The sequence below is a fragment of the Miniopterus natalensis genome, chromosome 5 (assembly GCF_054644295.1).
Source record: "Miniopterus natalensis isolate mMinNat1 chromosome 5, mMinNat1.hap1, whole genome shotgun sequence".
NCBI classification, from domain to species: Eukaryota; Metazoa; Chordata; class Mammalia; order Chiroptera; family Miniopteridae; genus Miniopterus; species Miniopterus natalensis.
In genome coordinates, this window is record NC_142085.1 from 24,033,029 (window position 1) to 24,177,207 (window position 144,179).

Here is a 144,179-nt window from a genome sequence, read left to right on the forward strand (position 1 = left end):
TGAGATCTTGGAGATAACAAGGTAGAAGGTCCACCTTGTATAAGGTCTTATGGTCCATAGCTTTTAGGTTGATTCAATGCTAGGAGTTTTGAGGAAAGATGAGGTGTGAGGAGTAGGGAGGAAACAGATTGAGAATGTTGGTGAAAACATATTTTAAATGACCATTGAGAAGGGAAGAAAAGGAGTCCAAGGATGAGCAGATAATTGGGAGCCTTATCAAGAAGGAGAAGAGAATCAGGAATGAATGAAGGCAAAGGAGGAAGGAATTTCAAGGTAGAGAGTACACTTACTAATGATAACATTTAGTTAGCATGTGGGATGTGCTATAAGTACTGTGTGTATTATTTAATTGAAATTTCCCACTCACCTGATGTGGTAATAAATGTTATTATCCAAATTTTGTAGATGAGAAAAATGAGGCCTAGAGTGACTGAGCCACTTTCCCAAAGACATGCTACTGGCCAGTGGTAAACCTAGGATTTGAACTCTACTAGTCTTACTTTGGCTCCTGTTCTTAACCAATTGTTATACAGGCCAAGTGCTGCACAAGATCTATGTATGATAAGGATGGACACAGGTCTATGGGAACTGGATGTTGGGAGGTCACTGGCAAATGTAGGTGGAAATGTATACAGCGCTTTGCAGTAGTTTAGAGACAGTGCATGACAAGGAAGCGGAGGCAGCCGTGTTCAGATTGGAGAGATGGGGGGGTGGGGGGAACTATGGAGAGTGAAACCAAGATGATGAAAAATTAAAAAAAGAAAAAGGAAGGTGCCAGAAGGAAGGGCAACAATGAAGATAAAAGTGTGTGTCCAATAATTTATGGAGGAAGGTTAGGAAACAAGTTTGAAGAGTCAGAATTATGAATTCGCCTTGAAGGGGAAGACCTTGGTTTTATAGAAAAATAACTGAGGACCAAAGAAGCAAATTGTGAATCTCAGGTCATAAAGCCAATTAAACAGTAGATTGGGGAACAGAGTCCAAGTTTTCTGATTGTCAAGACAAGACTTTCCACTAGGCCATCCAACCACCCTTGCTGAATCATCGTCTGCTGGTTACTTATCCCCATCCAAAGGGAGTTATTGTAGTTAATGAGTAAATATAGTATAGCAAAACCCACTGTACACGCATAGTTCTCAGAAACACTAAGGGCATCTTGACCTTTGAGTTTCCTTCACAATTCCCTCCCCCTGCAGCTCTCAGCACAGAGTACTGACTCCTTAATTATAAACTGCCTTCCAGATACCACAGATTCCTACGTTGATGCCAAGTAGGGGCTCAGGTAAAAAGAACTGTCACCCTCAGGGAATTTCTAGCTGAATTAGGCTCCACTAAGCCTTGAAATCAAAATGCTTTTGGTAGGTAAATGGAGTACAGATTGGGAAATCAAATCAGTGTGTGACTGGGCATGATTTAGAGCAACTATTACTGATATGACAGATCCTAGCAGGCAACCTCATGAGAGTCTGGATTTTAGATGCAATGCAAGTAGATGAAATGAATAATTGTGTTTTTGACTTTTGAATTTCCTATACCTTGTCAGTGGTGGTTGCAGCCATAATTTTGGCCATGCATATTCTCCAGAGGTTTTTGATGTAAGAATTTAGATTTTGGGGGAAACAAGCAGTATTTAATTTTTCACCTATGCATTTATTTGTATGGGGATGAACATTTTTTACATGATATGAAATATAAATTTTTAACTTTGGAGGAATTACAATGGTTTGTTTCTAACACATTATCTTGGACAAACATTTAAATTCTTGGTTAATGTTTAACTACAAGAAGTATACTCAGTTCAAGTCAGGATCAGTATCAGGATTCAGACTGAGTTGTTTTGATGATTAGAATTCAGGCTCTAAGGAGAAACCTCAAGAAGTGATATATTGGATATAACAGAAAGTGGGAGCCATACCTGACCTGTAGAGAATGTGGACTGGATATAAGATCTTAATCTTCTCTTACCTTATTACAGAAATTTGGATGGAGAAACAGTATGTATTTCAAAGAGAAGTGGACCCAGGAGCTGATTTCACTAGGAATCACACCATTTTGGAAGGTACTCGATTCAAAAGAGCCATTTTCACAGGGCAATACTGTAGAAGTTTTGGTTGTTGTGAAGACAGAGATGATGACTGTGTCACTCAGTTCTATGAGGTGAATGCCCTGTGTTACTGTGATAAATTCTGTGAAAGGGAAAATTCTGATTGCTGTCCTGATTACAAGTCATTTTGCCATGAAGAGCAAGAATGGCCTCCTCACACAAAGCCTTGGTATCCAGAAGGTAGGCTTTGGGACTATATTTAAGCATTATTTTTGTTCATAACAAGATCTGTCAGACTTTCTCTTGTTCTCTCTTTCCTCCTCCCTCCTTCCCTCCCTTCCTTCCTTCCTTTAAGAGAAAATGAAAAATGAATGTTGTGATCACTAGGATAAATTTCTTTGGATTGTTAAAATTTTTTGGTTTAGATGCAGGTTATGTGAATCATACCAGCACCTTCAGGAAAGTTCTGGCTTGATGATGGTCATGAATGCTGGTCTGAATCCTGTTTTGAACACACACTCGACTTACATAAAAGTCACTGGAAACTCTTTTTTCTTTCTTTGTAAAATGTATTGACCACAGGACCCTCAAGGTTTCTTGAGTGTGATCTCTTAGAGAATCTCATGAAAGTCACATGATCATCTCCAGATTCATATAATATTTTACTTTTTTGTGGGATTAATGGACCTCCTACCATTAGAATCGGTGGCATTGCAATGCCATTAAAACTATTACAAAAGCAAAATAAAGTCAGCCACTCACCCTGCCTAACTCCAAGTTGATTCTTCATGTGTATTTTTGTTTTGTTTTGTTTTGTTAATCTGGAAGTTTTAAACCATTAAAAACACAGGAGGGCATTGTACTTTCATGGTAAAAGTCTAAGATTGAGTTGATAAATACAAATAATTCATAACAAGAATGATGGTATTTACTATATTGGTCTAATTATAAGAGAATGGCTATAGATTTTGAACAATCAATTTATCCAAGGTTTGTAACAAGACACAAAAACAAAACTCTACTGTTATATGAGGCCCTATTTCTCTGTCATTCATCTTGTCAATTCTCAGCAGGAATGCAGGTTTAATCAGAGCTCTGTTCTCCTACTATAAATCAGTATGGTGACTAGAAATTACAGTTAGAAGAAAATTTAGAATAAACTAGAATTTGATATCCTTAAAAATCAAGATCTTTTTTCAAAATCTGTGGCCTTCATTCTCAGTGTCATCTTGTTACTAAAAATTGAGGAAATGCTCCCTAAAACAATATATGTATTATGTTAAAATTTCCACAGAAGTGTCATTTATTCCAAGCCTTTGCCTTTATCAGTAAACAGCTCAGCAAACATTTTTTAACCCTAGTAGACACTCTACTAGGAATGGGAGATGTAATTGCCCATCAAAAAAAATTCTTCCCTGAATGTCTCCACTGTGCCAGGCATGGCGCTTAGTTCTGGGACAACAATGGGGAAGAAAAAAGGCAAGATCTTACTCTCATTGAAGTGTCAGTCAAGTTGGGGTGTGTGTGTGTGTAAGGTATTTAACAAATGCACTGTACAACTGCAAATGGCAATAAAGACTCTGAAACAGGGTGCTGTGAGAAAGCATATCAGAATATAGCAATATGTAAAGTAATATATAAATTTAGCCTGGGAGAGGGAGCAGCAAAGGAAGACATGACATGTAAGCTGAGACTCAAGGAGAGGGGAGAAGGGATCTGACCTGAAGATCCGAGGGCTGCTTCAGATCTGAGACTGAGGACCTTAGTCCAGGAGCTAAAAGGAGGCCAGCATTTCTTGAAAGCAATGGTTGCTGGAGGATTGGGGGTGACATGAGATGAGGTTTGAGAGGTGAGTGGCAGTCAGATTATGGCAGCATTCCTAGGTCATAGTAAGGATTTAAGAATTTATTCTGTTCTGAGAAGTCATGGAAGGATGTTAAGTAGGAATAGGGTTAGCTTTGTGAGTGTCGAGTCTAAATATTATGTATAAGCTGCAGTGCTTTGGATGTGCTAAAATGTATTTGAGCTTTCCTTATTTTGGACATATTGCCTCTAGAAAAGTAATTGATACTTCTCCAGTGTTCATTTTTGCTCAAGAGCTAGAATTTTACTAAGACTTTAAGATCATCTTTTAGGTAGAATTTAAGTAGGTATGGTTTTTACTCCATTCATTATGGAGGGAAGCAATTAATCATTTTATTTAGTAGCAAAAAGTTCACATTAGACTATAATTGCTTTCATGAAGGTAATTTTTCTCTTGTTTTATCTTGCTTATGGAAGTAGCTGGTTGAAAGAAAATAGTCCTGCACAATATTGAAAAATTGTGCAAAATTAACTAAAATGAAAAGACAATGGCATGTTATTTCTACTATTTTTTAAATGTATACAGTCTGAGATGTGTTGTTAATTCACTGATCTATTAAATATTATTGTTCAGTTATCTAATAGCATGGCCTTATCTAGCTCTTTTTATTGCAAATATCCCAGGAACTCGTTTTAAACCAGTGACTTAAAACTATGTACACTGTCTTGAGGATTTAAAAAAATCACACCCCTTTTGTATAAACTGGAATTAGAGCATATTGGTAAATATCTTCCTTCTGTGTTTTTTCCCTCATCTCTGATGGTAACTTCTAGTAACTGGAGGATTTCAAATATTAAATACAGAAAACAAGTGATAGTTTGAAACAGAAGCAGAGTGGATTTTCCAGACATAATCTTTCGGTGCAGCAGATCTTAAGCAAAGAGTCTAGTGTACCATCTGCTGTGGACAGACCGAAGCTAATTTGATTACACAGAACTCATGTTCACGTCGGTAAAAGACGTGTATAAACCACTGACACATTTGAATTGCATGAGGGTAATTTACTCCTCAGCAACCTCCTTAACCAGATTATAATGAAGATAAGTCACCGTTGAAACTCTGCATTACATACTGATAGTTACAAAAATATATATTGGTAAGGAGACATAAACCAATTCATACAACCTCTGTAAGCTTCATGAAGTCTCAGTTCCCTGTCCTTTTAGATGTCTCCACATCTACCTTGCATGAAAAGTTTATTGGAGGGACATGTGATAATATTACAGAGGTAGGACTCTGTTACCCTTACAGTGAGTGTCAGGGAATGAGAAACCCTCCTCCTAGTGTCTGGATACAAGACCTCTTAGAGATCAATTCCAGGGCACCCGGTCTAAGACTAAAGGCTTTGGACCTTAAGAGGTACATATAAATTATGAGGTGTAAGAGTGGAATGCAACTTTAAAATATTTTATGTAGTCTACAGAAATTGAATATTATAAATTTAACCAATAAGAGCTGACTATTTACATCCATTATGCTGACTAACAAGCCACTCATTTTACCAATGAAAAGCCCATTTATCTTGCTTATGGAAGTAGCTGGTTGAAAGAAAATAGTCCTGCACAATATTGAAAAATCGTGCAAAATTAACTAAAATGAAAAGTGTCCAAAGACAATGACACAAAATTGTCATTGTACTGACACCATAGTGTTCATCAAAGGATGGATGATGGAGGCACCTGTGGCCGCTGCCCTGGAATCTGGCCTCTCAGCATAGCCACTGCTGGCATGTGGGATCCTGATTAGAGCAGTAACTGCCTTCCCTAGAGTGAAGTTTAGACCAGCACAGATATTATGACACATTATGATGAAGTATTTTAAAATAAATTGCAAATGTCTTATTATCATCTTTTAACAGTTGACCAACTGTTTCACTCTCGGCATATTTTATATTAATGACTGTTAAAGTTGCAAAACTCCCTTAATGTCAATAGTGTTACTTTTTTTTTAAAATTGAGATGCTGTATGTGTAACCAATTCAATTAACTCACTATGAGGTGTTTCATACATATTTTGCTGCAAAAATAATGCCACCAGGAATTGTCTTATCTCTCCATCATCATAACTCCAACCAACTTCTATCTGGGTTACTGCATCATTTTCCCCCTCCCCTCCCCCTCCTGTCCTCTTCTCTCTCCTAAAACATCATTTTCCCCCTTCCATCCTGATCAAATATCAGTTTACAAAATATGTTTTTGTAGCTCCCAACTTTGAAAAAGACCCTTTGATTCCATGTTCTTAACCAGCTACTACCTCACTTCTTTCTTTTAATGGCAAACTATCTGAAAGAAACATTTTGCTTCCTGACGTCTGAGTCTCTTATCAACTCATTCCTACAGGATGTCATTTCCTGCTACTTCAATGAAACCTCCCTTGGGAGGGTCATTGACCACTTTCACATTGCTAAATGTAATATTCACATGTCTGGTCTCATTTTCTTGACCTCCCTGCATTATTCTACATTGTTGACCACTTAGGCTTACATGAAATACTTTCTTTTCTTGCTTTCCAAGATTCTACCCACTCCTGAATTTTCTGCCTCCTCATAGGCCACTCCTTCCCAGTTTCCTTTTCTGAATGTCTGTTTGCTGGAGTGTTTTGAACTAGCTTCTGGACCTCTTTTTCTTGCCTATATATAATCTTTCAAATAGACTTATTTTGACTTAAGGCTTTAAAAATATATACGTTGCTGTCTCTCAAACTATGCTTCAGTCTTGACTTAACTCTGCATTTTCATGAGCTACTCTACTTGACGTTCTCTAATAGGATGTTTAACCCAGATTTAATCCAAACCTAAAATAGGCAAAGCAGAACTCTTGATTTCTTGCCACACTGATCCTTATTTCAGTACCAGCTTTACGGAGTCTGTATTGCTAACACCAAAAAAATCCTAGTGAGGCATCCTTCATTCCTCATTTTCTCATTCCCCAAACTCAACCCATGTCCCATTTGCTTTATCTCCAAATCATGCCCATTTACTTCTCTCTATCCTAGCAGTGTGCAAATCCTTCAGCTCCTGGGAACCCCACCCCAGCTTGCACAGGAGGAGTAAGGTGGGCAGAGGCATTTTGGGCAAAGCCTTATAAGTCACTGTAAAAAGTGGTTTTATTCTAAATTTGATGGAGTACAGGTCAGAGAAGGGACGGTCTTTCCCTTAGCACCTTTATGATTTCTGTTCCCTTTGTCTACTTAACTGGTCTGATGGACAAGCAAGATCCATGGGGGATGATTAAAGATCAGCTTTGATTTTACCACCCACTCTCCCTTCAAACTAATCAGAGAAGCACTTCCCTTAACTTTGAGTTAATGTGAACCGTTGCATGAATTTTCTGTTGCTCCTGGATAATAAAAAGTTTTAGGGTCTCTTTAAGTTACAAACATTGTATACATCCATTTATTAAAAGTGCGTAATCCTGGGTAGCAATTAAAACTTTGAACTTGATTTAAAGTTGAATCTTTCCCCTCCTCTTTGCTATATCAAGAAACCTGTAGTCCAGGAGAGAAGTGGTTTCCTTTTCCATGACTATGAAATGTCAAAAATCCATGGGAAAGAGACGGATAGATGCAATTACATTAGAGATTTTAGATTCATTCATTAAACAAAATAGTGACCTGTGAAAACAGATATGTGCTGAAGAGAAGCAGTTGTGAAATGTTTTCTACAAAACAATTTTTTGGAATCAGAGGACAGTTAATTCTATAAGGGGCTTTTGTGGTATTGTGACTGGTAGTTATACATTCTAAGGGTAGAGTGTTTTCTAAACATGTAGGCTTTTCCCTAAGATTGAATGACAAAGCAGTTAGAATTCATTTTGTTTAATTAGGGGCCATTGATGTGATCTATCAATTACATGTTTCTGTCAAAAAAAGTTTTCACATGACAAAGTAGTAGATTTTGCTACTTTGCTAATTGAGCATGGATTTTAAATTTGTATAAATTATTTTCTGTAAAGGGATTTAATATATATCCATGGTACTGTTTTCACAATATCTTACTGATGGTTTTTATATGATGATAATTCATCACTGATCTCTTTTGAGTAGTTTATATAATCTGATAAACTAGCTAACAAGTAGTAAATAGTTGAAAAAAATTTGCATTTGAAACACAAATAGCAGCAATCTTATTGGTTTCATGAATTTTTCTCCTGATCCAAATCCTAAAGAAAAAATAGAATTTAGTTTTGTCAGATGAATTCAGTGAAACCGCATTATATTCTGTCAAAAACTTTGACCTCCTTACTCTAGTCACATGTAATTAATCACATTCACATATGAGACTCAGATTTTGAAAACAGAAATGACAAGTTTATTTCAACACTTTTATGGCTTACCTATTAAAAGACAGTTATTTTTAGTGTGGTTAGTGATTAATTCCTTGATAATGTAGTTTTCATGCTTCACAAATCCTCTCAGTTGGAATATAACATGCAGTGTAAAGATAAAAGCTATGGAATAAACCCAGAAGAATTTGATATATAAACCTTGACACAAACCAGATGTGAATTTCCATGAGGTTGGAACCACATATTTTTGCATAATTGAAAAACAACACAATTTTAGATTACCTGTTGTGTTAAGGCACTTTATTGCTCAATTTAGAATTTTCATTTGTTTACGTTATATTGACAGGTTGCCTTAGAGATGGTCAACACTATGAAGAAGGATCAGTAATTAAAGAAAACTGCAACTTCTGGTAATGGATTTCAGTGGCACGGACTGAATTCTATTGTCTTTGTGTGTGTTTTCTTCAAATAAAAGGAACATCTGTGAAACAAAGCACATTTAAATACAGATAGAAAGAATAATAAGTAATAAGATATCACATATCTGTGGTTTGTATAAGCATATTTAACTTTAATGAATGTTAAAAATCTAATCATGAATATATTTTTTATTGCTTGAGTTTGATGATCATGACAGTGGGCCTGGGGCATACAGCAGGCTTGCATTAAATATGCCTCTTAATTATAAACATTCTGATATACTGTGGATACATCATGTTTCTTTGAACACAGTAACTGTATATAAAAATAGGCTGCCTTAACAGGATTATCTTGTGGAAAGTTTCCAGTTACAAATACATTGAATCTAGTGTCTAAATTGATTTGTGTTTTTAAACTTCAATGAATGTGTAGTCATTTTATTTATTAATTGCCTGGAGTACAAGATAGGAGCATATTGAATGGTTGCTAATGCATGTGTTATAATATTTTTTTTTTGCCAAAAATCAAACAGGCATATGGCTAACATTAATCAAGATATGTTTTATGCCTTAAGAATGTGCAACTCTGGTTACTAATTTTGTAAATGCACTCCATTAAGGCCATGCCACTTCTGTAATTTTTATATCTTTATAGCACATGTTCAGGACAGCAATGGGAATGTTCCCAGCATGTATGCCTTGTTGAACCAGAATTAATTGAACATGTCAATAAAGGAGACTACGGGTGAGTGAAATCTTGCTTCATAGGTTTTTGGCACTCCCTGTTACTCCTCAGGTTTCAGACAATGTATTTCCTATCACTTACCTCTAAAAATAGTCATTATTTCCAAAGAAAGAGTGGGGGAAAACAGGGAGGTAGAAAGGCATGTAAAATTGGGATGCACAGAGGTGAATATTAAGTAATTAAACAATAAAAATGCACAAAGAAGAATTATAGAGCATGGTCTTAACTTGTCTAGAAAGGAGCAGTGTCATGGTGTAAGCGAGGAGTGTAGGGGAGCTTTAGTTTGGATAAGTAGTCAGGCAAAGTCAGGCAGTAGACATACCTGATGTCTTCGTGTTTACCACCTTAACCTGGGCTGCTGTCTGGGCCCAGCCAATCGCGCCTCAGCTCTCCTGGGCAGGGCCTAGCCTTATGAGGGCGGCATTTTATCTTGATGACCCCCCAATAACCAGTCCATCTACACAATTTCACTGACATGGCTGATATCTAGTTAATTTCACTGACAGTTGAGTCAAAAGATAGGTTGAGCCATTTTACTAAAGATGGAGCCAATTGACACTTTAACATAGGAAATAACTGTGCAGTGCTCTTTGAAAGCTTAGTAAATTAGGCGGCTTCTCCACTTACAAAGAGGGAATTAAGATGTAGGTGCTAACACTGGCTTTCTCTATTGAACCGAAAGGAAGAGGGGCTGGTTGGTGTCTGTCTCAGGATTTCTCCACTGCTACTAATCAGATTTTGGAAAAGATTTCACATAAGACGATTTATTGTCAAGCAACCCTAAAAGTGAAGTAATCCTGAAATGAATTTTTAATAATTATAGATATCATTTCCTTCCACATATAAGACACATAAGACATATGTTTCCCAGCACAATGGAAACATTATTTAAATGTACTCAAAATGTTTTCTGGGAAGACACGAAATATAGAAAGTCACATTTGTTGACATTAATAATCTTAAACCTGTATTTTCAGTTCCTCTGTGTGTGTGTGTGTGTGTGTGTGTGCATATGTTTAATCAATATTTTAGGTGATAATGTATTTTAGGTATTTCTAGGGAAAACTCATAATTTCTGTGGCTGAATGATATTCAAATCATTAAAAGAACAGAAGAGTATGTGTCATCATGAAACATGATCTGTATCAGGCTCCTAAAAGTGTTCAAATGCTTAGCCTACAAGCACACACTTCCAAGAAGCCATAATATGCATGCAGCCCACCTTTCTACCAGACCCATGAGAAAGCACTGTCTAACACAGTGTAGAAATACAGCACATGTCACAGTGCAGAAGCCGTTGGGAATGCCGCCTTCTTTGGAAGGAAGACTTTTCTTTCCATTATTTGTTGATTGACAGAGTGCTCTAAGGCTATTTAAGTGGCACGGAATTTGCCTTTTAGTAGCAAACATGGATGACTTTAAAAGAATAAAAAGTGAACTGTAATTGGAGCAAAAGGAAATATACACAGACCAAAGGAGGGGAGGGGGGGAGAGTTAAGTAAAAGACACAAGCTATGAAGAAAAAGAGTAAAACTAAAATTCTTTACTGGGGTAAAAGGGGGAGAGGAAGTCCTTGAATTTAAAAGTAAGTTCTAATTCTCAGATATATTCTGTTTCTTCTGTTCAAATTGTTTTTATATGTGAAAATAGAATTATATATCATTTATTAAGTGTTAAATGCTTTTTAGAATAACCTACATACAAATATATACCACCTTTGCTTTAAAACATTTCTTTCTTTTTTTTTAATATATCTTTGTTGATTTCAGAAAGAGGGAGAGGGAGAGAGAGAGAAACATCAATGATGAGAGTCACTGATCAGCTGCCTCCTGCACACCCCCAACTGGGGATCGAGCCCGCACCCCGGGCATGTGCCCTGACTGGGAATCGAACCTCAATCTCCTGGATCCTAGGTTGACGCTCAACCGCTGAGCCATGTGGGCCGGGCTAAAATATTTATTTCTTGCATCTTGGTAGTGTATTACATCCAAGTCTTTATTCATTCTGCATAATCCACGTCAGTGCTGATTTATTCCCTGTATTATTTTGAATGCTATCAATTAATATTAACACGTTATTTCTTTTGTGGCACTGCTAAGGATATAACTAATTTCTGTCTTAAAGAAATTTATAATCTAGCTGAGGAGTCAACATGTCACACTTTGTAGAAGGATTTCTAATGATAGGGCAGTATATAAGTGCCAAGTTAGTGACTCAAGAAATAGTCAGCATGTTAGTGGAACAAAGGGATATTGATAACTGTTCCAGTTGCCTGATGCTACACAAAAACACCACTCTAGAATTTAGCAGCATAAAACCACAAACTTCATGGTTTACATCAGCAGTTTGGGTGGATGGAGTTAGCTGAGGCTCTTTGCTAGTCTCTCCTGGGGTTACTCATGTATCTATAGACATCTGGAACCTCAACTGGGGCTGAATTGTCTAAGAGGGCCTCACCCCCATGTCTAGGGGTTGGTGCTGGTGGTTGGTGGGCCCACATGTCTGCAGCAGGCTAGCCTTAGCTGATTTGCATAATGACAGTCTTCTAGTAAGACATGAGTGGGAGCTGCAAAGGGCCTCTCTTGAGGCCTAAGCTTGAAATTTGCAAAGAATCAATTCTACTTTCTATTGAACAAAGCGAGTCACTGGACCAGCACACATTCAAAGTTTGGGGAACTAGGATCCACCTCTTGATGGAAAGCTGCAAAAATTTTGTGGCCATGTTAAATTTATCACATCGCTAAACTTCATTTTTCTTATGAACTCAAAGTCTCATCTGTTGGATAAGTTGGCCTGGGTTTCTCACTGGTTTTTCAAAACCAGCATACATACCTCAGACCAAAAGGGTTAACCTTGGCCTCTCCTTGGTGATTGCTTCCTCCTGCACTTTGTCAACCCACCTAGGAAATTTGAAGTTAGTTTGAGTCTTCTTTTCTCTTCACTCTCAGTCACTAGGCTCTTATAATTCCCACATTTCTTTCAATATTTACCTTCTCTATTCCTTTGATAAATTCAATAGCATTTCTGTATGAAACCTAATTTGAAATGAGTCAACATATCTCTGTTTTCACACTGACCAAACTCCAGCCAGTCCTTTATACTTTCATGTTCATCCTTCTAAAACAAATGTTTGCAGCTCATATTCTTAAAAATCCTCAGTGACACTCCATTGCTTATAAAATAGAATTATATTCCTTAACCATCTGACCCAGTGCTTCCTTACTGCCTCATCTTTTACATGTTTTCCAGCCTCTGTCTCCCTAGTCCCTCTCATAACTTAAGCATTAATTTATCTGCTATTCCATAAATCATCTACCCATGTCAAACCTGCATGCTTTGTTCCAGAGTTGCCTTTATTCAGAATAAATGCTCCCTTCTTTCACATCTGGCCACCAAACGCATTATCACCCTTCCAGACTGAGCACTAACGTTGCTTGCTGTAAAAAACGGTACCTACATCAGGAAGAGCTATGTCAAGAATCCTCTCCTCCGATCATACTTCCACCTACTGCTAATAAATCACATGCACTGAAGTCATTGCTGTCTTTGTTGTCTTTTTAGGTATGAGCTCCTTAAGGGTAAATAAATTTATTTGTTTCAATTCCCAGTGTTTACGAGAGAATCTGATAGATAAATTAAGAATGCTCAGTAAATGCTAGACTGGATGAGAAGGAATGGATGAGTCTGGGTCAAAAGAAGATGGTGTAGGATAGATAGTATGTCTTTCACATATTTTTTGAGCTTAAGTCACATCAAAAAATATATTTAACTTTGTGACCTACTACATACACACACATGCCCCTAGATAAATAAACAGTACTTACCTTCCCTGTGTGCAGTAAACTCTAATATTTCCAATTATTTCTCCTACATTCTATTTTATTTTTTAAAATACCCCTGTTCACTAAATTTAGTGATTAAATAGATGACCCACAAATGTCTCTGAATGTTTAGCAACTACTAGTGTAGGGCACCAAAAACATACTTTACTGATAGGATTTTGCCTAAGGCTGGTCCTTTTAGTCTTTTAAATAATGTTGCAATACCGAATACAGTCAGATGATTTCTTATTGAAATTCCCTGGGTGACTGAGATTATACTTTAAAATTATGACTTAAAGTTGCTTAAGGTTTTATGAACTAGAAGATCTTATAAAAGAAAAGTACTAACTTGCTAAGCACATTATTGAAAATTGAGTTTTATCTTCAGTCATTCATAACAGCCTATCACATTATAAATAATTTGGTAATAAACACAACAGAATAAAATTTAGATTTAAGTACTGAAAATATATTGTAGATATATTTGTAGAATAATTTTGTAGATAATTCAAAAAAGCAATGATCAAATTATTTTCATCTCTCTCATTTTTATCTCCTAACATTAAGGAATATTTGTTTTCTTCAAATTTCAATATTAAAATGGGAAAATAAAGCTTCTTTTTCTATGTAGGGGCACAAAATATGTCTCCAGAAAGAAATGCCCTCTTTTGTTATCTAATTTCACACCAATTGAATGTGTATTATTGTGAATAATAATAATAATAACTAATATTATTGAGTACTTAATACAAGTTAACTCACTTAGCATGATAGAATATTTCAATATTTAAATAAAATATTTAAATAAAATTTCAAAAATTAATTAGCACTGATGTAATCTTTTAAAGAATATCTATTTTATTCTCAATTTTTTTACAAGGTATGGATACTTTATGTGGTCAACTTTTCAAACCTAAATTATAAATGAAACAGATTACCATTTTTAATCTATATGTACATTTCTATACATTCATGATTCTATCTAAAATGCATTTAATGACATTTAAAAATAACTGCACATATTGGCCTTATTACCACTTACTCTCTTTACAGATTGTAAAGATTTTATATTTTTAAATTTTGTCTATATTTGCATAGCCTTAGGTTTCTCATATGAGTCATTAAAGTAATTGACATGTGCCTTGTTTAGGAAGAGGGCCTCATAGATTCATTACTGGAGTAATTCAATGCCCCATCACTTACATGAAAAATCACGTCTAGCGTACAGTAACAGTTCCAATTTGGCAAGATTTGTTTTTGTATAGTTTTAGAGGTATAAATGAACATGTATTTATAAAAGTGTTATTCCATAACCTCCACACATTTTTCTCTTTCATTTGTAAGGCAGATGGACAGCCCAGAACTACAGTCAATTCTGGGGGATGACTTTAGAAGAAGGGTTTAAACACCGCCTTGGCACCTTGCCGCCCAGCCCTAAGCTTCTGAGCATGAATGAAATGACAGTAAGTGTTTTCTGTCTCTGACTTATGTATGCATGTGTACAGGTGTGTTCGTATGTGCATTTAAAGCAATTTTAAATAACAAATAGTTCTGAGCTTTCAGTTATAATTTTGTCATATAAATAAAATAATAAAACATTCCCCAAATGGTTGTTACATCCCTCAGAATTTCATTTAGAGTCTTAAAGTTTATTAATATCAATTAGATATAGTCTCCTATCTTCAAGAACAATTGTGTGTTCGTGTACATTGCTGATGATTTCATGGAAATTTATGTTTCTGATCATTGTCTATTCAGTGACCCAGTGCTTAGGAAAGGCATTAGTTGTCCTTATTTCCTTTTTAAAAGTAAGAATAGTACCCTGGCATGTGTGGCTCAGTTGGTTGAACATAGTCCCATGTACCAAAAGGTCACCGGTTCAATTCCCAGTCAGGGCACATGCCCAGGTTGCAGGCTCAATTCCTTATAGGGGCCAAGCAGGAGGCAGCCAATTGATATTTCTCTCACATTGATTCTCTCTCTCTCCCTTTCTCTTTCTCTAAAATCAATAAAAACATAAAAAAAAAAAAAAAAGCATAGTTATTTTATGAATTGGTCTCTTGAACTATCCATTCTCACATGGATAAAATAAATGCCAATAACTGCAGACATGGAGTCTATGATGATTAATAAAGGTTTATCCTCAAAAACCCTCAGCATTTTCATTGAAAGAACATCTTCAAATTTTGCCTGATGGCCTGGCAAACTCCTTTGTGAGATTTCTGTTTCCTAACACTCTTATGCTTTGTACTATTGTATTGGTCTTCCCTTTCATTTTTAAGAGGTGTTATCATCTGATAATAGGTATCTTGCATAAATAGGCTTCTACCTCTGTAACTATTACAGACTTTTAACTCCCAGAGCTGCAGTTTTACCACACTGAGATATGTGGTGTCTCTCAGGCACACACACTTTGTGGCTGAGAAGTTAATTGTCTTCAAGGCCCTTTAACAAATGCGCAGGGCAGAGCTGGACTCCCAGACAGCTGGAGTGCAGCCCCTTCACTCTGTAGTCAAGATACCAGGTCCTGGCTGCCTGGAAGTTCTCAGCATCTCAGAGCAGGCAGAGCTGTTGTTTGCTGCTGGATAAATTGTAAATCCACAGGTTTCTCATTAAACATGTAATGTTTTGCTTTTGAAAAATATAATCCCCTGAGTTATTATTCCAATTCAAGTTCCACTAGCAGGGCCTTCTACACTATAACTAGGATCAGAGAAGATAGTAATAGCTGCCATTTATTCAGTAGTTGTGTGTTAAGCACCCTTATAAGCACTTTCACACATCATCTCATCTAATTCCCACAGCAGCTTGATGTAGTGGGCACTATAATTGCCTGTATTTTAAAGACAAGAAAATTGAGATTGAGAGCGATTAAGTCACATTGAGATTGAGAGAAGTGAAAAGCCGCCACAAAATTACTTAAATTACAGAGCCAAGACATCTTAAAAGATCTGCCCCCAAAAGAGTAACCAGAGTCCCAACAGAATTAGTAAACTTTGATCCATCGAAGTTTAAAAATAGCAAAAAGCCTTTTAATCTTTAATCCAGAGCCAACTTTATAAAATGATCAGTTTAGATGTATTTTTCGATCTTCCCTATAATTGGTAAGATATAAAATCTTTAGAGGTGTGGCTCATATGCATGAATTTTAGTGACCTAACTGCATCATGGATTGGAAGAGTTATTTTTTTTTCCTGGCTCATTTTTTGTTTTGTTTTTTTTTGTTTGTTTGTTTTCATTTTTGTCCACATCTGGGGGAAAAAAGAAGCAGAATCATTTAAGAAAAGAATAAACTCATATCTTTATAAGGATTGCTGTTTCTCCTGCAGTCCTTATAAAGATATGAGTTTATTCTTTACTGAGGGCCCAGTCAACCACATACTGGGTGTCTATATAATTGTTCTCTGTATTATTTCTAACATTCCCTTTTAAGTTTTAATTTTTGCAACTTGGACTATTTCATATTCTAGAAAAAGTGAGGTACATTTCTTTCCCAAGTTGCCATTCTCCACAGCATGGAAAAAGAAATTTAATTCTAAATCATTATTGGCTGCTGGGATTTGTTTACATAAAAGTCACTATGGTGATATTTAAATGAACAATTTTAATGATTAGTAGTTTGGGAGAATTTGAATTACCTAATGCTACAAATGAATGTAATATAGTGGCCTAATAATCCCAGGAAAGCAATAAGGAAAATTTGGCTGATCTATAAGAGTTCATTACCCACTTATGATGTAAGGCAAGGAAGTAGCTTTTAACTTCTAGGGCACAGAAGCTTGAGGACTGAAGGTCTTTCAAAAGTTTCTAAGTGTTGGTATTGTTCTAATAATCTGGTCAGATATAAGAAAATCAGAAATGTAATAAATACTTTCAGGAAGAACATGAGGTTAATATGAACTGAAGTACACTGGTAACTACAGGAAAATCTTAAAAAAAATGGGTTAATTATTAACCCCAATACATCAAATTGCCTCTGAGTAAACTGGAAATAAATTTTTTTTTTTTTTTTTTGTATGCTTCAGGATAACTCTCCCTCCCCAACTTTTTCCAAAATTTTTATATCATTTTCAACATATGATGATCTATACATACAGTCGGGGTAGGCAGTTGACAACAGTGATAAAGTTTTTGCTGGAAACTCTGTTGCATCCCCCTCAAAACATCTCCCTTTCCTTGGCCACATTACATAGATGCAAGTTGGATTTCATTAAATTCATTTATCCTGGGTGGGAAAGATAAGTGATGAGTCATCCCTGGTTCCTGTGAAAGCTCTTCTGTTCCCTGCCTGGTTTCCCGGATTCATTCCTTGGCTTATGTCACTATTACCAGAATGTGTCTGCTGAGGACAAGTAAGAGGATTATCAATAGGTGTTGTACAAAGAGTTCTTATGATCATATAAATATGGAAAGTTTAATCTATATGAATAAGTTCCATTGAAACAAGTTTTTGCAGAGTGTGATTAGTAATAATGAGGAGTAGAAATACGTTGATTGTAGCGAATTGAAATAGGTAATTTAAGGATTTTGGAAAGCCCTTCCTGGATGGCAATCCTAAATGAGGGCAGATAAAAGGAAACATAAACTTGGTGTTTTCTCTGGGTACAAGCAGAATGAATGAAAGAAAGTAAAAAATAAAATGGGAAGAAAGAAGCTAGACCATGTAGCTTGTTGCTGTGTACAAAGATTCACTCCACCCACTTTAAGATTGTGTCTTGTGTAAGGTCAACAAACACTGGCCGATTAATTCATGCTTAATCTTTCCTGAAAGCATTATCTTGAGATTGTTCTTGTCCTGATTGTACAGCTCTATTCTAAATTGTTCTACACTATAAATGTTAAGATCAATTGAATTAATTAGCATTCTATGTCAGTCCATTGAAACTGTATGTTTTATAGATAGACTCACAAGGGGACTGACTGGGAGCAGGCCTTCAGAAGAACCATAACTCCCCATAAAAGCTTTAAATTCTGCTCATTGAGCCTTTTGTCTCCTTATGGTGCGAACAGGTTATAACATGGTTTAACATTATATCTTCTGAAGATTCACGCTATTCGTTATTATGTTGAACACATAGAGAACCTTTATTCCAACTTTTTCTTTTTGCCTAGTGTTTCCTAAATTCGTGAGATCAGAGAAAATTTTTGGTTTTTTGTTTGTTTGTAATAGTTATTAACATACCTTAAGATTTAGGCTCCATAGAATACACTTTAGGAAATGCTAATTTAAGCTAAAATATTGAAATAAGAATGCTGAAGGGAGCAGAAGTATACTTATATAAAATACAACATTCTCAATGTTTCAGAAAGAAAACAATGGTGTCAACTCATTATTATGACTGTATGCAAAACTCGCATTGACTGAGGGCATCTTGAGCCAGCAGACGTATCATAGTTGGAGTTCGTTCATAGGCAGGTGTAGGCCAGTGGGCTTCCCCATTCTATATACCTTACAGCCAGTGTGGGTCTCAGTCTGGCTCCTCCACCTATTGCTTCAGTCTCCTCCTCTGTGAAAGGCTGGTAGCGGTTGTTCCTAATGCTTAGGGTAGTAAGAAGTCCATGAAACACTGAACGAGAAGTGCTCAGCACAGTATTAGACCATAGTAAAGCACTAAGGAAATGTTATTACATAATACGTAAGTGGTTCTTTCTTCTAATGATTAACTTTAAGAGAACAGCAGAGTTCTGAAACAGGTCAATTCTTTAAGGACTAAATGATCACTTGGAGCATTTTATTTGATAAAGGAAGGTGTAGCTCTGGATTTCTTAGCCCAGATGGAGTTGACATGTTTCTGGTGAACCTGAAAGTTCTTCTACTATGCCCCCAAATCAAACCAAATCATATCAAATCAAACCTAATCAAATCAACTCTGTACCTGATTGTTTTTCCAGACATAATGGTCAAGTGCTTTTGAATTTGGGAAATAATTTCAAAAAGCTTCACTTTGTTTTCCTGGCTGGCGTGGCCCGATTCGTTGGGGCATTGTCCCATACGCCACAGGGTTGTGGGATTGGTTCGTGGGCAGGGCACATGCCCAGGCTGCCGGCTCAGCCCGGAACCCCAGCCGGGGGTGCGCGGGGAGGCCAGGCGCCTGACTGTGTCTCTCTCTCTCACACGGGTGTTTCTCCACCTGTCTCTCTCCCACCCCTTCTCTCTCAAATCAGTGGGTATGTCCTTGGGTGAGAATTAAAAAAAAAAGTCACTGTATTATATCCTATTATAAATATTACAAATATTTTAAATGAATACTATTTTCAAACAGAAATGGGGAAAAGGGTTTATTTCTATTCTTGGTTCAGTTAAAAAACTTTTAAAATAGCTTTTTGTTGCTGGTTCCCCAGGGAGAGCAATACAAGTTAACAAAAGCTACTACAGATAAGCATCACAGTTAAGGGGAAGCTATTTGGACACTATTAAAACATGAAGAAGCCTGGTATAATGTTTGAAACCTGCAGCTGTACTATATTATATGGATGAGATGGCTGTATGTAAAAATGTTCTAAACATTTTTTGTCATCCTCAGAGCTTACTACTACATCTTTTCTCACTCGCCCAATATAAATGACTTCAGTGTGTTTTAGTTGGCATTACTAACAAAGGAAAAATAAAGTTTTTTTCTATGATCGGTTAGAAGTTGAAGTAAAATAACATTTAATGTATTATATAACTTTTAAAGCCATTGATCATTGAGGTTAGAAAAAAAATTATTTAATGAGCTGAATACTTTATCATTGTCTAGATAACACATAGTATTTGATTGACTGGATTTATTTCTCTACTTTTAATAGGAGGAACCTGCTTTTTCCTTTCTGAAATACATTTCAGTGATAGCAAGAACTGAGGGATGAGAAGTACCTTTGGAAAAAATCAAAGTGAATTATTACCAAGTTTAGGTTTTACCCTTCCTAGGTTTTTGAAGTTTTTAGTTTGATTAGGGATAACCCTGCCTGCACAAACATCTTCCACTTGATTCTAATGAGGTTTGTTACCCGTGTAAACAACAGCCTAAACAGAAACTAGAACACTGACTAGAAAAGTGAAAAACACAGTTATAGAGTTATATTCTTTATATAATATTGAACAAAATGACTATTTTCCCCATAAAATTGATGTTTAGCTCCCACATAGATAAGGCAAATGACATGAGGCTTTTATAATAATTTTCTAAAGTATGGTAGGTGCCCATGATGCTACAGGACTGGGCCATGACTGGGTGACATAGTCGAGTCTTTAAGTGTATATTTCCCTCAGCTCTTAGAACCCTCTTACCTGTATAGGTAAAGAGTGAGGGACAGAGTAGGGTGCCAGTTGTTGTTGCTGTCTCTAAGAGCTCTAAAATTTAAAGAGCATCAAAGGATTACTTATGCCTTGTCAGGTCTCTGTCTTTTCTTTCTTTCCCTCCTTCTCAATATGGGATCCCAAACTCTTCAGTAAATTTTAGAAAATATACACCCAGCCTCACTCTTTATTCTGCTGAACTTGTGGCAGAGTGAATGACTTATCTCTCAAATCAGTTTCTGAGTTTTCAGTTTTATTTTTTTCTATTAGTCACAGTCTGATGCATAACACTGTGATATAATTGAACATGACCTAAACAACACCATGGGGCTCAATTGACAACCGCAAGATACATTTTTAAAAATGTGAAAATTATTTTTCCCTGTCTAGCAACAAATATTTGGGGCTGTTAAAAAGTAGATTCCTGAGGTGATTTGTTGTATTGGTATTACCGGCACCTACTCTCTGGCACCCCCAAGCCCTGGTCTACCTAGTCCGTTCTATGGTTCTTCTCAAAGGTTATCCCAGAAACACTAGTCCTTCGATCTGTTTCACAGAAAGAATGATTTGAAATAAAATACTTCGCACTGGGTCACAAACATTTACAATCACAAACACTATTTTCAATTGTTTTAGCCTCACGACTTTTAGGTAGTTTATAAAACATGTTGCAGTGAGGACAAAAATCTATTTAATTTTCAAAACCAGTGTTCCTCAGATCTATTGGATGAATTAACTCCTTCTTTTGTAATTATTGATCACAATACCTCAAAACTAGTGTTTCAAGAAGCTCACTTGAGGAAATATCCTGGTTCATCAATTTCTATTTGCACTTTTTCTTCACTTTTTTACCCTCTGAATTTGGGGTGCGTCTTACATTTGATGATGTCCTGGGTTCAGTGAAATATGGTGTTGCCCTAGCAGCTTTCATGTCCGTTGTGTGTACTGTTTTAGGTACGATTAGGCTCATCTGAGAGTGACAAATGATAGTGGCTGAAATAGCATAGAAATTGATCTCTTACCGACAAACCTGGAGGTGGGTGGTCCTCCACTAGAGTTGCATTTCTTGGTGTTGGGTATCCAGGCTTCCTTCTTGTGCCATGTTCCCGAGCCTTCATATCCAAGGCCACGCAATGGTTCATGAAAGCTGCTCTATGTTCATCTATAATGCCCACCTTCCTACCAGGAGTCAAAGAAAACAAGATCAGCCAAAAGTGGTGAAAGAAAGTGCCAGATGTCTCCTCAGGAAAGTTCTCAGACACTGCCAATGGCACTTGGTCTTACATCCGATAGGCCAGAAGTTTGTAATGTAGCCACGGCTGGTAGCCAAAGGGGTCTAGGGAATGGAGTAATTTTTCTAAGCTTCTGTGTATTGAAATAAAATTGTTATTGCTACGAATAAAGGGAAAGCCTATGCAGGGGGTGCTGGAGAACTAGCACTACCGGCTACAGCGTGATCCCTGAATATCGCTATTTACAAGAAGTAGATCATTGAAAATCTACTCTACAAGTAGAAACTAGAGCACAACTCTTCCACAGTTAAGGCTGGAAGGCAACTATTGTTAAAGATGAAAAATTTATTTTGCCTATAGCAGCCAGAAAATTAGCCCTTTTCTCTCCAACATCCACTAGTTTAGAAGAAATGTCTTGGTATGCATGGCTTTGGATCTGGAGGTCAGAACAGAATGATATTCTCTGTCACCATCCTTTGATTCTCCAGTCACTCTGATTATCCAAATTTCAGTGGGGGAAGTACGACTAGAGATACTGGGACTGATTCACATAGTCAATATGGTGTAGACATGGGTTCATAGTAACAGCTTCCGAAATGTCCAGAATTTGATTAGTTTGCTCACAAGCTGCTCTCTGATTGTATCCATTACTCTTTCAGAGGTATTGATTGAATTAAATGCAGGAATTACTGTAAAATTTTTCCAGTGTGAACCATTGCATTTGATTTTTATATTTGCTCACAGTATCTTTAATCAGTCATTTCTAAATGGAAATATTGAAGTAGGGAGACTGTTCAAATTTAACCTCAAATTTGACTACTGTTCATTTGGAAATAACTGACTGATTTTTTTTCAATATTACAATTAAAAGACTTAAAAAATGTCCATATGTAACAGTGTAAATCTTGTTAAAATATAGATTTCTATTTGTGCCACTGTCATTTTGGAATTTGTTACTCTCAGCTCTTCTTGATTCTTTTGCTTTAACCTGTCCTTTGACCCAAAACAAGCAAATAAACAAACAAACAAAAAGTATCATTCATTAAAGCCAGATTTTACTACCAATTCCAAGCTATTATTCTGTGTCACTTATTTATAAGCTCTTAAAACCATTCACTTTGGAGGGAAATTATGTAATAATTTAATGTAAAAATAACTTATAATGAGATATAAAATGTCCTCTGTATTCATTATATCAGATTATATGATATCATAAGGCAAATAAAATTAGAAGGCAATATATGCCCATTGGGCTTTATATCCTATGGGCTTATTTTTAGGAACAGCAATATTAGATAAAGTGGTAAAAAGTCTTGAAAGATCTAAGAGGTGAGCTTCATGAGTTGATCTGGCTTAGTGGGTTGGTAAAAATGTTTTTAATAAAAATGTTATTTTGCTTGTTTTTTTCTCTACTGCCTTAGCTTATTGAGAAGGATTAGTCAATGTTATTTTTTATTTTTCAACAACAAATTGTAAAAGCAAAAAGAACAATGTGGGCTGGTATCATTATTTAACTTAATGTGCCCACAGGGGAAACACTGATTTTTTAAAGAGTTGAAATCTACCAGACAGATAGATGGGTATCTTCTATCCCTCCCATGCACAAAGCTCTCTGGTGGGGCTTTGGAATGTGGAAGTCAAATTCTAAATAACTTACCCCTGCTGATGTGTGTTTAAAGTTATGCTTATATTTTTATTGCTTCAGCACAGAAGGGAAATACCCTAGCTATGTTATTAAAAAGGAATTATGAAGTGGTACATAAAGTAACAAGACACCTACTTTTTTGGAAACTTGAGGCAACTTAGTATCATAAGTGCTTAAAAGCCCATTTTAAGCCAATAATAAAATTGGAAGGTATGAAGATTATATAAAAAATATATAAAGTAGACCCCCTTTATCGATGGGGAATATGTTCTAAAACCCCCAATGGATGTGTGAAACCACGAATAGTACTGAACCTTATAAATGCTCTATTTTTTCTATACATAAATACCTATGACAAAATTTAATTTATAAATTAGGCACAGGGAGAGATTAACGAAAATAACAATAAAATAGAACAATTCTAACAATATACTGTAATAAAAGTTATGTGAATGTTGTCTTGGTCTCTGTCTCTGCTACCTGATGTGATTGCCAGTGGGAGGGGATCATATACTGAGTGACCAGTGGGAGGGGAGTGTACACTGAGTGACCAGTGGGAGGGGAGCGTACACTGAGTGACCAGTGGGAGGGGAGCGTACACTGAGTGACCAGTGGGAGGGGAGCGTACACTGAGTGACCAGTGGGAGGGGAGCCTACACTGAGTGACCAGTGGGAGGGGAGCCTACACTGAGTGACCAGTGGGAGGGGAGCCTACACTGAGTGACCAGTGGGAGGGGAGCGTGGCTGCACTGGACAAAGGGATGATGCCCATCGCAGGTGGAAGGAGCAGGACCGTGCAGCATTTCAGGATGCTACTCAGAATAGCGTGCAGTTTAAAACTCACCAGTTGTTTATTTCTGGAATTTTCCATGTAATATTTTTGGACCATGGTTGATCTTAGGTAGCCAAACCTACAGAAAGCAAAACCACTGATAAGGAGGGACTATTGTATTTCTGTCCCTGTTAGAAAGACACCTTTGGAGAGTGATTCTCTATCTCGGAAACTATCTACTCAGAGCAGTAAATGTATTCTGCTCCAACTATAAATTTTTGCAGTGCGGTCAATCTAATGGCATAATAATCTAAAATTAGCAGGCACCTACTGTGATCCCCTCAACATTTCCTGTACTTTTCTTCCATCATCTAAACAGCAGTGTTTTTAGTAATGCAAATCAGGACTTAATAACTTTCTTATCAGGTGATAATAATTTTTTAAATCAAAACTGAGCTTTCTCATTAAACTTCAAATTTATAAATATTTTGGATGGGTAGCTCTTCAAGCAGACATGTAAATTTTCAATTTTACTTTAGTCTTAAAGGTATTATATAGTTATCAGAAATATTTTGTTTGCAAAAAGTTGGATCAGTAGCCTGACTTGCTCAATGCATAATTACAAAACTTTTAAATAGATCGACAATTAACTTTCACAGATATTTTACTTCTGTTACAGCATCCATGTATTCATGATGAAGTAGGGAAATGCTACATGGAGCATACTGTTAAGCATTCTAAAACCTGGGTCTAGTTTCAGGGTTATTTCTTATTTAACTGAGAGGACTTAGCACGTCATTTAACTTTTAGAAATTTATTTCCTCACTCATAAAATAGTAATATCTGCCCTGATTATATCAGAGCTATTGAGAAGACAAAAGAAAATACTGAGTATTAAAATATTTTAAAAACTTTAAAGCAGTCTCAAAAGTGATGCATGTGCATGTGAACATGTATGTATACATAAGTGATAAAAAATAATTGATTCTTATTTGGTTTGAGTTCTGATTTTTTTATGGAAGTGAAAGTTAACACTCTTTAGTAAAGTTTGGGAAAGAACAGGGCATTGTGTTTTAGATTTTCTTTGAGTGACATGAACAGAGCAAGGTCTATAACATTTAATTTGCTTTCTTGGAAAGATAGCAGCTGAAAATTGACTCTGTCAGGACTTTAACATGCTCTCTTAAGACATAATGGTATTGTACATTTGGTATTACACACTTTCTGAAGTCTTTTTTAATCTTCAAAGGCTTTATAAATGTCAACCAATTTGTCCCACTTTTGTTTCCCAATAACTGGTGTAAAATTGGTGTATCTTGGGGCTCCAAGTGTGTTAATGCATAGTTGCCACAAATGTATTGTTTCAAAATTAATTTCACACATTCTCCAACATAGGAGAGACATAGAAGTAAATATTATTTATGAAGCCAAATTTAAATAACACCATGCAGGCTTTCACAGGATGACCAAAATTCTGATTTAAGATGACAAACATTGGCAGAAATTATTGTACTGTGTGGTAACCCAGAAAAAGCATTCTGTGTATTGTTGTTATGACTTTATATTATGTTATGATTCCCCACATTGAGTTGCCATTTTTAAACATATATGAATTAGAAATCATACATAACTAATGCTTTTCAGTGATGTTGTTGAGAAAGAGTAAATGTACAAAATAAAAAACAATAATAAACATAAAAGGATATGGAATTTTCCTCTAATGGTTATTGGGATACATTTGAAAAAATATGACACATCTGTGCTTCTTCCTTAGGCTCCTTTACCTGCAATAACTGACCTTCCAGAGTTTTTTGTTGCTTCTTACAAATGGCCTGGCTGGACTCATGGCCCATTGGATCAAAAAAATTGCGCTGCGTCATGGGCTTTTTCCACTGCAAGTAATAAAGTCATTTTAATTACTTCCTTATAAATTCTCTCTTTGACTCTAGATCTTGGGACAGTAATTAAAAGGTTTTAAAATGTAAAATATTAACATTTGGTTAATTAAAATAAAATCTTATTCTTCAGAGAAAGCAACCTGAAGATTATATAAAAATCCATTTTACTCTGAAAATTGGCATGTAGAGTTTAATTTTAGAGAGTAAATCAAACGAGCAACAAAGGAAAGTTGCTAAATATTTTTGTCCTTGGGAAGTTAAGGCCAGATAATAAGAGGAATGAATGTAAGGTTCCTTTTCATTCATAATATAATACTAATATACACAAACCTATATAATTCTTAAATTATTTTCTTTTGAAAATATTAAAAAAAATATATTAAATTGGTAAACTAATTTGATATAAAGTAAGACCAGAATTAACTGATAATGGGTTAAGTGGGTTTAATATCATTGTAGGTAAAAACAAATATATAGTTTGAGTCTAATGTAATATATCCAGTCTTTTAATGAGAGTAACTTCCAAATTAGTATTGCTGATCATTCCAAAAAAAGTATAGTAATACATCTTTTATAGATATTTTTGTATAGGTTCACAAGTCCAGTAAATCAATACTCAGTTTAATGCCAAGATTTGGTGTCCAAATTATCCCAAAGGAGTGCTTGTTGTATTTATTCCAGCAATTAAATTGACACTAACATAATATTTATTGGCTGCTATCAAAGATCTTCATAAAACTATGCTCTAAGCTTTAAAGGAAATTACAAAAGAGTACTCAAAAACAGTCTAAGCATTGACAGCATTGTGAAATAAGTACATAGGCTCCTAGAGGAGCCAGCTCTGAAGAGGGGCATTCCTTGGCACAGAAATGTGCTGATATCTTTGTGTAAATATTATTACTTCGTAGTATCAGTTAGTTTGTTCTAGAAATAATGACAGTAGCCAAGGTCACCTCTGGAGTGGCTCCCTCTGTTAACTCTAAGCTGCCTCCTACTCCTCTCCCCAGAATATAAATCCTCCCAGACTATCTGATGTCTGTCCTCAGCGCATTAGGGATCCATAGGGGACCTCTTTGAGCCCTGTTCCAGATGGGTGGAGAGAGACTTAATCAGATAAATCATTTGTCATTTTATATTCATGCGGTTAATGTATTACACCTCCTAAGTGATATATAAGCATTTTGCTTTAACTTTAGGTTAGACTGGTATTTCTGAAGATGTCCTAGGAAAGATACTGGTGGTAAAATGCTGAGAGTAAGTAAGCTTGCTAGGCTGATTTGGACAGTGCGTTTTTAGGTCCCTAGTCACAGACCCACAGAAGGCCTCAGCTCAAGACAAAGCCTGATTTTGTCCCCAAAACACTAGAAAGAGGGTTTTCAACACTTTGGGGGCTTCAGAGGACCCAGTTTCGTGTCCTATGTATTCAGCAAGGAAAAATCAGGCCAGTGCCATCCTTTTTAATGTGTTAGGTAAAGAAAAGAAGAAACTAGGTTCTTGTGAAGATCTAGAAATTGTATCAGGAAGTAGTAGTTAAAATAAGAAAATTTATCGTTCAAAGAAGCTAAAAGCTATAAAATGGAATAAATAAGACATTAGAAATAGATACATCTATAAAGCGATAGTTATTTAGTCAAATAAAATTCCAGCAAGATGTCAGAAGCTGAAGAAGAGGTGAAGGAGTTGGGAGTGATACAAGCCACGGAGAAAATTTGGAGACAGAATAAAATAAGCAGAGAAAATAAGAGTGTGTCTCAGAGGTAAAGCCCAATAAAAGTTTTCAAAAAGAGTGCAGAAACAATTTGCTGAACTGAGTCATTCTTTTATCTTCTGACCTTTTCTAAGTATTTCTGGTGAATTTGGTCTAAACCTTCACTGAGATTCAGAAATGTCTGTATAAGAACAACATATTGTGGACCATCAGAATTTAAACTATTTGTCCTTTAGTTGAAATCTCCAGATTCATGAGACCTTAGAGGTCACCTTTTTTAAGTCTTTAGTTTTATAAATAGGCGTATATAGGTAAAGTGGCTTTCCCAGAGCTGAAAGCCAAGCAGTATCAGAAATGATCCTGGAAGCCAAGTTTCTGACTCCTTGAACGCTGTTTCTCTACATTGCAAAGTATATTCTAAGCTAAAGAATAATTACAATAACATTTCAAAAATTTATATTTGATTCTGATCCCTTGTACTGAAAGTCAAAGCATCAAAGGATATCTATTTTCGTTTATGAAGTAGGGAATGGTTTTCTTGAGGAGAACAGATGTGGTAGTAGAATCTCATTTGCTCCTATGAAATATGTCTTAGCACAATAATGGTTGGGAATCGAGAAGGAGGTAGGAGGTTATAGATTCAACACATACTGAGCATCTGAAATGTGCCAGCAATTGAACTATGGAAATGAGCATATGCTGTAGTTACATAAAAACCATGTATATACAGAAATACATGTGTAAATGAATTATTTTAAAATAAATTATTCTAGAATAATTCTATATTAGCACTTTGAGGGGTTCTAGTACCCAGACAATTTTGATGAGCAAAAATGATAACTTTTTTCTGAGAAAACTTGATGGATAGAAGAACTGTTATGACTTTGGTGCCTTTAATTAAAAGTAACAAATTAAACATCTACACTGAAACTATACCAGACAACACCACCACAATCTGTACCAAAATGGCACGTGCTCCAATTTTTTTTTTTTATAATCTCATTACTCATATTAGTTTATCATGGTAGCATGATCAAAATGAAAACATCTATAGTTTTCTTCTACTGGTTGATTAGTTATGACTCTTTTGTTTCTTGTTTGTCATTGTAATTTCTAGTGCTTAACACAGCTGTCTTCTAGTAGGTAGTCAATAAATATGTGTTGGGAAAAGGGATAAATTGATTAACAACAACCATGCTCGGAAGTTATTTAAACAGAAGAATGTAAGGTTCAATCATAAAAGGTGTATATATATATGTGTATATATATATGTATATATGTATGTATATATATATATGTATATAAATTCTATGTCTACTGAAATAAGATTAGGATCATAATTTTCAAGAATATTAAAAGCATAAAAGTGTGCTATGTGGCTTTTAGATATTTTATAAGATAGAATCATATTAGTCTGGATTAACTTAAGAATGGTCTCATGGGCAGTTAAACTAGATACTAGTTTAAAAACCAAAAATTCAACTTATTCCAAAATATCAGATTAACATAGATGAATTTCTGGTTAATGTTTCTATAATCAGTTTTACTGATTTTCTTAGTTTAGTTACATTCATTTCAAAAAATATATATTTACCCATGACTATATGTAAGATACTGTTCTAGGTGCAAGAGATACAAATATAAGTCATATATAGCCCTGGCCCCCAAAGAGTTTCATTTGACAGATTTCTTAATGAAGAATTCAGTATATAGAACATGAAAGAAACAAATAGAAAAGTCTCTAAGGTTGATAAGACAATGGGGCAATACCAAAATCAGACAAAAATTATGACTGAATTTGTGACAGCTGACATATTGGAATACAAAAATATATTAAGATATCTTGCCTAAATTTTAAATTACATAAAGTTTAGAAGACTAGCTTAGTGTTCAAATAAAAAGGGGTATGTAAGTTATTAGAAATACCATGTGCCATTTGAATATTAATCAACATTTTATTTGAAACAGGTGTGGCTGCTGACCGAATAGCAATTCAGTCTAAGGGTCGATACACAGCCAATCTGTCTCCTCAGAATTTGATTTCTTGCTGCGCTAAGAACCGTCACGGATGCAACAGCGGAAGCATCGATAGGGCGTGGTGGTACCTGAGAAAACGTGGGTAAATAGCTGCCCAACCTGTATTTCTAGGATTCTTCTGAGGGCTGCTTAGGGTTAGAATAAGGGAAAATATATATATTTCAAAATTTTTACCAAAAATATGTACAAATATAAATGCTACATCTATAAAAATGTACGCTATATTTGGTATCTATTGAGTTTATAAACTATTGGAAGCAATTATTTGAAGAGTGTATACTTCCTAAATTAATAGAAATACTCAAGTTAGCATTGCCTTCTTGTTGCTCTGAGCCAAATGGCTCCACTGAATCCCCATGGAGCGAATAGTGTAATTGATATCACAGATACCTCTATTCACCTTTTCAGTTACCCAAGTAGATGAGTAGATAATGTCAGGTAAGTTAGGTTAAGAACCAGATGAATATGCCCAGATGGCATGGCTCAGCGGTTGAGTGTCGACCTATGATCCAGGAGATCCAGGTTTGATTCCTGGTCATGGCACATGCCCAGTTACAGGCTTGATCCCCAGTCAGGGACGTGCAGGAGGCAGCCGATCAATGACTCTCTCACTATTGATGTTTCTACCTCTCTCTCTCCCTCTCCCTTTCTCTCTCTGAAATCAATAAAGACATATTTTAAACAAAAATAATCCGATGAATAAAATAAAGAAGTAATTTACAGTTACCTCAATTCATCGATATCCCCATCCCATTTGATGAGAAAAGGCAGGTTGCATTTCTTTCCTCATATACTCTGATACCCACACAGTGCCCTTGTGTCTACTTGGGGAGCTCATCTACTTAAGAGTTGAATTATTTAAGTAAGTAAACTGCAGGTGATAGCTAGTAGTACACATATGTACTGCTCATCTTTCATTCCTCATCCACCGAGTGCTCTGGACCTGCTATAGAACAGATATGGGCTATGAAAGAGTGGGGGTCAGATATTGATGGGTAGCAATAAATTTCTTTAATTTTTTTTTTCACGTTTTGCCTATAAAGTAGTGCTTAGAATGGACTACTTGGGCTGCTACTTTCAGGTATGTTAGTGCTTGTTTGGCTTCTGCTTTGTACTATGATAAAAATTAAGGCCCTTTAGGAGGTTAAAAATATAAATGATCATTGAGACCCAACTAAATCTCATTGTATTAGTCTGCTTAGTTTAACATAACAAAATGCCATAGACTGGGTGTCTTAATAAGTGTTAATGTGTCATGGTTTTGGAGACTGAGAAACCCAAGATCAAGATGTAGCCAATTCAGTTTTTAGAGAGAACCCTCTTCCTGGCTTGCCTTCTCACTGTGTTCTCACAGGGCAGAGAGAGAGTTCTCCTGTCTCTTCCTCTTCTTATATAAACATGAATCCCATTATGAGTCCCATCTTCTTTACCTCAATTAAAACTAATCATTCCTTGAGGCCCCATCTCCAAATACCATCACATTGGGGATTAGGGATTTAACACATGAATTTGGGGTGACACAATCCAATGGATTAGACTCATCCCATTTAATGCAAGATTTATTTTTTTGAAGTGGTTAGGTTTTTAATGAGTTTGCTTTCATTATGCTCTTTGCCCAGATTTTCTTACTCTATTGAACACTATTGAATTATTTTGAACCAATCCTAATGTATATTTCTATGGCCAATTCAACATTGAATATCTATAAAACCAATTCCATTGTTTTATTTTTCTTAACATCTGCTTCGCTATTCAATGAATTATGTTAGACTTGGAGCCAAATAATTTGTACTTATCTATGTTCATTTTCAAAATCAGGGATTGAAATTATTTTCTTTATCTTTTGTGTAATGTCAGATAACTTTCTATTTTATTAACTTTAAATATTAGCATATACTATTTCTCCAAAGTATTATGAATATAGACACATAATACAAGTCTTATGAGAGGGTATCTATAACTTAATAAAAATGTAAAAAAATACCCTTAATTCTAAAGCTTATATAATTTATCAGAATACCCCATCTAAGTATAATGAAATTCATTGTCCTTTTATATTAAATTTGGCTCTTGTACATTATGCATAATTATAGATGCAGAATGAAGAAGTACTTCCCCTATAAATATTACCACAGATTTTATTGAAAATCACTTTTCACCTTCAGGAAATGCTATAATGTGGATAGAATTACTTATTAAAGTGGGTTGAAGCAAGATTTAAAAAAATTATAATGAGGAAATAAGAGGGAGGCAGGGGAGAGTGTAACATCAGTAGACTGCTCTTTTAGGATCAGTCAACATTTTGCGAGTTACACGTGTAAGTAAACAGAATGTTTAATTCAGTAAAATTGCATATAGATGGAATGTTATGGCATTTTCCTAAGTATTACTTTTACTATTTTGCTTATTCCTCACAGACTGGTATCCCATGCATGCTATCCACTTTTCAAGGACCAAAATGCTACGAACAATGCCTGTGCCATGGCCAGTAGGTCTGATGGGCGGGGAAAACGGCATGCCACAAAGCCATGTCCCAACAACATCGAGAAATCTAATAGGATCTACCAGTGTTCTCCTCCATACAGAGTCTCTTCCAATGTAAGTCTAAGTGGCAAGAATTAACAGGGGTTAACTTGCTCAAAAATATATAGCTCTGCTGTTATTAAAAATATTTAAAAACTATTTAAAACTATTACAGTCTAAGATAATACTATGTTTTCAGGTAAAATTTTCTATATTCTTTTTTTTTAATTCCCACCTGGGGATATTTTTTCCATTGCTTTTCAGAGAGAGTGGAAGGGAGAGAGACAGAGAGAAACAGAGAGAGACATTGATGTGAGAGAGACACATCCATTGGTTGCCTCCCACACGAGCCCTGGCCAGGGCCAGGGCTCAATTCTGCAACCAAGGTACAGTGCCCTTGGATGGGATCAAGCCCGGGACCCTTCAGTCTGCAGCTAAGGTTCTAACCATTGAGCAAAACTAGTCAGGGCTAATTTTGGTATTCTTAAAGTACCCATTAAAGATTTCCAGTTTGGGTCTGATCTCTGTAATATTGGCAGCATAAATGATTGACTTACATTTAAAAATGCCCATGGAAATAGAGTTTTTAAATTATGTTTTAATTAATTATACTTGACAAAACTAAATAAAACCTTTTTTAACTGACTTTTTATTTGTGGTTGTAGCTCATTTTGTCAATCCTTTGCCTTACTCCACAAAATAATTAAAGTAAACAGCTGTAATGGGAAAAAGACACCTTTGGATTCCAGTTTGCCATGTTGAAAGCACTGGCAAATTTTCCATCATGTCAGTGTGTTACCCAGACTTTCTCACTTTCAGAATATCTGAACCTTCAGTTTCCCAGTTACCTGAAGAATACAGTCTGGTATTCTTACCACGGCATACAAGCTTTCATGATTTGGTTCTGACCTGTGCTATTACAGACTCTTGTCTGGCCAGCATCTACCCTTCCACCCACCCATAGGGCTTCTGACATAAGGACCACTGTCTGCTTCCTAGATACACCATTCTCTTTCATGCTTCTCTACTTAGCCAAGGGATGATTCCTCTTATATCACCTATTTCCATCTGGTAAAATCTCACACATGTGTCAACGCCTAGGTCAAAACTTGATCTTCTCTGTGAGGTTTTTCTTGACTCCTAGGTAGGATTAATTTCCCTTTCTTGTTTGCATCTATGGCCCTTTGAGCTTGTCTCTGTAACAGAACTCATCAATTTGTAATGCAATTAGTTGTGCTACTCTCTGTCTAGCCCACAGACAGTAAATACATTGGGGATAGGTTCAGGGTCAATGCCTGTTTCTATCGTGGTGTACAGTGATATGTACTCTGTGATACATGTGCATAGATGAACGAATGAATAAATAGCCTGGCTCTTTACTAAGGGCTGTATTACACACTGGGTAGCAACATTTGTATGCTAATTCTACATTAATGAACTATACTAAACACACATCTGGAATTGCTCCTGTGATCAAGAGAATGGGGATGGCATTAATTGCCAATGATTAAACATGGTTTTAACTTACTTTTTTTTATGACCATAAAAAGTTATTATATCTTCTCTCCATTACAAAATTATTGTCAGTGTTCAAGTCAATGAAATAAATGGTGCATCTTGTTTTTGGCACCTTCATCAGTGGGGCATTTCACATGTGGGTATTTCAAAAGCATGATGAATGGCAACTGGTCAAGGCTCATTGGGTTGTGTAACTCCTAAATTGATTCTACAGCACCTAACATTAAATACCAGACAATGGCATTAGTATCCTCTGATAACAATAACAATGCTCATTGATATTTTTTCTTCTAGGAAACTGAAATAATGAGAGAAATCATGCACAATGGACCAGTTCAAGGTAAACTTAGATAAAATATGGTTGTGTGTTATTTATCCTTTAATAAGCAACATTACATTTTAGCTCATGTAAAAGGAGCTTAATAAAAGAAAGAAAAGTTTTACTTTTAGAGTGTTCATAGGATTCAACAGTTCTAAGGGCAGTGCAATCATGGGAAATACACTTACATAATAACTTCATCAGTTGTCATTTTATTAAAAAAATAGATTCACCCATAAATTTAATTCTTAAATATTAATGACACATTTGATGAAAGTCTGCTAAATATTTCTAAAATGATTATGAACCAAGCAGACAGTCAAATATAAGCAATGGAGCTCATATTTAAAATTCATACATAGAAAACTAAACATTTTCTCACCTTCAGTTTAAATGGATTAGGTAATGAATTGGAAAAAAAAAAATTGAGGTTTAGCAGTAAAAGTAAAGTAGATACTTTCCTGTTTCTATAAACTCAAGACAAATCAAATAAGCCAGTATGATTTTGTATTTTATAAAAGGCTTTCTATTTTGATCAATTTTGTGTTATGGATAGGAAACAGTAAAAAAGAAAATAATATACTAACTTACTGTACATTGACTGATTTTTAAGATATCTCTGATACATAGTTTCTCTGCTTATCTATTGATATTTATTTTGCACTGATGGCATAGCTAAAGATACATTCACAGCTTATATGCTCTGTATTAAACATGGCCTTGAAGGGCATAGAAGAACAAATCTTGTGAGGTCTAAAGTGGAAATACAGGATCTGAACACTGAAAGGCCCAAAATAGATTATCAATGTAATGGGATGAACCAAATACATTTAAATTAACAAAAGAAATTGAAATAAACCATAACTTAAATTTAAAATATTTTATATATACCTAAGGAAGTATTGGCCAGTTTTTGTTTCTGTTTTTCTGAATGCTGATCTAATTAGTATTGATTCAATGTCTAGCAGGAACCATTGATTTTAAAATTGTGTTGAATAATGTGTATTGATTGTTATCACCACTAAATATTTATTGAGAAACTGAAGCTTACACTAAACATATCCTGGGACATATTTAATTTTTAAAAATCCTTGGGCCTTAAACAAAACCTGAAACAAATAAATATAAAAAAAATTTTTTCTTTACAATTGCATCATTTTTGTTGGCTCTTATAAGAAAAGGGCAATGCATGTGTAATTTAAATATATGCCTCAGTAAGTGGAGTGTGTGTGACAAATTTGAAGGAGCACAGGCGTCTGAACTCAAGGATGAATTTAAAAATTCAACTTCCACATTGGCTACTTAAATGACTTTGAGCAAGTTTACTTAACCATCTCAGAATCTTCAGGTCATTGTTACTGTAATAAGTTTGTTTTCTCTCTCTCTCTCCCCGTCAAAAGAAATTTGGATCATAATTATTTAAAACAGAACACTTTAGGTTTCTTTTATGGTCAAGTAGTGAAATGTTCATGAATTTCACATAATTCAGAAATAAAGAGGCCCAGCCGGCAAGGCTCAGTGGTTGACCATTGACCTATGATCCAGGGGATAGCAGTTCGATTCCTCCATCCCCAGTGGGAGGGTGCAAGAGGCAGCTGATCAATGACTCTCTCATCATTGATATTTCTATCTCTCTTTCCCTCTCCCTTCTTCTCTCTGAAATCAATAAAAAATTAAAAAGTAAAAAAAATAGATACAGTTTCAAAATAATAAACTTGAAATGCAAAGTATTCAACATTCATTGAACAAATGTTTGTTGAGAACCTACCTCCTGCCAGCCTGAGCCAAGAGCGAAAGACAGGGCTGCAGTGAAGGAGAGCTTCACCCTGGCCTCAAGCATACGATAATTCTGTATGTTGGTTGGGCTGCAGTTTCCCAGAAATAAAATTGCATTACAGTAGCTATATAGTTAAATGTTTGTGGGTTCATCAAGTCTGTTTGGGTGTCAGAGACTGAAAGAAGGAGCTGCCTTCAAGTTCATTGTGATGGCTTCTCGCCCATGTTTCTTTAGTTGGCAGTTTTTTCAGCAATGAAGTACATATTTTATTCATAGTGGTTAAGAGAAAGTTGGGAAAAGCTAAAGAAGCCAGTGGTTCTATAGAAGAGGAGAACCACTAACAATATCCTCCCATTTTTATAAATGCTGATCCATCTTGCTGTAGATGCACAGTGATTGTCCACCTATTGTTGCCCGGCTAACACATTGCATTTTTCCCCAGTCTCGATACAAAAGGATGTAAAACGCAATAGAATGCTGAATAAATAACATTTTTGCATTCTTCTAAAATACATAGAGTTAAAAATAAGTTTGGGTTATGAAGAGAATAGAAGCAAAGATCTGCATAGAGAACAGTTATATAAATTCTTAAAAACCAATGGAAATGTGTTTAAAAGTCGATAAAGAAAACTTAACCTCTTTTGAGAATATTTGAACAGCATTAGAAAAGGCATGGAACATTAAAAATGAAATAAAAAGTGGAACGTTAAAAAGTTATATTTGACTTTGGAGGAGGAACTTCATTTTAGTATCTACCAAATGCCGGTGACCTCAGTTCCTATTTTATTTAAAATGCACGTCAACTAAGGTAGACAAACATTGCACCCTGTTATGAAGGGTGCTTATTTTGTCCCAACTAAAAGTATTTTCAGTTCACATTTAGAAATTTAAAGTCTTCACTCTGAATTGCCCAAGCCCTTGAACAAAGTACACAATACAGAAAAGAAGTAATCTAGGTGAGGGAATGAAGAAGAGCATTATAAAGTATAAGCTCTTCCTTTCTAAAGAATACAGCATCGAATCAGCTCTCTAGAGCTGCTAGGATGGAAGCCTGTCAGAATAGTCTTTTGCCAAGGGTTTTCTTTTTATCAAGCTCACCAAGGAAAGATTTGTATTTATTTCTAAGGATTAAGGACCATTACTTTAAGCCCAGTTTGCTAGGCTCACCCTTCTCTGCTAGCTTAATTGGAGTTTCAAGAGGCTTGTGCTGAGGCCTAAGTTTAATGGAGAAATTGCAAATCACTAGCCAAGGGTAGTGGTTCTTTGTTGCAAGAGGCTCAATTCCTGGTTATAGTGCTTCTGTCAATTAAGAATATATAGTGTTTCAAAGGAATAATGTATACGTAAGTAACACTCAAACAGCTGAAAGTTGTTCTTAAAACAGGAAAATATTGCAGGCACATATAAGTGACATTATATGATACAGTACTTGTCTTTCTCTGACCAGTTTATTTCACTTGGCATAATACTCTCCAAAGAAACTAACAAAATAGAAAGACTCATAGACACAGAGAACAGACTGACAGCTATCAGAGGGAAGGAGGGAGGGGGGCTGGGTGGAAAAGGTGAAGGGATTAAGCAAAAACAAAACAAAACTCATAGACACAGACGGCAGCATGGTGATGACCAGAGGGCAAAGGGGTGGAGGGAGGCAGAAGAGGGTAAAGGGGAGAGAAATGGTGACAGAGGCTTGACTTGGGGTGGGGAACACACAATGCTATCTACAGATGATGTATTATAGAATTGTGCACCTAAAACCTACATAATTTTATTAACCAATGTCACCCCAATAAGTTAAAAAAAAAGAGAAAATATTGCAGCCAATTAAGTTAAACAGGAATCAAAATTAAGCTGTATTGCAAAATCCCTTCTTAAATTTAACTCCTGGCAATTTATCCATTGATCGTTTTGTGAGAATTTCTGGATTTTTTAAAAGATAATGTTTTTAACTGTGTCGTTTTTCCTGTTCGGCTTTATTTTAGCCATAATGAAAGTCCATGAGGATTTCTTCCATTATAAGTCAGGGATATATAGACATGTGACCAGCACAAATGAAGAATCAGAAAAATACCGAAAGCTTCAGACACATGCAGTCAAACTCACTGGGTAAGACAATTCTTAAAAATGTTCATGTAGTGCATTTAGGTACCAAAATTCCCCTTTGTATTGAGAAAGTCTGATACAAAATAAAAGTTGTCCAAGGGAAAGAAAATAATATATTTTACCTATGGCGTAATGGAGGCAAGGATGCAAATCTAAAATATATTAATATTTGGTGAAAAGGTTTTGAATGAAAATGCAAATGGCAGAGATTAAGCAGGAAGAGAGAGGAGGGTCACTTTTAAGTCAATATAAGATTATTATTTATATTTATGTGAGAATTGTGGAATTAATATTTATCAAATCTGTGGATAACACACATTCAGCCCTGCAGGGGCAAGAAATAGGTTCAAAATTTGGTTCCATTTCAGAAAGAGAGTGTGATCACCTGAGACCACTTTGTCCAGTGCTTTCTCAGTCTCATCCTGATGTCCCATCTGCAGGCCTGTTCTCACAGTGTCGCACTTCAATTCAGATGAAAGGCTACTGAAAAGATTCGGGGTTTTTTTGTGTGTTTTTTTTTCCATCTCAAACCCTCACTTTTCTCATCTGCCTATTATGGTAAATAACTTCTTTCCTGTTGAATATGTTCTTCCTCTTTAAATTGGATTGAACCTGCACAAAAACTGCCTCTCCTACCACCAAACTGTTACCTTCTCCTGATCTTTGAAACGGTCTGAGTCGCCTCCAAGGTGCGTAGACTAGTTGTCCTCTGTGATGTCTCTTTAATCATCGTTCCTCCTTTATTTGGAATACTCTAATATTTCCATTATAAAATTATTACATTTTAGTGAATCTAAGACACTACTGATTTTGATGGCTTTTCTTGATTTCAAAAATGTGAAAAACATGTTCATTTTAGAATTGAAATATATTTCAAGTTAATGTAGGATATTAAAACAGCTACAGATGAGAAAAAAAATGTAAAGACAATTTTACTATTCAGTGATAACCTCTCGAGAATTTGGAGTAGTTTGGTATATCTCCTAAATATATAGCTATAGAGAAAGATGGCTAGATAGATAACTAGATGCATTTTATAAGGAAATGAGATACTAAAGTACTTAAAATTTTATGACAAGGAAAATTTTCCTAAAGTTTCATTAGCAGTATATAAGAATTCCAGTTTCTCAATATTCTTTTAAACACTGGGTGCTTTACTTTTCCACTGAGTCATATTAAATTTCCCAAATCATTATGAATATTTAATAAAAAGCATGTCATATAAGTCTATCTCTCTTCATGGAAAGTTAGGCAAATAAAAATTGAAAGATAATATGGGATAGTGGCATTTTAAAATACACTCAGGCTAATTTCACTTGAATTTAATGAAATATCATGAAATAATGTGAAATGAGATTTTTTAAAATTCTTCAACACAAGAGATGACAGTTTCTAAAAGAATACTATATACTTAAGAGGAAAGTATACTAAAAGAATTAACTATTGGAGTAACAATCCATTTTTAACTTCATATTTCAGTTTCAGATTATGTTGATTTGTTAATAGACAAGATGAGGAAATTCATCATTCTTATATCTTTTCCCACCTCACCTCCTCTCATATACCTTACATATGTTAGTAATACTATTTTTACACATTAAAGGATTATAAAATTTTCATCCTTCTCTGAAGCCATAATATAAATATTTTATAGTTTCTTATATATTATTGGAGTCAAGGATAAGCAAATATTGACACTGGTTTTTGTGTTCTTGAGTTAATTTTTATTAATTATTTTATTGGGTGAATTTTATTTTTGATCAAGAAGGGCTTTTATGCCTGTGGTCCCTAATTTCTTGCATATTTGAGAAAGTGTTTGTTTTCTTTTTATTCAGGAATATCTTTAATAAGTATAAAATTTTGGGACTATAGGACCTTTAAAACTTTGTAGATGGTGCTCCAGAGTTCCTGGCATTGAGTCTTCCTGCAGAAAAATCTCTGGCCAACCACAGGGTTTTGTCTCCTTATAAGTGACATGACCTTTTCTATTCAAATACTCATATTAATCTCTCTTTTATCCTTGAATTAGCTATATTCACTTTTTAAAAGTATATGCTATACATACACTGAATCTTCTATATCTGCTTTTATATTTTAATCATATTTTTATTATAATTCTTAATTATTGTATATGGTTTTCTCCACTCTGTCCCATAGATCCCTGAATATTTATTGTAGTATTTGGTGTGTATTCTCCAAGGGCTTTCACCTCTGAAATATTTTTTAAAAATTTTTTCTCATCCCTTTCTTTTCGTTGTCTTTTAAGGTCATCATCTTTGGCCTGTATTTAGAGACTTCATGTCTGTAATTTCTTTGAGTCTCTGTCTGACTTCTCCAGTTTCCCTGAATAGTCCCTTTATAGCTGTATAGTCTTCAGGTGTCTTTTGCCTGACTTCTTTTAAAAATTTTTATCTCTAGCCTATGCATTTCACCCTCCGTCACTTCCTCTTTCCAGTCCACTCCCTCTACTACTCTGACCCCAAATGGCTTTCCGCCCATACATACTTTCAGTGAAAATTCCATCCAGTCTGACCACCATTTAACTGGCCCTCTTCTTCTTGATGCCAACACCCCCTTTGTTATTTGTAACAATTCTGTGGTGACTCATTATAATCACTCACACCCACCCCGGACTCCTCTGCCTTTGCTTGATTCTTCATATTGGCTTAGCACAATCTCAAGTCTGGTTAAACTAAAATCAGCCTGTTTTGTACCTGTAGCTGTGCATCTGAATACAGCCATAATACAGTCATAACTATGCTGGTTTCACTCGTATTTATAACCACAAATTTCAAGTAGTTTTTTAATACTCCTAGGCAATTATATTCTGGATTTTTATTCTGTTTACTGTTCCACCCCAAGTAATTATCTAAAAATCTTTCCTTTTGTCTTGAATCCCCAATGCCTCTGTCCTCATGCTCTTAGTGCATAATCTTGAATTTTATTTCACCAAAAAAGATTAAAGCAATCAGAAATAACTCCTAGTCTCACCTATTCCGCCTCTCAGCATGCACTCTCCCATACTCTTTCTTCCACTTCTTACATAGATGGAGCATCCATGCTCCCACCTAAATCCCTGTTGCTCTAGTGTTGACACCAACCCTCTCCACCATTTAAGGATATGCAGAAGCAATTTTCCACTTTGCCTCTTTGTAATCAACCTTTTCTACCAACATACTTGCATGCCGTTATTTCTCAGATATTATGAAAATAAAAAACTTCTCTGGACTCCACTTCCTAATACTCCATTTATGGTCTTTCCTTACAGCAAACTCCTTGCAGGATTTGTCTGTCCTTACTTTCTTCAATGTTTCTCTGCCCATTTTTTTTTTTTTCTTAAGCTTCTCCAATCACTTTTATTTCCTTGCTCCTCTTCATAAAAAATATTTATTTCAAGGTTATTAATCACCTCCACATTGCTATCGTCATGGGTCAGAATGCAGACCTGCCCATCTTTTCCTGCTGGCTTTTCCTCTCTGGCTATGACTTTTCAGTGTTCTTTCCTAGGCTTTTCCCTTTGTACTTTTATACTTCTTAATGTTGGAGTGTCCCATACTCAGTTCTAGGTATTTTTTCCCTTCTGTTCTTACTCATTCTCTGATGAACTCATCAGTCTCTGAGCTCATCCTGGCTTTGAGAACCATCTGAACCTGACACCAACTGAATTTATTTCTCCAGCCCAGATCTCTCTCCTGAACTCCAGACTCATACATTCCATGGCCTACTTGACATCGCCACTTGGATACCTAATAGATGGCTCAAATCAGCACCTCCAAACTGAACTCCTGATCCCTGCCTTTACACCTGCTGAATAGCATCAACCTTCTCTGTCTTAGTGGATGACAATATCCTTCCATATGCTCTGGCTGGAAACCTTGAAATTCCTTTCCTTGCTACTCACTTTCAATCTGTCAGGAATTGTTGTTTCAACTTATATTCAGAATCTCACCACTTTTTACTATCTAAACTACCACTCTTGCCTGGACCACCATTACCCAATATTTTGTACATGGATTACTTAAGTAGCTTCTAACTGGCCCTCCTGAATTTATATTTGCCCTCAAAAGTCTACTCTCAACAGAGAGACAAGAGTGTTTCTTTTATAACAATAGCCAAATCTTGTTACTTGTTTACTCAGAAATCTACACTACTTTCCTATTTCCCTGGGGGTAAAACCAAAGTCCTCACAATGGTCTACAAAGGCCTACTTGATCTGAGAACTCCCCCACCTGCCTGCATGCACCCTCATCAACTTTCTGATCTCAATTTCTGTTCATCTGTGCCTGTTTTTCCTGCTCTAATGCTCCTTTAGTGTTTCAGGAACCCACACCTCAGGTCTTTCTCTCTGCCTAAAATGCTCTTTCAGACATGTGATTTCTTAGTTTCTGTGTCTCCATTGAGTATTTACTCAGATCTTGTCTGATCACTGTAGCTCCCCTGACTGTCTTATTTAATACTGCCACTTGTCCTTTCCTCCAGCATTTCTGATCCTTCTTACCTGGTCTATTAATTTTTGTAACCATTATTACTTTCTAACATCTTTAATTTAATTAGCTTTGTATGTTCATTGTATATTGTGTGTCTTCCCTACTAAAATGAAGCTCCATGAGAGCAGGTGTTTGTATTACTCAGTGGTGTAGCCAAGCCACCTAATACAATGCTGACCTATAAAATACTTAATGCTTTCTTTTGTCAAAGAATAAATTATTTTAGCACATGCTCTATTCTAGTTCTCCCATGGTACTCATTTTTAAATGGGTCAGCTTTTTGTTAAAAAAATAGAGTAAGGAGAAGTTGGAGGAGAGAGCGGAGGCACTCCTCAGCTCTGACTGAAGTGTGCAATTCTTGGACTCATGCTCACCAAATCAGCTCTGCCCTTTCTGCATAGCCTGGAGCATTTGGTGGGACTCACTATACATCCTTTGCAGAAACTATTGCTCTCATGCACTATTCTTTGCCTTTCTTCTTTGCTTCAGCTTGTTTTCTCTTTCAACCATTGCCCCTGGAGGGTTGGCTGGGACTTTGGCACCCCGATGGCCTTCCAGTGTGACTACTACTTCAGCAGACCTCCCATGGGTGGTAAGGGAACAGGCTGACATAGCTCAGTTGCCCTGGCCTGCTCATGGCTCTCATTCTAAAGATGCTGAGGGGATATTTCTGGACTGTCTTACATACTTTTAAGGGCAAACTTTTCCGATTCAGATTGGAAGTGGAGGGGGTGGGGTGGTAGTGAGTGTTGTTTCTCAGCATCTGCTCTTGCTTTAGCAGAGAGCACAGTTGTCTCTATTATTCCTCAGTGTTGCCATTTGGGATTACAGCTGCTCGCCTTGCTCACTAAAGATAGAAAGTATTGGGGTTTTAAAATTTGTTTTATTTTTTAAATTCTTAACTCTTTAGTGACTTTTTGGGAAGACAAATGGAATAAAAATGCCTTTATACTGCCACTGTCACTGGACATTCAGCTCTAGTTTATTTTCCTTCACTTTGAAAGTCCCATTCTTTCTAAAGCTCTCCTTCTCATGCATGTTTCATGATCAGTTTTTGTCTTCTCTTGCAATGTCCTTGATTGGAAACTTTTTCCACCATATACTTGGTGATTGCAATAACTTTTGCTATCATTTAGAGAACACAGAAAATACCAACATTGATGTGGTTTCTTGGTTTATTAGAACTGATCATTTATCATCTCTACCACCTTTTTAGCCATGCTGGTTATATTACCTTCAGTCTACTCCTCAATTTGTTCATGTTTGGTTTTTACAAGATATGAATGTGTTTACGTTTAATCACTCTGACACTGTTCGTTTGTTTTCCATGTTCAACGTGTCAGTTGCAGTCACGTGTTTCCTTTTATAAACGTCTAGGGAATTGAGACCTTTGTAAATATAAAGCACACGTGTGACAATTAACAAGGCTAATTCTGACAAATTATTCTTGGAGCATAGGTTTATTTTTCAGAACATTTTAGGTCACCTGGGCATTGTTAGGTGCCCTGGAGCAGTAGGTTTTAATTCATTTCTCCATTAGTAGTAATTCCTGATTCGGTAATTACTGCATGTGGAAAATTAATGCACCTGTGAATTAGAGGGTAATCTAATAGCCCAAGTAAGTTAATATTCCTTATCTGAGAGTTTAATATACTCTTATCAAGTACCTTACACATTTATTGCAATACGTACATTTTATTTGCTGCCCTTTCTGTAGAAGACAAAGCTGTCTGATTTTACTCACTTGAACAAATGCATTTAAACTTCTATCAAGTGCCCAGCGCTGGGGAATAGAAGGACAAGGGCATAGTCCTGCTCCTAAGGAGGTTAGGGAATGAGGCAGGCAATTCACAACTGACTCCAGCAGAATGTAATAAATGCTACATATAAAGGACAGGATTGCGGCGGGTAGATAAAAACCTATAAAAACAAAGTGGTTTTTTTGCTCCTAATACTCTTACTTTACTCCTCTCTCTCTTTCCAAAACCTCTGTTTATCCCCATTGTGGATACTAGAGTTAAAAAAGCATTTAATTGAATAAAAAATGTCATATTATGAGATTGGCATTATTTTATATACTAATGATAAGAAAATATTACCAATTAAGCTTAGAAACTCCATTGATTTTTAGATGGCTCCCAATTTTAGAGATATTAAAACATGCAGGAGAAAAAGTGTGTCTTGCAATAAAAAGCGACATGGCATTTGAGATGCTTATCCTGGCCAGTGTCCTCTGTACTCCGGTTTTATTCCGTTGGTGTCTCTCTCCATATCTATCGCAGTTCATCCAGTGTCCCAGTCCACAAAAGGTTCTGAGTTATTTTTAATCCTTACATCAGAAGTTGATAATGTAGTGCATTTATGCCATTTACTTTTGCATATGATTTTTCAGGAATCATCACTAGAACTTGAATAAAAAAATCAATCAGTTATAAATTTTAGAAAATTAAAAGAAATATTTGGGATAAACATTGCATTTTATTCATATTGTTACCCCTGCTTCTGGGGCATACTTTTATTGAGGATATAGTCTACATATCACCAAAAGAAAATAATAAAATAATTTTAGGACATATTTTTGCTATTGTTTGATAATATTTTACGTGAAAGTTTATTTATTTAACAAGTCTTTATTGAGAACCTATATGTGCCAGGTGCTGTTTTAGGTGCTAGAAATGCATCAGTGACCAAAATAGATGCAAATCCTGGTTCTCATCAAACTGATATTCTACTAATCCATGCATAGCTGTTAGGCAATTAAAATTGTGTTTTATAAAGGACAGAGTTTGTTGCTAAACTTTGTGTGTGTGTGCGTCTGATGTCAACAATATAAACTTTTTTATATAAAAATACTGTGTAGTGACTCAGAGAGGAGATAAACCATGGAGGCTGAAAGGAAAGCAAACATGAGAGTAGTCCAAGAAGAACCAATTAAAAAATAACAAAGATGTTTTTTCAAGTAGATTGTGAATGATAATTGTCATTTTAAAAATTACTGAATACCCTAAAATACATTTAAAAATGCTTCAAAGTGATAGGAATTAAACATGTTTCCAGTAAGTGACTGTGAAGACATCTGGTTTGAGTGAATCATCCAAAAATCAAGTCAGAGATTTCTGTAAACCCCAACGCAAATCTATTATAGAACTTAAAATTGGGCACAAATGGAATGATTTCTAAGTTTCTTTTTAATATGTATTCAACAAAAATAGAACTCATGCTGTTCCTGGTACTGTGGTAATAGGCAACGTGAGGAAAAGAAAACAACAGTCCTTGACTTCACAGGGCAGCTAGACATTAAATAAAACACATAAAAATGTAAATTTATGATATATTTTACAAAAGCAGGGTTGAAAGTGGTAAGAGGGCATACAATACTTGATTTAGACTTTAGAGTCTGAGAATTGTCCCTGAGGAAGAAAGTCTGAGCTGAGATTTATGGGTTGCTTAGGAACAGGCAAAAGGAACAGCTTGTATAAAAAACTATGATCAGAGGGATACACAGTGTTATGATCGCTGAATCTCAGACAGCAAGGACTTGTGGGCCATTTTACAGAATTTAGTCAAGCGTGTTAAGCATTTGGTTAAGGATCTTAAGAGCAAAGGGAAGCCATTGAAGTTTTTCAAATAGAAAGGTGGCATGCTCATTCTCTGTATTATTTTTAAAGATTGTTTAACTATAAAATGTGATCTAAAAAGGCAAATTGTAGTAATCTAAGTAAAAGATAACAGTCTAGACTTGGTATGATGGTGGAAAAGTTGGGGAGATATGAATGGATCAAAAATATTTAGGGAGAAAAGCTGGCAGACATGATGTGGATTTGGAATAGAACCTAGACAGTGAGATGGAAAAGTTCAGTATTGGATATGATGATTCTTAGGTGTCTTTGAGACATAAAAATGCAGATATGTGTCAGAGAAGACAGATATACTGACCTCAAGGTCATAGGAAAGTGTTGAAGATGGATAGGACTGAACAGAGTAAGAAAAAAAGAAAAATTGATTGATATTAAACCATGAAAAAATCCAATATTTAATAACTGGCTAGAAAACAGCAAGCCTACAAAAAAAGAGGAGAAGCCAGGGAGGCTTTATTTTAAAAGCTGCTACTGTAAGATTTTTGAGAAAGCTGGGGAGCTGAAGGATTGGGATTCAGAGTATGTGAGGAGATTGGTCACACAGAGAGATTGAGTTGCAACTCGATTGTATCAGGAGAGAGGGCAGAGGGGACAAGGTTTGATGAAACTGTTTTAACCTTTATGATAGTGATAAGCTGAGGAAAAGTCCTATCAGATACCTTCATCTTTTATCTCCAGAAAGTAGAAGGTAAGGTTATCTGTAGAGGAAAAAGGTAGTAGGAGGGATGCATTATCAGAAGTTGGGGGAGCATAGAGATGGTTTGCAATGTTCTCGAGGTGTTCAGGAGAGGTGCCCAGTGCATTGCTGTGCCGCCATTCTGCCCTCTTGTGTGTGGTTTTCGCTGGTGTCGTCAGCTGCTTGGGTGTAAACAGAGAGCAATGGGTAGTTGAATTCATCCAATTGAGTTTTCCAGATGGGTGCAAGGAAGAGTCAGAAAAACAAATGGTTTAGGATCTGAATGTTAATATTTGTGTTGCTAAGTGACAGAAAGCTTAATAAGACTGATGAAAAGAGAGGGGTGATGGATATGGAGAGAATAGAATAATCATTGGAGTAGAAACTGTGATAATTGTAATCTCAGTGATTTTATGATTCTCTAATTTATTTTTTACCTTGTAGATATTCTATCATCATGAGAAAAAAGTTAATTATGTAATAAAGAACTGATATTTTAAAGATTATGGATACAGTGTAACAGAGTGTCTACTGCCATAATGTTCTATGATAGTGCCTAATTATGTTGAAAACAACTGTCTACTTTATAGTCAGCAGCCTTTGATATCCATCTCTCTATAGCTATCTAGTTAAAGGTACTGTTCTCTAGGAAATATAAAAATAATGCTTCATTTTTTAAAATTATTTTTTAATTTTTAAAATTATTTTTATTTTTATTTGTTTCTTTATCTTTATTGAGAATATTACACATGTCCCCTTTTTATCCCCCATTGCTCCCTCCATCTCACATCTATCCCCACCCCCAGGCTTTCCTCACACCAATGTCTATGTCCATGGGTTATGCTTTGATTAATCTCTCCCCACCCCCTCCCCCCTCCCTGCCTTCCCTCTGAGATCCCTCAGTCTGTTCCATGCCTCTATGTCTGTGGATCTATTTTGTTCATCAGTTTATTTTGTTTATTACATTCCACATATAAGTGAGATCATGTGGTACTTGTCCTTCTCTGACTGGCTTATTTCACTTAGCATAATACTCTCTAGTTCTCTCCATGCTGTGCCAAAGGATAAAAGATCCTTTTTTTTTTTTTTTACAGCTGCATAGTACTCCATGGTGTAAATGTCCCACAGCTTTTTTATCCACTCATCCACTTGGGCTGTTTCCAGATCTTGGCTATTGTAAATTGTGCTGCTATGAACATAGGGGTGCATAAGTTCTTTGTGATTAGTGTTTTGGGTTCCTTAGGATATATTCCTAGAAGTGGGATCACTGGGTCAAATGGCAGGTCAATTTTTAATCTTTTGAGGAAACTGCATACTGCTTTCCCTGGTGGCTGCACCAGTCTGCATTCCCAGAAAACACACACACAAAAACCCACAAAAAACTGCTTCAGAGTTAAATTTCTAATACATTTTCCCTATATTTTTTATACCTACCATAAATAGCAAGGATTCCAGGAGCATAAATCATTATTTAGTGCCATTACAAATGATTTGACAAAGCTTTATTGGGAGCACTACTTGCATTTCTGTGTTCATCCCCACCCTCTCCCTTCCTATCTGAATAACCACTAAATGTTAAGCCTGAATTTTCATACTGTGTTACGTTTAACCCCTGGCAAATTGATACATTCTGAGCAGATGTTTTAATTAGAGGTTTTGAATGCATGACAAGGTCTAAGACAGTTTAATAAACATGTCAACTACACTTATTTAGAAAATGAAAATAAATGTGTGATAATTAGTATAAACAATACAAAAACATTTAATTTGGGTCTTAGTATGTGTTTCAACTGCGAAATGCTTAGCTCTTTCCTTTTGGGGGCTAGGGCTGCCCTGGTTTGAGTAGGTGCTATAACAGATAGATTCAAAATAATTAATACTTCAGATATATTAATAGGAGTTTATTTCTTGTTCACATAACAGTTCAAGGTAGGCGATTCTAGTTTGTTGGGAAGCTCTCCTTCATATAGTTTCAGCTCTTTCTACTTTGTTGCTCTGCTACCTGTTAGGATTGCCTGTTGTGATCTCATTTAGCCCATTAAAAAAGGAGAAGAGCACCAGGAGGGTTCTTACAATCTCTTCTTTCAAAACATGACTCAAAAATGGCTCTTATCACTCCATTCACATTCCTTTGGCTAGAACTCACTCACATGGCTCTGGCCCAGTTGCAAAGGTGGCAGGGAAATGTAAAAGGTCTGGCAGGAACATTTTATATCAGAATAACACAGCTAAATATTGGGGTAGAATTTCAAATTTGCAAATGTTTTAAAGGAAAAGAAATGGAGACTCAAATTTTGAGTTTGTGAAGAGCTGACTCTCTCAGGCCCTCTGTGATTATGAGTTTTGTTTTTAAAGAAATTACTGCTCTACAAGATTGATTAAATTAATAAATGTATTTGGTAATAGCTACATCTATAGTCACTGAGGTAGCACTACCACCGAGTCCTCATACTCAAAATACTTATATGATGGGGATTATTATTCCATTTTATCAGAAATAAGAAACAGAATGCTTTAGAAAACTTTTCAAGTCCTTCTCACTTCAAAATTGATATTATCCCAACACTGCATTTACATACATGTGAACAAGGAAGGTCCAGTGTCAAGATCCACTCAGCATCTTTTACTATATAGGGTTTCTCAAGCAACTGCTATATTTTCTCTTTTAATAAAAATTCCTTAGGGCAAAAATGAACATATCCTTTTATCCTGTCTAAAACTGTATTCTCACTTGCTTTCACCACACATCTTTAATTTGTAAATAAAGAGTTTTGCTTAATTTTTCAAAAAGAAACTTTAAATACATAATATGTGCCAAGTATTGTGCTAGACACTAAGAATACAAATGCCAGTAATATACTTCTCCCGTCCTCAAGCAAGGGGAGTGGAGGGGGGAGAAAAAGAAAGAAAGGGGTAGGTAAGCAGGTGCTAATACACAGCATAGTAAGTCTGGAGATGGAAATAGGACAGGAATTTATACTGAGCAGTGAGGATGTACATCATATAGGAAGAGACATAATCCCAGTTCTGGGGCCGGAGAAGACTTTGGGAAGGTGTGGCACCTGCTGTGGAGTGGAGTTGAGTAAGTAGAAATTATAGAAGGCATATGAAAAGGGAAGAGTATATTCCTGGAAAAATGTGCAGCAAATGTAAAATCTCACAGTAAAAGACATCCTTAAGGAATTGGAAAGAAAATATGGGTGGTGTGCAGAGCAAGGAGGAATCTAGTGAAAATGAGACTAAGAGGTGGCCAAGTCAGAGGGAGGGGCGCACTTTTCAATTGAATGACTTCTCCTGGAGCCTAGCCTGGCTCTGACTGCCTCGTGTTTGAGTTGCCTCACATGCCTCCATTAGCTCTATATTAACTTACATGTCTCTGCTGCAACGTAATTTGCTTTACAGTGAGAGTTCCAGGAAGCGTCTGTGTGACGCCCCTCTGCCCCCATCCTGTGATGTTCTCAGGAAAGAGACCAAACAGCCTTTCACATTTGCAAGCAGTTCAGTTCAGCATCCTAATTCTGAATCATTCTACTTTGAGATGAGACATATCTGAGATCAGAAATTGTGACCAAGAAAAGAAATGGGATTTCAAAAAAGTGGAATTCAGTTTCTGCTACTTGCCTTGTAGCAGAAACTAAATAACTTTCAAAATGGAAAAATAATCTTTTCTTTCCCTGACACACTGGCAGATCTGAGCTCTGGGAAATGCATACAAACACTTGCCTAGACTTGAAGTGTTTAAAATCTAGTAGTAGAAACAGCCTTGTAAAAATATAATGTGAGTCATTGAAATGGATGGGGTGAAGCTGTACAGAAGCAGAGAGCAGGGGGACCTCACCTAAGAGCGTGCAGGTGCATTAGCGAGGGAGCAAGCGAGGAGTGGAGTGGGAAATGACCTGAGAATAAAGGTGAACATATTAACTATTTCTTTGTGAACTATTTCTACCATTTCTACTGTGAACTATTTACTCTTTTTCTTTATTCAGTTTTCTAATAGAGTGTTAGTTTTTAAAATTTTGATGTGTATGAGCTCAAAATGCATTGGAAGCATTAACCCTTTTATAATATTGGCTAAATCCCAGTTTGTGGTTGGCTTTTATAAATTTATTTCTAATGATTTTGACCTGAACAATACTTTAACTTTTTAAAATATATATATATATATATATCTTTATTGATTTCAGAGAGAGGAAAAGAGAGGAAGAGAGAGAGACAGAAACATCAATGATGAGAGAATCATTGATCGAGCCCGCAACCTGGGTATGAGCCCTGACTGGGAATTGAACCCCGATTGCTCGGATCCTAGGTCGACGCTCAACTGCTGAGCCACGCCTGGCCAGGCCTTTAACTTTTAATTGAGGTTTTAATGTTCTATTTTAAAAATAATTAAGTCAACATTCTATCTGAAAGGTATTTGGGTGAATGATGTAGTGACAATTTAATTTTCCCTCCAAACTCTGAGCTTAAAAGGACCAGGGTCACATAGTGAAAAATCCACCCCTTCCTTACTCTTTATAATGCATTTTCTGTTGCTTATTAAATTCTTATATAAATTTATTATGGTTTGATTCTGGGATGTCTTGTTCAAAATCCTCTCTATTATTCAATTTCCACCACTTTATTTTAATACTAAAAGGTGTTTGCATTGCTTCATTGCTCTCATTTTTTCACTATTTATCCAATTACTTTTACTATTTATTTTCCTAATGATACTAAGAAAAAGTCAGAAAAACCTAAATTGGAACCTGTATGTTTTATTTATAGAAGATCAAATAACTTTTTTTTTTTTTTAACTTTTGAAGACTATTATTTAGTACCCTGAATTTATTTTTCAAGGATTTTGTTTTTGGAATCCTCCCCACAGGCCCCTTTTCTATACCCTAAGATCTTTATAACTTTCTGAAATGCAACTTTCAAAGTTGAAGCTATTTGACAGCTAGACTATTTTTTTTCCACTTTTGTTACCAGGTTAAAGTATTTTAATAGTAAATAATATTTAAAATAAAAGAAGTATTAAAACGATAAGTTAATTCAATTGAGTAAAGACTTTACCATTTTTTAAACTTGAAATATTTTATCTACCTAAGATTGGTAAAGGACCATGGATTTTATCAACCCACTAACCTAATGTAAAAGAAGACAGTGATAGAGATTTTCCAGAGCTCACATGCTGGTTGGATGCAGAATCAATACTCAGTTCAAGCCACCTCAACTCTAATCTCGTATGTTAAACCACTGGGACGCGGCACAGTGTGTCGACACATCTATATCAAAGCCTATTGCTACCATTTAGTTAGAGGGCTTAGCCTTTTATAAGTTGGGCATAAAAGGGGGTTTGTAAGAAATAAATGAGATCATGAAGACGCAGTAGCTGGAGGCTTGATATATGGGAGCATTTCATGAAGGTTAACTATTACCAGGAATAATATCAAAAGTGGGCATCGATTGGGCTGCATTTGTAATTGGGTGTATACTTTAAAAACTTTAAAATTTGTTGTGTTATCCTCCGAATCTATAACATTTTAAAATAGGTTAATGATTTCAAACGACTTTCTCAAATTATAGATGTTATTCAGATCCCTTTCTCGAAATGAAAGCTGAACTTCTGATCTGAGAAAATTGAAGTAATTAGATGGAAAATGAACACCATCATGGGTCTAATAAATAAATATCTAATTCTTAAACATTGACTCAATGTTTTTTCATAATATTTTCAATCCATACATTATAATATAGTTATAACACTGTGTAATTTTATTTCAAGATTTCTCAAGCAAAGCCACTACTGCTATTAATAATTGACTTCAGAATAAATTTTTCTGAGGGCTGGGATGCAGTTTTACATTGCTACTTGCTATTTTTCAAAGTTTGGATGAATTTTTTTGAAAATGTTAGGTCAGTAATACTATTTGGGCCCTTTAAGTGCTGATGCTCTCCCAAAGCACTTAGAAGTGGGCAAAGACACTATTTAGTACTGAGCTTAGAGAAAATTAGGTAATATAAAATATCTTTTATTTGACAGAAGTGTAAATGGAGGAGTTTCTTGGCTTACTAGTGATGACATATAATTAAACACTACTTGATTTTCTTGGGAGAAACCTGGACAGATATAGATTTCAAATTTTTGAGTGATGTGAAAATACAAAATAAACTTGATTTTTGCAAAAAAGTTGGCATTAAGTAATAAAGGAAATTAGTAAAATTTGAAAAGGAAACTAACTTTGGCGTATAAATAGGTACAGAAAATATCCTACTGTACACATGAAAATAACTCAAGATAAAACCAGAAGCTTATTTCATGTGCATTAAATTGTCCAGAACGTCTAGAGCTCACTAACTGGGATAGAGGACTCATTGTTCTTTACTCCCCTGAAGATGGATGCCTCCAGGGCTTAATCTTTAAGTATTTGTTGATTCTTGAATCAAGATACATTTTTTAACTTACAAAGGAGCATTCATCACTCTTTATTGAAACATTATTTACAATAGCCAAGATCGGTAAGCAACATATGTGTTCACCAGCAGATGAATGGATGAAGCTGCTGTGGTATGTGTATACTGGGTGTCCCAAAAAATGTATACACAGTTTAACAGCTGAGAGCTCAATGTTGAAAATGAAATGTATTTTCATAAAAACTGCTTTTATAATTATTCAAAGGGTGTGTATACATTTTTGGGACACACTATATGAATATTATGTATATAATGGAATATTACTCAGCAATGAAAAGGACCAAAATCTCAACATTTGCAACAGCATGCATGGGCCTAAAGGGTATTTTGCTATGTGAAATAAGTCAGAGAAAGACAAATACTGTGTGACTTCACTTATATGTGGAATCTAGAAAAACAAATGAACAAACGTAACAAAACAGATAGACCCACAGGTACAGAGAACGAGCTGACGGTTGCCAAAGTGGGGAGGAGTGCAAGGACCAGGAAAGGAATGTGCGAAGTCCTGATCGAGAAATAATGGTAGCTGGGACTAGGCTGGTTGTTTTGAATGTGAATAAATAAATGTAAGGTATAGTTCTTGGTAGAATTGACAGGACTTGGCAGTTTGTTGGAAGGAATAGTGGTTGGAGGGGAAGGTGTCAAGGGTAGGTCCCAAATATCTTTCATGAGCAACACATTGCACAAATGTTCTATTTACTAATATAGAGGATGATGGAACAGATGCAGATGGAGGTAGAAGGGAAAACAAGAATTTAATATATCAAATTCTAGATATATTGAGTTTGAGATTTCTGGAGACTTCCCAATGGAAATACACACACACACACACACACTCACACTCTTTTTTTTTTTCTGGGTTAAAACCACAGAATTTTGTAAGTTCAAAGAGAAATCATTGAAAATAATCAGCATTTAGATGGTAGCTAAAGCTCTGGGAGTGGAAAGGAGGATTATGGACTGAAACCTGAAGAACACCTACATTTAAAGGTCAAATATGAAGGAAGGTATAGTAAAGGAAAGAGAAAAAGTGGTGAGAGAGGGAGAACCAGGCTTGGTGTCACATAGACCTGGGAGAGAGAGGGTTCCCAGAAGGCAGGAATGGCTAGTGTGAAATATTGCTTTAGAGGTCACACAAAACAGACATCAAAGTCTGTAAAAAAAGAAAGAATAAATGGAAGTTGTTTCTTCTTGCTGAATCTACGCATTTATATCTGTCATTGTTATTGTAGATGCAAATTGCTTTAGAATTTTTTTTATCTCCATCTTAAGTCCTGTCAAGTTTTATTTCTTTTATGTGAGTTTACTTGGCATTCATATATTTTCTTTTTTCTTTTTTAGGTTTTTATTTTTCTTGTATTTATCATCTGATACCTTTGATTTAAGAGCTGAAATTTGTCATCTGTTATTTTTGCAATACACTGGAAAACAATTCATATTATAAAAAATAATTGTAAATGCTAACTGGAAAATTTTAACATGATTTTTTCAAAGAACTATACTGATTATTTCTGAAATATTCTAAGTTTTTTTTTTAAATTTTATTATTGTTTAAAATATTACAGATGTCCCTTTTTCTCCCCAATGACCCGCTCCACCCCATTCCTTCCCCCTCCTTTGCCCCTCCCGAGTCCCTCTCCCCACCATTGTCCATGTCCTTGGGTTGTGCATATGTGCATATAAATTCTTTGGTTACTCTCTCCCCCTCCACCCACCCGCCCTCCTCCATCCCTCTGACATTCGTCAGTCTCATCTATGCTTCCATGTCATTGAATCTATTCTGTTCATCAGTTTATTAAGTTCTTTAGATTCCACGTATAAGCGAGATCATGTGATATTTGTCTTTCGCTGGCATTCATATTTTCATATGGTGTGTGTATTAAACTTGATGAAAAAATTAAAATACTAGTTAAGATTATACGAGGGCTAAGAGAATCCTTTGGCTATTACACTGAATGATTTCCAAACATATTTAAAACTTAAAGAGTGAAAAATGCATTTATTTAGTTTATTGAGATGTTCCCCAAATTTATTCTCAACTCAAACTTTCAACACATTTTATTGAGCAGTGATTGTGTGCGAGGCATCTTGCTAGGTGCCAGGATACTGAGATGAATAGCATGGAGAGCCTTTATAAGTAAAATAAGTCCTACTGGTTTGGTACAGCTATGGAAAGCTATTAATCCATCCTCCAGGGAAGCTACTGGGAGGCTCCACAGACTTTTGCAATCCTTTGAGCTGAACTCATTGACAGAAAAGTAGAGGTGGAGAGGGACCTGGGGACAGTGAAACTGATAAATGGGTTTTATTTTTCTTTTATTTGCAGGCTGATTGAATCTTGCTGCCTTCTCTGTCAGCACTGAATCACATTGACAGGACACTTTGTGCTCCATTTGCCTTCTCTTGTTTGACATTGGTCTTTCATTGATTTGTCATCTCAAACACTGACCAGGTCCGTTCTACTCTGTAATTGCCATTAATACGCACTGGCCTTTTACAGAACAGAACAATAGCAAAAAACAAAAGCTTTAGTTTTCTTTAGGTGAAGGCATGGTACGAGTGTTGTTTTGAAAAGAATTCTTAGAAAGCTCTCCTAACATTCGTAACAATGTGGCTTATAAACATACTTATAACATATATGAAACATATGCATATGTATGCACACACAAAGGTCTCTCAGACTTTTTTGCTTCTGGACAGCGCAGGACTCATCTTGGTTGTGGAGGTGATGCTATGGAACATAAAGAACATGGGTTGGGAGTCAACCTTAGGTTCAAATGCTAGTTCTGCCCTTCTCCCTGGGTGATCTCATGAAGGATATTTAATCTCTCTGTATATTAGTTTTCTCATCTATTACCTTGGGATAGATGAGACAGTGGGATAGTTTCCTCTCTTGTGAAGATTAAATGAGACTGTGTCTGCCACCTAGCAGGCTACTTGCTTTACACTTCCTTTAATTTTATAAAAGTTCATACTTTAAATATTTCCTTTATTACTCTGAATCTGCTTTCAGAATTATTTTTTTAAAGTATAATTTGGAGCTGATTCTAATTATGGCATTTATGGGTACTATCTATGATATAATATACTTATTATTTCAATTTACTATTGTTTAAATCATTTTTTCCATCCAGCATACTCTAAGAACACAAGTAGATGAGTAAGTATGGGAAGGAAAAGAGAAATGTGACTGTAGGAGGAAATGATTAATTTCTTTGGTAAATGTGATAAAATTTTCATGAAATTAGATGATGATTCTCTTTGTACCAAGAAAGCTACGTAAGTATATACATATATACACTTGGTTATATATACTTTTAGTCTACCTGGTTGTGTGAAACCAGTGGGGTTGGAAAAAACAATTTCCTAGTTGCTAAACCTCAAGGAAGGATGTGGTACATGAACAAAAGGTCCAATTGAGGAAGGTGGGTATAGGCAAATCCCTTAGATTTATAGAGGACACAGAGTAATGGGTTACACTAAGGTTGAGAATTGCTTTCAGTTACTGGGAAAGTACACTTCTTGCTGAGATAAGTTTTTATGTCTATAACTTCTTATTTTGGGGGCCTGTGTAATGAAGTTTTATTAGCTCCTGGTACAGTGCTACCTTCCAAATTAGTTTAATAAGTTCATTTTGGAGGTTTTATTTTATAATCCACTACCTTCTATGGTAGGTATTGCCCTCCAAATTCCAAATATGATAGAGTTGACATGGAAATCAGGTAAAATGTATGTTTGTGGATTTCCAGAGATGTGTGGTTGGGAGAGGGGAACATCAGGAGTAGGAAGTAGAGTGGCTTCTAACTTTATTCTGTCAACTGGAATGTGGCTTGCTTGTCCCTTGAAAGAGAGCTCACTTTCAGGGTAATCGCCGTACATTTTTTTAAAAGCATATATACAACCTTACCATTTCATAATCTAGTTTCAGTATTTTATCCTATACTCCAGGAATATGGTATATATGACAATACTGATGAATGAACGAACTGGGAGATTTTGTTAAGAGGTGTTGCTATGGCAATTTATAATGTCTTCTCTGAACAGAAACATGTAGAATATTACTGATGACTTCAATTAAGACCAAAGAGAGGGTCAGGTCAAATCTATGCTACAATAAAAAGGGAAAGGTTTCAGAAAAACAAAGTTGCAGATGATGAATGACTACTATTTGTGATATTAAATATTATTCTTGTTAATTCCATCATTGTGATAATTATGTTCATTACATTTCTGGGTACAAATGAGATGGTTGGATATGATGATTGCAACCCTGATTGGAATATTGTTATAATGACCAAACTGTTCCTGCCTCCATTCTCACACTTTTCCATTTTAGTTCCTCTTGTTAATCACCACCAGATTTATTTTCCTATGGCTGCCTGCAATCATACTCCTTCCAAACCTTTCATGATTTCTCTACTAATGCACAAAGTGTAGCTCCTGGCATTAGTTCATGCTGTTCTCGCAGGTATGTCCTCATTTTCTTTTGGTATCTTCTACAAATCATTCAAGGTCCCACCATGCCTTCCCATTTCTGCCTTCTTCTAGTCCTACGTTTTATCTCTTTTGTTATCAATTGCTCCTCATGCACTAGGGAAAATTTAGCCGCTTAACATATAATTTTGAAATGTTACTTAACCTCCTTGGGCCTCAGTTGCCTTATTTATGAAGCTAAGAAATTGGATAAGAGTTAGATTAATTTTGGGGTCCATATGGTCTTGACTGCTCCACTCTGCCATTAGCAGACATAGGTAGTATGTAAATGCATGAGCTTTACTCTTCCATAAAACCTAATTTACAAAAACAAGCAGTGGACCAGATTTAGGCTGTGAGTCATAGTTGGCCAACCCCTGGAGTATATTATAATCTCTGAGTCTCCTTCCAGTGCTAAGGTTGTATGAGATGATAAATTCCTAACATTGAAGAGCTGAAGTTTTTCTTCAACGTATAGCTTCACAAGATGTTACCTTGTTAATTGTTGACCGATGATAATAGCTGGTTTTAACTTTGCACTCTCTCCCCAGTACATTTCACATGGTTGTGGATATCTTAACATATATTCTGTCAATATAGTAAATGCTGTTCGACAGCAGATCATTTTCACAGGAGCATAAATTGGGAACAACCTTGTTGTCAATTCCTCCACACTCACTAGACCTGAATACCTTTTTTTAAAAATGAAGTTTCTAAGTGTCTCTGGTAGACCATTCATAAGGCAACCAAAGCCTGCATATCTTTGCCTCATGTTACTGCAGTTATCTTTCAAATCTTTGTGTAAAGGGAGCTGAGAGTCTATCTGCCATCTCATCTTTAAACACAAAACCCTATATGCAGAGTAGTCATATCATTGTTATTGCCTGGAGGCTTATCTGCTGATTTCTTTATACTTGTACCCTATCTGACTTTCATTTCCTTAATAAGTTTGGAGTTCTGTATCAGGCTTTCTTATGTATTTGTTATTTGTTTTCCTCCGAAATTTCCTGTTCTAGTAGGCTGTACTACATAATCTTTTTTTTTTACACATACACTGTTTAGAAACTTTGTTTTTATCTGTCTGGATCTATATTCACTAATAGAGAACTGGTCTGCCCAGAAAACAGGAGCTTGAATTCCTATTGTCAAGTCTGCTGGGCACACATGGGACCCCAAAAGCACCGAACCGTCAGAAGCATTGCAGCATTTTAGTCCAGCCGATTCTGCTGCAGTGCAATACACTTACCATTTGTATCAACTAAAATGTTTGTTGTTCTTATAACTCCAGATTCTTAGATCAATGCGAGGCCTCCTTTAAAGTGCTTGATTCCTAGGCACATGTGATTTTGACACGTGAGTTAGGAAATAACTATTCTCATCACAGGAGAATTCCTCACAGAAGACTCTTTTACAATTTTTTTAAATTATCAGCTTTCCTTGGTTCTTACAGTGTTTTAACTGTCAGAAACTTGAAAAGCCATGAATTTAAAGGTTAATGTGAAGAACCACTCTCAGTAGAGAGAACTCAGAGAAGAGGAGGCCCCTCTGTAATGACAGTCTTCTGCAATGATAAATCACCCTGATCATCAGGAACACGCCTCTGTGCAATGTGAAGTGCACCTCAAGCAATGCCACATGTGATGTGCCTGCTCATTCAACCTTGAAATCCTGGAGTTGAGTTTGACTCTTTTTTCCCCCCTTTCTGTCAATATAAATTGGCCCAGAAATTCCATTACTTTTATCTCCAAAGTAGATCTCAAATCTGTGCCCTCAGTGTTCGTTCCCATTGCCAGTGTACTTCGATGCACTTGCTCAGCAAGTGTCTAATTAGGGTTGACTATGCAATACTCTCCATTCCAGGTGCTGGAGATACAGCTCTTAAAAGAATAAATAATACTTGCTTTGTGGGCCTTACATTCCTGTTCAGGATTTCATTATTTCTTGCTTTCACTATAACATTCATCTCATGTTTTCAGGCTTCTCCCCCTGGAATCTATCCCTCTCAAGAACACCAGAGTTGACCCTCTAAAGGACAATCTAGGTTATGTCACATCTTGTATTCAAATGACTATCACCAGTTTTGTAAATGCCAAGGTTGGTAGTCATGAGTACTCTTGACTGCCTGAGCCAAATCTGCCCACATTATTTCCTGTCTCCCATTGCTGTCTTCCAGTCACACTGGACCAAGGGCTGTTCTTAGATGAGGCAGGGATAAGTTTTTCATGGCTCACTTGTGACTTTACGCTTACTTATTTTGTTTAACATTCCATACTCCCATTTGTACCTGAAGAATTTCAACTCAATTCTGTGAAAGGAGTTGTATTTGCCTTGCACAGATGGTTAATTTCTTCATCTGTAACCCACAGAAAAATTTAAAACTTGCATTTATAAAAGTAGCAATTAGAGAATTCAAATTATTTTATACTTTGTTTTTCATTTCCCAATATCACTTCCATTAGATTGTCAGCCTCTTGAAGACAAAAGATATATCTTCTTCATACTAAACAGTAGTTTAATGAAAAAAAGCAGAAATAAATGGAGTTCACAAGAGGTTCTGTGTTTTCCTTCAAAAAGAGATATTCATGGGAATATAAATATTACTTTAAGAAAGTTTTACCTTGATTCTCTCTTTTTACTATGTCAAATGTGATAATCATTGGCTATATTGACCTCAATGGCAAAATCAATACCAAGGGAGGAAAAATATTATCATTTAAAATGTTGTACAAAGTAGTTATTTGGTTCTAACAATTTTACTATCTATGTATAGCTTAAAATAGGGTTTTGAGAAATCTTGTATTGTTTAGCATGGTTATCTGAAAAGAACAACATGCCTTTAAAAGGGAATGTGCATAAAGATATTCTAACCTGTTTGGTGCTGACCAGAGGGAAAGGGGGTGGGGGGAGGTAGAAGAGGATTTTAAGGGGGTGAATGGTGATGGAAGATTGACTTGGGGTGGAGAACACACAATGCAGTATACAGATGATGAATTAGAGAGCTGTACACTGGAAACCTGTATAACTTTATTAACCAATGTCACCCCAATAAATTCAATAAAAATTTAAAAAAGATATTCATAACCTCAGCAATACAAAATCTTATGTTATTTTTAATGGGTTTTTATGCTTTACTCTGCAGAATTTATGGTCTTTCCAGTAAGACTTTTAATATTATGCAAAAAGATGGTGTTCCCAGAACTCCCTCAAAGTGAAAAATCCAGATGGAAGAGATTAAAAGATTATGTGGTTGAGGTGAGAGTAAACTCAATGTAGGGAACCACGAGTTCTCAGGTATCCTCAGGGAATGTGGTACATGGGCTAAGCCTTGCTCAAATATTTTTAATATAAGCATTTGAAAGAAAATAAGCATTAATGGATCTTTACAAATAATTGAAACAATTTAATGAGGTAGAAAAAAAATCAAAATCCAGTATAAAGTTTATATGAAGTACAGTCACGTGAAGCAAGAATAAGCCACTAGTAAGACCTTGCAGCTTGTGAACCTATTGTACAACTCGTTTTAGAGGAGCAAGTTTAAAGAAACCATCTGAGAAGAGTAAGGTTAAGGTTCTGGTCTAAACAAATGCTGTGAATAGTCCTTATAATGAAGAGGTAGATATAAGTGGAAGAAAGAAGAGGGCTTAGGGCAAATGTGAGTGTAATAAAGACCCCGATGTTCTCAGAGACAGCTGTTGACTCGAAAGAGGACATTTATTAAAATATATACATATTTATAGAGTTTTCAGCCTATTGGTATAATAGCAAGCAAAAGACCAGAACCACAATTCAGAAACATACATATATTAGGAAAAAATGCCCTCCAGAGGTCAAGAAGAGCGACCCTCTGTCCTATGCATGGATAATATCAGTAGTCGTACATAACCTTCATTTGTGTTTCCATAAAGGTGTGGGGAGAAGTTTCTCATGAGCTGGTGGCTAAAGTTGCCTTTAGCTCAAAACAATCTACATGCAATAAAGGCCCACCTTGGAGTGACTCATTCTAGACCCTCACAGAGGTTTTTATTACATGAATTTGCTCTGATACAATAGAAAATCACCTAGGGCAAAGTGATGTTTCCTAGTCTTTCAGAGCATGGGATATTTAGAAAATAACCCACAGGTCTATTGTTCTCCAACACCCCATTGGGACTCTCTGGGGTATTTGATTACCATCTTAGGAACTGTATGGAGAAGTTGTGGAGAGAAAAGTTAACTGAAGGTCACAGTGCTAGTGTTAGATCCTGAGGTGGATGGACCTTGCTTGCTATTTGACATGGGGGATGTAACACAGGGGAAGGAGAATATAATATAGGGGAAGTGCACAATTGCTTCTATGGTAAGGTGTGATCTTTTCTTTCTATCTGAATTTTGAACAAAAGTTAGCATCCTTTGTTTATAATTTTCTTTCACAAGCATCCTAGTCTCTGAAACTATCAGACTCTGCAGCCTTTCTTTACTTTTCCTCTTACCTTATTTGAAGACTTATCTGATTGCTGGTATTCTCTCTGGGTTAAAAATGACTGATATTTTAAATAATGCTTCTTAAAGTTATAATAAATAGTAATGCTTCTTGAAAGAAAAATTTACAGCACTCCAAAGAGTTGATAGATGTACAAGATTAGAATCATTGCTGGCTGTTATATCACTGAAAGTTTTATTTAGATAATCATAAAATTTATAGGAACATATGAAAAATATAGGCAATTGAATAAAAGTAGAAGTGATTAGATGTCTCCAAACAAAGGTGATTTATTTTACTTATAATATATTTGGTGATACTAGAAAAAGAAAAATTATACAACTACATCTGAAGTGCCTCTTTTTCTTTTTGAGAAAATGTTCTATTTCTTTAGAATTAGTTGGTCTCTGATCTGTTGGTAATGGAATGATGGATAGTCATTATTTTGCTAAATCTTAATTCCATGTGTAATTGTAGATCTTCATGACCCCAAACACCATCTTGATATTTCTTAGACTCCCCAGTGGTATCTAAAATGGTCTTATTAATAAATGCAATATTTATTTCATCACATATTTTTCTTGTGTGTCTTTTCTGTCCCCTCTGTTGAATATTTCTGTGTTTTCCTGTGCACCATCCTTAATGCACTGGAGCCCAGGAAGTTTGAAAGATCTTACAAAGTGAGAAAGAAACTTCTATCCCCTTTTGGTGTTATCTTCTATTTGAGTGTTATTAAAGTGTTTTATAGAATACACAGAGTTTTTAGTAAAATAGCTCTTTCAGGTTTTAATTACAAGTCTGAATTCTGCCTTCTCCAGCTCCAAATTTTTCTCAGTCCAGTGTGAGAGCTGAGTTTAGGTAGATCTAAATAACAGGGAACAACTTATACTCTCCAGTGTTCCTCCTTTCTTTTGATCAAGGCATAATTCCTGGATCAAGCTTGCCATGTCTGAATATCTATGTCTTGGTTGGAAGTTCTTTACTGGGAGGCTCCTGAGTGCCTCAAACAAGTCTCCCCTCAGCTTCTCACCAAATCTAGTGGGATCTCAGATATGGGGTTCCTCTGTTGCCTGCATAATTTTGGAGTTGAATGGTTCCTTAGATTCTTCTGATTTAGTCTTGTATTTCATGTTAAGTAACTAGTAGCCAGACCATCTAAAAGAAAATTTGATTGAGTGGTAAAGGCTTCTGAAATTGTTCCTATAGCCATGATAAATAGTAGAAACGAATGACTTGAAGTTTCAGGTATGGTCTACTACTTAAAGTACGTAATGTCCTTTCAAGATTTGGAGGCACCTATAGAACTGGTAAGTTTTATCAATGGTGATGGCTTTTTAGAAAAGTTAAAAGGATATAAATGCAATTACAAAACTAAAAAAATGGTTTTGGAGATTAAATCAGTTTAAACTTCCTCATTACACTGCCCAGATATTTGAAACCTTAAAGTATTCTAGTCTACCCCTGTGTGTAGCAGAGAACTAGAAAGGAGATGACAATCAGTGTAATTGCCACTCCTAGCCTCTATCAGGAACAAGAGAAAGAAAAATTGTTCTTTAGTGTTTTTCTTTCCCAATCACTTTCCCCCCCTAATTCTCATGCTGAAGGACACAAATGAATTAATTTATTTTCCTGAATGCCTCAAGATCTCTACCATAAGCCTGTCACTTTTAGGCAATACCTCCATGCCATGGTACTATTATTCTATTCTGTACCCTATGAAAAATAACTTTCTGCAAACTGACATATTGAAAATACTTGAACAACAAATTTGTGTCTCTTCCAGGAATGTTTATGTTATGGCTCACCATGACTTAGCTTGAAAGAGCTCTGATGTTGGGATTTGGGATATTAGGGATGGGTTGATGGGGTGATGTGTGGGCAGAACTGTGTTCTCACAATCCATTAAATCCTATGAAAGTGGTTGTCAATGTGCTTTCTCAATGTGAAGCTGATGCTGTTCAGGACACACTGCAGTTGCGGACTCTATAAGAAAAGCAATATAGCATATTAAAAAGAGCATGAGATTTGGGTTTCTGATTCAACATTTCCCACTCTATGATCTTGGATAAGTCTTGTTATTTCATTAGTCAGTAGAACTTGCTAGTAACATCTACCTCACTGGGTTTAGTCAAGAGAAAATAGTGAGATATTGCAGTTTTGGGTTCTTTATGAACTGTTACATGCTATGGTGAAAACAGGCCAGAACTGGGAATATAGGATTTTATTTCCATATATACACATGTATAGAGAAGTTCCACATTAGATACATAGCTACTTTAAAAAATAACATATACATATGAACATTTTTACATAAATTCTCTTATGTACAACAATAATCCATATTTACATTGTTTTTTATCACTGACTTGGAGATTTATAATTTATACCATTATGTAGAGATTCAGAGGGCTAGATATAAAGAAAGGAGGAATATTTGAGTACTTTAAAAGCTCTGTGAAATTAAAGAGCATTTGTCTTTCTCTGTATGATTTATTGTACATAATAAGTCTAGCATAATATTATCTAGCATAATACTGTCTAGAGTTATCCATGTTGTCACAAATGGCAAACTTTTTGTGGCTGAATAATATTTTATTGTATATATGTACCACACCTTCTTTATCCATTTATCTATCAAATTCCCATTTTAAATCTGAAACTAACATACTATTTTATGCCAACTACACTTTAATAAAATATAATAAGTAAAATAACAAAAAAGAACCTCCATATTCCAGTGGCCCTAAGACTTATCTCCTTTGATCAGTGAATTTGATTTCAAGCTTTTGGATAGAGTATAGTCTGAGCAAGTAAATACTGTTATAGTCAAAAAGGAAACTATACAAGCACATTTCTGTGAGGCAATGATGACAGTTCCATAGAAAGACAGGGTGGGGCAAAAGGAAAATAAAAAAAGTACAATCCTGACAATAATTTGCATTTTTATTAAGATGAAAGTCAATCATTTAAAATCATATCAATATTTATTATTATTATTTGTAGATGGGGCACACTGAGAGGAGCCAAAGGGCGGAAAGAAAAATTTTGGGTATGTAACTCTACTTGAACTTCTACTGTGAAGTAAATATTTTAGAACTGCCTGTATCTCTCCTCCCTGCTTTGTATTATTTAGCCACATCCTCAGTCACTGTACTATTGTTTATAATACTGGTATTTTCTCCAACACAAAACTCATTGTAATAATTAATATTATAGTGATAGTTTTCCTAAATTACTATTATCATAAATTGTAAAAAAGGTATTTTTCAAAGTGAGAATCAACAGAAAAAAGTTTTCTATTATCATCTATATTAGATAAACTTAAGTAATGGTTACATTACCAGTGGAAGTGGGGTTCTTAGGGTACCTCTGGAATAAGAATTTCCTCCCACAGGAGAATAACGTATTGTAGAAAGCTATATTTCTGTGGAATTACCTGCCTGAGTTTCCTTGGTCCCATTTCACTTTGTGCTGCCAAGGAAGAAGTGTGGCTTCAATAAGGCTAAAATAAAAGCCAGTTTCCAGAGATTTCTTTCCATATCTGCACACTCCAGTCCAGCATCAGGCCAGCTTAATTTGTGTTTCCAATTGTCCTCCATCAGTCCACCCCATGTGGGGTCCACAGGCCCACATGGCTATGGAGGAAACACAGGTGAATGCAAGGAAGCAGGAACAAGAGAACTCCAAAAGCCAAGAGCCACAAGAGCAAGCTCCTTTTTTGGGGGGATTACGTATCCCCAAATTTTCACAAGTTTGCAGTGGCTCTGCCTATTCTGGTGAATGATCTCTATTTCCAGGTTTTATTGACAAGTACCTTCCCTAGGACACCTCAACTTCACTGTGTGTACGCCAATCCTCCTCGCTGTTGTCTAGTCCCTTCCCCAGTGATCTGCAGGGAGTGGGCCAGTGGTTCCCTGGGGAGTGCAAAATTGCAGCTTCCTGGTGAAGCCGCCCAAATGACATGCCTATGATGTCTGGCCATCCCTTTACTCTTTTCTTATCATTAATAACTAGCTAATACAATTGTATCAGTTAGACTTCTCTCATATATGTTAATCAGCTTTGTATTCTTACTGTATTTTTGCTATAGATGATGAATTTATAAAATTTATATATTTTATATATTTATATATAGGGATTAAGTGCTTTGTTTTTGTTTTTGTGAATTATAACATGTACTGGTTCCTTTATGGAGAAAGAGCAAATGTTTACTATAAAAAATAATAGAAAGTTACATATACAAAATAGTTTGAAAAAAATTAAAATATTTACCTAAAATATTCAGTTGATTATAATAAACTATGATGAATTGTGTCAAGTCCTAATATTATATACCTTTTTTTTCAGAAATAATATAAGTTTACATGATAATATTTATTTGAATTTGAATGCATGTAATAGAGGGCTTATTATAACTTGTAAAACACTAAATATTAGAACTTGTACTCATCAGAGTGACTCTTGTTATTTAGATTTCCCCACAAGGCACTTATAAAACTCAATCACCCAAGGACATGGTCATACCTGTATCTGTCTTGATATATAGGAGATTTTAAGTAGAATGACGCATCTTTGTACTTAAACCCAGCTTTCTTAGATATCATTTTTCTCATTAAGATAAAGTTTGAAGTAGCCAAACATTAATTTTCAAGTGTCAAAATTCATAATATGTGAAAGAGGATATGTTATTTGAATATGTACAATTAAGTTTCTGAATGAGATTTTAATTAAGTGAATTTGAACAGTTATTCAATCTCATAATATAATATTTAAAGGCAAAACAAGTTTGTTGATTACTATATCTCACAACAGTTCTTAGCATATAGCACTCAAGACTATTCATTGAGCAAATATGAATGTGTTGAGTGAATATGAATGAACGTTACCCTTGCCCTTAGGAATATAAATATGTCTTTTCAAGGGCCAGATAAATATCAGATAATATCTTCAAAAGATGGGCTTCATCCTTTTTGACATGTAAATACCAAGGGAGATAATGTTCCAGTACTGCTGGCACCCTGGGTCTTAATTTAGGACCTGTCTGGTCTCTAACACTTTGGCCCTCTTGGGGAGATAAGAGAGATTTTATTATCCTTTGGAATCAGATCACTTAACTAGATAAATGGCTACAGATCTAATTCTTATGGATGTGAAGATAAAGTATTTCTGAGAGAAGTAAAAGCAAACATTTTCTGTCTTTATATCATATGAACAATTTGTGTGTCAGGAGACTAAGTTTGAAGTTTAAGTTTAATGTGTATAAAGTGATGATTTTACATACATTAAGTATTGCAAAATGCTTACCAAGATTAGGTTTGTTAGCCTATCCATCACCTCATATAGTTATCATTTTGTGTGTGTGTGGTGAGAACATTTAAGACATACTCTCTTGCCTGTCTGCCATGGCTCAGAGGTTGAGCATTGACCTATGATCCAGGAGATCTCAGTTCGATTCCTGGTCAGAGCACATGCCCAGACTGCAGGCTTGATCCCCAGTAGGGGACGTGCAGGAGGCAACCGATCAATGACTCTCATCATTGATGTTTCTATCTCTCTCTCCCCCTCCCTTCCTCTCTCTGAAATCAATAAAAAAAATATTTTTTAATAAAAACAAAGATATAGTTTCTTAGCATATTTCAAGGTTACAATATATTATTACCCATAATCACCATGCTGTATATTAACTCTTCAGAACTTATTCATCTTAAACTAGAAGTTTGTACCCTTTGACCAACATTTTCCCAGCAAACTGGATATAGATGAAATAAATAAGTTCCTGAAAACATACAATATACCAAGACTGAAACATGAAGAAATAGAAAATCTTAACAGAACAGTGAGTAAAAAGATTGAATTAGCATTCAAAAGCTTCAAACCCAGGACCAGATGGTTTCACTGTTGAATTCTACCAAACATTAAACAAAGAATTAATGCCAATTCTTCTCAAACGCTTCCAAAAAATTGAATAGTACACTCCCAAATTTCTATTACGAGGCCAGAATTAACCTGATACAAGGCTAGATAAGGATACTACAAAAAAAGAAAACTATAGAATAATATCCCTGATGAACATAGATTCAAATTATCAACAAAATACTAGCAAACTGACTTTACCAGTACATTTGAAAGGATGATACATCATGATCAGGTTAGATTTATTCCTGGGATGCAAAGATAGTTCAACATATGCAAATCAATAAATGTGATATATCATACTAATAAAATGAAAGATAAAATTTATATCATCATTTCAGTTCATACAAAAAAAAGCATTTGACAAAATGACAAAATTCAGCATCCATTTATGATCAAAACACCCAGAATATTGGGTATAGAAAAAAATTACCTTAACATAATAAATGCTATATGTGATAAACCCTCAGCAAACATTATACTCAATGATGGAAAATGGAAAGCTTTTCTGCTAAGATCAGGAACAAAACAAGGATGCCTAGTCTTACTTCTCCTATTCAGTATAATACCGGAAGTCCTAACCAGAGCAATCAGGCAAGGAAAAGAAATAAAAAGTATGAAATTAGAAAGGAAGAAGTGAAGCTGTCTCTGTTTGCAAATGATATGATCTTACAGATAGAAAACCCTAAAAACTTCATTGAAAATCTATTAAAACTAATAAATGAGTTTGGTAAAGTTGCAGGGTACAATATAAACATATAAAAATAAGTTGCATTCCTATATATTAACAACAAACTAAAACAGAGATAATAAAAAAATCCGATTTACAATAGCATAAAAGGATACTTAGCTCTGGCTGGGTAGCTCAGTTGGCTGGAGTGTTGTCCTATGCACCAGAAGGTCCAGGGTTCAATCCCGGATTGGGGCAGGTGAGGGAGGCAGCCGATCGATGTATCTCTCTCTCATCAATATTTCTCTCTCTCTCTCTCTCCCCCCCTTCCTACCTCTCTAAAATCAATTAATAAAAAAGATACTTAGGACTAAATTTAACCAAGAAGTTATACTGCATTATAAGAAATTGATAGAAGAAATTGAAGAAGATACAAATAAATGAAAGGCCACCTCATGTTCATAGAGTAGAAGCATTAATACCATTAAAATATCCATAAAATCCAAAGCCATCTATAGATTTAACCCATTCCTATCAAAATTTCAAAGACATTTTCCACAGAAACAGGTAAAACAATCCTAAAATTTGTACAAAACCACAAAAGAGCCCGAAAATTCAAAGCAATCCTGAGAAAGAGCAACAGAGCTGAAGCCATCACACTTTCTGATTTCAAACATTATTATAGAGTTGTAGTAGTAAAAACAGCATGATACTGGCATAAAAATAGATACATAGACCAGGGAAGAGAATGAGAGCCCCAAACATAAACCCACTGACATACAATCAACTAATACTTGGCAAGGAAGCCAAGAAGACACATGGGGAAAGTATAGTGTCTTCAAGAAGTGGTTTGGGGGAAGCTGGATAACCACATACAGAAGAATGAACTTGGGTCCCTGTCTTATACTACCCACAAAAATGAACTTGAAATGAATTCAAGACTTAGTTGTAAGACTGGAAACCATAAGACTTCTAGAAGAAAATGTAGGTGAAAAAATATCCTTGCCATTGGTCTTCGCAAATATATTTTGGATATGATACCAGAAGCATAAGCAACAAATGCAAAATTCAATATGTGGGACTACAACAAACTAAAAAGCTTCTGTACAACCAAAGAAACAATCAGAAAAATAAAAAGACAACCTATGGAATGGAAGAAAATGTTTGCAAACCATATATCTGATAAGGGTTAATATTCAAAATATATAAGGAACTCATATAACTCAGTAGCAAACAGAAAAATCCAACAGCCTGATTAAAAAATGAGCAAAGGCTTTGAAGACATTTTTCCAAAAAAGACATAAAAATGGCCAATAGGTATGTGAAAAAGTGCTCAGCATCACTGATAGTCAGGGAAATGGGAATCAAAATCACAATGAGCAAAAAGACAAGAAATAATTGCTGGTGAGGCTGTGGAAAAAGGGGGACCCTTCTGCACAGTTGGTAGGAATGTAAATTGGTGCAGCCCATATGAAAAACAGTATGGAGGCTCCTCAATAAAGTAAAAATAGAACCACCATATGGCAATGCAAAATCCCACTTCTGGGTATATGTTCAATGGAAATGAAAAAAGAATATTGAAGAAATGTCTATATTCTCCTGTTTATTGCAGCATTATTTGTAAGACATGGAAACACCCTAAGTGCTTATCAGTGGGTGAATGGATTAAGAAAGATGTGGTATATACTACATTGTACAGTAAAATATTATTGAACCTTAAAGAAGAAAAATCTTGCTTTTTGTGACAACATGGATGGGCCTTGATGATATTATGCTAAGTGAAATAAGTTAGACAAAGAAAAATATTTTCTCACTTACATACAGAATTTTTAAAAGCTGAATAAATCATAGAAACAGAGAAGAGAATGGTGGTTGCCAGGGGCTTGGGGTTAGGAGAAATGGTACAAACTCCCAGCTATAAGGTAAGTAAGATCTGGGGATCTAATGCACAGGTGGCAACTATAATCATCAATACTGTATTGTATATTTGGAAGTTGCTAGAGAGTATATCTTAAATGTTACCACCACATGCACACACAAATCATAAACATATAAAGAAACGGAGCTATTAACTAACATTATTGTGGTAATCATTTTACAATATATATGTGTATTTAATTACATGCATAGTTTAAATTTACATGTTTTATATTTCAATAATATCTCAATAAAGCTAGGGAAAAAATAAGGCAAAAGAGTCAAATCTTAAAGGAAATGATGAGAATCTGTTTTTTCTTAAAGCTGATAATTTTGATGCTGAGTGGTTCTGGCCTCTCTCACATGGTAGGAAATAGTGAAAGCTCACTGCGACGTTATATGCCTTGAGAATGTCAGTGTAGAGCACATCTGAGAAAATCTTCCGTCTTAGGCCCAGTGTGGGGTGACTGTGAGGCAAGAGCAGAGCCTCTTGTGGAGTCTCCAATTTACCATCCCATGCATAGTTTCAGTTATTGTCTTACTGAGCTTTTCTGTTGCATTTAGTTGAGGTCGGCTGGCTCCCTCTGTGTGCCCTTTTGGCTTTCGCATTGTCCTTTATACACTGCATTTGTATTTTTGCTTTCCTGTGCACTTATTCCCTCTAAAGCCAGGAGACATTCTGGACCTATCCCAACTCTCTTGCTAAACACTCTCATATTAAAAAATTTTTTAAAAAAAGAAAGGATGTTTCTAATTCCTGTTGATTTTACTTTCTGATCATTTCTCTATTTCTCTCCCTGTTTTCCCTGCCCCTGTTAAGCCTTCCAACGTAATTATGACAAGTTTACTAACTAGTTTCCCTTCCTCTTGTGTCTACCTTCTGAAATCTGCCCATCTCATTTCTGACAAAGTAAGGCAATCAGAATACGATTTTGTCCCGCTTGCTCTTGCACTGGAAGCAACTCAGAAACGTGATGTTATCTTCACTACTATTTTCTCAGTATGGATTTCCTTACCTCCCATTCCAGCCTTACTACCTACTACCTGCTTGTGTTTTATGATCTAGTTTCATAAGTTTCATTGCTTCATTTCACTGTTTCGTGCTGCTTCGTGCTTTGGTGTTTATACTCTTTTCCTTTTGCCTGAATCTTCCCTCTTTCTTTACTTACCTGGTTAATTTATGCTCAAGCTCTAGCACGCATCTCATGTGGCATTTTCCCCATGACAACTTCCCTGAATCGTCTAAATAAGCGAGATGCCCCTCTGCTGACTTCAAGAGCCTCTCTGCATATTTTTGCCTTAGCACTTGCCTTATGTTGGTTGCATTTCGTTAGACCATAAGCTCCCTGAACACAGGTTGATGCAGTACTTACTTTGTTCCTCTAATGCCCAGCACTGTGCCAGTCACATAGTAGATTTGTGTGCCTTCTGATGTGGCATTTCAAGCTCTCATGCCTAACTTACTGTTGTTCTCTGAGCGACACAGAAGTATTATAGCCAACATAAGTATTATTGTCAACATAAACATATGTGCATATTTATCTAACCAATGCATAATATAACCATTTTATTCTTAGAAAATATTTAGGTTCTTAATAATTACAATTTATAATAGGCCTAAAGGCATTTAAAGCTACCTATGAATTCCCTTTGTTTTTACAGGCAGGATATAAAAATATCAAAGTGTAATACTCAGCTTTTTCATTTTTTTGTTTTCCTGCAGATTGCTGCCAATTCCTGGGGAAAGTCTTGGGGAGAGAACGGCTATTTCAGGATTCTTCGAGGAGTAAATGAGTCTGACATTGAAAAGTTGATTATTGCAGCCTGGGGCCAACTGACAAGTTCAGATGAACCATAACATGTTATTAAGTTTCCAGAGGCCATGCACTGAAGTAACCCTTTAAATTGAAATTAAGCAATGTGAGGTTCTCTGTGACAGTGGGCTCTCTGCCTCTTCACCTTGTTATTATAATCTACCTGTTTTCCTGTTTTATCCCAGGCTCTATGCTCCTGCTTTCTTGACTCTCCTGAGTATATGAAGACACTGAGAGAACAGCAGAGTGGCTTCGTGCCTTTAACATTCCCTGCTTGTCTTTATTCTAATGACAACGTCCTTTTTGACTTTGCTAGTTCACAGTGTGATGGCACGTGTCTGAAAAGTTCATTGCATTCACTTGTAAACCATATGGCTTCTCTCTTTGACCAATGAGGACTTTAGACAACAAAAACAATGGAAACACCAATTTACCATCTTTGCGATTTTTTTCAACCAAATAATGCCTCCTTAATTCAGAGCTTGTTTATGTTTTTGTCAAAAGCAATGGAAATAGATTATTGTTTCTCCCAATAAGATAATATTTTGTTTAATTTGCCTAAACCTAATTTGCAATCCAAACACAAAAGGAAAGTAACTCTCTACAGCAAATCACTACCCCTTATGGTTCTGTGTAATGGCGTGTAATGTGGAGGTGAAGTAGTGGAAAACCTTAGAGGCTAACAACAGAAGTACACTTTTGACACATAGATACCCCAAATTTTTTGGAGCCAGTACACTTTGTGTAAAGTCTATTAAAATCAGCTGCAAAATTGTATTTGAAAAGATAACATATTTGGAAAGATAACATGATGCCACGAGTCAGATGGAATAAATACACTTTATGACAATCCTTTTACAGTTCACTGCTTGAGATTCTAAAGTCAGCTAAGTTCGCACTAATTTGCATCTAACTTTTAGTTTTCTATAGTCAGAGAAAAAATAGCATCATTGTATGTTGGTCAGGGAAAGAATATATGTTTTCATAACTCACTGGCATCTCGAATGGCAAACTAATAAATGAAGAAGCAGAGCTGGTCAGTAAGTGAGCATGGCCTTTGTTTCCGGGACTTTTTCATCTTCATTTTCAGCGTGGGGCTTTCGTATGTCATTGTGCTCAAAGGTGCCCTGATTGAATAAGCCAGATGTGCTGAACATGGGACGAAGCAGAGCACAGAGAGCCGAAGTGTTGCTGCAACTGTTGTTTTCTCCATTAATCCACTGCAGCTTTATCCACGTAGTTCCTCCTTGCAAAATATGCATGAGGCTGATTCACTTTGTTGAGACCGGCTGATGATCCCCCGGAGAGTTCAGAAATAATTTGATTTTGTTTCACTTTGGGTTTCTTTAGATGCAGCCCCTTACATAAGATTTTGAATGCAAATTGTGGGTGAAAGGAACACGGGAAGGGAGAGGGGCAGTGACACAGGGTAGTGAAGTGAAGGTAGACAGAAAAAGTGCATTAACAGCAAAGCACCACCACAGGTGACTAGTTCTTACCCCTGTGGGGACTGTTGATACATTCCTCAGCTATATGCCGCCCAAGAAAGAAGTGCGTTGGTTGAGAGCTGCTCCTGGGGTCTGTGAATTCCCTGGTGGTTCTGATCTGGCATAAGGGTGGGAAAAGCAGGTTCCAGTGTGAAGAAAAAGACCCACCGGCAAAGAAAAGTAGGTTCTGGTACTTGGATATCAGGTTGACATCCACTGAAATGTCCCAGGTGAGGTGATACCCAAAGGGCACCAACAGTGTTTCTTCTAAAGGTGTTAAAACATTTTCAGAACATTCCTTAGATGCTGAAGACTGAAGAAGTAATACGTAATAATGTACTAAAATGTCAGATGACTAAACATTGCTTTTAAAAACATTTAATGGGTTTAAGCTGATCCAGTCTGTCCTTCTTATGTAAATAGACAAAAGTTGTTGGAACTAATTTTCACATTGTGTTGTGTGGTTCTAGATTGTAGGCCTAGATCCTGCTGTTTAAAAATTTCCTACTGTTCTAACTATCCCAACTGGTGAAAAAACTGATCCCACTGATTTGAAGAAAAAAGAAAGAAAATATAACAATAGTAAGCCCCATGGGAAGGCACAAGGTATGTTAGTTCAGCAATTACAGGCTAAGAGCTAACGGAGAAACAGAGACTACAGGGGTACCTTGGTTTTCTAATGTAATCTGTTCTGGAAGCCTGTTGGAGCTCTGAAACGTTTGAAAACCGAAAAATCCACAGCCCACCGCCGGGCCTCAGGACCTTGCCCTCAGTGGAAGCCGTGTGGCATGTTCGACTTCAGAGGCGAGTTCGAAAACCGAAGCATTTACTGCCAGGTTTACAGCGTTCGTAAACCAAAATGTTCGTCCACAGAGACGTTCGAACACCGAGGTGCCACTGTATTTGGGACAGTAGTGTAAGGGAATAAGAAAAATATTATTCAGCTTGTTGGCTTGTTGAGTCAATATTTTCCTTTGAATGATTTTGCTTTTTTATTTTTACAACTTTAAAGAGCATGTTTGGTTCTATTTATTATCCAAAGGCCCTGAGTTGTCAACCTTCAGAAAATACTAACTGGCATATTCCTTTGCCCACTCTAGGGACTGAGGAACTATTTGTAGAATTGATTTGACTGATGACTAGATAGATGGCTTTTTTTAGCCTGTATATATCCTACTCACCTCAGCTTGGACTGAATAATGGGAAGGACCATACATCTAGTGCATATGTCTTTAGAGTCCCTGTCTCTGTTTGCATGTATGGGGTTTTAGTTTTTTGTGTTAAGAATATATAAGAAAAAAAATTGCCCACAAAGATCATTTAACTCAGCCAGGACAATATGTCTCAACTTGGGTAGTACTATCAGCACTGAGATCTGGTTTTCTTCCTTTTCAATCAGAAATATGTGCCATTTATGTGAGTTAGATGAGTTTCAGTTAAAACTGGTTATTGTATGTAGGTTTTCCAGGAAAAAGAGAAAATAGTCCCAATATAGCCCGTTGAATCAAAGCTTGACCGCTCCACTCAGTTAAATAATGCTTTTTTCTTTAGGTTTCATTAGAAAATGTACACAAGGAAGAAGTAGGGACAACCTTGAAGACTGGACTCTGCCCTTTTCTGCTTCCCAATGTTTGTCTTTCTCATTCTTAACAATGAAAAGGCTCCCCCAGGTTTTTACAATGCACATTCACAAATTCTCTTAAAAGAGCCTACAATGGAATGAAGTCAGTTGGTATTTAGCCAGATAGAAAACATTTTAAGTGTTTCCCGCAGAAGGAATACAATGAAAAGAATCGGTTACTTAGGCGATGGAGGAGCAGAGAAGGCAGTAGAGGGTGGTCAGTGAATCCAGACAGGAGCCATGGTGAGATGCTCCCCTCACCTGAGGCTGAGGGGGTGAAGCGAGAAGGTGGGCTCCTGGAATGTCGCAGCCGGTGTTTTCCTGGAGGTAGCTGGAAGCATGACTGGCCTGCCAGGTAAGAAGACGTGGTGCTGCCAAATTTGCCAACTGAGTCAGGGAGGAAGGGGAAGAGACACTGAGGCTTCTCCTTTCCTTATGCCTCACAAACTCTCCTCACTGCCTCTCCTTGGCTGACCTGCTAAAAGACAGTAGATTCAGAAGTTTATGAAATTAAGCTGTTGGGGTCAACCTCCACCCATTATCTGATACAAAGGAGAACAGGATAAGGGCAAGGACTGAATAAGAGGGTAAACATAGAAAATGAATTTTTTATTCATCCCATAGAGAGACGAGAAATTAAATTTATGTAAATGAATAGTTTCTCAGTGATCAATTAGCTCATAAGCTCAGTCCCTGGGTTAATACACATGTTTTAAGTGCTTTAATGTTTACTATTACATGTCCTTTTTTGGGGGGAGAGTTAAAATCTTTTGATCTATAGGGAATACATTATAATCTACATATGAAAAGACTTTTTCCCACTTTAGTTTCTAGAGACTCTAGTGTTTTATCACCATTGCCTGTCAGAAAGATTGTTGTGATGATCTGATCTCAGGACTTTTATTACTTTTTTGGTGTGTGTGTGAAAGTTTATTCTATTTTAAAAGCAAAAAAGAATAAAAAAGAGAGTAGTATGCCACAAATTACTTTTATAAGATGCTTTAAGAGAGAGAGAACATCAACACATCAGATGTTGTGTTGATGTCTCTGGAAAAACTCTTCTAAAGCATTCACAGGCCTTCCTTCAGTGAAGTCAACAAAGGAGGGAAAAAATCTAACACTATCAAGAATGGGGTGATTGAATGAAGGGAAAAAGCTTCTCCATCTTCAGCCATGAACACTATTGAACATCATTTTGTTACCATATATGATAGAAATGCTTAAAAAACTATTTACAGATACATCCAGTAAAATGGATATACTTTCTCCTCAGAGACACCATCTGTAAGAACATCATTATTAGAAAAAGAATTGACAAAGAACTGTCACCTCTATCACCTGTGAGGCAAGCTGCTAATTCTGTTTCTTCCGAGATTATAAGGGGAAACGTGTCTAGTTATATAGAATTTAAGGTTTATCTGGTATTACATCCACCATTTTAAATATCCACAATTCCAGGCTGCTGAGAAGTCCTGCAACAAAGTTTGACAAAGCTCTTCCTCGATTTCAGCCCTCACGCATCATGAGCAGGTACTATTCCGTGGTGATCAACAGGTACAATTATGTACAGTGGGTCCACATATGACCAAAGACCCTTTTCTCCCCAGAATTCCCATTAAATCCCATGTTATCTAGTCAGTATTTTTTTATGTGCTTCTCATGTGCACGTAGCCACTGTGCTAGGTGCTAGATAAATAGCAAGAGGACCCATAGGAGAGACAGCGCTGGCCTTGTCTCATTTCACAAATTATTCTTTCATAAAACACCCTCTGGCAGATACTGACCTAGATACAGTTTTGAATAATAAGGCCCATAATGTACTCTTAGGGAGAAGTTTGCATACCCTAACCTCTGACTTCTAATATTGCAGGGAGCATTTATCTTTCTCTACAAATCAACTCTGGTGCCACTCTCTGAATACAACCACGGGCTGGTTGTCTCTGAGGCCAGTCTGAAATGTCTTATGATAGTGCCCTGGGGTACAAAGTCAAAGACTGTTGTATATGAGTGCCATTAAAGTATGTGAGAGAAGTATGCTTCATGAAATGTGCTTTAAGGAGAGCCCAAGATTTCAGTGATCCTTATTTCAAAATTATTCTACACTTATTCTGTGAAGGATAAATAGTATTATCATCTGTGAGGGATACATCTCAAGAATTTTGTGAGTGTCCAACCATTCATAATAGGCCTCATTTGATAGTATAGTACAGAAGCCCAAGACGGACTAGCCTAAGCCAGAAAGGAGTGACATTGACCTATAAAATAGGGGTGATCAAAAGGGGATCTAGCTTTAAGCATGGCTGGTTCAGGGGTTTAAATGATCCCATCAGTTCTATGTCTTTTTCTCAAGGTCTCAGCTCTTTTTGACTCCATATGGACTCATTCCAGGTACATTTCCTGTATGTGGCAAGAAGATGGCTAGTGTAAATTTTATGCCAACAAATTATAATCGAGACTCAGTTATTGAATCTATAAACCAGAGTTATAAATACTTAGAACCCTTACTATTATGAGTAATAATTGAGAGTATGCAAAATTTTTACATGATTCTTGGCAAAGAGTAAGCTGTAAATAGGTGATAGCTATTATCATCACCAATATCATCATTTCCTTCATAACGACGATGGTGGGAAGATTCGTGTCATGTGTCTAAGCTACCAATAATTCTAGTCCTCAGCTGTGTAAGTTATAGACAACTTTTGATTAATGGCTAAGAGCTGCCCTCTTTCTAGACTCTTTTCTTTTTCTTTAAGTGAATTATACCTCACAAAGCTCGGTCCGCATCTCGATCACCCCATTTTTATAGGTGAGCATCAGTAGGTGGCTTTCTTTTAGTATATAAGTGACTGTTACTCCCACAGTGGCCTCATAGTTAGCAGTATTTAAATCCTAGCATCAGAGATATTAAAATTGTACAAGTCATTGACCTACAAAACCACGAATGTAAAATCTTACAATTTTAAGTTTATATTTCCTGTTGATAATCATTAGAGCTTGGCAAGATGATATGTAGTAAACTGTAAGCTGTTCTAAGGTAAAGACTATGTTTTATTCCTTAGTATTTCTCCCCTAGTGGTGAACACAGTCTATGCACAATAAATATTTGGTAAATAATTATCAAGTGAATGAATATTGAACACATCACTTCAAAACAAAACCATTTTTGACTTACACCACACTGTCCTTACTACCTTAGTTCCCTGTATCCCGACTACAGTGGCATCTCCTGAAGGACACAGAAAATGGTCATGTAATGACTAGTCCAAGCAGTGTCTGGAATAAATAATTTCTGCTGACAAAATTTGAGGATGCTTTTTTTAAAGATTACAAAATGTATTAAAATTTTTCTCATTAGGAAGTGTATAACTTTCTTTTAATGAGCCATAAATGATTTGCTAAAGTATTAAACATAGAAAAGATTTTTGAAATTAGTGGAATTTAATTCCTTATTTACTCAATTTATTAAATCAATTGCCTTGTCTGTTCATTTTCCTTATTGTGTCTTTGTGTACTCTATATACATTTTATATATTTTCCATATTTATATTCACGTTATAAGTATAAGTATATTATATTCCTCATATATAATATATAAATATGTTATTTATAAAATATATAATATATAAATATATAAATTATATGATGCATAAGTATATACAATTATATACAAATTACATATACATATATATAAAGTGACCCAAGAAGAAATAGATAGTAAAACACAGAAAGCATTAATTGTGACATAAATGTTTGGTAAATTTTGCTACATGAAATTTAGAACATTGTTCATCAAAAGACACAATAAGAAAAGTGAACTGAGGGCAAATGAGAAAAGATTTGTAGCATATAGAGTAATACATGTATATATATATATATAAATTTTTCATTTTATATGTTTTAAAGTTACTGAGATACATTAGTTTATATTATTGATATTATTACTAATAATATTTTAGTTTAATCATTCTGGATCTGCATTTATTTCTCACTTTTCCTTCCAAATATTATTTATTCTTTAATTTATGCATTTTTTTTACTTTCTTGAAAAGGTCATCAGAGATTTTTCTATTTCTTTTTTCTTTCAAAGAAACAAATTTTGGTTTTATTGATATTCTCTAATATACTATTGTTTTCTGTTTAATTAATGACTACTCTCATCTTAATTACTTCTTTCTAATTTCTTTGAGTTTATTCTGATGTTTTTCTAACTACTTAAATTGTACCCGTAGTTCATTAATTTTAAGCTTTTCTAATTTAGGCTTTTATGTAGGGTACTCCCTAAATGATGTTTCTCAGTATAATTATTGCTTGCTTTAGTACATTATAATTGCAATTACTTAAATATTGTAAAATAAAACATTTTCTAAATAGTCAAAACTGGAGAAAAGTTGTGTCAATTCTAGTTATATTTTATTTCTCACACACATTAGTCCACCTTTATTCATAGGGGGCATGTTCTAAGACCCCCATGGATACCTGAAACCATGGATAGTACCAAACCTCATATATACTATTTTTAAAAAATCTTCCAGTTTTATTGAAATATAATTGTCATATAACATTGTATTAGTTTAAGGTGTACGACCTACTGATTTGGTATATATATGTATTATGAAACGATTACCATAATAAGTTTAGTTAACATTCATCACCTCACATAGTTACACATTTTTTTCCTTGTGATGAGAACTTTTAAGATTTATTCTCTTAGCAACTTTCAAATACAATATAGTATTAATAACTATAGTCTCCTTGCTATATATTAAATCCTCAGAACTTATGTGTCTTATACCTGGAAGTGTGTTGTACCTTTTGACCGCCTTCACCCATTTCCCCCACCCCGCACCCCCCACCTCTGTTTGAAATGTTAGGCCAAGCAACAGAGGACGATAGGGGGTTCACAGTGCAGATGAAGCAGCCACCACCACCTCCCTTTGAGCAGCAAAGCCACAGTGGATCTTCAGAATTCCTTTCTGACCCATTGAAAATGGCATGAGGATGTTTCTGGATTCAGGCAGAGGTCAGTCTCTCTAATTAGCAGGATATGAGGTTTCTGGAGAATGAATAATATATTACATATATACATATATATTATTCAGTCACCAGAAAGAAGAAGATTCTGCTGTCTGTGACAACATGAATGGACCTTGAGAGCATTGCACTTAGTGAAATAAGTCAAGCAAAGGAAGACAAATACTGTATGATCTCACTTATGTATGACATTTTAAAAATGGGGAAGCTTATTGATACAGGGAACTAATAGGTATATACTATGTTTTTTTCAAATATGTACATATATAGCTTTTTACTAAAGGAAGCACTTCATGGCTACTCTTTGGCATATTCGAATTTCCAACAACACACTCTTGCCCTTTGGGCCATGGCTAAGTAAAATAAGGGTTAGTTGAACACAGGCACTGTCGTATCTCTACCGTCGCTCTGATACCTGAGACGGCTACTAAGTGACTACCGGGCGGGTCGTGCATGCAGTGTGGAGCCTCTGGACCAAGGGGTGATTTACACCCTGGGCAGGACGGAGTGGGATGGCATGGGATTTATGCTCAGAATGGTATGCAATTTAAAAGCTATGAATTGTTTTTTTCTGGAATTTTCCATTTAATATTTTCAGACTGCGGTTGACTGTGGGTAACTGAAACTGAGGAGAGTGAAACCATGGACAAGGGGTACTACTGTGCTCTCTTAGGTCATCGCTATTTAAGTACAATTCCTTTTTTCTCATGGCTGAATAATATGTATGTATATATGTAATATATACATAAGTACAATGTAGAAATAATGTAATAGCGTAATTTGTCAATTATGTGATTTGATAACTAGCTGTACTGATGTATTTGTGTTGTAGGAAACATTTTAGTCACTTAGGTCTCTAATGCATATTTGAAATTGGAAAATTCATAACAGGCTAGTTCACAGATGCATTTACACATGAAACCATGTTTCCAAGGGGAGCTGTTCTCTGTGGCCAGGCGTTAGTGTTAGTTCTTTAATTTCAGGTGATAACACTCTCTTTTTCAAGAACTACAAGGTATAGGCCATTCCTTTTTTAGACCTCTAGTTTTCTACAGAGACAAAGAAAATAAAATAGCAAAAAATTTCATCCTAGATATAAATGATTTTGACATTTAAAAATCTGTTTCAGATTTTGTAGTTGGCTATCTATTTCTTTTTAAGGTATTTTAGTATTTGGTATGTTGAATTCACAGGTACATTCCCAGTAAAGAAAAGATATTTGTTCAAAGGCAGTAAGCTTTATTCTTATCATTGCAATTACCACTGGTAATTGCCATTTACAATCTCTGTAGCATTTAATAAACTCTGTCTAATTTATGCTTTTGGTTTATGAATTAATATGGCATGAGTATCTTTCCTTGGAAATAAATAGTAATTTAGAATGGAAACTACTCCATAGTAGAAAATAGAAAAGCCCCATTTTGATTATTTGTGAGAATATTTTACTTATCAACATGCATATGAATAGTGCTTAAAGGGATTACGGAATGATTAAGATGATGACATAGCTGAAGTAATATGAATTGCATTTTTCCTATTTTAATGTAGCGTTAAAAGAAAACTGTGAAATACAGTAAAACTAGGTCTCATTCCTCCTTATGAATATTAAGTGATCAGATAAAGTGGCTTTAAGGCCTGTGGGAAGTTACCAAACCTCTATTGTTTTATTTGTTCATATTCAACTACATGAACATATTAATCATACTAACATTTATGGAGCTTTGCTCAGTATAGAGTGTGACTGTGAGCGCTGGTGATGTAGTCTCTTACTTGATACATGAAGTGGCGCATGCAACTGAAGGAGGTATTACTTAAGGGGGGCAACAGGCCACATTTCCCCCCATCCCGATGTGCTGCCAGTTGTAGTGAAGGCAGAGGCAGGAGAACACAGAACTTGAAACAAGCCCAAAAAGCTCTTCTCTCTCCCCCAGTGATCCAGTTCTACAAGGGGCTCAGAGTAAGCAGCCTGCTCTCAGAGCAGTAGCTCTGTGTCGGGCCAGTGTCTGTATTTTCTGAACCAACTTCAGGATGCATGGCTGGAATTCTGCAAGTGCACTTAGGGAGGCAGTGAGACATTCTACTTGATGTTATGACTTCTCTGGAAAACCTAGGCCCCATGGATACTGTGTGCAGAAAGGCCTCTACGTAAAATCAATTCTAGGGTTTTCAAGTTTTCTCCAAGGACCACCAGGGGCAGGGGGAGAAAAAGGAGGGCTATGAATCGGCAGATAGAATCTGGAAGTAAATACTATTAATCTCATTTTAGGAGATGGAAATGGAAGTTTCCCTCTCCTTGGAATCTCAGAGCTTGTTGGGAGCAGGACCTCACCAGTCATTTGTTGCCGATGGTTTTAAAAATCTGATGGCTTCTATGGTGAGGACATATCCTCATACACATGCTTGTGCACACATGTATACATAGGTGCACATGTAGTCTTTTTGGAACTGTGGAGGTAGGACTCTCATATCTAAGTTCAAAAGTTATTTAAATAGAAATTTATGGAGCACCTGCTCTGTGTTAGACTCTGCTAGGTACTGAAGATATCTGGGGCAAAAGGTCAGACATAGGCCCTACTTTCATATAATTTTTAGTGTGGCATGATAAATAGACAAATAATTACAATAAATTTTGAGAAATATTCTGATGGGAAATTTCACATGACTGGAAGTTGTAGCAGGAGGTGTTGGTATAAGTCAGGAGGAATGTTTAGGTTGATACATGAAGGAAAAGCAGGAGTAGGCCAGAGAAAGGCTCAGGGGGCAGATTGTGATGTTTTCTGGAGGCCCAGAGGAAGACATTATCTCAAAGAGGCCAGGTAGAGGTTACTTTGTGTGAGAGAGAGTGACAGGGAGGGCACTAGAAATATAGGCAACAAGCAGATTGTAAAGGCCTGTGGAAACTGTTAAAGAGTTTTGCTGTTATCCCCATAGCAATGGGGGGGTGGGAGGGTTAGTAAAGGATTAGGAAAGTCACTCTGGCTGCTAGTTGGAGAGTAAATTTGAGGTGGGCAAGAGCAAGACTAGAGACAAGAATATTTGCCAGCAGTCTGTTGTAAAGCTTGATGTGAGAGATGGCAGTGATTTAGACTAGAGAAGTGTAGAAGAGAAATGTCCAAGTTTGTAAAATGTTTAGATTATAGGATTCTCAGAACTTGATTTAGGACTAATGGTGATGAGTGAGAGAGTGAGGATTCCAGAATGACTTCAGAGTTTGGGGTAACTAAAAATAGTTAAAGCTCAAGAATTTTCAGAGAATCTCCAGGATATCACTTTTTAAAAATTTATTTGTACATGAAATACTGCTTTGAAGGAGAATGTTAACTTGCTGGGTGTAATTTGGTAACTAATTCAACAAATCTTTTTGAGTGCCTAGTTTACTGCAGAGTATTTAGAATACTTCTAGTCATATAAGGATAAAAAAAAAGAGTTCCTATTGTCAGCTTAGTGGGAAGAGAAACAAATAAATATATTCAGCAGTCAAGGTCTATAAAGAAAATAGGCTAGAATAAGGAAAACGGTGGAAATGGTGGAAGGAAGATCTACTCAGATAGTGTGGGCATGAATGGAAGGCTCTTTGGGGGGGAAGTTGTATTGAAGTTATTAATAAATCAGCAAGGTGACTAAAAGCAGGGAGATAAGTTCAGGAAAAAGAAATATCCTATGCAAAGGGGAGGCAGAAATATTCTTGATTAACTAGCTGAAAGAATAAACTATCCAGAGCATAGTGGAATGGGGTGGATGTGATTAGAGGGATGTTCTAAGATATTTTTGGAGAAGTAGCAAAGGACAGACCTATGTGGAGGCCACAGGAAGACACTTGGATTTTATTCTCAGAGCATTGTGAAGCCATTGAGCAACTATTATCCCATACATGCTGTGTGCAAAATAGCAAGAGTGGCCTCTAAGTGTGGAGGAATTACACAAAGTGAGAATGAACTGGAGACTGACATTGAGGTGGACATGTCAGTGGAGAGAGATGATCTTACCCGAGGCCAGAAAGGAGAATGAGCATGATGTCAGCATATACCAGTGAGAACAGATGCACAGGATGAGGCCCAGACACCCCCCTCTGCCCTCTGCCCTCTGCCCTCTGCACAATGCTCCAATGAAGGCTAAGAAACCTAGCAACTAGCTCCCTCCCAGAAAGCAGCCAGGGAAGAGATAAATCCCCAGTAACTCTTTTGAAATGGAAATGACTGTGTTTACCAAGAATTGACTAATATTATTTACCCATAGTATTAACTGGGCAATTAAAGTAGGTAGAAAAGAGTATTGTAAAAATACTAAAAATTTACTAATATATATATTTATTAGTATTACTAATAATATATATATTTATTAGTAAATATATATATTTACTAATAAATATATATATATCTTTCTCTCAGAGAGAGAGTTTGTATGCATATATTTAGGGTATATTATTTTCATCATTGATTGAAATTTTTTTGAGAGGAAATGTTTGTATCCTTAATTTGTACTTCATGTAATGTTTCCAAATGAATATTTAATATATGCTTGCTGATGAATAGCCAACATTTTAAAACATAGACAATGTAAATGAACTGAGTTAAAGTTTTGATGAGCATTTCAGTGTTTGGACAAGTTTAGTATCAGGAATGTTTATAGAATAATTCAGATTAATCAAAATATCAAGAAAACAAGTAAAAATTGGTTTTAGTCACACAAGGAAATTTGATAAAGCCACACATGATGTAAACACACAGAAACTGTGTACTAAAATTTACATGGCTCTTTTCTTGGCTAACTATGCAAACAGTCTCTATTGAATGAAACTCTACGCACCCTTTTGAAATTAGACAAGTGTAAAAATTCTAATGATAGGAATAATCAAAACTGACCACTTCTACTATCTTTGGTCTAAAATGCTAAATCAACTACAAAATTTAATTTAAAAAGGAAAAAGAGAAGAAAAGACAAAGCTAACTTCTAAAATTCTTTGCTTCTTTGTTCACATAAACAGCAAAACAGCATGAGTTCTGCCTTTTGACTTTGTAATGCTCTGTATGAAACTCAATTTAGACTTAAAAAATTATATAATCACCAGAACTAGCTTTGTACTTAAAGCATTAATGAGAAATGAAGGACTTTTTAGGGAAGTATAAAGAAAAAAATCCTTTAAAAATGGGGTAAAATAAAAGATAGAAAGACTTTGATTTGGGCTCTGGGTGGAGAACAGAGAACTCATGCCAACAAGGCATTACTTATTGTGCTAATCACCTGACAGGGTCATCAAAATTCTTCTCCTGTAGCTTCCTTGCACTCATCTCTTAGGTCCTTCTACTTTTATTTTTTGAAATGAATTTACACTGAATAGATTTCTGTGCTTGGAGTCATTCAAGAATTAGTCAAACAGATAGATCAAATATGCAAAAAAAAAAAAAAAAAAAAAAAGACAAATTCTCCCCTAATGTGGATTTTTCCCAAGCGAGAACACTGGAAGTATGTTTGTAAGTATGTATAATATTATGCTGTCCCTGTAGTATTATAATTTAAACTCTGTTGATGAACTATTTCAAAATCCAACTGAGAATGGTGAGCAGAGAAAAAACTATGCTGAAATTAAATATCATCTTGAATGGTAATTTAAAATAATTATGTGCATCTATATCTGAAGGAACCAATCACCAATGCTCTGATTCTTTGTACTATCTAATATGTTCCAATGTATGACACAAAAATTGTCAACCTTTTGAAAAGCTTTGGCACTAAATGTTGTTATATATAAGGATGCCTGAACATTTACTGAATTAAACATGGGCACAGCACCATATTTTTCTAGGACCTTTCTTAAATAAAAGTTAGACCACTAAATGATGCTATTAAAGCACCCTTATTTTTTGGAAATTCAGTGGACACAAATTTTTTTTTTTTCCTGTTTTCAAAAATGGAAAGGCATCTCAAATTAGAATAAGCTAATTAAAGGACATTTTTTGATTCATATAACTGGGAAAATTAGAGATGGAGCCAGGTATAGGGTCAATTGGATCCAGAGCCTAAATAATGGCCTCAGCATTCTCTCTCTTTTATATCTTCATTGCTCTCTTTTTTTCCCCACCTCTTTGACCTTTGGCCTCATCACATACCATTAAAAAAAAAAAAAAAAAAAAAGCAGACTTGGTCCACAAAGTGTGGGAGTTGGTCACTGGTGGTTTTAGGTTTGCATCATATCTTAGGTGACCCCAGAGACATGGTTCTCAAAGTGTTTTCTCTGGACCAGCTGCATCAGCAACATCTGAACACTTGCTGGAAATGAAAATACCAGGGTCACATCTCAGACCCACTGACTCAGTAACTCTGGACCTGGGCTTCCCATCCTCAGTCTGTGTCTTAACATATCTTCCAGATGATTTTGAAGTATGTATACTGAAATTTGAGGGAACCATTGCCATGGAGAAGGGACTCTTATTGTCTTGGCTTTAATTATGTCTCGAACTCTTGGATGAATGACTGGAGGCAGGGAAGTAGAAAAATGTAATGAGCTTGGCCTGAAGGATATGTGCATATTCCTGGTCCAGAGAATGAGATTCTGTGTTTTGGCAGCTCTTCTAGAATCACATAGGTGAAGTAAGGGAAGAAGATTCCCCCCCCCCCCAAAGAAGGAGAGGGTTACCTATTAAAGGGGGAAAGGATGCAGGGTACACAGAACACAGAAGAATGAACCTTTTCTATTACTCAAAGACTGCCACAGTTTAATATTTATCCTGTACATTTCTTGGAAGAAACATAGAACATGTTCAGATGCTATTAATTCTACCATATTAACATTCTAGGGAGCAAAAGCCATGTGTTATCAGGATTACCTTTTACCACTGCGGAAAATAACATATAAAGTTTAAATGATTTGTTCAAAATTATGTCTAATAATGGATTCAACCTAGACAACAAGTGTACAAGTGTGTAAGCCAGAAAATGTATTCTGCTGGCCAGAGGTGGCAGACCTGCTAGCAAAACAAGATTTTGCTGGAGTGATCCCATGGTTGACAACATCTAGATAACAGTTTTCTCCCTTTCACCTGGTTTTTTTCTTTGTTTACTTTAAAAAAAAAAATCTTTATTGATTTCAGAAAGAGGAAAGGAGAGGAAGAGAGAGATAGAAACATCAATGATAAGAGATTCATTGATCAGCTGCAGCCCACAACCCGGGCATGTGCCCTGACCGGGAATTGAGCCCCGATCGCCTGGATCCTAAGTCGATGCTCAACCACTGAGCCACGCCTGGCCTGCCTGTTTGTTTACTTTGTGTAGCTTAAACCAATAGGTAGGAAAGAGAAAAAAGAGAATAGATCCCAGATTAGATGAGCTAGCTGAGGTAAAACAGTATCTCTTTACTGATAAAAATACCTTCTAAAACAAGCTACTGAGAAATAACAGCATTTGATAAAATTTTACAAAGGAAAAAGTGAAAGTTTAAAAGTCTGTATTAAAGTAAAACAAAGTTTAGCATTCTACTTGAAATTCTAACAGAAGTTCAACTCTGAAAGCACAGAAAACAGTATGCTTTCTTAATCATATCAGTATAAAACAGATTTGTTTCAGCTAATCCCAGAGTTACTTTGACTCTTTGAAGAATATTATTTTAGAAGTCTACTTTGATTACTTTTCCAAACAACCACAACCACAAATTTACAATTTTAAAATTAAGCTTGCTTAAGATCTTCTACCCAAGGAAATATTTAAGAATCAATGAGCAGTGGTAATTTGCATGAAAAAAACTTAGTGGACAGCTAGCATTTAATCTTTTCTTTTTGTTCTATATATGTGTGCAAATAAGAGCAACATTTTCACACAGATGTAAATGACCCTCTATCATTCAGAGATGTCCAATATTCTTTTAACATTTCTTCTGCATTTTAATAGTTATACTGAATGCTGCCTTCCCAAAATAGAGTGCATAAAACTGTATTCCTCAGCTTCCCTTCCCATTAGGGTCAAACAGATGATGTAGGTTTCTTCAATAAGACAAAACTTTCCTGAACTTTGCTTTGTAACTGAGCTAGATGAACAGGCTCAAGATGGAAAAGGCACCTGCTGACTTGGGTTGAATCAGAGACTCTTGATTCTGGGGTTAAGAGGAGAGACAAGTTCCTAATCAAGTCAGTTCGGCATGGTGTTTCTGGGGCTGGCAGTGGGTATGTGATAGCATCTCAAATCAAGAAACTCAATTGTGGCAGAGCCAAGGCTGTTCTGGTGTCATTAGTGTCTGAAGCAAACTTCTCAGGCCAGTTCTGTTCTAGATGTTCCTGACAATGGAATTCAAAGCCTAATAATTCTTTGAGTTTCCAATATCGCTCCATAAATTCCTTTCTGCTAAAACTAGCTAACTTGGATTCTTTTGGCAGAAACTAAGAACCCTGATCAATACAAAGAAGCAAGGCATTCTGAAAGATGGTTGTATGTTTAGCTGTACTGTAATGCAATCATTTATTTTTACGTTTCCAATACTCTTAAAAAGGTGTGTATGTTCCAATTGATTGTATTCATTTTACAAACAGCATCAACGGGAATGGCAGGGTGATTCATATGTTTTGCAGCATATTTTAATACAAGGAACTTACCACCCCTTTACTAAGGAGATGTATATTGCATATATATTTTGCCTTATTCTACTGGACTGGTATAAAATTATGTTGTTTGATGTTAATCATAGGTGTGGATTAAGAAGAACTATGCTGGAAAGAGAATGCATAAGATTATAATGCTATAAGCTTAATATTGCCTTTAAGAACCAAGTGGAAATGAGATTTCATAAAATACTTGTTCAGCAAATATGAATTTCTATATTCTGTTCCCTGGTACATCCTCAATCAAGTCACAAACCTACCTTGGATGTAGTGGGCTCTTCTAGAAAATGAGGAAAATAACTCATTTTTCCCCTGTCACATTGGAACACTTATGACCAAGTGATCTGACTTCTGGGAATATGTTCAGACTCCCAAAACACCGATTCAAAAGAGTATATGCACCCCTCTGTTCACTGCAGCACTATTTACAATAGTAGAGATCTGGAAGCAGCCCAAATGCCCATCAGTAGCTGAGTGAATGAAAAGGCTGTGGGACATTAATGCAATGGGATACTACTGGGCTGTAAAAAGAAGGAAATCTTACCTTTTTCGACAGCATGGGTGGACCTGGAGAGTATTATGCTGAATGAAATAAGCCAGTCAGAGAAAGACAAACACCATATGATTTCACTCATGTATGAAATCTAATGGACAAAATACTAACGAACACAATAGAAACAAAATCATAGACACAGAGAACAGACTGGCAGCTGTCAGAAGATAGGAGTTTTGGGGGGCTGTGTGGAAAAGGGGAAGAGATTAAGCAAAAACAAACACAATACTATGCGGCTGTTAAAAAAAGAAGAATCTCTTACCCTTTGGGACAGCACGGAGGGAACTGGAGAGTATTATGCTGAGTGAAATAAGCCAGTTAGAGAAAGACAAGCACCACATGATCTCACTCATATGTGGAATCTAATGAACAAAATAAACCGATGAACAAAATAGATCCAGAGACATAGAAGCATGGGGCAGACTGAGGGATCTCAGAGGGAAGGTGGGGGTGGGGGAGTGGGTCAGGAGAGATTAATCAAAATATTTATATGCCAAGTTATATGGATAACCTATGGACACAGACATTGGTGTGGGGAAAGCCTGGGGGTGGGATGGATGCGGGGTGGATGCGGGATCGATGGGGGAAAACAGGGGACATCTGTAATACTTTCAACAATAAAGATAAATTAATAATGATTAAAACACACACACACACACACACACACAACCCTCATGCACACAGTCAACAGTATGGTGATTACCAGAGGGAAAGGGGGTTGGGTGGAGGTAGAAGAGAGTAAATGGGGGGATAAATGTGATGGAAGGAGACTTGACTTGGGGTGGTGAACACACAATACCATGTACAGATGATGTATTATAGAATTTTATATCTGAAACCTATATAATTTTATTAACTAATGTCACTCAATAAATATAAACAAAGTATATGGTATCTGAAAGTAATGTAAGTTATCCTTTGGTTTGAGCAATGCATTCTCCATAAAACAAAAGTCTATTTCTCAAAGAAAACAAATAAGAAAATGGGTTATATTGTATTGTATTGTATTGTATTAACTACAGGAACATATTCCATATTTTGTTTTGACATGTAAATAATTTTTATGAAGGTGAAGGAACATGATCTATATTAAATAAAAAAATATTTTGCAATGCATTTGAATGTAAAAACTGAGTAAAGGCAAAATCAATCAGCCTATGAGAAAAACAAAAACTTGGAGAGTTCTTTACATAACCCTATTTGATTTCAATTTTGAAGTCTTAAGTTAAAAGAAAACCTGCCAATCAACAATCTTCCATTTGATGATTTATTCTTCTGCCATAAAGATAAAAATATATTCAGAATTATACTTGGCTCCTTGCAAATTCTTCTGTTTAGGGATATAATTAATCTATAAAGGATGAGAAATCCCCAGATTAATTGAGAGCATAGGTACATACCAACAATAAGCATTCTTGCACACCAAGTAGAAGAAAATCTGGCGTGTGTGTGTGTTTTATTTCTACTTCCTCATCAATGAAAATTGGTCACATTTAAAAACAAAAACTTTAGTTGGATTTCATTGTGAGTAAATCTTGGGAGTGTGGACTGGACCAGGAAAAGTGGGAATAGAGACAAAGAAATGTAAAGTATTTATTTCTCTATATTCCTTAAAATGTTAAGATCAAAGAGAAAATTCTCCTATATGAATAGAAAATTAAAAGTTTTTAAAATAAAAATGATTTTAATAGTAAGTTTAAAACTCAAGTTTCTTAGGTCTCATAAAAACACGAACAGCTCTAATGAAAAACAGAAAAAAAAAAAGAGAAAGGAGAAAATGACAGGAGGTAAGGAACAATAAAAGAAAGATTCCAGAAGAAGGAAATAAAGGAAAGGAAGGATGGACTAAAAATGAAGAGAAGGGAGCTGAATGAGAGTGGAACGAAAAGAAACATGGTGAGTGGGTGGAAAGAGTGTCTGCTCAGCTGCAAGTCCTTCCACTGCTTTTACTTCGTTCCATTTAACAAATATTTATTGAGTGACTACTCTGTGCTAAGTACCAGGTGTGTAAAGACCCAGTGAAGGTGAAGATGGGCATAAAAACAAATAATTGCATCTAAATATTAAGGGTTCAGAACATGAACAAAATGATCTGTTTTTATAAAAAAGAAGTAATTTTCCTTTAGGGTGGGGTGGGATTTTTCAGGGCAGATCCACAAGGGGGAAATCATGTAAACTGGGCATTGATTAAAAAACAAAACCAAAAAAACTAGGTAGAAGTGCCTCAGATTGAGAAAGGGGTGGAGAGGGACAGGCAAGCGAAGCTTGTAGCAGACAGAAAAGTTGAAACAATAGGTAAATTATTTGCCTATTTTTGCCTCTACCCACTCCCCCCTCTGCTCATTTCTGTGTTTTTGCCTCATTCGACTATGTTTTGCCAACTCAATTAAAGTTCATGGGGTGACTACAGAATTAAAACTGAGCCTGTTTCAAACAAATCTGAGTTTATTCCCCAACCCAAATGCATCAATTCTCCTCACTCCATAGCCCCTAAGGCCCTCATTTAAATATTTAAATGCATCATTTTTAGAGGGACATTATGGGAATGAGGTGGAGAGGAACTCTGTCAACAACCTGTCAACAACCAAAGGAGATTTAATTTTAGCAAATATTCATACCCCAGGTGAAGCTGATTTGGGCTGTTCTGATAAAAGCAGGGATGTCTTGGATGTCTAAGGAGCCACACCCCATACACTAGGCCCTTTTGGCTCCTCACCTCCTCCACCAAACCAATCTCAAAGGTTACTTTAAAAAAAATTGTCTTTCTAGCTTTATGAAACCAGAAACAGCTCAATAAATGCTATTAACATACATACAAAATATTCACTTTATGTAATAGGGCAAGCACCGTGCACTAGAGAACACAACTAAGTGGCCATCGATTCCCCATAAATGTGAGGAGACGGAGCAGCATGGGATCCTGTTTGCCCTTTGATGAAGTTCTGTTTCTCACTGGGCTCAGGGTTTTTGTGGAGCTAAAACATCCACACAGTTGTTGATGACGCCTTCAGTACAAAGGGAAAAAGTAGACCAGAAAAACCACAATCAGGCCCACAAATTCTAATCACTGTGGCTTGGGCAATAACAAACACTGAAATAGGAAAGATGGCTGTTCCCACTTAAAATTGATGCAGCAATATTGAAAGCAATGTTTTTGGGCAGCACATTATCAAAGCACAGCCCACTCACTGAATTTAATCCTTTTAATAAAATAGTCTTAAGAGAATTTCCACATTTTTGGACACAATTTTAAGATGTTAAATGAATCGTTGAAATAGCTTTGTCTATACTGTAATTTTCCGATGGTAGGCAATAAAAGTCACCATGCATTGTATGTACAACCAGCTCCCTCTCATAATTTAGAATAAAATATGTAAAAGTGTGTCATGGGTTGGATGACTTTAGGACTGACCTGGCAGCTTCTTTTTGCTAATAACTCAATAAAATGTATTTTTTTTTCTTTTTCTTTGATGTCATTGAATTACAGATGTCTCATGGCTTAGTTTGTACCTCCTGAACTCAGCTAAAAATAATTGGAATGGGGCACAATTACAGAATTTCATTTGACTTCAAAGATTACCAGAAGCATTAACAAATTCTACAAGTTGAAGCTAAAGCAAATCTTAGATTAGTGGCCAGCACACTCTTCAACATCAAAGGGTTTGGTTATTATTGCTTCTTTTTAATAGTAACGGACATGGCATTAATGTAAGTATCTTATTATATTTCCTAATTATGAAGCAAACATTATGTTAAGTAAGCCAGGGCTTTATATATACTATCTATCTTTTAATTCTCACAGTGCCTCTTCTTTGAGAACTATTTTACTGGTGAGAAAAATGAGGCTAAGTAATTTGTCAGGGTTACGTGGCTTGGATGTGACAGGCCAGGATTTGCACCGGGCTTGCTTTGTTCTAAGTCCCGTGTACTTAATCACTTTGTTATACGACATCAGAAAGTAGGCAACTATATTTAGATCCTTTGTCTTATCAGGGTTTAGTATGATTTTACACCTTCATTGTTTCTCCTAATAGCTCTGTATACATATTTACCACTTAAATATAATACTTTAAGAGACAATGTCACTGAAGAACTTACACTGACCATTCTGCTGGGAGATGAATCACTTGGCCTCTGCTCAGCCAGCAATCTAGTGCTTGCACAGGCCATTAATCAAACATTTAAGTACATGCAGAGAATATGTAATGCTTCAAAATCCTCTCTCCTTACTCATCCATTCATTCATTTCCTCCTCAAGAAATACTACGTGCAGAGCACCTTGCTGTGCAGTGAGGAGCTTGTGTATTGCAAAGTTCCCAACTCCCTCCTCAAGGAGCTGGGACTTCAGTGAGGAAGACAGATGATGCACCGAACAACCGCCAGGCAGTGGCGACAGAGGGGCCCATTGTTTCAAGCTAGAACTTACTCTACCTCTCTCTGGCTTCTAAAATGGGTGGAAACATTTGAGACAGTGAGAAAAGAAATTAAGCTGTTGCTGTCTTTCCAATGCAGAGACTGGTGGAGGAAAGAGACCAGAAACGTCTCTGCCAAGCAATTGGCCCTTTGCTAGAGGAGAAATTAATATCGTTGGATCTACCAAAGTAAGATCTGCTCACAGTAAGTGGTGAGGAGCTGAGTTCCTCAGCCCAGTGGCAGAAAGGCAATGGATTTGGTAGCAGAGCCCAAGGGTGCTGAGGTCTCGGGAAACAGAGCTGTGAGGAGACTAGGGAGAGGGAGCTAAGCAACATGCAGGTATGGAGCCCTCCATTGCCCTAAAGCACCAGTCGAGCCAGCTTACAAAATGTCCTGTGTGTGCATTGTTGATATATATTTTTGAGGAATGTAGGCAAAAGAGGGGGATCATGGAAAAGTGACCCATTCTCCAGTAGGGTTAGCACTGAAAATGGGGAAAGAGGGTGTGATGCCCATGGGGCTAAGTGTTCACCAAAACCAAAGACTAGGCAGCTATAACTATGAGAGAATATGTTCTAGGAATATACACAGAAGTTTTTATGGTGGATTCTTAGCTCACCCACTGAATGTGGGATGATAATATACCAGCTTTATTTCTATTTTAAAGGGCATGTTGACCTCTAAATACTTAAGTCATAGATGGCAAGTGTCAAAGAAGAAATATAACTAAGGTACTACGTTAAGGAGCAAAAAAGAAAGTAATGTTCTTTAGGCTTCGCTGGGATAGTTCTAAAAGTTGTGTTGTGGTCTACATCAGTAGATGTAACGAGATTTGAGAAATCCTGTTTAGACACTTCGTCTATGTAGCAGGTGGCTTTACCAGAAAGGGATAGGGGACAACCACTAGGTGGTGAGCCTTGACTCAATAACACTTCAAGGTGGTTACTATTGCTTGCACTGCACAGGGAATGAACTAGAAATTTCAGTAAGTTGTTTCGAGTTTGGGACTAGGTAAATGCAATGTCCTGGATTGAAATTTGGGTCTCATTGACTATAAAACTCATGTTCTTCGTAAGACACTTTGCCGCTTCTTAGCTGTTATAGTGCACTAATTCTCCATTTTACGTAACTAAAGCAGGGTTAACCTAGGATTCTGGGAGTCCAGGAACTAGGATAAAAAAACAAAACACACACACCTACATCTTAAGTTTTACTGACATATGACTCAAATTTAACAGTTTCATTAGTTTTTAATATAGACAACAAACCACAGTCGAATTAGCAATACCTGTGACTTTATCACTAGAAGAAGTGTAGGTATTTTAATAGCAATTAAAGTTATTGCAGTATTGCAAAAATATCATTGACACTTATCCTTACTTTGAAAATATGGCACTAAGACATCCCACTAGATATTGATATTTGATAAGTTAATAAGGAAACATTATTATATCACATTTTTATTTTTAATAATAGAATTCAGTATAACTAGCTTCCTTTTGATAAGTTAATAAGGAAACATTATTATATCACATTTTTATTTTTAATAATAGAATTCAGTATAACTAGCTTCCTTTTAATGCTCTGAAGTATATTTTGTGCATATAAAAACATTATTCTGGGAAGGGGTTCATGGACTTCATTAGAATGCCTAAGGGGTCTACTGCACAAAAAGTTGAACTTGAGGTCTAAGGCAATTTTCTGTAGACTGAGCGATTCAGGAGAGTGAAGACAGTATGCTAGCCCTCACTACATTTTTGTCTAGTAGAGAAAGGGAGAGGGGTGGAATGGGGGAATGCTGAGTCCTCAGGTAGGGAGCCCAACTTCATGAACCTGAGGTAAAGGAGGGGCCTAGAGCCAGGGAAGGCCCGGATGGGAATCAGTTCTGCATCCTACTGCACCCTTCAGGGTCAGCAGGTACTAAAGGAATTGTACAAGTTTTCAGACCTAAACTAGCTTATGTTTTCTTGTATGCCTAGAAATGGTCCCTGATATATTTTTTTTTTTTTATTTTCCTATAATGTCAAGGTATATAATAGGAATATTTATTTTCATCATAAAAATGGCTGTACAGTTTGGTTCTTTGTAATCAAGATAAATATTTGCTTTGTGGATATTGAAGATAGAATGCACCTTGATTCACATGCATTTATCCTTGATAAAATGGCTGTTTTCTTTGAAATACTTCTAATTTGAGCACATTTATAAGAAGATTGGAAGCTTTTAAAGTTTGAAAATATGTTGTCAGGAGTGCAGAACTAGTAGAAAGACAGTGATTTGACACACTAATTGCACAGCATCAATAGTGATCCACATAATATTTTAGTAAAACTCTGTAATTAAAATTATAATTATTTTCAGGAACCGATGTAATTGCCCTGCTCATAAATATGTTGGGTAAAGATATCAGCTTAGGTTAGTAAAACCTGCCCCCCCCCCCAATTCATTATCTTTTACAGAAAATCATACATTTAATAATTTTCTGCATAAGGCTGTTATATAATACAGTTTATTTATTACTTCATGAAGAATGTTTCAGACAATATTATGCTGAACATTCTTCAAAAATGCCTTATGCTGTCCCATCTTCTTCAGGCTTTCTTTCTCTTTCTTTCTTTCTTTCTTTCTTTCTTTCTTTCTTTCTTTCTTTCTTTCTTTCTTTCTTTCTTTCTTTCTTTCTTTCTTTCTTTCTTTCTCTTTCTCTCTCTCTCTCTTTCTTTTTTATGATATTCCCTGGATTCCCTTCTATTTTTGCCTAGTGAACCTGCTTATCCTGTAAGACTTAGTGTACATGTCACTTCTTACAGGAAGTCCTCGTTACCCACCAATGCTGCCCATCACTTCTAATGGTACCAGCTTATGTTATGGTAATTGATATATACTGACAAATTTCTTATGTCTTTGTAAACTCTTTTGAGGCCAGGATAAGTGTCCTATACATCTTTGATTTATTTAATAAGTGCCTTCTATATAATTGTCCTCAAAAATATTTAATATGTAAATGAGTGGATTATGATTGCTTAACAATTAAATAACAAAGAATGAAATCAAGCTATTAAATAAACTTTATAGTTTTTAAACTACTAATTCGAAACCTACAATAATGGTCAATGTTTCCTATGTCTGTAATAGGTTGATAAATCTAACAATTCATACAACTTTCACTTTTTGATTGAAACTGTGATTTCTTATTAAAATTTAGAAATCCACAGTAAAGAAACAAAACTACCTTCTGTAGATGTTATAGCAGAACTGCCTGAAGGGATTATTGAGTAGAGTGGATAAAATAACTGCTCCCTATTTTCTCCAACTCTGGTTTCTATTCTTCCAAGTATTGTTAAAATACTTGCACGCTTTTGCATGCAAAGCTTTGTAATCTTTCAATTCCTTTAACAACTGATAACCAAAATAAGGGATGCTAGTATTTATAGATGCAATTAATATATATTTATAGTAAGACTTTTTTAGGGAACCCTAGGCATTCCTGTAGATGTGTGTTAAGTGCCACTGAGTCAGCCCCTACTCCTGGCAACCCTATGAATGAGTGATGTCCACAATGTCTTGTCCTCAACAGTCCCGTTCAGTTCCTGTAGATTTATGCCTATGGTCCTTCTATGGAATCAATCCATCTCATATTTGGTCCTCCTATTTTCCTGCTGCCTCCCCCCCCAGCATTATTGTCTTTTCCAAACAACCCTGCCTCCTCCTGATGTGCCTGAAGTAGGACAGTTTCAGTTTGGTCATTTTTGCCTCCAGTGATGTTTCAGGCTTAATTTGCTCTAGGACCCACTTGTTTTTCTTTCTGGCAGTTCAAGGTAGCTGTAGATATTCCTCTAATAAATAATTATCCTGCAAAGTTTATAAACATACCAGATATTTGTAGAAGTATTTCACAGGATATTAAGTGTGAAATTTTATAAGGACTAGAAATCACACTTTCTGTTAGAAATTGTAGGCAGTTCCTTATAGGCAGAAGAGTTTAATAATTAAAAGTATGGGCTGGCTGAGTTCTAGCCCCAACTCAGACACTTCCCAGCTATGTGCTATGGCCAAGCTACTCTAAGCCATAGTTTCCTTATCAGTAAAATGGGCATGATAACAGTAAAGAGAATTAATAAGGCATATTGGTTTGTGATTATTTTGTCTTGTAAAGTTTTTGCTTGGGTTTGATATTAGGGTAATGCTGGCCTCATAAAATAGGTTGGGAAGTATTTCCACATTTTTTATTTTCAGAAAGTTTTTTGGATCGTTATAACTTTCTTAGATTTTTAATAGAATTAATAGTGAGGGAGTCCATCTGGACTTGCAGTTTTCTCTTTGAAGGGAATTTCAATTACAGTCCAATTTTTTCCATGACATAGGGATATTCTGATGTGCTATTTCTTTCAGTGTCAGTTTTGGAAATTTGTCTTTCAAAGAACCTGTCCATTTCATTTAAGTTGAATAGATCTAACCACAGTTTCAGGCAGTCCAAGGAATTCAAAACAAGGTGCATGCAAAGACATCAAAATGTAGATACATTGGAGTGAGCCTACAGAATATCACACACAGAGAGAAGATCTTAAAGATTGCCAAAGAGAAAAGACAGAGTTTCTACAAAGGAGAGGCGATTAGAGTGATGAGTCTTTTAAACAAAATAATAGAAGCCAAAAAATTACAGGATTATAACTTCAAGACACTGAGAGAAAATCACCTAAAACCTAGAAATTCTGGAGTTCTATAACCAGTGAAATGATGTTTTTTAAATGGGATAAAATAAAAAGTTTTAGACAAAAATGAGTTTGTTACCCACTAAAGGAAAAGCTAAAGAAAAATGTACAGGATCCCAGAAGGAAGGCCTATAATGGAAGAACAGATAGTGAGCAAAAACTGGTGTCTATGTGAGTAAGTATAAAAAAAATATTGATTGTACAAATTAATAACTGTGTCTAATTTCCAGAGTTAGCATTAAATAAGATAAACCTAAAATAATAGTTATTAGAATATAAGAGAGAATGTGTGATTGAAGTTAAAGCATTCTAATGCCTATGTATTGTTTAGATTGTAGGTAACAATATTGATTGATGTCAAACTTTATTAACTTAAATATAAATATTAACATTCTAAAATTAACACTAAAATATGGCAATACATTTTATAATTTACAAAACTGTAAAACGGAGAAAAATAATACAGAAAAAGACAAATGGTAATGAAAAATGACATAGTAACAGAAAGGAAAATAGAAAGTAGAGCATAAATAATATAACAAACCCACATACGTTGGTTAATCTTAATGAATGTAAATGCCTAAACTCTTCCATTGAAAAATCAAATCTGACAGGCTATTATAAAGAATGTTTATTGAGTACAGTACCTACAACGTGCAAGAGAATATGGAAAGTAAAGCAAGCATAGTTGGGTTGTGGAGTGTTGTGAGATACAACCCCTAAAGTAGGCATGAAAAGACTCTGCATAATTAACCGTCTCTTTATAGGCGCCTGGTGACCATAACTTCTATGGCATTTCACCCAGAGTAGATTCTCAAGAACGGCACCATTCCTGTGGGCTCATGGGCCACAGCAAATCACACTGTGTGTCTCTTGTACTAAAATACATAGCTGTAAAATGAAGTACAGTAAACATCCAGAAGCTTGTTCGAATCAAAAAGAAAGCCTGTAAAAGGCAGCCTAAAATTGAGCATGGCTGATGCCTTAACCACCCCTCTGTCTCCCCAACCTTCCATGACATCAACTTGAATGCAGCTGTTGGGTAAAGAGAAGTTATTTTAGAGGAAGAGGAGGGAAGCTGGAAGATGTGACCATATTAACATTTATACAGACCTTCATAAAAGAAGGTGTCTTATAGTTCTTTTTTGTTAATTTATTTTTTATTTAGGTATGATTGACATTTAACATTATATTAGTTTCAGATATTTAACACAATGATTTAATATTTGCATGCATTGTGAAATGATCACCACAGTAAGTCTCGTTAACAAGTGTCACCATATATGTATAATAACATTTTTTTCTTGCTATGAGAACCTTTCAGACCTAACTTCTTGACAACTTTCAAACATACACTATAGTATTATTGAAGTTCTTGAATAACTTCTACCTAAAATTGGAGTCCAATGAAGTATAGCTCCAGATGAAATTTGGCTGCTGTTGAAAGCACAGCAAGTGTGACAGCCTGGTTTGGAAGTTTTTGCTTTCATTGGGTACAAGAACTATTTGACTCTTGCTGGAATCAGCATCGCACATGTAATAGAGCAGTGCTCTAAGCCAGCATGACAAATCCTTTTTTCCTATGTGGAGGTGATCTGAACAGAAAATGTATGTCATCCTGGGCAAAAATATAGATAGGTGATTTTTATTAAGACTTCTGCTTCCACCATTTAAATGTGCACAGAGCATATCTTCCTGTAATAACTTACTAGAGATTTCAATCACATCCGATGGATGCATATCCATACACCGAAGTCTGCTTTAGAAAACAAATCCTGAATCTTTACTATTACACAACATAAATGTGTCTTTTAAATTACCTTTATTTCCTTTGAATCTTATATCTCTCTTTTGTATACTTCATTTTCTCTAAACCTGTCCTTTACCAAAATGTGTTTAGGGCACACCAAATGCTAGTTTAATGTTTAAAGTAGCATTTAATCAGGTCTAAGCTAAGGAGTACTTCCTCAGAGAGGCTTTCCCTGACAACTTTATCCATATAGGCTCTGAACTCCAGGTCTGGTCCCTGTCTATGCTGTTACCTACTTTCGTTTCCTTCATATACCTTTTCACAATCTAAATTTTTAAAATTAATTGATTTTTTTTAGATTTTCATTCTTCAAGAATGCAAGTTTCATGAGTTCAAGAACATTGTCTTTTATTTCATTCTAGATCCTCAGAACAATGTCTATTATGCACTAGCTTTTCAGTAAATATTTATGAATTAAATTTAAATTATTATTTGTCAAACTAAATATTTGTCTCATCGATACATTATAGTGTCATTGCACATAAATATTTTGTTTTAAATTATACTTGTTAAATAACTTTTTAATAAAATTTAGGTGAAGCCTTCTGAAACTAAGGTAATATGTTTCAGTTAGATCTGCTGGTCTCATTCTTAGAATTTACAGAACTATAGCTTGTGTGTAAGCACATTAGTATTTGGTCTCTGAGTGTTCTAGTTTAGAAGTGCTTCTTTTACAGTATTTTCACTGGAATAGGCTTTCACATGAGGTGTGATGATCCACAGTATAGTAACACATCATCTAACTGGTGGTTAGAATTTAGAAAATTCTCAGTCGCTCTCCTTTTGTATTCTGAGAAGTAAGTGGAAAAACTAGATAAGTGACTGTCATACAGCCCATAAAGTTTTTTGTTTGTTTGTTTCGTTAATCCTCACCTGAGGATATTTTTTCCATTGATTTTTAGAGAGAGAGAAACATTGATGTGAAGGAGACACATCCATTGGTTGCCTCCTGCACACACCCCAACCAGGGCCAGGGATCAAACCCATACATGCCCTTGACCAGGAATCAAGCCTGCAACCCTGTGGTGCGTGGGTCCACGCTCTAACCACTGAGCAACACCAGCCAGGGCCAAGAAGTTTATTTTGCAGAGAAAATATGAAGCTACTTGAGGGTCTTGCCTACAATGTTTTGAATTAGAATCCTACTTTAAAAAGTTGTTGATATACCTGATGGGAGTAATGGGTGGATTGAGACAAGAAGGCACTTGTGCAAGAGGAGAACATAAAGGGATGCAGAAATGTTGAGTGATATTGAAGAAAAGAGACATCAAAGAACACATTAAAAAATAGTCTAGCACAAAAGCTGAAAGTTTTTTTAATTTATAACAGAATCCTCTCTATAGTCATGATCATTTAGGGTCCTAGGGGAGAAAGTGAATGCAGAGGTGCTTCTAAATTCTAGAGTTTGGACCTTGTTATTTTAATGATGTCCAGCTGCACCATAAAAGTAGCCTTTGCTTTTTTTCAAGATGAATTCAAGGAAATAATCTTTCACAAATAATTTTGCACGTGATTCCTTTTCTATATAAAACAATTTTCTGTGTTATTTACCATTACCACAAATAATCATACCCCAAAATATATTACTGGGATCAAAAGCCATAGGGGAAGCTTCTAATGTTGTCATTTGGTGGCCCTGCCTCCTTTGTGACTTTTCAGGACTACAGCATTCCCACGGAGTCATGCAGATTATGAAGGTCTTCCAATATTCCAAATTTTCCTTATTTCATATTTTAATTTCATGTGTGTTCTCTCAAAGTTCAGAAGCCATTCATCAAAAATACTAGGGAGAAAAGTGAAACCTATGAACTGGAACATCAAGCACACTTTACTTACTCTGTGGTAGATTAAATTGTGTGCCCCCCCCCCCAAAAAAAAAGTTATGGTCAAGTCCTAAACCCTGGTACCTATGACTATGACCTTACTTGGAAATAGGGTCTTTGTAGATGTAATCATGTTAAATGAGGTCATTCTGGAGTAGGGGGACTCTAAATCTGATATGACTCATGTCCTGATAAGAAAAAGAGAGGAGACTCACTCAGGGAGAAGGCCATGTGATGACAGAGGCAGAGACTGGAGTGATGAGTCTACAAACCAAGAAACACCAAGGCTGCCAGCAACTCCAGAAGTTAGAAGAGCAAGGAAGGACCCTCCTTTAGAGCCCTCAGAGAGAACACAGTCCTGATGGCACCTTGGTATTGTGTTTATAGCCTCCAGAACTGTGAGATAATATGTTTCTGTTGTTTTAAGCTACACTTGTGGTAATTTGTTATGGCAGTCCCAATACTCTAATACACCCCCCCATCATATAGGATCAGAATGGCCTATTTATTGCTTGATTTCCTGTGCAAAAGGCAAGAGCTGTGTCTCATTCATCTCAGTAACCCCAGGACTGGGACAGGGTGGTGCATGCAGAGCATTGTTGCTTAGTCTCCATTCATTGAATGAACAGGGGGGAAAGGGGTGATGGTGGCTCTGTGGGACCCTCTAAAAATGCTAGGGAAAAACTAGATTTCTCCCCCCAAAGACCAGTAAACATTGTAGATAATAAATGCAGAATGTGGTGGAACCAAAAATGGTCATTATGTAAATGCTGGGTCACCCTGGTCCATTCAGATTCCTAGTTAAGATACAGAAATAGAGGAAATTTTTTTGGAAGCAGAGGGTCAAATCTTCTGCCCATCAACATGAACAATTTCAAATTTCTTAGAGTGTATGAACCGCATATGGTAATTTTATGCTTATATATATTAATTGTTTTCACAATGAAGACTCTAATTGTTCAAAAAGGCTTTAATTTCTTCTAGGTAGTTTCTACTTAATATGGCTGTACTATGTGCATTATAAACCCCTTTGTTTAATAAGAGAAAGCCCTGAACTATTTTTTTTCTTTTCTTAATTTATCTTTATTGTTGAGAGTATTACAGGTATCCCATTTCCCCCCCCCTAATTGATCCCCTCCACTTTGTTCCCACCCCCTTCCCAGGCCTTCACCCTGTTATTAACTGTGTCCATGGGTTATGCATATAACTTCTTTGGTTAATCTCTTCCCACCCTCCACCCCCCTTCCCACTTTCCTCTGAAACATGATTGTCTGTTGCATGTGTCAATGTGTCTGGATCTATTTAGTTCATCAGATTCTTTTGTTCATTAGCTTCTTCTTAAAGAAGACCCTTCAACTTTTCCTGTAGTGCTGGTCTAGTGGTGATGAACTCCTTTAGCTTTTTCTTACCTGTGAAGCTCTTTATTTGATCTTCAATTCTAAATGATAGCTTTGCTGGGTAGAGCAATCTTGGTTGTAGTTCCATGTTTTTCATCACTTTGAATATTTCTTGCCACTCCCTTCCGGCCTGCAAGGTTTCTGTTAAGAAATCAACTGACAGTCGTATGGGTGCTCCCTTGTAGGTAACTAATTGCTTTTCTCTTGCTGCTTTTAAGGTTCTCTCTTTTTCTTTAACCTTTGGCCTTTTAATTATGATGTGTCTTGCTGTGGGCCTCTTTGGGTTCCTCTTGTTTGGGACCCTCTGTGCTTCCTGGACTTGTAAGTCGATTTCTTTCCCCAGGTAGGGGAAATTCTCTGTAATTATTTTTTCAAGTAGGTTCTCAATTTCTTAGTCTCTTTCATCTCCTGGCACCCCAATAATAGGAATGTTGGGCCTCTTGAAGTTGTCCCAGAGGCTCCTTATACTATTTTCATATTTCTGGATTCTTTTTTCTTTTTGCTCTTCTGATTGGGTGTTTTTTGTTTCCTCATGTTCCAAATTGCTGATTTGATTCTCAACATCCTTTACTCTACTGTTGATTCCATGTAAATTATTCTTCATTTCAGTTCCTGTAGCCTTCATTTCAAACTGGTACTTTATTATGTTATCGATTTTCTCAGTTATTTCCCTAATAGTCTGCTTAAACATCCTTATAAACAAAATTCTGAACTCTGTATCTGTTAGCTTGCTTGGATCTATTTCATTTAGTTCCTCTTCTGGAGATTTCTTTTGTTCTTTCCTTTGTGACATGTTTCTTTGCCTGTGTATTTTGGCTGCTTCCAGGTGTTTGTTTCTATGTATTAGGCAGAGCTACTATGGCTCCTGGAATTTGTAGAGTGGCTTTGTGTAGTAGGTGTCCTGTAGGGTCCAGAAACTCAGCCTCCCCAGTCACCTGAGCTGGGCCTTCCAGGTGCTCCCCTGTGTGGGCTGTGTGCACTGTCCTGTTGTAGTTGAGCCTTGGTTGCTGTTGGTGTCACTGGGAGGAACTGACCCCCAGACTAATCAGCTGTGAGGACCAGCTGCAACTACAGCCAAAGAGCTGCTGTGCTGGAGACACCCCTATGGAGCAGGATTTGCTTCAGTGGAGCTTTGGTGTTCACTGGGTGCGCCCCTTGAGTGTGTCACTCGTGGATGTGGTAGGGTTGTCGTCCAGCCTGGTTGAGTCTGACCACCAGGTGCACTGTCTCTGGGGCCTCCCGGGAGGTGCAAAGTCAGCCTCTGCCAGTGCCTTGCCCAGGGCCACCCAGCGTGAGCTGCACAGCAAACCGTAGCTGGCTGCTCCTTGTGCTGGGCTTGGAGGAGCCCAGGAGAGGCCAAGCTATGAGCCAATGCAGCTGCCGCTAGTGTCAGGCCTGGGACCGTTTATCAAGCCCTATGGGGCCCGCTGCTGCTTGTTTGAGAGATTTTAGGAAAGTCCTGAGCATGAGGCTTGAGAGGCCACGTGCACAGAAAAGCCCGTGGAAATGGCCTGGATGAGCTGCAGGTGGGGAGGGGCGGGGCCTCCGGGAATCACGGGGCGGGGCCAAAGGTGAGTTGGGTGCTGGCGATTCAAATATGGCGCCTGCCTGCCGGCTGTGTGCGGGGAGGACTCGCCAAGGAATCCATGGCCTCTGCCAGCCCTTCTGCCTGGGAGGAAGCCACCCCCCCACCTCTCGCCCGGATCTCAGGCAGGTTAGTTCCTCCCCGAGTGTCCCGGGTCCTTTCCGGCTGCTGCCCGGCTCTGGGCTCAGAGGGAGCGTGTCTGAGTCCGTGTGCGGGCCCTTTAGGAGGAGCTGCTGGGGCTCCCGCAGCCTCTGCGACCCTCAGCCACAGTCCCCGCTGGTTTCACAGCCCCAAGTTGTGGGGACGTCTCTTCCCAGCCCTGGAGCCCTGGGCTGGGGGCTGCTGTGGGTCTGGGCCCCCTCGCTCCTCCGGGAAACCCCCACTGCCGAGATTCCCTCCTGGGTTTCAACCGTGGCACTGGCTGTGGGCCCACGGCCGAGTCTCCGGGTTTCACCCCCCATCTGCCCGCGTCTCTGCCCCTCCTCCCGGTCTGGATGCTCCTTCAGCTCCCTGGTTGTAGGGCTTCCGTTCAGCCAGATTTCAGGAGGCTCTGAGTGACGGTGGTTCTGTATTTTAGTTGTAATTTTGATGTGGTTGCAGGAGGCGGCGAGTGCAGCTGTTACCTACGCCGCTATCTTGTTTCTCTCATCTCCCCTGAACTCTTCAGGTATATAGATAGTAGTGTATATTATTATTTAGTTTCTACGAGATAGCTGTGTGATGGACAAGTTATTAAATAAAGTATCCTCTATCATGCAGAACTGCTGGGAGCATTAGATATAATGTATATATGAAGCTCATAGGAGAGTGATGTACACCGCAGGCGTTATTGTTGTAGTAATGACCTCCATGGTCAACCTCACCGATTCTCCTGCTTTTGTAAGTATACAACCACTTAAGTTTTTAGTGTCTTTTTGTTTGTTTTTTCATTTAGCCATTCAATCATTCGCTTATTCATTAGCAGTAAATCCATTATCTCTCTCTTGAGATGTCTGCCTACCAACTACCATTGTTCAAAAAGTCTAGGAATTTATTCCATTCAAAAGAAGGGTACTACTATTTTCAGGCACAAAGCAGACAGCAAAATAATTGATCCATTGTAGCCATCCATCCCTTTCTCTCAAACAGCATGGAAGCTGATGGATGACATAATCTGTGGGATGGTGCTGCTCCACTGCAGCAGACTTATTCCTGCTGGGCCAGGGCCCTACCAGCACCATAGTGATGTTCCACAATGAATACCAAAATTAAAATCTTTTTAATTCCTACTCCCATGCTTGGTTATTGCTCCATAAAACAATAAAACACAGCCACTCTGCCCGGGAGCCTGGTGTGCTAATATCATCTCTCTTCCTGTGCACTTCGGTCCTTAAGAGATCAACCTTGCTGTCCTTCAAGTACTTTCTTGGAGTCTTTCTCTGCCAGTGGACTTGGCCAGGAGCTGCAGGCAGGAACATTGTTTACTGCGGTGTCCCTAGCACCTAGATTTTCTCTTGGTCCATAATAAATGGAAGAATGAATAAATGAATACATGAATGAATTCACTCAACCCTCACTAATCTTATGAGGCATAACTCAAGGTCTTGGACTTTTCTCTTTGAAATGCCTTCAGCATTTGATCTATCTCTTCCCCCAAACTGATCTATCTCTTGCCCTAAATCAGCTCTGCACACCAATGATTTTTTATAAGAGGCCTGCTCACTTCAGGATGTAAAAGTTTGCACAACACCCTTTTAAGTGTTATTACTAATAGGGAATTTTTTTATTTATCTGGAAATTTGATATATGATTAATGTCCCAAATTTAATGATGCCAGATGCCTGTTGCACTCAAATATGGTTTCAATAAAGAGAATGTTAGTGTCATGAGATTTATTAGAGCTTCCAAAATACCGGCAACCCTCAACCAGCCACACACACACCTGAAAGTTATGAGTATTTGTGGCTAAATGACATGAAAATTGAGTGAATCATAGCAATGTGGGGTATGCAAACAGTCCCTTTGTCTATATACTATCTTATACAAAATTTCACTTGTAACCTAGCTGTGAGAGGTGCATAAAATGGGGCTTCATCCTCACAAAATGATGCATCAAGGCAGCTTTATCAGCTAAAGTTAAAAAAATACAATACTTATTTTTTTCCTGATCATTAGTCTTACTCAAACTGAATTTCTCCCTATAAATATTCAACAAGAGGCTTGAGGATGGCTTACTATGGATCCTGAAAAAGAGGTTTCTGCATTGGCTAGGAGACTAGAATTCATGACTGTTAACATCCCTCCCGAAACGAAGAGTCTGTGATTATTACCGTGTGTTTCAGTGTAGTTTTAATATTCACTTTCCGGTGTAATCACCAATGCATGCCTCACATATATTTCTGCCAAAAATTAAAAATAAATAGAAAATGTTAACAAGTGCATATCAGTATCTTTACACATTGTAGGCAGATGCACTATAACAATCACATTGCCAAACGTTTTTGTGATTAGCTGTCAGTGACATTTGTTTTTTATGAAGAAAAAAATGTACCAGGAAAAAACTTGACTTTTTTCCTTCTGTTAGTAAGACTCCATCCATCCCTCTTCTTTTTCTCTTTTTTATATTTGTTAATGTTTTTGTTTTTCATTTGTAAGTGTTTGACGACATTTGCCATAATAGCCAGAGGCCTTTCTCTCTTCATCTTCTCTTTTGTGGTCAGTATGTGCTCAGAAAATAGTTACAGGGGACTTGTCAGAGGAAAGGTTTCAAGGACTCCATCGGAGAGGGGGCTGGGCTAAGGCAGTGGGTCTTAAATTTGAGTGCAAATCAGGATCACCTGGGGTGCCTACAGCCTGCTGCACCCACTCCCTGGAGTTTCTGATTCAGCAGTTCAGCCCAAGCAGTTCTCCGGCGACACAGATGCTGCAGGTCCAGGAGGTGCCCTGATAACTCTCTGGGTAAGGGCTTTCATTTCACAATTTCTCTGAGTCTAGCCTTGACCTGTAGCTGTGGGGCAAGTGAACCCTCCAGGTTCTCTTGATGTAGCAATTCCTTTAAAGTATTGACCTCTTTTCTTAATCTCAGATATGTTTACAGTAAGTGAAGGACATGTTTTTATTTTTTATTGTGAGGCATCAATGCCAAACCCGTTCTATGTTAGTGGGGGAGTGTGTGGGTGGGTAGGCGGGAAGCCTATAATGCAGCTGGCATTTGTATTTTCCTTTCAGTGATTCGGTGGCAGGTCACAGAGAATTACCATGTCATCAATAGGGAGTGTTTCTCTACATGAAGATACAGTATTTTTTCTTTCAAAGTAACGTTGCCTTGGGGATTTGAAGGTCTGCTGAATTCTGAATATTTTACTTGACCTGGATGCATAACTGAATATTTTAGTTTGTCAAGTGTATTCATGTCTATCCAGTGCCTTTGGTAATTCCCTTTCAACCCGTGCTGACTCCAAAGGTGACCTATGAGAAGTACTGCAGCTTTTTAATCCCTGCCTCGTCAGTCTGGCCTGTTTAATACCAGTTTTAGATCTTCCTCACTGGTTTTTGGGTCCTGGTGGTCTTTTGTCTCTTGCTTGTATTCTGACTTACTAACTCGCCTCTGTGACTTGATGCTTCCAGTGGACTGTCTACTTGGCTTTGACATTCGGGTTCCTCATTGGTTCTGTGCCCTGAAGCCCATATCAACCCCATTCCACCTCTGTGTCCTGCTCAGGTCCCAGCACTCTACCTTGAGTATAGGTCTCTAATCTCCTATTTCTCTGTGTTTGGATAGAGCTTGCTAATTTGATTTTATATGTTAATATACAAATCCCCATTCATGAGGAGAAAAGATGTGTTGCATACTATTCAGAAGAATAAAATTCTAATATCTAGTGTTACATTATTGAATTTAGTACTCATATACATTTCAAGATTATTTGAACTCAATATATATCCATTACCACATTTTTAGTTTCAAGTAAGATAAAACCCAGCTGAAGCTAGCTTAAAGAAAATTGGTTTTATGGTTCCCTTAAAGGGAGAAATCGAGAGGAAGACTGGCTTTAGGTGTAGCTTAAGGCAAAGTTTCAAGTGGTAACAGCAAAGTCTAGTCTCTCACTTTCAGTTTTTCAGTTCCATTTCTTCTGAGTTGGTTCCTTTCTCATTGAGGCTCCACTTTATTGCAGCAAGTCCAATCATACAAACTTACACTTCTATGTCTAGTGGAAAGAGAGAGTATCCTTTCTCTCAGCTTCCAACAATCCCTGAGATCTGCTTTGACTGTTCTGACTGGGGTCATGCGTCTACACCTGAACCAATCATTATGGCCACTGTGGGGGACAGACTGCTGAGGACTCGATGCTAACAAGTCAGGACTGAGAGTCCGTGCTGGGAGCTGAGCTGGGAAGAGTCCCAGTCAGAACACTTGATGAAATGATTGCTGAAGAATGAATCTCATACACAAGAAAGAGGTGCCCCTACCATGTATACTAATCACAGGATGACTGATGGTTTTAGAAAATAGATCTCTTGATCCTTAATGTTTACCGTTTCAGACCACAAGTCACCAATATTTCTGATGCATTTTTTTTTAATTGAATGGGAAAAAAATGCCCTTTGTTGCCATCAACATTTGTGAGGTATATAATATTTAGAGATAAAGTTTTCACAGAACAGAAATTTTTGGTTATTTTTTTCCTGTGATGCTTATTTAGAATCTGGTAAGGTCTAGAGTTTGAATGCAAGAATGTTGGTAGTGCAGAAAATAATTACATCAGTGGCAGGTTTAAAAAAACCTGATAACTCTCTGGGTAAGGGCTTTCATTTCACAATTTCACTTTATTATTGGCATCAGGAGAATATCATATAAGCTTTAGGATCCCTCATGCCAAAAATATGTATAAGGGAAGATCAACAACATTAAATAGTCAGAAGTGATAACTCACTCATTTGCAAAAAATAACATTGTTCTATGGGCATATTCTTGCATCTTTTTATTGAGATGTAATGGACATATAGCATTGTGTAAGTTTAAGGTGCATAATGTATTGATTTGACACACTTGTATATTTCAATATGAGACTACTATGGCACTAGCTAACACTTCCATCCCATCATATAATTATCTCTCTTGCTCTTTTTTGTGTGCGTGAGAACATTTAAGATCTTGTCTCTTAGCAACTTTGAAGCATATTGTATAGTATTGTGGATTATAATCAGCATGTTGTGAATCAGATCTCCAGGGCTTATTATGTTCAAATTTCAAGTTTGTATCCTTCGACTTAAATCTCCCCAATGAACCCCCCCCCCCCCCACCAGCAGCCCCTGGTAAACACGTTCTATTCTGTCTCTATGAGTTTGGCTTTTTTAGATTCCACCTATAAGTGATATCATACAATACTTGTTGTATTCTTGGATCTTAAGAGAACTTTCACATCCCTGTACAGAGGAATCAGTGTGGTCCATTTTAAAATAAAGTCAGATTGTTTACTCAACAGATACTCCCCTGACTCATTTCCCATCTCACTCAGAATAAATCCAAGTCCTTACTGGCCCGGTGACTTCTCCAGCTGGAGCTTCTACTCCCTTCTGCTAAAGCTCCACCAGCCACCTGACATGGGGGTCCTGCTGTGCCATGCAGCTCTTCCACGCCCTACTGCTTGTCCCCCTTGAATACCTACTGGGATTTCTCCCTGACTCCCTCCTTCACTGCATGAGCCTCAACTCTAATTCCATTTCCTCTGCATCACCTTCCATGTCCACCCTACTTAAAGTGCCACACCCAACTCATGGCTCTTCATCCTTAAAGTCTATACCCCTCCACCCCCCAGGTTTGAATATATGACATTATAATCTATTAATATTCTTTCCTTTAATAATTGCTCTTTCATTAGATTGTCAGCTCCAGAGAAGCAAGGGCTTGGACAGTTGTTTCAGTGCTGCACACTCAGCTAGCAGAACAGTCCCTAATCTACAGTTGGCTCTTTGTAATTATTTGTTGAATAAATCAATGAATTAGCTTTGCATTGTGTATTAACTGGTAGGGTCTGGCAAGTACAATTTTCCCGCAGGTGAACATGTGCGAGTCGTATAAAACATTTTCCACAGTGAAAGAGTGCCCGGATTCCCTTTCGTGTCGGTTTCCTAGGAGACTGATATTTTCTTCAGCAACATGGTTGAATCACAGTTGGAGCCTCTGCTGTCATTTTGACATCTAGACCTTGGGAAATGATTATTTTCTCCTTTTTAAGGGTTTGGTAGTCAAGTTCTTCTCTACAGCCAGGAACCTAGGAATGCTAGTACTAATAAACCCTTATATAGGTTTTGATTGTTTAAATTGTTAAATCTTTGCCTCCATAAAACCCATGAATCTGAAAATCTGAAGGGAGTGGTCATGAGCTTAGTAAGAGCAAAAACTTTCAGAAAACCAGTCTCAAAATGAAGAACGGTGGCATTATAAACACCTGGCCTTTTGAAGTTCATTTATAAATTGAATCTTTTCCCCCAAATAGACAAGATAAACCTGCTGGTTAGGTGCATAGCCCAGGCTACAGAACCTACCTAATCCTTAAGGACCTGACACATTATAGCTATGATTTAATTTTTACTTCATTCCATTTATTATATTGCTTCTGTGGGATATTTTCTTGCTAATTATAGATTTCAGTATCAAGCTCTTTAACTTCCCCCATGTGGGCCGCAGGGGGCTGGGATGAGAAACTGTCACATAAAACATTTTAGGTGTTTATCCCTCATATCTGTGTAAAGAATACTGAGTGTTCCAAATTAATTAATATACCAACCACATTTTTCCCCCAACTGGGAGATTGGGTGAGAGAAGGCTGCAGGTGGGTTTCTTTGACAAAAGGTCTAGATTTGAACTTACATAGATAAATATTCATTGTTTGTATTATATTTAAGGATTTGCAAGTGCATATACAATTAGCATTAAAAAAATTATCACAGATCCAAGAGGAGTAACTCTGACCGGTATAAATTTTTATTGTGTCATACAAGTGAAACAGAAGCATGGGACCAGGGGAGACATGGAGTAGGGAGTTGAGGGGGCTAAATTTGTTGAAAATGCAGATCTGAGAAATTAAATGGAGGTTTAGTTGCCTTTCAGCATTCTCTAACTATTAGGATGTATCTAACATTAGTTTTTCTAACTCTGCAGCTGACCTAAATTCTTAAGGAAACTTACATTTCAGAAAATCAGTCAACCAATTGTCTAGAGTTTGGATCTTTGCAAAACCAATTCATAACAGATTGGAAAAAAAAAAGCTTCAGGCAAAGGCATGTGAGAAACCTTCTCGAACTCCTCCTACAAGTCTGTGAGCGCAAGGGTTTTGCTTGCTTTGTTCTCTATTGTGCCCAGTGCCTAAACTGGCACACAGTATATACTCGATAAATAATGTATTTGTTGGAACACAATTTCTTCCCCTCAATAGGGAAGCCAAAGAGGGGTGCTAGTCTGTTTCCATGCCTGACATCGAGGACATGAGCAGGTGACCTAGGTAAATGCTCTTGCCAGGGAATTCATAACTGGAGAAAAAGATGTCCATAAGTAGTGGCATCAAATATCTGAAGTGGTGGTTTCAAGTCTCTGCTTTGGTGGCTGCAAAGTCCTGCAGTGTCATGGTGGCAGGACCAGAAGCTGTCTATCTAACCCTCCCCTTGCCCTTGGTTCGTGGTTCTCACTGCATAATGTCCCTTGGGATCTGACACTTGTCTAAACCTGTATTTTTTTTCTTTTTAGCTTTTCTATTGGCTCTTTGTGGTAGTATTATTACTTTATGGAATAAGTTAGCCAGAATTGGTTTCTGTTGTCTGTATCCGAGAATCTTAACTGATATCAGGTAGGAAGTAAGAGGTCCATAGAAATGAGAAGTTAGGATTAGGGGATTTATAGGTAGCATATACTTTTCAGTGGACTTTGGGGATTAGAGGGAGCATCTCAAATAAAATTAATATAATTCTAAGAGTCGCCATTCTTCGGCACGATAAATAACTGCTGAAGCATGTGGCATTTATTTTCCCATTTGGGTATGCTTTGGGGCTTATGGCTTCTCACAGATTCCACTTGTTCCATTTCGTTATAATTACTTTTTCATGGAGGATCAATATCTGAAAGAGTGATCTGGCTCCTTTTCCCATTCAGCAATGCCTTTGAGACCTTTAAAAACATTCTTTTTTCTCAGGATAGCCCTGGTCCACCTTGAGTGTCTCTGCAGCGTGACGTGGGATCAGCCTCTCCCTTTGTTCTCTTCTTAGTGGCGTTAGGGGTGCAAAGAAGGTTGTTAGCCATGCCGCTGGTAGGCAATCCGACACTGCACCCCTGCTTCCTCAGAGTCTGTCTTCCTCCACTTTGCTTCTGCTCTAACCACGGAGCCACGCTGGCCAGGGCTCCACTTGGCTTATACAAAAGGTCTTCATTAGCACTGCTGCAGCTTTTTTCCTAAAAGCAAGAATCCTCTTTGGATTTCTTCGGTTAGCAAACACAGGTACTAACGCTAGGGCTTTTGTAGAAGCACAGTGGCTTAACTAGAGCTTTCAGAGAGTGAGGGACACCCCTTGCTTTATGCTGTTTCGGTTTATGCAGGGTTTCAGAGAAATGCTCTACTTTCCATAGCAGAGGAAACCTGCACTTTAGTGAGCAAGCTGCAAAAATCATGAACTCACAGTGTTTCCAATTCTATAGTGACCTTCCTATATCTTCCTTTCTTTGTTGTAAAATAACAGTTTTCTATTTGCTCTCTTCACAAGATACCTATTTAACTCATTATTTTCTTACCCAAACTTTAATTATATTTTTGTAATCCTTATATACCTCATTGTCATTTTTTATATATAATCTATTGTATTTACTACAGTGATACCATCTTTTATAACTTTGAGTTTTCTTTACTGTGTTCCATTTTTAGATGCCTTTATCAAAGAATCAATATATCTTGATACGATGTAATAAAATATGAAATTATAATACTTGTTAACTTGCCCCAAATTGCTATGTATGCTGATGCATTATTTTACAAATATGTTCCCCAAATGGATTGATATATCTTAAATTCTAAATATTTTAAAGATTAAAGTGCTTTCATTATCTGTATATTATTTTGAATATGCATTTTGTTAATCTGTGCTTCACGTAGTATCAGCAGTATCTTCTACACCCATGAGCGAATGAATAAAACTTGTACACTCTCTACACTCCAATTTATCAGAAATTTGGGACAATTTGGGATTGAAATTGTGTAATTAGTTTGGCTTCATCACAGCCACGTCTTAGACATGGAAGAACAGAGCTCACCAAGAGTAATAACAAGTCCGTGACAGCCCTGCCGGCTGGGCAGACAGCGGTAATTCCGGTTAAGTGCCCTCTTCCAGGGCCCTTGGAAGCACAGCGGTTATAATATTAAAAACTGGACTGAAGCACAACAGCTCAGAATTATATGGATTTTGAAAATGGTAGAATAAGAAACTAGCAGGATGCTGAGTTTAATTTGTAAATAAACCTCAAAACATTATTTTGGGGGACAAATGGTTGGCTTGCAAATTCAACAACAGTGGTTAGGTCTGGCGAGCAGAATTTCCTAGAGTTGCATCATTTATAGCCCTTTTACATTTAATTTAAGTGTCTTTTTGGAACTAAAAATCTAGAAGAAAATCTTGAGGTTGGCCCTTATTGTCTTCACTGAAAGGTGTATGTAATTTGAATTTTATTTTCCTTTGAGGTAAGTTTTATTATGTCCTGTACCTGAGAGGATGACCTCAAATTCTTCCTTTCCTTGCCCCCTCGTCTCTCTCTTTCCTCAATATAGGAAGACATGCAGCCGGGGGGATGACGTCCCTCCCTGACCTCATTTATGATACAGAAAACTGATGGTAGCACTATTGACCTGCCAGTGTTGTAAAGAGAATTTCTGCAGTTGAGCTGGCAGCTTCACACCTGTTCCTGCCATAACAGTATAGAGCATAGAGAAGTCTTTTTAGAGAAAGTGCGACATATGTTCAATATAAGAAACGCTGAATATCTGAGTTGGCTGTGTCAACAGTTTAGTGATCTCTCTGGTGTGGTCGCTTGTGCTCATACAAATTATATTCTCTCACTGTTTTCCTTCCCATAGCTATTCCCTAAGAGCTAACAAACTCCAGGAATGAGCTATTTGTCTTGCGATCAATTTATCTACACCGTATAAGGAGCCTCGTTTTTTCTTAGGAACAGAAATGATCTCGCTTTCCCCTTGGTCAGGCGCTTTAAGAAACCAATTCTTTCTCTTCCCTTCGAGCAGCCAGTGTGCGGGGACTAAGTGGGGTTGCTCGCCTCTCCCGTGGTCATCAGTCCCTTTTCAGAGTGACTTGTGAAAGGGAGTCACTGCTCCTCCCATAGATTCAGAGAAGAGACTATGCTTTTTCAGACTATTTTTCATACAGCATCCACGACTTTCTTAGAAGTTCTGGGTAAGGGGGGAGAAAAGGGAACATATTTGAATTGTTAGGGGTTTCCAGTGAGCTGAGAGAATTGGTTCTAATTTTCAGATTCAGCTGGGCAGGAAGTAAGGCAGTGGGCCTCACACTTGAGTGGGCCTCAGAGTCGCCTGGGCCACCCAGAAAATTCCTCATTCGGTAGGTCTAAGAAATTATGTTCCTCAAAAACTCCTGGTGATTCTGCTGCTGCTGGTGTGAGCACCACATTTTGAGAAGCATTGTATTAAAAAATAGATACTCTAACCCTGGCTGGGTGGCTCAGTTGGTTGGAGCATCATCCGGCACACCAAAATGGTTGTGGGTTCGATTCCAGGTCAGGGCACATACCTAGGTGAAGGGTTCGATCCAGGTCAGGATGTGTAGGGGAGGCAAGGGATCAATGTTTCTCACTCATTTCTATGTTTCTCTCTCTCTCTCTCCTCTCTCTCCCCCTCTCCCCCTCTCCCCCCCCCTTTCCCTCCTCTCTCTCTAAAATCAATAAACATATCCTCAATTGAGGATTAAAAAAATAGGTACACTATAAATCCACCAGAATGTGGGTCCCAAAAGAGCACTGATTTTTTTTCTTATCATTTCTCATCTCACTGAACACAGTGTATTGAACATAAATTCTCAGTAAATCGATATTTATTAAACATTTAATTGAGGTGTTATGTGGATAGCCCCTAAATTCATATCCAATTTCAGTTTCCCCCATTTTGCCTGTATTATAGTAAGCTGTTTAATTTTTTCATAGCATTTATCAATATCTAAAATTATCTTGAGTAGGTACTAACCTGTTATTATTCCTCCCTCCCTCACACGTTTGCACTAGTGTTTCAGATCTGTGTCTGTTTTGTTCAGTGTTGTATCCCAGTGCCTCGTAGTAGATTGTAAACAAATACTTGGAAGAATGGATAAATTATTGTAAATAATGAATTATTGTAAAATCTTCCTCTAATGTCAAAAATATCAATTGGACAATGTTGCAGCTCAGGTTGTTTTGATTTTAATCAAAGTTAAGCCAGTCTTAAGCAAAAGTGAAGAGTAGATAAATAGCTCAACTGTGTTTAAAAGTATGTAAATGGAAGTATCTGTGGGAAATATTTATTATAGTTCCTCCTGTCCCTATTTTACAGGAACTTCCTGTGCCTTAAAACCCTTTCTCTCCCTACTTTCACCCCATCTCTACCCTTATTAATCCCAAACTCAGTTTCTTTATTCACACCGGAATATAATGCAGCTGATTGCAGTTTGTTATGCTAATATTTCTAAGGAATACATACATTTTAAAATTAAGATTTATTCATTCCTATTATAAAGTTAACACATGTTCATTCTGAAAAAAAAAAATTACAAAAATATTAGATTAAAAGGAAGAAAAATAAGCATTTTTTTCAATATACAGCCTGAGATGACTCCCATTAACACTGTGGCTTGTTTTCTCTCAATCTCCTGCTATGCGTTCTTCTACCTAATTATGATCAAGTAGTATATATAATATTATACCATATATAAGGACTTCCACCTGATCAGACACTCTGCTAGTCATAGAATATAAAAATTCAGAAACATGTAAAGAGGAAAGTCGTACATCTTGTTTTTCAGCAGTAACACTAATATTTTGGCTAATTTCTTTGTAGCTTTTTTGTCTTGGCATCTATTTAACATAGCTGAGGTAATTTTCCATTCAGTATTGTTAATGAAGGAACATTCATAGTCCAACACATGGCAAGTGGTATAAAGAAAGGCTGGTGGATGACAGATAACATCTGGCACAGAATGATTTATTAGTTAAAATAAAAATAACAGTGTTTGAGGTCATTCAAAGATAATAAAAATCATAACCTAAGTTTGTAGGTAAAGAAATTGCTGTTATAGAGTCCTATGACTCTCTTCTTTTGTGCAGGGTGAGGCATTGATTTGACTTGACAACACTCCCAGCATAGTCACAATAGCAACATCTGAAACTGAATGGAGCCAATTACTGTATTAATTGGTTATTATGGTAGGCAAGATACTTCATTTGAAATCTAAAACATGTGGAGTGAGATACATAATTCCTGGTTTGCAAAAGAGGTTGTAGGAAAAAATAAGATGCCCTATTTTGTAAGTCTATAAATTGCACCAACAACATGTAGCACAACTGAGCTCATGAAGTTAAAAGAAAAAAAGCCTATTTATTTTTGGTTCCTGATTTTTTTTTTATTCACTCCTTATTTTTTGTATTATTCTATTTTTTATTCACTCATATTTTTGTATTATTTTATTTTAATTTTATTTTAATCCAAAGAGAGTTGATGGTAAGTTTCCTAAGCCATAACGCATCTGAGAGTGTCTTTTAGTAGCATTATGAGAGAAAATTAAGCTGGTTGTAAACTTCTTGAAATAACAGCCATCCCTGCTACTTGGTTATTTATACAAACAGATGAATAGTGGAGACTAGAGGAAGGAGATGTTTGGGTGATGGAGAGTCAAGGGTTCAGGAATCTGGGCAGAGCATGGAGGGGAGTGGTGAGATAGATGAGAAACCTTACTAATACTGAACATGTAGTTGGGTTAATGGATTGGAGCTCTCAGCATTCTTGAAGGATTGATGGCATGGAGATTCTAGATTGGCTGAACTGAAAGAATTAGAGGTGCTTATCAGCAAAAGGAATACTTACTGTGATTTTGAATTTGGGGAAGTTGTCACTAACAAAATCAAGGGTATGACCATGTGCTTAGCCAATGAGGGATTTAAAAAAAAAAAAAAAGATCAGTAGAGCTTAGAAGGTCAATGAAATAAAAGGCCAAAAGAAATTATTTACATAATTTCTTTTGATACCATCCAGAATAATTGCATAAAGTACAGCATAGGAAATATAGTCAATAATATTAGAACAACTATGGATGGTGCCAGTAAAAAATATATATATATCAGGGGAACAAGTACCTGCTTGTCTAACCACAATGCCATATACCTGAGATTGTATATGAACTATAATTGAAAAATATGTTAAAAAAGAAAATAAATGAAGTATTTCCCACGATCGATGGAAAAAAAAAGAATTGCAGAAATACCAGTGGGGAGGGAGACACTGCCTTGTACTTAAAATGTGTGAATAACACATAAAGAAGGGAGTAAATGGCAGAGTTGTAGAACCTGAATTACAGAGAGGATGAGATTTATGAAATAAAAAAGACTAAAAATGGCTTGGAAACAGCAAAGTGGAAAAAGAGAAACTTAGCTTATCTCTGTGCCCTGGGATACTTGGTGTAGGAAATAAAAAAGCAGGCTGGAAGACTTGTCTTTGAGTGGTGAACACAATACAATATACAGATGATGCATTATAGAATTGTACCCCTGAAACCTATATAATTTTTTAACCAATGTCACCCCAATAAACTCAATATATATTTTTAAAAGCAGGCTCATTATGAGAGAGTTGTAAGTTAGGGTCACCCTCAGGAAAATTTCAGTAAGGACTGCATATAGGGAAGATGCTGGCAACTATTAATGAATCCCAGAGGGCAGAGAGGGAAGATTTGAGTGGGCTTGGGCTTGAGCCAGTGTTTTCTATCTTACATAAATATTGTTTTCTGTTTTCATCATTTTGTGCTTTTGACTTTCACGTCAAATATTTAAAAGCATTAATTCTGCTTTTTACTCCTGTATATTTGAATTATCCTGTTGTCTTTTTTTATTCCTTGACACCCTCTCTCTTGAACTCATCCTGCTTTATCCTTGTATTGACATTTTCATTTCTTAAGGATTTCTACCTTTACCAATAAATAATGGCTTCTGGAATCTATTGAGATTGCCCAATGTTTTTCTATACTGTCTTGGTTGCTTTCAGACAGTCACTTTCAGAGATGTGCTTCTCCTCTGTATTTTCAGAATGATGCTTTCTCCCCCTTCTGTGATTTTATGTCATAATTATGGAACTGTCCCTCACGGTTTTGGTCCTGCTCAGGTTTATTTTCCAATAACCCCTAGGTCAGGAAAACATAATAGGCCAAGTTGCACTTTAACTGGACATTGGGTCGGCCCTTGTGCCAAAGATGACCCCACCCAGATGCCACAGAACAGAGAACTGGCAAGGCCCTAAGTGCTCTGCCCAATATGTATGCTAATTAATCAAGTCACACACACTGGCTCACCTTGAATTTGAACCAGGGAATAGAGGGGACTGACAAGTCTGTTGGGAAAGAGTTGGCCAGTTAGTAGTGAGAAGAGAGTAGGTTACCAACAGAGATACCGCAGGCCATGGAAACAAGGGTTTGTTCTAAGTCTACCTCATTTACCAAGACTTACCTGTTTTATTTAACTCACACTTGCATCAGACCTTATTTTTATGTAGTCTGATTTGTATAGGTTCTTACCTTTACAGATTAAGTGTAGGTTGACATATGTAGTTTCTAATAATTGTATCCTCTTTGGGTAATATTTAGTCTCACAAGATGTGGGAAGGGGTGCCAGTTAGGGTACACTTCTTTGTAAATGCTTGGCCCTATGGCCCTCATTACAATAAATATTAGTGTAATAAAAATTAAGAAATCTTGAGTTAAAAAACCAGCTTTTTAAAATTAACCTATTTTTTTTTTCAGTCGAGCACAGAATTTTGCATTTTATTTTATTACTTTTGTGCAATATTTACTATGTGGTAGTTTTTTAGAACATTATGTACTTGGGAAACTGCTAACTCAGCCAATCCCCGTGTCCAAAAGATTTTCTTCTTTGGCATCTGAGTTGGATTAATACACGGCCTCCACTTATTCTCCTTTCCTGGAGCAGTGCTATACTAGGATAATGTAGATGAATAACTTCAATTTTTAGAATGCCCTGCATTTAGGAATTCTTATCTTTCTGCCAAGACTACCTTGCATTACAGGAACTGTGATTCCCCAGAAGCTAGGTGCCAACTCCCGTCAGCTTCCCACCAAGTTCAGTCTCTTTGCTTTGTTGTTGTGTTTCTCTTTCCCCCAAGCATTTCTGTCTCTCAGTGATTCAGGAAGAGAAGATTGATTTAAGTATAGAAAAGGGGGGAGTCCACTTGCCTTAAACATGTAGCCATGAGGTAAAAGAATGGCTGCCTTTTCTTTCGGTTTATCCAAATAAGAGTTCAAAAAAAGGGAAGCAGGATCTTTCAAAATATTTTAAAGCAATGGCTTTACTGTCATCCTAAAATGGGTTCTTCACTCATTGGGATTTCCAATCCAGTCCCATTGACTTTAAGGTTAGCGTAGATCTTGCCGTGATTCTGTGATTGAGTGGATGATCAGCCCCATCTAATGTGGGATTCTGCTTTTTGTTGTTGTTGTTGTTAATTCTCTCTCACCCAAGGATCTTTTTTTCCATTCATTTTTTAGAGAGAGTGGAAGGGAGGGGGAGAGGCAGAGAGAGATAAACATCATTGTGAGAGAGACACATCGAGTGGTTGCCTCCTGCATGGGCCTCAGCCTGGCCTGGGGATCGAGTCTGCAACCAACGTACGTCCCCTTGACCAGAATCGAACCTGAGACCCTTCAGTCAGCAGGCTGACGCTTTAACCACCGAGCCAAACTGACTAGGGTAAGGGGTTCTTATTTGTGTGTGTGTGTGTGTGTGTGTGTGTGTGTGTGTGTGTGTGTGTGTGTGTGTGTGAGATAGTATTTCAGGGAGACAGCAGGATTTGTGCATAACTTCCTATTAAAAAAAAACAAATTGGGTTTCTCATCTGAGACCTGCTTTTCAATGGAATCAGCATTTTAAGTTAAAAAAATGAGACAATATGAAATTTAAAACATCAGAATGGGTGAGAAATTGTAAACATGGGATAAAGTGGTCTCAAAAGAGCTGAAAACATACCCTGTGGGTGATCACATACATGTATACATCCCCCTCCCACAAATATAAACATAATATTCTATGGCTATGTCTATATAAGGTACATAAAGGTATGCATTTTTACATGATAACTTTTAAAATATTTCTCTACATCAAGAAACAGTCAAATCAAGAAAATAATTATTAAAATTATGCAATCAAGAAATAAAACTCAAACTGTGGATGGGTATTAAGTAATGAAAAACAACTAGAATGATTAAAAAAGCTGAGAGGACATAAGAAATAGCACAAAATTCAGTGAAAAGGGAGAAACTAATCAACAAAATAGTTTCTCTTTGTCATGTTAGTCAACATATCTGCCTGTTTTGTAATTTAAAACTCAACTTATTAATAGTATTTGGATTGGTATATGAAACTGATCGATTGCTTCAGCAATACATGCAAAGAAGTTATTCCTCAAGTCCTCTTAGAAAAGGAAGCCTCTCGGGGAATGTGAAAGGGAGCAGCAAGGTACTCATATACCAGAGAGAGGATTACTGAGTCATTGTAGTGTTGCATATTTAAGTGAGAATACTCTTGAAGTTTCCATAAGACATTTTGTAAATTGAGCTAAAATGTCAATGACTTGTTGAAATAAGCAAACAAAAATAGGTGGCTTTTTTTTAATCTAATTACATTTTGGAATCATTACATTCTGCAATTTGTTTTTAAGAATTACCTTTTTCCACTGGGGTTTTCTGAGAATGGATGAGAAAAAGCTGTGACGATCTTTTAGCGCCTGTTATTGAAAATACAGGTTTGGTTTGGGTGAGCCCCTCGTTTCCTCTGAGCTCTGTAGATATTGAGAGGAGAGCTGGGTGAAGTGGAGAGGAACAGTGATAATTTTGTTTTCAAGCATGTTCAGGAAAATAAAATTTTTATTTACCCTAAATTCATCTCGCAGAATATCATTTTACCTACCCCCCCATCTACCTCACTCCATTCTGAGCCTTCAAGTGAAGGAAATGAGCTTTCCCCTTTTCCAGAGCAAAAATCCACGCTGCCATAGCTTGCTTAGTCTATTCCAGGTAAATGATGCATTTCTGTGGGTTAGATTTTTCTCTGTGGAATGTGGAAGGTATAAGAAAGGGTGAGATCATCAGAGATATTTTTAAAATATACTTTCTTTGGCTAATGAAGTACTGTTTGCCATTTATATGAACCAAAGCTACTTCCTTAGAATATCTGGATCCTACTTAAAGCAATGAAGAAAACAAAATGTGGAGATTATAGAATAACTCATATAATAAACTACCTACCTCTTCTGAACTTTCACTTAGTTTCTCAATATTCAGGAGTAAAAATATTTGATGTTTAAAATATGATAGACCAAGGGATGTTATAGGACATGGTAAAGGTTCTGTGGAAATTTGTTGCTTGATTCCATTAGCTCTACATGTGAGCTAACTGAACACACCGTCAAGGTGCAGATGGAGTGCAAGTAGCACCACGAGGCTCTTACAACCTACTCTTACCCGTCCGCTTACATTCTCCCCAGCAAGAGCCCATTTTAGTCACTCAAAGCTTCTGCAGAAATGACTATCCAGATAAATAAAGTAATAAATCGTACTTATTGTGTGTCATGCACTATTCTAAGTACTTTATATAAATAAGTCTTTTAAAAACTCAACCCAAAGGTGCAGGCACTGTTATTATTCCAATGAGGAAGGCAGAATTATAAACTGTTCCCCCTAATTCCCTTCTCCTGGTCTCCACTTTGGGTAATCCCCTCTCACTGACTACAGGTGGAAGCTGTGCTTGCTTCTAACCAGTAAATATGGCAAAGTGAAGGGATTTGCAGGTAAAATTAAGGTTCCTAGTCAGCTGACGCTGAGCTAATCAAAAGGGAGACTCTCCTAGGTAGGCCTGAGTCATCAGCTGAGCCCTTTGAAAGAGGGCCCCTGCTTTCCCTGAGGGAAGGAGTGGAAGTAGGAGGGACACTCCTGCTTGCCTGGAAGCCGGCAGCCACTTGTGAGCCGCCTGCGTAGAGGCAGGCTTCTGAGCTGAGGGTTTCAGTTTTACCCCTGAAAGAAACTGAATTCTGCGAACAACTTGAATGAGTTTTGGAGAGGACTCTCTACTCTGGAAGACTATGGAAGCTGATCAACATCATTAGGTTTGTGGCACCTTGTTACATAGCAATAGATAATCGATGCACCCCATTTTACAGATAAGGAAACTAAAGAAATAACTTGTGTTCCATTGTAGTTAGTTCTATGGGAAACCAAGAGTCAGTCTCAGGCAGCCAAAATCCAGAGGCACATGGGTAACCACTTTTCTGTAATTAAAAAAAAATGATTGAAGACTCATGGGCAACGTGAGCATAATATATTAAATATATAGCATTGAATACATGTTGCCTATTAAACACTGTTTGCCAAGCAGTAAATCTTCCAACAAAGCCAAATTATTTTGAGGAGGAATGGACTCATTTTTTAAATATTTGAACAGTAAAGATTTTTCTTATTCCAGACTATTATGATTTAAGATAGCAATCTATAATTTACAGAATATTCTAATTAAATTATATTAACACTTCTTCAAAATGATTTTAATTTTCATATGCCAAGATCATATGACAATTTTGATAAAATTAAAACTTTTGCATAATTATATTTATATAATAAAATGAAAATCTAATTTTTAAAAAAATACATATTTATGGTAGAATCTGTGGTGATTTCTTTGGCAATGTAGAAGTTAACTATCATAGAATCATTTTTAAATAGTATAACTTTCAAAAGTAATAAGTTTCACAGCAGTTGTTCTTGACACAAGATTCCTTCATACTTAAAAATTGAAAGACCTATTTTTTAAATCCTTTGGTACGTAACTGAAAGTCTTAGTTAATTAAAATTAAATGGTCTAGTATAAAAAGACAGACTGAGCAATTTTATTTCAACTATAAATTGCCTTCTTGGGAGTTAATATCTAAATAATGTTTTTATGTTAAGTCATTAATTAAAGCAAGCCGTTTTGATTTATATGTAACAGCTATGGTTAGTGAATGTTACTGAAAGATAAATGTGCTTCAAGGACTGGACTTTAGGGCTGGGATGGTTGGAGTGATAAACCCACCAGCAAAAGAACTCCAACTCTGCTACAAATGTTTTAACATAACGCACACTTGTTGAAAGCCATGCTCTGTTTAACTACTGATTTGATACACCTTTGATAAGCCCCTAACCTCAGTTCCACTTGCAGTAAAATACTAATTAAACACTTGTGGACTTTCTTATTACCTATGCAAATGAAGTGGCTGCTACAAAGTCAAAAAGTGAATTGTACTAAGAAAGTGACTCAAGCACGTAGACAGCCTTGTGCAACATATACACAGGAACACACTAGAAGCCCCTCAGACACCGGTGGAGGGGGAAAGTTGATGATTAAGGGTTTGTTTTGCCATCCTGCCTATCAAATTAGCAAGCAAGCCTTTCTGTGCAGCATATATTGGCTTCTCTTTATGTAGTCTCATTGGTTAGGTATAAACTGCTTACTAGTAGTTCAGCTAGTTGATGGCATGAAGACACTACCACAGGTAAACAAAAGAGTCATCCTCAGGAATTCTAAAGCATTAAGGATGGTGAGCATCGAAGATCTCCACTCACCAGCTCTTTCTCTTCAACTTTCCCTCTTGCCCTTATCTTCTCACTCATCTCTATCCCACCCCTAATTTCTAGAAGAATATTCTTTTGCTACCACGGCCCAAGGGTAGGTATATGTACTTAATAAAGAAATCCTGAGGCTAAATAGATGATGAAGAGTTTTCTCCAGAACATCATTTGTGGGCACCCATGAGGCCTCTTAATATGCTGACCATGAGAGGGTTTTCCAATAAAGAGCCATTAATGAAAGAACTAACATGTATAAGGAGCCACCTCTTTTTTTACTTTCATGCTCAATTGTGGCATATCACAGTCACTGAAACCTTTGATCCATTTTGTCTCCTTATCTGTGCAACAGAGTAATGCCCTAGACGAGTTCTTTTGAATTATTTTTAGTGCCTTGGAGATGCTGCAGTGGGTGATAGCCAGCTCTTTCTCATATAATGCTTCTAGTCAATATTTAACTCTCCAACTGAAAAACTGACATAATCTCATTATAAAATAAATTGAAGCTTATTTGCCAAGCTAAATGCAGAGATTAAGATTATGCAAAAGTGATCTCTTGTTCTCAATCAAGCACTTAGCACAATTATGTTATGAAATGAGGCTGCTTTTAAGTGAATGCTTAGCCTAGAACATACACAGCTTGATACATTCTAGATCAGTGTAAGTCCTCATGTGACATTTCCTCTCTTCTGGAAATGGAAAAATCCTGGAGATTTCAGGGGGAGATACCAGAATTCTCACTATTATTTTCTAAAGTAGGATTAATTTAAGCAAAAGCCTTTATGTTAAATAAATTCACCTTATTTTGTTTGCCTATAGATTTCTATGTTTCTCCTATTCATCATTGACATAAAATTATGTGCCAATTACTTTATGGTTCATCATTTCTGTATTTCCTGTAACAATTCCATTTTAATTCGGTTTATTAAATAGGTTACTAAGAAACATACGGTTCAATGTTCCATGCCATGGATTCATCAAAGATTGCCTCTCTGTGAAGTCGGCTTCCCTGACAAGGCTGCCTTTTATTGCAGTGATTCTTAAAACACTGATTACATGACAAATAAGTACCATGAGTACAGTGTGGTGACTGTAGTTAACAATACTCTATATTTAAAAGTTGCTAAGAGAGTAGATCTTAGAAGTTCTCATCACAAGAAAAATAAATTTATAACTGAAAATGTTAACCAAACTTATTGTGGTGATTATATTGTAATATATACATCTATCAATATGTTATACACCTAAAACTAATACAATGTTATATGTCAAATATGTTCTGGTTAAAACAAAACAAAACAAAACAAAAAACTTACCATCTTTTATGCACTGTTTAGAATATCATGTATGCATTCATTTAAATATCAATAGTTCTGTGAGGTTAGTACTATTATCCAATTTACAGAAGAAAAAAAAGCATAGGGTGTCCCAAAAAAATGTATACACACACTTTGAATAATTATAAAGGCAGTGTTTATTAGAATACTTTTCAAAATAGAAATTTTGAAATGAAAGTGTATACAGTTTTGAGTGTCAGAGTTTAAGATGGCACAGGACTGGATGGCTCAGCTTTGAACTTGATTACTAACTCCAGAGCTCCCACTTTTAACTACTAGACTTTGCTATGGACTGAATTATGTCCCCCTGAAATTAATGTTGAAATCCTAACCCACAAAGGCCTATATTTAGACATAGGGCTTTTAGGAGGTAATTAAGGGCTAAATGAGATCATAAGGGTGGGATCCTAATCTGATAGTACTGATGGCTTTATAAGAAAATGGAGAGAGCTCTCTCACTCTCCACAAGCACAGGACTGTAAGGCAGAGAACTTAACTGTGCTGGATCCCTGATCTCGAACTTCCAGTCCCCAGACCTGTGAGAAAAAAGATTTTGTTGTGAGATTTGGTTATGGTAGCCTAATCTGACTAAAACAATTGTTTTTTCCTAAAATGTGGATTGTAATTTAATATGTTTCAATATTGTATTTTTTGGTAACCCTCTTGAATGGTATTAGTCTCTTTCTAGTTTATATATATTTGTCTTCAACTACGTAAAGGCAAAAGGCACACAGTGCTTTTATTTATAAGAAACATCTTTGGTTTCCTTGGCTTCTCAGTGTGGGAGTATCTGAGTAATGAAGGCATTAGAAATCATTTTAATCTGGTACTTCTGGAAAAAGTGATGACAACTATTATTAGATTCATTTTCTTTCTATCACATTGCTTTACTATGAATTTGATTGCCATTTCGGCTGTAATTTAAATCACACTCTTTGACACAGAAATACTTGGCCATTCAAATGGATTTTTGAACTTCAAAGTGATGCGTTGGTTTCGGTAAGTTTATTCAGATTATTCAGAACTCTGAGTGTTCTTTAAGAACAGGAAAAAGTTTCTCAAAGAAGCAGAACTGAGTAATGAAATAGAATGTCAAGTAATAAGTAGGTGCCCTCCATTCAACTGGTTAGAAAGAAGGGAAACTGGCAGTGCTTGTGAAATATAGATAGAAACTACATATGGCAATACGAATTAGCCTGAATACAGCATGAACAAGAAATTTTTAGTTAACTCATACTCCATCATCCATGGATTAAATATATTTTTCAATAACACTTATCTACAGTAATGTGCATCAATGTTACGGGTACAGCTCGGTGGGTTTTATGCTCGATTAGCGTAGGGAACCACTACAGAATACTCCCTCTTACCCTTCCCAAGCAATAACCCCAAGTAGCCAACTCCTGTCCCCATGGATTGATTACTTGTGCTTGTATCTGAATTCACATACATACTCTTGTGTTGGGCTTCTTTTTGTTCAACACTATGTCTATCAGATTCATCCATATTTTTACATGCAGCAGTTTATTTCTTTTTAAAATTCAAATTGTTCTGGAGTTTTCAGTTGTATGAATATACTACATTTTATTCATTTTTCTGCCTAGATGGTATTTCCAGCTTTTAAATGTTATAAATCATTTTGTTTGTTGTTTTTACAAGAACCTTTAGGTTCTACTTTCTTAGCAAATTTTAGGTACACAATACATGTTATCAACTATAGTCACCATGTTATAAATTAGACCCTCAGATCTTATTTATATTATAGCTGAAAGTACCTTTTCCCAACCTCTCCATGTTTCTCCCATCACCAGGCCCTGGCAAACATTTTCCTATTCTGTGTCAATGTATTGGGCTTCTTTTTATTAGATTCCATATATAAGTAGTGATGCCATGCAATATATGTCTGTCTCTGTCTGGCTTATTTCACTTAGCATGAAATAAGTGATTCGCCAAGCTTCATTCACATTGTCGCTAGTGTCAGGATTTCCTTCTTTTGCATGGTTGAATAATATTCCATTATAAATACATATACCAGATCTTGTATCTTGTGTGTGTGTGGGGGGGAGTGTGGGTGTATATAGGGTGGGCGCCTCCAAGAATGTATGCACACTTTAACAGCTGATTTCTGTTTCAAAAATGAAATGTATTTTAATAAACACTGCCTTTATAATAATTCAACGTATATGTACATTTTTTGGGGATACCCTGTATACACACACACATATGTCACATTTTCTTTATTCATTAATTGATAGGATGTTTCCATAACTTAGCTATTGTGAGTAGTGCTGTAATGAATATGAGGATGCACATAATCCTATTTTCATTTCTTTTGGATAAATACCCAGAAGTGGAATTGCTTGGATCATGTGGTAGTTTTATTTTTAACTTTTTAAGAACCTCCACACTGTTTTCCATAATTGCTATACCAAATTACATTCTCAGCAATGGTACATAAACATTTACCTCTTGTCTGTTTTATGATAACCATTCTAACAGGTCTGAGGTAATATCTCATCATGGTTTTGATATTCATTTCTCTATTAATTAGTGATGCTGGTACCTTTTCTTGTACCTGTTAGCCATTCATATGTCTGCTTTGGGAACATGTCTATTCAGTTCATCTGCCCTTTTTGAAATCAGATTATTTTTTTGCTATTGAGTTGCATGAATTCATTTGATATTTTAGATATTAACCTCTTATCATATATATTATTCACAAATATTTTTTCCATGCTATAGTTTGCCTTTTCATTTTGTTGATGGTTTTTTTTACTGTACAGAAGCTTTTTAATTTGGTATCATCCCACTTGTTTATTTTTGCTTTGTTGCCTTTGTTTTTGTGTCAAATCCAAAGTATCATTGCCAAGACCAGTGTTGAGGAGCCTACCCATGTTTTCTTCTAGGAGTTTATACAGTTTCAGGTCTTAAATTTAAGCTTTTAATCCATTTTGAGTTGGTTTTCATGTATAGTGTAAAATAGGGGTCCAGTTTCATTTTTCTGTATTTGAATATTCAGTATTCCCAGCGCTCTTTGTTAAAGATCCTTTCCCTATTGCATATTCTTGGCTCTTTTGTTGTAAATTAATTGGCCATGTATATACAAGTTTATTTCTGGGTTCTCTATTCTGTTCCATTGAGCTATATGTCTGTTTTTATGCCAGTACCATTCTGTTTTGATCACAATCGCTTCATAATATAGTTTCAAACCAGAAAAGTGTGATGCCACTGGCTCTCTTCTTTCTAATGATTCTTTGGCTATTTAGAGTCTTTTGTGGTTCCATACAAGTTTTAAAATTGTTTCCAGTTCTGTAAAATAAAAATGCTGTTGAAATCTTGATAGGAATGACATTGAATCTGTGGACTGCTTTGGGTAGAACTAACAATGTTAACTCTTCCAATTCATGAGCATGGAACATCTCTCTACTTATATGTGTTATTTTCAGTTACTTCATGGAAGACTTACAGTTTTCAGTATACAGAGTTTTCACCTGCTTGGCTAAATTTACTCCTAAGTATTTTATTGCTTTTTATTCTCTTGTAAAGGAAATGTGTGTTTTTTAACTTCTCTTTTAGATATTCTGTTGATCATGTATAAAAATGCAAGCAACTGTTTTCAGTATGTCCCTTCAACAAATGGTAGTGGGAAAACTGGATATACATGTGCAAAACAATAAAATTGGATCCCTGTCTTACACTACTCACAAAAATTAACTCAAAAAGGGTTAAAGACATAAATCTTATTGCCTACTGCCAGCTGAAACTGCTTATTCCTTATCAATGACATTTTTTCCCTGTGGTCTGATATTATCAATTCGCCCCATGTTAGTTGCATTGTTTAAACCAAAATCATTAACTATCTACGGCTGCTTGGCAGGAAGGAGCAGTTTTATTATTAGCTGTCCCCCACACAAGGCTTTCTTAATTTTGAAAACATGAACCCTATGGTGCTCTTTTGCTCTCAGTCATGGGGGAATATTAATTAACTATTGTGTTTTTACGCTCTGCATTAGGTACACCCACATTAGGTACACCTTTAGCTGCAGTAAGCAGGCACTATTCAAGGTAGTAGAGTTATAGCTGTGGGTAAAAAGACACCCTGCACTCATGAAGCTTACATCTTAGTAAAGGGAGACAGGCAACAAACAAACTTGTGACTAGGTAGTATTTTAGATTACAAGCGCTAGGAAGAACAACAAAATAGAGCAGAAAAGGGAAAAAGGGTAGAGGAAAGAAAGGGTGACTATGTCATATAAATCAGGGGTCACCACTCTTTATAAAATAATATTCGAACAGGAGCCCTCAATAAAGAGCCATGCAGTTCTCTGGGAGGTGAAAGTGATGTAGGCCAAGGAGATGTCAAAGGGCCTGAGCCAGCAGTGTCTGTCTGGTGGCTACAGAGCAAGCAGGGAAGGGAGGCACATGGGGTCTCCCATCTCTGCCAACGACCAGGTCACCAGGGCCATGCAAAGCTTTGGTGTTGACTCCGAGTGGGATGATGTTTCACCTGGAATTAGAGTGCTCTCCAAGTGATATCTATCTAAGTATGCGTGGCTCAAACAATGAGAAGTTCATTCCTCTCTCACAGAGAAGTCTGTAGGCATACAATCCGAGTCTGGAGTTTTAAATCTGATCTGCAAAGTCTTCTGAGGAGTGAGCTCCTTCTGGTTGATTGTTCCAGCCTCCCTCAGACTCTAGGGAGCAGGATGGAGGAAGCAAGTTCATGACACAGATTATACAACATCCCAAATTTCCTGTATGTAGAACTGACTCTTAGTCCAATTGCTGACTTTTTCCTTATACTTACCGGAGTCTTGAACTTACTGTCAATTCATGCTCAGCATGAGGGTAGTTTCCTTGTATGGGTGGATTAGGCCTAGGGAGTTCCTCCCCGACCTCATCTGCTGTCTGAATTCAGTCTGGAGAAGGTGTTGGCTTTGTTGTTGGGAGAAACTAAGTATTTTTTTTGAATCCTAATAGTTCCCTTGGGAACTTTTTGAGGTGTAACATTGAACTGGTTCATCAGAAAGTCAGATGCACCCTCCAATTAGCAAAAAATTAGGGGAAACATAAGTGTTAAATAAAATTGGGGAATATCTACTATGCTGAGAGGTAAATGGCTCTTTAGTTAGAAAAATGCACACACGCAACCCTCACAAAACACTCACACACACAAATACATCCTTCCCATTTATTTCTAGGCTCTTTCCTGTGAAAAATTTATTGACAATATTATAATACACAGAGGAGTCCACGGATGATAAATTTTATCATTTCAGAGTTTATCTGAATTCCTAAAAGCATTACTTATTACTATCCAAATATATATTTCTAAGTTGAAGAATATATAAAATTATTAAATATACATAATATATATGCAATTATAAATAAAGTAAGTCTGGTTTTACATATACTGCTTGTGATTTTATACATATGTATTTATGTATTTATATATATTTAGTTAGCTAGATATTAGATATATATAAAAATATATATTTATACACACACACACACACACACACACACACACACACACACACACCCCACCCACCCAGGACCTTTCAGGTTCTATTGCTCAATCCAAGCTGCTACCTGTGACAACTTGACATCCAAAAATCAATTAAATTCACTGGCATCCTTTGGAAAAAGGTAACCTTTCTTAGCCTTGAACTAGTTTTATATTCCATAGCTCAGTAAAATTTTCATCCCTGTAGGGTAAGAATGTGTCGGCACGGAAAGTAAAACCACAAACAGAGGACAGAGAGGGTCTTGCATTTAAATTAGTTTTGTAATAATTAAAAACTTTAGTTTTGAGGTCAGGCAGACATCTCAGAAAAACATATTGTCAGATTGTAAGTATTTTTGATACTTTATATTTGATAATGTTATATCAACTTTTCTGTTGCACTTAACTTGCTAAAGTTCAACATACTTCAGTATGTATTTATAGCCTCACAGAAGTACTATGATTTTTCAATTTGGTATCTTAGGATTTCTAGGAGGTTTTCTATATTACTAATTCTGATAACACCCCCCCAAAACTGAGATTAAGAAGTCTCTTTTTTGTGTGTGCCAACTTCCCATATGAAGAAAGGCCATTCCTGGGTTCCTTATATTATTGATAGTGACGCACTGTTGTTTCAGGTTCCACTCAGATACCAGGGAGGTATGGCAAACTAGAAGAGGTGAGCTAAGGAAACCCTTGAGCTCCTTTGGAATTCATTTACCAGGCAGATTGTGGGGCAAAGTACTCACACAGCTCAATGCCTACCTTTGCTGAGAGTGTGTTTTGTTCCATGTCAAGTGGTTCAGCATGGCTCAAAAAATAATGTAGAACTTTGAGATTGGTTGGAATTTTCTTTTTTCTTTTTATTTTATTTTATGTACTGTGCTTGTGAACCATTAAAAAGTAATATTCAGAGGTTATAGCCTTCTGACCACCGACTGAAGGGTCCCAGGTTGAATTCTGGGCAAGGGCACATACCTGGGTTGCAGGCTCGATTCCTGGCCCTGGTTGGGGCACCTGTGGGAGGCAACCAACCAATATGTCTCTCTCACATCAATGTTTTTCTCTCTCTCTTCCTTTTTTTCTCTCTCTCCCTTCTACTCTCTCTGAAAACGATGGAAGAAATATCCTCTGGTGAGGATTGAAAAAAAAATAAAAAAGGGAATGTTTCAAGAGGCATTAAAAACAATCATTCTGAAATGCTGTACTGCATGTTTAACTGAAGAACATTCTTGCCCATGTATCCATATTTTAATTCAGTACATAGTTACTGAGCACCTCCTATGTGCTAGACACTATGCTTGGAAATTCCCTCATGCTCTTTGTAATGTGTGGGGAGGCAGAAAATTTGCAGGGTTAGAAATGAACCACTAAGAACTGAAAATGTGTAAACGCTGAGAAAGATAACTAGGGTTCTAGAGCAAATCAAATGGGAACCTACTTCAGGTTGTTTGTTAGAAACAAACGTTTTTGTGAGGTGACAATTAATACTCTAAGGGCTTCATTAATAAAACAGGCAAAAGATTGAAATCTGGTCCATAGAATCTCTATGCATATGGAGAATTTGCTAGTGGAAATGCAGAAAGAAAACATGAAGTCATTGACTTGTTTGCAATCTAACAGTGAAAAGTTTCATAGTGGCAGTCCTATCGCAGCCATAAGTATGTTGAGAAAAAGCGATATGGGGCAAGGAAGCAAATGAAAAAAGCCACATTTGTGAATCATGTCTTAAGAAAAATATTATCAGTGTGTACCTACTGGCACCAGAACCTGGAAACAAATACAGCAACCCTATAAATTTTTTTTAGAGAATTGTTTTGCTAAAAAAATTACAAGCCCAAGCAAAACAAAAGCAAAACCTGTAACTATTCTGAACTCAAAACAACTCCAAGCCTCACAGTTTTGCATGAGCAAGTCATGCTGTGAAAGCTCTAAAAGTCCTGAAATACCATGCCCCCAACAGTCGCTGCAATTGTGATTAAGGAGCAAAGTAAACAAGAAACTTCCAGAAGGTGGAGCCAAGAGCCACAGAGAACAGAGAGAATAAATTTCTAATCAGGACTTCACTAAAGCCATTTGTATAGCTGATTAATGATTGCTATGTTTCTTTCTATTCTAGTGGGAACTTGAACTGAAACTATTTTTTCCGCTATTATTCCATAGCATATGGAGGGTTGATATCTGTGGAAACGCAGAGAAAACATGATAACTTTTTTTAGTTCAGAGATTACTAGATCTGGACCTAAGGGATAGGACTTCCCTTCACTCAAAGATCCAGGATTTGAGCTGGGTGGAGGGACTGAATGGGACTAAGGTGTTTCTTAGTGGAGGGAAATTCTATAGGTTTGAAGTAGAGACGTGGGCATTTTGTACCTGAGATGCAACCATTTACCTTATTGATGGATAAGTGTGATTTTTTTGTCTGGAATTTCGTTAGGTGCTAAAGTAGTCATTGCTCTCTAGTCCTACAGTGTGGGATTTGGGAGAGGCTCAATCGAATGTCCAGAGTGCTCTGGGGGTGTCCCTCCCATGTCAGATTAGCACTCCACTGTCTCTCAGCCTCCTGTGGCCTCTAGAATCTGTTTAGATCACTCCTTTCAAGGAAGCATTTCTACCTGGTCTGACATTGCACATCTGTAGAATTATCAAAGTAATAGAGGAATAAGCCTGAAATTTTCAAAGCCTTTAAAAAATATAGAGAAGTAATAAAAAGAAATTAACTTCCTAAAGCTTCCATGCTCACCCCATCTAGGAGGTGGAGAGCATTCAAATTTCAAAGTACCTATTGCAGAAAAAGAAAAACCTGGGTGGGCTGTCTCCTGTGCTTCCAGGGTAAACCTCATAGAGAAGAAGAGCAGTCGAGAAAAAACTGCAATGGAGAGAAAATTGGACAGCTTGTGTTGGGCTTAAGAGTGATATACTACAGAGAGAGAGAGAGTCAGTCCATCCACTCCAAGTGTTCAAATCTTGAAAAAACACACAAATAATTTTGGTAGATCTGAGAACTAGCTAAACGAAAAGAACTTAAAGGTGTGCACAGGATGTGGGGAGGCAGTGATAGTACAGGGGAAAGAGGAGAGTAAAAGAAAGGGAAGGATGTCCTTTGGAGACAGTATTATGAAGCAAAAAATAAAAAGCAGAAAGACATTTAGAATCCTATAAACAAAAATGAAAACAAATTGAACTGCACAAAGTCCTCCAACTATGGCTCAAAAATAGTCATCCGTCAAGAAAAGTCAGTGCTACACTGACAAAAAGCGACACTTTGAACTAATGCTCTTATAACTCACAGCCAAATTCAGTTCTATACGTAGCTTTCACACAGTCACGCCTGGCTTATGTAACTACTTAAATAAGACTAGAAAATGAGAATCCAAACAATTTAGCTGATGAGAACTCTACTCAAACAAAACAAAACAAAAAAAGAGACAGCAGAAACTGTAATGTAACATTTCAGACTGAGTTCAATAACTTGCAACACACACTTGGAAATGTATATTTAAAAACACAGGTTTTGAATCAAAAATTCAAAAACTAAGTAGAAAAATGGGCAGAGCCAGGGAAGACAAAATGAGAGCTACTCAAATGTAAAGAAAAGATTATAGAAAGAAAAAAATATATAATGAATAAAGACTAAAATACTTGGTGCCTAAGAAAGAATAGATTCAAATGTAAATTTAAAAAGCTACTTAAGGTTAAGACAATTAGATGGGGAAAGAAGAGTTTTTCCACAAATGGTATTGAAGTGATTGAATATCTACATGAAAAAGAATGAAGATGGATGTCTACCTTGAACCATATGTTTTAAAAAACCATATGTATTAACCATATGTATTAAAAAAAATACATGTTTTTATTGACTTTTAGAGGGATTGAGGAAGGGAGAGGGATAGAGAGAAACATCGATGAGAGAGATCAGCTGCCTTCTGCATGCCCCCCACCGGGAACTGAGGCCGAAACCTGGGTTTGTGCCCTGACTGGGAATTGAACCAGTGACCTTTTGGTTCATGGGTTGACAGTCAACCACTGAGCACACCGGCAGAGCTGCCTTTTTATATTGAGTTATAAGACTTATTAGTATATTCTAGATATGTCCTTTATTAGGTCTATCATTTGCAAATATTTTTTTCTAGTCAAAGGCTTGTCTTTCTTACAACAGTGTCTTGTGAAAAGCAATTGTTTAAAATTTTTATGAAGTCTTACTATCTATTGTTTATCATTCATTCTTTTTGTGTTCTACTTAAGAAATCTTTGCCTAATCCAGTCACAGAGAGTTTCTCCTATGTTTTTTTCTACATGTTGTGTGGTTTTAGCTCTTATACTGTTTTATGAATAATGATCTATTTTGAGTTAATTTTTATATTTGATGTGAAATTGGGGTCCAAGTGAATGTTTTTGCACATAAATATTTGTCCAGTGCCACTTGTTTCTCTGTCAAATTACCTTGAAATGTTTTTTAAGTTGATTTATCATATATGTGTGGGTCTGTAACAGAACTCTTCATTCTCTTTCATTGACCTGCATTTTTATTTCTTAGACCAATGATGGAGATTTTCTTAACATAGCAAAAATATAAAGTTAATCCTAAATGAAAATGTATTAGTTCTAAAGGTAATATCTTCCTTAATGGAAAAACACTAGAGATATTTCCACTAGGATCAAGAAGATGGCAAAGACTATTTCCGCTACTGTTCAACGTTTTACTTAAGATATTAGCTAAGATGATTAGAAATGAGGGAAAAAATAGGGGCAGAAAAGCTGAAAAAAACAAAATACAAATATATCAATTTACAGATTATATGATTATATACCTGAAAACCCTAGAGAATCAATGATAAAACTAACCCAGAGTATAAATGAATTCAATAAATTAGTAAGATATAGAGCTAACATACAGAAATTTACAGCCTTCATATGTAAAACAATAACCAGACAGAGATTTTCTCTAAAGGGACCAGATGGAGGTTTGTCTATAAAAGACCTTATAGTAAATATTTTAGGCTTTGAGGACTATAAATTCCCTATTGAAATTACTCAGCTATGTTATTGCAGCATGGAAGTAGCCACAATAGCACATAAATAAATGAGCACAGATATGTTCCAATAAAATTTAATTTACAGAAACAGGCATTAGGCCAGATTTGGCCCTAAGGCCAGTTTGTGGACCCTTGAAATAAAGAAGCAGAAAAAGATAAGAGAAAACAAAGAATAGTAACATAGAAATATTTTGTGTAAGAAGGAAGGGGAAATAAGACATTTTGCACATATCAACTAATTTGTGCAAAATACAAGACATGAAGGATAAGCCAGAGAGTAACAAGATTGGTTACCTATAGAAGGTAGGTGAGGACCAGATAGAAAAGACAGAAGGAAGAAGGTAAGAAAGACATCTCTCTGGACAGCTCTGATTTTTGGGATGATGTTTATGGTTCACATAATAAGTAAAAATAAAATTTATTAGAATAGGGAAAAATCCATAATTGTAATAAAAGACAGAAACAAATGGGTTGTATTAATAAATAAAGAGCGTAACCACACTGAAGAGTAAAAAAATTAACCATTAGAAAAATTTAAACATAGTGTTTGGCTCATATACTCCCAGGTTAATGACAAAAAAAGCTATTATACAAATATTGAGTTCTAGTTGGTAGCATGGGTTAATAATTCCTGAACTATTTTCTGTATATTTTAGGATTGAGTAAATAACTGCTATATTGTGGATAGTAAGAAAGAGGCTTCTCAACAGTTGGCAAAAGGATTTACAGATAATGGAGAGGGCAAGATAGAATGAACCCTACTGTCACAGATTAAAATTGGAAATTTCAAAGCCTACTCATGTTTTTTAAATAGACGAATAAATATAGCAATGGATATGGGTGTGTGTCTGTATCCTGTGTATATGTGCATGTGTTTCCTAGTTTTTCTGCTGAGAGGATCTGGAAACCATGAGTACATGCCACCTAGATCTCAGACCTTGGTTTCTAAACACCTTTTCCGTTAAAAAGAACAAAGTCTCTTTGGAGAAATGGCTGACTCTGGTGTTGGATAACAGGGAGTTCATAATGAGTCTGGAATATTTTAATTTGCCAGAATATAATGAAATAGTAAAGGAATGATGAAGACATGTCAAGAGGATTCTGGAGCTAGTTTCGGTGGAGGGGGGGGTCCCAATTCTGAGATATGAGCATCAAAATAAACAATAATAGTAAAGAAAATATTACCCACAAAATAAATCAAGGATCCATGAACCACCCTGACTGGAAGGGGAGAAGAAAGGAAGGGCGGGAGGGGGGAAAGAATAGTGAGAGGAAAGGGGAGAAAGGAAGGATAACCGTTCCTGACAGTATTGTACCAAATAACAACTATAAAAGAAATGATAGAATTTAAAATCGCCATTTAGCAAACATCATAACAATGATCTATTCAGGCAAAAATCATCAATGGATGGCAAAACTAGGTTGAAACATTGTGGAATAACAGGTATTTACATAATCTCATGTCTTCCCACAAGATATTTATTCGTTCCAAAGGAAAAGTGGTACCATTGTAGTGGACACATGCGACAGACAACACCTTGATGAGGTGACCAAAGTTAATGTCACCTGTAATGGGAGCAATGGGCATCCTGCACCTCTTGATAGAATTCACTGAGAACATAAGATCACTTCAGTGGGCACCTGCCAAATACCTAACTCTCCTCGAGGAAACGTCAGACAGACTCAAATTGAAGTGCATTCTACACAATTGCTGGCCTGTGTCTTGCAACACGTTGAGTATCTGAGGAACTGTTCGAGATTAATGTAAGAGACTAAAGAAACATGACAACTAAATGTACTGTGTGACGGGGGATTTTCTTTTGCTTTAGAGGATATTATTGAGACAGTTAGCAAAATCTGAAATAAGGTTTGCAGAGTAGGCCATAGTGTCATATCAATAATATTCTAATTTTGAAAATGATACTGAAGTCATCTAAGAGGACATACTGATTCAGGAATGATACCTGGAGGCACTGAAGATTAAAGAGGCGTGATGACTGCATTATGAGCCAATAGTTCAGTAAGAAATTATGTTTAGATAAAATAGAATGAAACACATACGGTAAAATATTTATTTTAGCATCTTTGAAACCTGAGTAAAATGCATAAGGGAATTTTCATAATGATTCTTGCAATGTTTCTGTAAATCTGATATGCCAAAAAAATTAAAAGAGATAAAGGAGAGCAAGTAGAGTCTACTTCACAGCCCTCCCCTGAAGGCAGGCAGCCTGCCTACTAGAGGGTTGGAAAAAGTCCACTCTTTGAATATAGATTGAAATATCGTTTAACATACTAGTCTTGTCAATATGATTTCTGAGTCAACATTGTTGACAACTTAAAGTCACCATAGGATTTTCTATTACCTCCAAGTCACCAGAAAAGTCATATATCCTGCCAGAGTTGTTTTTCCCCCCCCTCTAGTAGAGAAAAACTTCACTGATTAAATTTTATTTTATTTTTAGTTTTATTTTTAAGTATATGTTTATTGATTTTAGAGAAAGGGAGAGAAACATTGATGTGAGAGAGAAACATTGATCAGTTGCCTCCCGTGTGCACCCTGACCAGGGATCAAACCCGCAACCTGGGCATGTGCCCTGACCGGCAATGGCACCAGCGACCTTTTGGCGCATGGGAGGACACTCAACCAACTGAGCCACACTGGCCGGGGCACCACTGATTAAATTTTAAATAGAGGGAGGAAGATAAAAATAAAGTTGTATTTAGATCACAAAAAATAAATATTAATACCAGGTACATGTTTTTTCCAAGTTATGCCACTAGAGTAATAACAGATTGGAAACACTCTCTAAATGTGAGAACAAGTTAATGAACTGTTCAAACAAAATAGTTACTACTTTAACAGCATCCACACAGTTTATATCAACAAATTTCAATTCATTAGTTTTCTGTTTCAGCATGGAAAAACCAAATCCATACTGTGAAAATGTGACACCTTATTAAAATTAAGGCATGCAATCCATGAAGGCTGTGTCTTTTAAGGAGGCATTCATTCTAATATATGTAACCACACAGATGACTACTTTAAGCTGCACTCACATTCTCATTTCCACAGGAGTTCAACAAACTGAAACAAAACAAATCCTCCCATCTCAAAAAATTACTAAACTCTCCCTTAAATAGAAAAAAGAAATTTCAAAAGTAACATAAGCAAAATTTTATTTTTTCAAGAGTGAGTGGGTAAAGTTTTCTGATAAATCTCTTTTGTTCTTGTTCTAAGAGTTGGTTTTGTTCCATTTCAATGTCCTATTTTTAATACAATGATCTATAGCCCCCTTTTAATCTTGTTACATTCTGGTTTATTTAAATACAATTCTGAAGTTGTGAAAGAAGTTTGAAAGATGCAGGTATCCTTAAGTAAAAGGAATTATTTTGGGTGTTGTTTATATGTAAAAAAACAGATCCATGTTTCATTTAATTACTACATTAGCCATCTGTCCATGTTTTTGGATCAAAGCATTCATTTTCATATTAGAACCAAAATCTTAGTCAGTTTACATTCTAATTTTGTTTGATTTTTTTAAAGACAGGCAGTTGGGACATCTGAAAGATTTAAAATTTGGAACAGGAAAATTAGTGCTAGCCCACAGATAAGATACATATATTGTGTTCTTATGTACACTACTTTGAAGAACGTAATTTTTTTAAAAATATCATCTGAAAAATAGGATAACTAGTAAGAAAATATGGTATGCTATTTATAATAAAATCCAGTTTAAAATTAAAAATGTATTCTACAACTTAAATCTTTTTTTAGTTTTTAACAGGCTTTTCTTGACAAGAGGGTTAAATTCTCTCTTAATAATGAGATCAAATCTTGTGGTTTATTAATGCATATTTGTAACAGAAAAAGCAATGCAAGTGTTACTATTTAAAAACATATTTGGAATTATTTAATTTCAAAAGAAAAAATTCTTAAAAAAATTGTTTTAATCCTCACTGGAGAATATGTTTTGTTTTGTTTTTTCATTGATTCCAAAAAGAGAGGAAAGGAGAGGGAGGGGAGGAGAGAGAGAAAGAGAAAGGGAGACAGAGAGAGACAGAGATATATATAGAGAGACAGAGATATATATAGAGAGAAACAGAAACAGAAACACCCATCAGTTGCCTCTGAATGTGCCCCACTAGGGATGGAACCTGCAATCTGGGTATGTGCCCTGACCAGGAATCAAACCCGCTTCCCTTTGGTGTATGGGATGAAGCTCCAACAAACTGAGCCACACTGGCCAAGGCAGAAATTCTTTTTAAAATTTATTTTTTATTGAGATAACATTAGTTTATAGCATTACATAAGTTTCAGGTGTGCAACATTAAGAATCACTACGGGTATGTACTACATTGTGCTCACCACCAAAAGTCTGATTTCCATCTGTCAAGGTATGTTTGAGTCTTTTTACCCATTTGCCCTCCCTGCATCCCTCTTTCCCTCTGGTAATCACCAATTTGTTGTCTATATCTGAGTTTGTTGTGTTTTGTTTTATTTGTTCTGTTTTAGTTTTTGCTTTAATAATTCCACATATGAGTGAAATCATACACTACTTGTCTTTGTCTGCCTGATTTATTTCACTTAGCATAAGACCCCGAAGGTTTATCCATGTTGTCACAAATGGCAAGATTTCACCTTTTTTTTTTTTTTTTTTTAAATGGCTGAGAAGTATTCCATTGTATACATGCTATATCTCTATCCATTCATCCATCGATGAATACTTCGGTTGTTTCCATTTCTTGATTATTGTAAATAATACTGCTATGGACATGGGAGTGCACATATCTTTTCAAATTAGTGCTTTCATATTCTTTGGACAAATACCCAAATGTGGAATATCTGGGTGAAACATATCTGGGTCTGTTCTTCATGTCTTAAAGTGTTTCCCATAGTAGCTGCAATCATATACATACCCACTAGCAGAGTATGAGGGTTTTCTTTTATTCTACACCCATTTCAACACTTGTCATTTCTTATCTTTTTGATGATTGCTATTCTAACAGGTAACAGGTATGAGATGATACCTCATTGTGGTTTTTGTTTGCATTTCCCTAGTAATTAATGGTGCCCAAGAACATCTGTGTCGGCCATCTGTATGTCTTCTTTGGAAAAATGTCTACTCAGACTGCCCATTGTTTGTTTTTCATTGTCGAGATGTATGAGTTCTTTATATATTTTCAATATTAACCCCTTATTGGATGTATAATTGCAAATATCTTTTCCCATTCTGGAGGTTGCCTTTCTCTCTTGCTGGTAGTTACCTTTGCTATGCAGAAGCTTTTTAGTTTGATACAGGCTCATTCGTTTGTTTTTGCTTTTGTTTTCCTTGTTATTGGAGTCAAATTCACAAAAACATCACTAAGACCCATGTCAAGAAGCATGCCACCCGTGTTTTTTCCTATGTATTTTATGGTTTCGAGTCTTACATTCAAGTCTTTAATTCATTTTGAGTTAATTTTGTGTCTGGTGTAAGATAGTGGTCTAGTTTCCTTCTTTTGCAGATAGCTGTCCAGTTTTCCCAACACCATTCATTGCAGAGATTTTCCTTTCTCCATTATATGTGTGTGGCTGCTTAGTCATAAATAAGTTGTCTATATAGTACGTGTGGGTTTATTTCTTGACCCTTGATTCTGTATCATTAATTTATGTGTCTGCTTTTCTGCAAATACTATGTTGTTGTGGTTATTATAGCTTTGTAATATAACTGAAATCAGGGAGTGTAATTCCTCTGGCTTTGTTTTTTTTTCTTTCTTAAAATTGCTTTGGCTGTTTAAGGTTTTTCAAACTTCCATAAAAATTGTAGGATTTTTAGGTTCTATTTTTGTGAAAAATGCCATTGGGATTTTGATGGGAATTGTATTGAATTTATCTATTGCTTTAGGCAATATGGACATTTTAACAATGTTAATTCTTCCAATCTATGAGCATGGGATATCTTTCCATTTCTTTGTGTCTTCTTCAATTACTTTCAACAATAGCTTACAGTTTTCAGTGTGTAGATCTTTCACCTCTTGGTTAAATTTATCCATAGTGGGTTTTTTGTTTTGTTTTGTTTTTTGTTTTTGTTTTGTTTGAGATTGTAAAAGGGATTGTTTTCTTAATTTCCCTTTCTGATTTTTTGTTGCTAATGTATAGAAACACAACAAATGAATGTATATTGATTTTCTACCCTGCAATTTTATTGTATTTGTTTATTATCTTTAATAGTTTTTTGGTGGACTATTTAGAGGAAAAGAGTTCTTAAAGAATAAATGTGCCATTTTTTCCAAAATTATTTGAATATTTATAGTAATGAAATTATTTTTCTAATCAAAATGCTCCATGGAATCCATTAATAAAAGAGACCATATAACTAGTATAGTTTTACTTTCTGAATCCAAACTTAAAATAGTTACTTCTAAAATTAGTCAATGAAAAAAATAATAAAGGTCTTTGGATATACTGAACACTTTGTGTGTAGGATTTTGGATGATAGTGCATTCATTCTTACACCATCTTGAACTTCTAATTTGTTTGTAATTGACAAATGATGCCTTACAAGCAGAATAACAACATATAATTTGATTAAGGTGAGGTGGTAATAGATCATTAGGGATAAACATATAGTGACTGGGGCAAGGCAGTGAACACCTAAATCCTACTGGTGAGTAGCGCAGCCTACCTAAATAGTGCCAAGGAAAATATATCCTCAGCTGTCAGTAATAAGTATTAAGTAAATACATACATAAATAAGACAAAGGAACATTCTATTACTAGGTGATGTTTTATTCTTTATCCTCAGAGGATTAGAGGAGCTCTTTATTCTCTAATGGGCCCCCCTGGATGCTAATGAAAACTTTAGTTTAGCTTTCACTCCCACTCCACACCTGACCTAAAATTGTTTCCATGCAATAACTTTT

At 36.4% G+C, this 144,179-nt stretch overlaps 1 protein-coding gene across 1 annotated transcript; it reads left to right on the forward strand.

Moving 5' to 3' along the window:
* The first annotated feature begins 1,929 nt into the window (after positions 1 to 1,929).
* TINAG (tubulointerstitial nephritis antigen) lies at positions 1,930 to 72,534 on the forward strand. Its single transcript, XM_016198058.2, has 11 exons — positions 1,930 to 2,284; positions 8,541 to 8,604; positions 9,269 to 9,358; positions 14,528 to 14,642; positions 25,882 to 26,005; positions 29,682 to 29,832; positions 32,168 to 32,348; positions 34,086 to 34,131; positions 37,870 to 37,993; positions 65,180 to 65,225; positions 72,400 to 72,534. The coding sequence occupies exons 1-11, from the start codon at positions 1,930 to 1,932 to the stop codon at positions 72,532 to 72,534; spliced, it is 1,431 nt and encodes a 476-aa protein (XP_016053544.2).
* Positions 72,535 to 144,179: the final 71,645 nt, after the last annotated feature.

What these genes read in the sequence shown, in the direction of transcription:
- TINAG (XM_016198058.2), top strand. Translation starts at nt 1,930, where the DNA reads ATGTGGACTGGATATAAGATCTTAATCTTCTCTTACCTTATTACAGAA. An exon ending in AAAGCCTTGGTATCCAGAAG is followed by an intron (nt 2,285 to 8,540) that starts GTAGGCTTTGGG and finishes TTATATTGACAG; the next exon opens with GTTGCCTTAGAGATGGTCAA. An exon ending in GGCGGAAAGAAAAATTTTGG is followed by an intron (nt 65,226 to 72,399) that starts GTATGTAACTCT and finishes GTTTTCCTGCAG; the next exon opens with ATTGCTGCCAATTCCTGGGG.